Source organism: Aythya fuligula, chromosome Z (genome assembly GCF_009819795.1).
Source record: "Aythya fuligula isolate bAytFul2 chromosome Z, bAytFul2.pri, whole genome shotgun sequence".
Taxonomy (NCBI): Eukaryota; Metazoa; Chordata; class Aves; order Anseriformes; family Anatidae; genus Aythya; species Aythya fuligula.
Window position 1 is genome coordinate 41,991,125 of NC_045593.1, and position 144,179 is coordinate 42,135,303.

Sequence of the window (144,179 nt, forward strand, 5' to 3'; positions counted from 1 at the left end):
TCAAATCATCTGCTTCCATTATTTTTAATGATTGTAGAGATCCTGTATTGTTGAGGCGATTTTATTTTGTTAAGCGGATTTGGTCAAAAATGGTGGGGGGAGGACTGAGGAGGTTGTTGGGAAGGAAGGTATGCATTTAATATACTGATGTGAGGCCTGTAAGATCTGAGATAAAGCACTACCATTACCTTCTCATACCTTTGCATTACTATCCATTACTGAATGACACAGTGCAGGAAGGCTGTTAGGGAAGGCTAATGTCTATACAGCTGGTGTAATGAAGAAATGGGAGGTTTAGGTACAGGAAACCACAGCTCCAACAGAAGGAGCTGAAAAGATATAGATAAGATTAGTGACATATGTAAAGGCACAGATAATGTGTGACAGAGTCTGCCCAGCTGAATAGGCTGAAGCCAGCAGTAATAGGAAGCCCATGTTCTCCCTAATCCTCTCAGATAAGCTGTTCCATCCAGAATTATCAGCCAACAATCTTCAGGGTATCAGGCTGAAAATGAAGTTTCAGACTGCTTTGATTCCTCATCCATAAATGAGAAAGTGCCTGAAGGATCTTTATTTATTCTTGCTCCCTCCGAAACACTCTTCAAAAAGTGCCAATATACTAGCAACAGATGCATAAAGCCTCGCTTACTTTGATTGACAGAACATGATATAAAGCAACTCTCACTTGACATTTCAGTTTCATAAGGCTCCAAGCAAGTGTATGTGTGGGGGGAACTTTAAAAACTTCACAAGGAAATAAAAGGGGATATATGCAAACTTGAAGAGAATATTTTCTGAATTGAACATAACTTTTTTTTGTGTTTCACGTTCTTATATGACAAGTTGAGCTAGTGATGAATAATTTCACTATGTTGTTTCAGCCCTGTGTTTATTAAATGCCGGCAATATTTGTATTGTTGACTTTTAAGCATTACAAAATAACTGATATGTGTGTCCCCAGGAAATATGTTTAATTTTAAGAGAAAAAGCACTTTACAACAAACTTTAAAATAGAATGTTAAAAGGAATACAGGTTTATATGTCTTCTTTCAAATAGATTTAAATTATACAAAAGGCACAGGAAGAATTTTGTTGGCTTTCCTATTCCTTTTCTCTGCTATTTAAGCAGAGGTGATGGAAGGAGAATATTAGCACCTGCAGTGTGTCTGTTTTTCTGATGTGACAACTTTAGCCTAACTTCTCTAAGTCAGGCTGGGCAAAGTTTACAAGGAGTCATTGCACTATGCCCTTATTAACATTTATCCTTTAATACCTTTTTTATTCTTACACATAGAATCATAGAATCATAGAATATTCTGAGTTGGAAGGGACCCTTAAGGATCATCAAGTCCAACTCTTGACACCGCACAGGTCTACCCAAAAGTTCAGACCATGTGACTAAGTGCACAGTCCAATCTCTTCTTAAATTCAGACAGGCTCGGTGCAGTGACCACTTCCCTGGGGAGCCTGTTCCAGTGTGCAACCACCCTCTCTGTGAAGAACCCCCTCCTGATGTCAAGCCTAAATTTCCCCTGCCTCAGCTTAACCCTGTTCCCGCGGGTCCTGTCACTGGTGTTAATGGAGAAAAGGTCTCCTGCCTCTCGACACCCCCTTACGAGGAAGTTGTAGACTGTGATGAGGTCTCCCCTCAGCCTCCTCTTCTCCAGGCTGAACAGGCCCAGTGACCTCAGCCGTTCTTCGTACGTCTTCCCCTCCAGGCCTTTCACCGTCTTCGTAGCCCTCCTCTGGACACTTTCCTTGAGCTTCCAAGGACACTGTATTCTGTATATATTAACATGTATGTAATGCTTGGGAATTATAGATTCATACTTGGAAAAAAAGGAAAATTCTTGAATGAATCTATAATCCTCAAACCTCTTAGGTGGGATGCATCTGCTCTTCCTAATGAGGAATGTTTCTTTCTCCTTTAAAGGAAAGGAAAAGAGAAAACTCTGTATAAGAATTTAGTTGGGGGAAAGCATAGAACTATGTTCTAATAGAACTGGCAGATTTCCTACTCTTTATTTACAATGGATAACCAAGATAATTAACTAAAATACAACTAGTGAAAGAACATTAGAAAAGGGAATCTGTTCCTGAATATTAACATGAAAAGTTTTGAAGAAGGGAGAAGAAATGCAGATGAAACATTCTTCTTTTTCTTGCCTTTTGTTCCCATACAGTAAATTGCAAATTGCCTACCTTCAAACCTGAAAAAAAATGCTGCTAGCAACAGTTAATCAAATGTCAAAAAACAAAAAAACAAACAAACAATTAATGCAAAGTTACTGATATTTCATAAAGCTAGTTATGTGATAAAATAATACATAGCCTTTTGATATTTCATATTTTGTAATATTTTTAAGGCCCTGAGTTATTCTTACTATCTTACTATCAAGATTTTTGACTTCCTCTCATTCATCATACCTGGCCCTATTTAATGAAACAGAAATAAACTGATTTTATTTTTTTAAAACTGATTTAAATATCACATGCTGTATATTCCTCCAAGTTAAAAAAAAAAAAAAAAAAAAAAAAAAAAAAATTAAATTAAATAGTTAAAATAGTTGTGTTTTCAGAAATTAAATGCGAATTTTGAAAATACTAAGCACATTTTTGTTTGGTTCTGTTCAGTGTTTTGCATTTTCCACTTTTCTTAGTTCAGTTGCTATGATTGCAAAGAATTTCAGTTTTACCATATCTAGGAATTAACGTGCAGTAGCACATGTAGCACAGTAGTAGCACAGTAGAATGGTAGCAGGTCATTACAAAATGAGTTATTAAAATGCATATGAAAACCAACATCCCCATCAGAGAATGCAGGGGCTAAAAGTGATCTGCAAAGGAAGAAATCCTGAGGGAGAATCATAGCACTGGAAAGTGAAGTTCAGGTAAAGCAGTGTTGGAAAGTGAAAGAGGGAAAAATATTTAGACAAAGGTTGAAAGACATTTAAGTAGAGAAAAGGACATTTTGCTTTCAGATGCAGGTAAAATGTGCCTTAGTCTTTTCTCCTTCCCTGTCCTTGACTACTGGACCACTTTTCTGACTTTCTGAAATCGATAAGCTAGAAGAGAGGTGACCAATGCCCTGCTTTCAGAATCTTATCACAGTATTTTGTAGAAAAGCAGAAATGTAGTTTCATGCTTGTATTCTTAGCTATAAGAGTAAAAAACTCCCCTGTTGCTGGACTCAGCTTGCTGAAAAACAGTAAGAACCTAAAGAAACTAATATTAAGAGTGTTAAGTGTTAATACCAAGAACTGCAGAACAGTAGCCAGTGAGTAGGATCCTTATTCAAGTTTGGTAGCATGGGACAAAGTGTGCCCTCAAATGTGAGTCCCAAAAAGGTCAGTGGGGATCACTAACACCATGTGGTAACTGGATCCTTTCTATGCAACTTTAGCTGTGTTATCAGGCCCATTAGTGGACTTTAACAAGTGCTGATCTTTTTAATTCACAGGTGGAAGCACTTCTAAGTGGACTGAAGACTTGTCTGCAGACATTGCTTAATAGTTTTCCTCTGCTGGAAATGATCGTATATGCACTGCACCTGCATGCTTGACTATGGATATGGAAAAATGCCTCCTTCAGTTACTGTATTTATTTTTAAATGAACAGTATTCCTGAGCTGTTCTTTAGAGTAAGCTTTGACTGTCTGAGAGCAAAGCTGAGCACAGTTAGAAAATGGATTTGGGGAACTGGAGAGTCACTGCTCTGCCCATACATCAGTGTGCTCATGCATTGAGAGGGTCTAACAGATTAAAAAAAAAAAAAAAAAAAAAAAAAAGAGAGAGAGAGAGAGAGAGGGAGATTGAGCAGAAAATGTACAGAGAAGGATAAGTCCTGCTGACTTTAAACAGAGACATATCAAAGATATAATTTTGAGGACAAATTTGACAAGAGAAAGGATTAAGAAAACTGTTGGGTTTCTCACAGTTGTAAGGAAAGGCTGTCTCCTTCACTGATGTATGTAGGTAAGAAAACAAGGTGAGAGCTGGTAAATCCTCACTTGTTTCTACTGTCAAAATTTAGTTAACATATTTGATATCTCCAGTGTCTTCTGTGTAGTGCAAAATGTTTCCTTTCTGGAAGTGCTGACATGCTAGAACCTGTATTCCAAAGAGAGGTGTGGGGGAGAAAGGCGCTCTAGCATAGAGCTAAAGGGTTAAAATTATTTGAAATGCCACACAAAGTGCTCCCACAGTTTTAAAATGTTAATCAGTTTTGAAAGTGTAAGTCATCCCCTGCTGATAAAGAAAATGAACACAGGAACAGAGGAAAAATTGGAGTTTCTGAATTAAGAATCTGTGTGGCTTTTCATCAACACTTGGTAGGCAATCCAAATACTCAAGGCTGTCATCCAGCAGACTGGTGTACAACTCTGCATTTTATATTACATACACATTTAAAGCCAGGATGCCTACCTGTGTTTCTTCGGGAGCCATTTTAAGTATGCATGTACTGAGGAGGACAAAGGAGAGCACTGAAACATTCAGTGGTCTCTCTGAAAGTGTGTCTGAACTCTCTGAGTGCTTTCATTGCCAATTACCACTATTCTAAAATAGATAATTCCGAGGGAATTATAACCTACTGTGTATCCTTTGCTGTAGCTGATTTAACTAAAGTGGAAAAAGAGTGGAGGAAAATTGAAAGTTGTCACTGCTTTGTAGACAGAGATCCTGGCATCCTACTACAGATGTGCATGAGCAGAAAGAAGGGATGACCTTTTGCATTATAAGCTCTCTAAATGACATCAACTGTACTGTGTAATACAGGTGTGAAGAGAGGATTTCCCACTATTTTGTAAGAAAGAGATTCTGTTATTTTTATTCCATACTGACATTGTATTGTTTTTGTTTGTTTCTGGAACTTTAGGTACTGCATGGGGCCTGATGTTTGATTGTTTGATGTTGCAGGGACCAAGCTGATGGCAATCTCAATCAGGAAAAAGTCACCACTATAAGAATAACATGGCATAGTCTTTTTTGTTGTTTGTTTGTTTTTTTTTTTTTTGTTTGTTTGTTTTGTTTTGTTTTGTTTTGTTTTCATCAGCTGTTATAAAAAGAGGGTGAGAAAGGTATGGGAGAATCAGCAAAAATTTAGCATAGTTTTCGTTTTTTTTTTTTTTTATCACAGTCAAGAAGATGCCTTATACTCCTTACACAAAGACTAATATACACAAAACAGACTTTTTGTCATTTTAAACTGTCATTTGCCTTCTGCTTGTTTATTTTAAATATGTTGCATTTTATAAATTCAGAACTTGCAAGCTCAGAGTGGGACGCTTCTCATGGCCCCAGGCAAACATCTCTGATTTTAACATCTTATTATGCATGGATGAAAAGCTAAACTAATAACTAATTTCCACCCTCACAACACAGGCATCTCTGACAAGATTAAAAGCAATTGTCTTTAAGGGATTTTTGCTAACATTAGCCCAAAGTGGGCAAATGGGCAAGTGAGGAAGCAAAGTATGATTCTGCATTAGAACTAGGCAATTTTGGCAGTGCACATAAGAAAATCACAGCATTCAAAAGAGGGACTAAGACATGGGCAGAGAACACAGTGTGTTAATGCCACATAAGATTCACTGAGAAAAATACAGTTAAGGAAATACCTAATTGACTGAAAAATGACATTTATTTTCAAGATGCCTGTGAATATTGAACAATCTTTCCTTATGCCCAGACTGGATGTGTTGTACATCTCCATTGTATATATGATAGCATATGTAACAAACACACATCACAGAATAAATGGTATGTCTTCCTGTTCTTTCAGTAACAGGTTCATATGAGCTCAGGTAGAGAAGCTTACCTAATTATAATGAAATAATGTAACTACTTTTTTTTTTTTTTTTTAATCCTTTTAAGTTTAATCATTTAAGGAGATATCACTAGAAATGGAAATGCTGCAGGAAATGCTACCAATGGTCATGTAAACAGTTCTTTTGTTCAACTTCTTACAGCTGTTTTCGGTGCACTCCCTTTTAGTTGAGAGAAAATGTATTTGTGTATATATTTGTGGTCATCAATGACAATATGGTACTTTCCAAGGAGATGTTTGTGAAAGTCAGCATTACAGCTAAATTGCAGTTTGGGTATCGATGTCTACCTAAACTTCCTCATGTGGTTTGCCTGATGCTGTTCTCTGCTTCCTTTTCTCTCCTGGACAGCTGTCTAGTGCAGCTCTGTATAGCTTAATAATTATTATATTGTGACTTTTCAGTGAAGAAATTAAAGATTAATAATATCCCTCCATCATTTTTTTATTATTATTTTTTTTTCCCTGTAGCACTGTGCACTTTTAAAAGCCCATTGAGATTTTTGAATGAATGGGGCTGTAAAAATTCGAGTTTCTCTTACTCATTATCACTACTGGCAACATGGAGATGCTGTTTACACAGAAAGCAAGGCTAAAAACTCTGAATAAGAAAAAAGAAACCAAGAAAATACCAAGTTAATCAGTGATGACTATGGCTAAGATTTGACTGTAAGTTTGTCACATGAATCGATATGGACATTACCAGCTACTGTGCAAGTAGTGATGCGTCTCTTACTGGCAGAATAGACAAGATCAGTTGCCCATTTTAACTCAAGAGACAGGAGTGGTCTAGTGATAAGAAAGAACTAAGAAAGGGGGTAGAAAGAGAGAAAGAGAGAAAAAGAAAAAAAAAAAAAGAGAAAGAGAGAATGAAAGAGGGAAAGAAGAGAAGAAGAGAAGAAGAAAAGGAGAAGGAGGAGGAGAAGGAGAGGGTGAAGGAGAAGGAGAGGAAGAGGAAGAGGAAGAGGAAGAGGAAGAGGAAGAGGAAGAGGAAGAGGAAGAGGGAGAGGGAGAGGGAGAGGGAGAGGGAGAGGGAGAGGGAGAGGGAGAGGGAGAGGGAGAGGGAGAGGGAGAGGGAGACAGAAGGAGGGGAAGGAAGGAGGGAAGGAGGGAAGGAGGGAAGGAGGGAAGCAAGGAAGGAAGGAAGGAAGGAAGGAAGGAAGGAAGGAAAAGAAAAACAGAGACAGTGAATATTGCATAATTATTGCTGACCCTGCATCACAGTATAAGATGCCACTGAAATTCGTGTCAACGTGGTTAAGCTAGATTTAAATTAACTCTTGATCTTGACATCAGTGTAGGTGCAGCAATGTGAATTTCAACAAGTTAAAGCCATTAACCAGACCCATTTGCCTCTGGTTTGCACCTTACTTTGAAATGCAGAGGGCCACTGCAGTAGTATTTGTGCCCAAGCAAACTCATTCAAAGAAGAACCATGCATTGCTGCAAAAGCTGTTGTCACACCTGGAGTGTGACAGTTTTTGTCTTTCCAAGCAGTACAAAGCATCTGGAAAACTAATCTCGCTGGTTTGTGGAGAATTCTCCATTTGTTAGAGCATCATTACAGAGCATGGCCCACTATAACCAATCTTCAGTGATGAGTGATTCCACAGAATCTCAGGTAGTCAGCAATGACAGAGCATTAGATGGCTCTAATTTATGCCCAAACCAATCTGGCTTCTGCCAGTCCCAAAATCACAGGAGTGCAAACATAGATTAAAGGCACATTTTTCCCACACTTCATTGCATTTCAAGCAGACAAAGGGTTTATGCAGTAATTGTATAGCTGTAGGTAATTGTTAACTAGGAGAAGTCACTTCTTAAACCATGCAGAAATTGGAATTTAATCTAAGAGGAAAATATATTTTAGTTAGAACATTGTAGCTGAGAACAGAAATCTGAAAGTCTAGGCATAGCTAAGACTTGACAACAACCTTAAATGTACCTTTTTTCCCTTGTTTATTTTTCCTATTACTGAAGGAAGAATCATTTCTCAGGGAACAAAATACACTTATTTATAACACAGTATGTAATCAGTTCAATCTATCCCCTACCCATAGCAACAACAAAACTTCTACTCAGAACACTGAACAGGAATACATTAAAAACATGACATGAGCCCTTCAGAGGTTTTCAATTATTAGTTTTCTCGCATTGCACAAAGGTACAAGCTGTCATTGTACAGTGGCTTTTTAAAATGCAGAGAAATAGATGTGTTTCCTCCATATACAGCCTTAAACATAAGCGTTGCAAAATTTTTAACTCTCCTTTTTTTTTTTTTTTTTTTTTAATCTCCCAGTTTCTTCATGAACTCCCAACTCCTACTTAACCCAGGGGAAGAAAAAAAAAAAAAGGATGGAAACTGTAAAACTGTAACATTGAAAGGCAATGGCAGAGTACACAAGGCAGGATATGGATCTTTGGGATGCTCTATTTCTTTTCCAGGCAATACCATTAGCTCCCTGTGTTTCCACAAGCAGGTCATTCCATTTGGCTACTGCAAGTTCCCTGCTATGCAAATAGTAACAAGACCACTTGTCCATGTCATAAAGTCTTCTGAGGAAATAAACTCAGATTTACTTGTTACAAACAAACTGATTCTGAAGCTCAAGACTGAAATCCGTAAGACTACTTTTGTTGGAAGTTAATTCATGACAATTAATATTACTGCTAGCAATAATTTAAGTACAGATAATCAAGTTATTCAGATCACCTCTTCATGTTAAGTATATAAAAACTTTATACTATAGAAAATTTATTTAAAAATAACAGTAAATCCAAATGAACTGATCAAATGAACTTATTCCTGTTACTGAAAGCTACATCTTTGAAATTCTGCTAGTGTGATGACAAATGTTAAAAAGTACCTTTTAATATAATACATTTGTGATCTTCACCTTGCACATAATTATTTAATAAAGTCTATGGACTAGGGAAAACAATCTGAAAATGAAAAAAATATGGCCTTGAAAAGAGTCACCAGTCAGACTTCTATACACGCAGTTTAGAGGTTCCTGCTATGACTTTCAACTGGAACAGGTAAAGATGTGCTTAATCATAGCAACTGAGTGCAGTCAACTTTTACCTGCTTCCATAGGCATTAGTACCTTCAGCGTCAGAGAGTGAAGCAGTCATAAACTCATATGAGGTTTATCACACAAAGTTTTCTAAAGATTGTACGAAAAGGAGTATCACTGTGTCTGCATTTATCTTGTGCTTTTGTAGTCAGACACTTGTAGAAACATGGTATAGGACACATACCTCATTAAAAACTCATACGCTCTATTTTACAAATGTCGGTTTGTAATTAGTGCTTTCCTCAATTACCCAAGCAAGCAGTTCAGTGTTAAAGTTTAAAAAATTATAAGACAACAATACACTACTTTAATGACTTAGTTCTTTCCAAAGCTGTCATAATAGCAAATAGGAAAAATCAGAACAGTTTAATATATTTTGTAAAATATTAGCAAATGTAGTTCAGGAAAATTCAACAGAAAGTGGTGTAAAAACAGAAGTACTATGCTGATATGATTGCAGCCATATGTTATGTTGTTTTATTTTTTCAGCATGTCATCAACAGTTTTCTTTTGATATGATCAAAGAAGCACACACATTCACTCAAATAAGGTATAAAGAAATCTGTGCTTCTGTTTTTCTTTAGTTTTCAGTCCTTCATTTTTGTCTGTTCACTAAATCAGAAAATTTGAGTGTTCTCATGGCAAGGATGTGTATCAATTAAAAATGAACTGTTTACTACAGAAAAGCTAAAAACTTTAGGACCTTTTGGATATGCATATCAATGGTAGGAACCTGATTGCACTCAGGGGAAATGCTCTCAGTTATCACAGAAGTGCTTAGCACTCTAGTGATATGTGCAGGAAAAATACTTATAAAGAAAACTGGATTAAATGGAAGGAACTAATTCTGGCCAAGTGAACAATGCCTACAATATAATTCATACACACATTCTGAGATTTCATTAATGGCTAGATACGTAGATAGGCTTGGGCTCTTCTGCTGTATGGCTGGACTACATGATAGTGCATCAAGATGAAAGGAACTTCCATTTATTGTAATGATGTAAAATCTCCTAGTGTCTACAAGTGCTAAAAGTAGATTTTGAAGTAGTAACATAGCACAACCAGTTACATTGTACAAACATTTCCTGATCCTGTTAAATATCCTAAAACAGTTTGTACTAACACAGAAAATGTTTTAGGGCTTCTTACTGCCAGTGATATTCATTACAGCCAGTGAACACAAAAACACATCTGTCTCCTACTTAGGGGGAAGGAACAGCGTCATGAAGCTGACCATCTATCTTACATATTTAGGGTGCTAAGCACTGAAAAATTGTGACCTGGCCAAAAAATTATCTATTCATGTTTAAAATAATGAGTTTTTTGTTTGTTTGTTTGTTTGTTTGTTTTTAGTCTTTTCTTAAATGTAAAATTTAAGTTTGTTTTTTTCATGTGTCCAGTGAGCTTCTTCCTTAAGAGATGGCATGCAAATTTTAAGTTTTTCCCCTCAGCTAGAGAATCAAGTGTTACTCCACTAAAAACACGAAGGCACACTAGCTGATCCACAGCTCTGGGATCCATTCCTTACTCTACAGGATGTGGAGAACCTTACAGGAATGGAGCATGAGACCCAGATCCTGAGTTCCTATTAACCCCCACTTTTAAGTATATTCAGCACAGTTCAGCACTTTTGAAAATTATTCCCAGAGTCATGTCATTTACATAACATTTACATAACGTTTCCTTATATTTCCAGTTCTTGCTTAGCAAGGTGACTGTTTCTGTCCCTATAATACAGATTTGTTTCAGCCATGATGATGTTCATGATAGTAAGTATGGTCAGTGAGGCCCAGATGGGCTAAGGACTGGAGAGCGACTTTTTACATAGGCAGATACAGATAGGACAAGGGGACACAATTTTAAAATTTTAAGAGGGTAGATTTAGATTAGATGTAAGGAAGAAGTCCTTCACTCAGTGGCTGGTAAGGCACTGGAACAGGTTGCCCAGAGAAGCCATGGATGCCCCATCCCTGGAAGTGCCAGGCTGGATGGGGCTTTAAGCAACGTGATCTAGTGGGAGATGTACCTGCCCATGGCAGGGGGGTTGGAACTGGGTGATCTTTAAGGTCCCTTCCAACCTAAATCATTCTATGATTCTATGACTTCACACTTTTTTTTTTTTTTTTTTTTTTAGATAGAATATAGAACTACATAAAGCATGACCATATCCAAATATATACCGGAGCCCTAGAAATTTCTCTTCAGTGCTGTTTTCAACCGGGCACTAATTTTTAAATTGTTAACAGTTAAGCAGTTAAGCTAAGGTTGCTTATCTGTTAAGAGTAATGATACTTAAGTATTTTAAAATATTTATGTCTGGTCACTGAGACCAGCCTTGTTTAAACTGAAACAGAAATAAACTGTTTCAGAATTTTCTATTAAAAAAAAAATAAAAAGCACAGTGGAGAGGGACAAGAAATGGGGTCTAATATATAGCTTCCAATAAGAACACAGAAGTTAACCTAAGGATCTTGGCTATGTTTCAGTTCTAATAATTGCATTTTTGGTCTCTAAATTCCCTCTATAATTTCATATAGGTAGGGATTTCTTAACTTCCTGTCCTAAACTGTTGTGTAGCTTGCTATTCATTAATGAACAATGCCATTTTCTAGTCAGGTGAAGCTTAAGTCATACATGAACTGTCTGGATTTTACCAAATTAACTATTAAGAAAATTCCCTAATTTCAATTTAGTCACATGTAACTTGTCAGGTAGTTTCACTAGTAAAAAGAATTGTAGTTCTCCAAAGCTCTACTTCTACTCTTCAGTTGAAATCTGTAAGGTATTAATATTTTAATACACAGCAGTATTTTAACCGAATGAAAGGGTATACATGCTGTATTTTGAATAAAATAATTCACATTATTCTGATCCCCACAGAAGGATAACATATAAATGTTTATGGAACATACACATAAAACATATATCATTAATGTTCAACAACAAGCATATGTACCAAAGCAAGTCTGAACAGTTTTCCCTGAATTTTACTCTGTCATTTGAGTACATTTTTCCTGATGCTTAGTTTTTACTGAGTGCATTATGGACTTCTCTAGGGAGCAGAAAATGTGTTTTTTAAGTAAACATGAAATGCCTTGATAAATCAAAACATTCAAATGAGATTACTATTGAAAAAAAAAATCTATTCTGTTTTTAACTGAAGTTCTATGTTTAGGATAATAATAAAACCTGTCATCCCAGAAGACTGAAACAAATTTTTATTCATTGTTGCAATATTGCACATTTCTTAAAAACAAAATTGTCATATGAAATGTAAATAATGTATTCCCATAAGCTAATCAGAAAGAAGTAGAAATTGCCTACAGCATACTGAGTGATAGATATTTTAATATGGTAATTAAAAGGAACAGCACCTTTTAAGTACAAATATTCCTATATCATAGATGTTCACTGTTCTACACCTTTACCTACTAAACAAAAAACAAAGCAACCCACAGTGCAAATGAATCACACATCTTTAGAATACTGACCTAAGACAATAAATTTCAGAGCACTGCTTAGAATGGTGGCTGGATAAAACACCAGAGGATTGTTTTTATGTTTAAACAAACAAACAAACAAACAAACAACACTTCTTGCTACATATTACTTTATATTGTTTTAAATTACACCTTTGAATCTTACAGCTGTGCAGAGATTTGTTTTTATGAAGATAAGGCCCCAAACACCTACTTTAAAGTAAAAGCCTTATTTTTCAGCTTTAAAGTACAGATTACAAGAATGATATTGCTAGGCAATGTGCACTGTTCAGTAGTGCCTACTGTCTGCAATAAGCTCTTTACAATTAGTCAAGACAACTCTTTAAGTGGAAGATGCAATGTATGTTTCTACAGCCACCACTTATGTACTGGACTACAAATGCTAACACTGGCATTACAAAGTAGTGTAGAGCAGGAGCCAGATCTTCAGACATGTAAATCACAGTAGCCTTATTGCAGTTGACTGAGGCACAATGGTTTATAGCTCTATAGGATTTAGCCTGGCATTACTGGGAGATATAAATATGAACTACAAGAGTATGAGTCACACATGCTAGCATTTGGAATGCCTAGATAACTAAACAAAAATTAGTCAGTGTTTAGATAAGTAAAGTACATGCGAATATTGTTAGATCTTTTGCCCCAAATTGAAATCTAAGTCTACCACCACTTTCAGCTTCACCATAAATTCTTAGATCCGGAGACAATCTCAGAAAGTTTAAGATACCTAAATCATAAGCCTAACAGTCTGGTATAAGTCCAGCAAGTCATTTAGGTATAAGCTTAATTTTAACCTAGTGACTAGCTCCACTGAGTTGATAGCACAACTCATGAGCTTGAAGTTAAGCAAATGCTTAAAGTATTTTACTGACTCGGTTACAACTATTAGACCAGGGCTTTGTGAGCCTGCTTCTCAGACACTGCCAAATCTGTAGTTAGTTTGAAACTAGAACTGGTGTTGATGTGGAGAAAACCTCATCAATTCTGTAAAAGCCAAGGGGCACATGAATTATATGTCTTTGCAGGGGTTCCTGGATTTACATGTACTAACCTTGGAGCTTCTTACTGAAATATAATAAATAATTTACAGATTCCACAGCCCTGTACAAATATTAATTACAGCAAGTCTTATCACTCTTCCTTATAGCAAAACTGAAACTAAATTGTCTAAAGCCAAGCAGTGAGTGGTGGAGTGGATAACACACTTCTAGCATGCATTTATTTGCTCCCTACTTTGATTTGATATCTGACTCAAAGATCTAGACACTCTGTTCAACAAATCAGACGTTGGGCTGGTGTTATTGCATTTTAGCTAATCAGTTCTAGGTGGAACAGATGTAAAATTCATTTCTATTCTTTCTGGGTCTTTGCTTTCAAGGGAGAGAAGTAGGTGATGTACTTCTGATTCATTTAAAAACATACTGGGTGCAAATTTACAGCTAGAGAATCCCATAAAGGTGAAAGAACGGGTTAGAGACAGTGTGTGAGCACAAACTCCTCCCTCCTGGATCCAGAGAACAAGAACATCTTGTTTGAGGAGGGTGGGGAGGATATCTCTTGTTTCAAGTATGCCCTTATTTTTTTCTCCATTACCAGAACTGCATGCCCTTCCTGATCTCTGCCTGCTCAAGGCGCTGCTAGTCCTGTGTCATCATGAGTACTGACATTTTTCTCGGTACACAAGTTGCAAGCCTTAACATTTTATAACGTTAAAAAAGCAGTCTAAACATTAGAATCCAAAGTACTCCTTTATGAATTAATTAGCAACGTGGCATTTGACCTCCTACGACTGCGGTCTGTAATTTGAGGGTTATCATTAGCAGCCCCTATAAAACGGCTACAATGGATCTGTGAAAATTGCCTTCTAATTCACAAAAATATTACTCTTAAAATTGGGCTCATTGGTGTTCTTTATTTGAGGGGGAGGGAGGATAAGGAGGGAGGGAAAATGAGGGAGAGGAGGGGGGGAGAAATATCTGAATTCAGTTAAAGGAAACTAGTATTTATCTTGCTTTCTTGTGTTAAAAAAATACAAGCTTTATTCATAATATGTTTGGTAAACGTAGTAGTAATAGGTTGGTGTAGAAAATAGGTATAGCGTCTTTTAACTAAAATATCTCTGATATTTGGTAGGTAGAAAGCTTTTATAAACTGTTTTCTGCTGGGTTACCATCTTCGGAGTCTCAAAGCTTCCTCCAGTTAAGGTTAATTTATTGTTTGTAATAGTGCATATGCCTTAACAATGTAAAGAGCATTTCCCACAGATCAGTTAATAAGATGCAGCACAGAGAAAGGACCAATGAATCTGTTTGTTACAGTCTACTTAGTGAAGCTATGACTACAATACTCCAATGCTGAAGTCAGTGAAAAGACACCCGCACAACACAATCCAGGGAAAATGCAAGCTGATACAGCACAAAAGATTCTTTGTTTAAGAGCAGCAGAAATTTCCAGCAACTGTCTGTACAAAAATGCAAGATAGAAGAGAATGTAATTAAATAACAAAACAAACCCAAACTAAAAGAGAATCATTATAAACTAGGACAACGACACTTTGTTTTTAAGTGCACACGATGAATTTGAAAGATGTTTCCTCAGAAGGGGCAATAAAGTATTATGGAGGAGTGACACATTTGATGGATGGGTAGGTTCTGAAAAAACACATTATCAGTTACTATTTCTTGTTTGGTTCCGGTCCAGTAATTTTTATTTGAACAGGCCACATGCTAGCATGGTTTTGACTGCAGGAAGACTGTTGTTAAAGGAGGTACAGTTTCATTGACTGTATTCAGGTTTACTCTACCTCTACCCCTCTTTTTTCTTTTTCTGATAGGGACTCCTATGGCAGGCACTGTTTCAAGTGTTAAGGAAAAAAAAATAAAAAAATATGTTTGTTTAGCAGATTACTCCTTGTTTTGTTTTCAGTCACCTCCCAGTTCAACCCAGTGTATCTTGCAGATCATTTAGGAAAAAAAGCAATTTTATTGCTTCTCAAGTTTATTTCCCAAATAGTTTGACCCTCTTGGTTTTGTTCCTTCTCTCTTTTTCACCAATATTCATCCAAAGCAGTGTCATTAAACCTGATGGAGTCGCTTCACTTGAGCTATGAGCAATCAGGGAGCAAATCCCCATTCATTGTTTACTTAAGTAAACTTTTCAGAGCCTTCGTGAGATTGCCTCATCAAAAAGGATTAGTTGTCAGGAAGAAAACTTCACTGTTTACCTTTCAAACAGGTGTAGGTTAAAGAACTGCTGATACCTGGAGTACCTGGAGTGAGGATGACTACATTATACCCAGTTACAGAGATAAGAACAGTCCTTCAAATAACAATCATTTCCCATTTACTTTCTTTAACTGTGGATTGTCAAGGTCCACCCACAGCACCCAGTGAAGAGAATGGCATTGTTTACACTCAGTTTTCAAGGAGAGACTTAACTGGAGAGGAATTATTCTTCTTATTTCTCAAGAATTAAAGGTGTATTTAGAGTACAACCCTGGTTCTTCATTGGATGAAAATACACTGCCGTTGAATAGAGTTTTCTGTTGTTTTAGAAGAATAAACACATATACAGAAGCTATTTTTTTGAATTAGTCTCTGCTAAACACATTAATCTACTAGTAAATCTAGCTACTAAAAGAGTATGTCTTAGTCATGAATGTTGCTCCTGAGGAAGGTGCAAAGACAATAAAACTGTTTCACAATACACAGTATCTAAATTTCTGATTCCCAGTGCTTGCTGAGTCTGCAGGACAATAACAGCATGCAAGTCAACAGCAATGTATGACTGCAAATTAAAAGAGCAATGGTGTCTTCTCCCTTTCAGAGCAAGCGGGAAATTTGCAGTATAATGTGGAAAAAGAGATCTTCAAAATCTTACTTGCATTCTGAATACATATATCTCTCTCTATATTTAATTCTCATATATTTTTGATCTGTGTAGTTTACTCACTTTTACCAAAGTAAAGTTAATATAGTCATTATTAAGAACATTAAATATTTTTAGATTCCATATAATATTATAAAGGAATATCACATTAAACTATTTTTTCTTTCTTTTGACCTCTTGGAAAGTACTCCTTTCCTTACGCTATTAATGTGCCTTGAACTTGTAAAATTCAATTGGTTTACATAGTTTCCTTGCACGGCAAGATATGTGGTTCTAATACATATCATTCCACAACGTTAATTCCTAAACAGCGATGCCTTCCTTCTCAACAATTCAATGTGAAAACACATCCCCTTTTAGCTTGGTATGTACTTTTAAAAAGCTAAAGATTCAAAAAATGTGAAATAGTATTCATTGCACCTAAGAAGCCTTGAGTTAAAGATTTAACTCAAAGAATCAGATTTATTCATTAATTAATATGTGCCAGAGGCTAAATAGTGACTTTCATTGATGGTGTTGCAAAGGCTTGGGGAATTCTCTTTACCTTCAGAGGCATGAAGTGTATCTTGGGTAGCAAGAAGGCATGCTAAATCTGTTCTTATCTTCTAACACTGCTAGCAGACTCAACATTGCAGTAAGCATTGAAGCCTGGTTAGGGAAGATGGTAAGCCACATGTTTTCAGATAGTCACAGCTTCTAGGATGGAAGTCCTCATTCTTCCTGTGTTGGGGGTGACTGCATGTGAGGTCTGTCATGTGAGTGAGTGACTTCCTCCTCATCCTAACTCTGCCTTTCAGCACTTAGCCAAGCCCACACATTGTCTTGTGAAAAAAAAAAAAAAAAAAAAAAAAAAAGACAATTACTTTTTTGAAAGCTAAGGAAGATTTGGACCCAAGCCTGCAAATGAACTGATGGATTTTTTCCTGAGATTAACATGTGTCCTGTGAATAAAATGCACTAAGAAATATTGTTGCATTCTCATCAGAGTTGTAATATTTATATAGCTAAGTTGTGACTATAAATGTGACTATAATATGTGAAAATACTTGATTGAGGTCCAGCTTTGCAGATCATGTCATATCATTATCAGTCCATGTTTATTATAAACTAGAAGAATGGAAGAATGTTGATACAAAATGTGGGTTAAACAGCTTCATGGCTATGGCCATTTAACAAATATTGTAGAGAGGCCTTAAGACTAACTCCTTGCCTTGCAGAAAGCACTCATATCTAGAACCTGATAATAAGGTGCATATGAAATTTAGAGAAGCATGGGATTTTGTAAGACTTCTATGAGGGAGTTTTCTTCCCAAATAAATTGCAGTGGTTTTGCCACAGGGAAAAAAAAAAAAAATCCTTACTGGTAGTTCTTGTATTTCAATGAGAAAGGGAGCATTTGTCTACGAAAAATTACTTTAATTTCAAGTATCTGCCTAAGCCATTTTGCACTGTTCACATTTGCAAATCCAACCTCTAGTATATGACAGGCCCTAAAATGCTACCCTTCCTGCTGATAAAACTTCTGTGGAGTTTAACAGAGGTTTTCCTGCCATATCCCAAGAGAATTTACTGTAAGTAGAATTGTGTCATTGCAAGAAGTTTGCATGAAATAAATCAGGCAGGCCTGCAGAAATAAACAAATTAAGACCATGAATCCAAAACACCAATGCCTGTAAAAATTAAAGAAAATGGGACTTTGGCAGTGTTGAAGAATGTATAGACTTCATTAAGAAATCTAGAACATAAAAACTGCTTTGCACAGATTTCTGTTTTTTGTGAGAGGGATACTTATTAACTGACATATAAATCATCATATTAAACATAGTATCATAAGTTCTCCTAATATGCTTATTAACAACATACCCCTATGGTCACTAACAACTAACTTAGGAAGTTGTACACGGTGATGGTTTACTGAGACAAAGTCACTTGATAGCACTTGTAAAACACAAGTACACAAAATGGGTGTCATGTTGTCACATTCTTCTACCAGTAAAACCTGGCTTAACACCCTAATTAAAAGTTTAAAGCAGAGGGAACTTAGTGCCAATTCAACTGAAAAACTCCTTGAGTTTATCTTTTTGAAGGTTTGTTACATGATGTATTTAAATATGTCTACTAATTTAGGACTCAGTATAAAGCATTTTGAATTGATTGATTTGTCAAAGAACTTCTCACCTTTATTTTTGCGAACATGTGTGCGCATGCATGTGTGTTTGTGAGTACACAGCTGACCAAGCAGGGTGACCTGGTAACTTGGTCTCAAATTAAAGTGTAATAAGTTGCAGCAGTAGGCACAGCCCTGTTGGTCTTCAGCTACAGTCATTCCAGACAGGAAATCTGTGGGGTTACATACCAAATGGCCTCAGGATTGGACCTGTTATTAAAAGTCCTCTGGTACTGATAAGTCTCTGTATTAAGGTTATGGCTCAGCTATAAAAAGATCACCAGAGTCTGTGAGTGGGTTAGACAACCTTAGCCGGAAAATAAAATAATTTCCTCTCTTTTTTTTTTTTTTCTTTTTTTTTTTTTAACCTATCCTTTAACATACATATATAGGCACACATTGTTCTGTTCATTTTAGACCTTAGATTTTAAATGTAAGTAAAAGCAGACTAGTTCTGAATCAATAAGACTGAAATAACCACTTCATAGGAGAAAAAGAATGGATGAGACACTTTGCAGCCCTTAGCCTCTCTGAGATATTTCACAAGGCTTTTTTTTTTTTTTTTTTTTTCACCACCCCAAACTCAACACACTTACTGTGCCTGTAAAACTGCCTAAATATTTCTTGCAGTTGATTCACTTATGAGAAATCTTTAGCAAGATGTGTAAAACATTTAAAAGCTACCTTCTCTACTTGCTAAATAATAGTACAGGTTATATAACCTACCATAAAAGATTTTTCATAAAAGAAGGAAAAAACAAGGAACTTTAAATACAAAACAACCTATATTTAAAGATCCATCAAGGCTGTGTCAGAAGTGACAAAAGACTGGAAAATAGAATGACATTGACATCCTGATCTTAATTCACATCATTTAAAAGTGGCAAGTTATAGCGCACTTTCTCTTAAACTTCAGAGTTTTATGGATCTTGCAAGAATGTTGCAAAACTGGGCAAAAGTGCACATTGATTCATTTGTTAAAGAGTTAAGTAAGTACACACAGTCATTTTGGTAAAGCTCAGCAAATCTAGCTCTGTCGGTAGGACAGAGCAACATAAATTCACTGAAGACAAGAGAATGAACTATGCTGAGGCATAGATAATGTCATTGCCAAAGTGCTCTCCAAAAGAAGAGGGACAGCTTTGATGGCAGAGCTCTGTCTGTTTGTCTGCTAGTGTGCTGAAGACCTTTCGCTCTGGAACTCTGTACTTCACGCAAAACGAAGGCAGGGCTACAGAGAACACAAAATCCTCCTGTTATTTCAGAATTCAGTATCTTCAGACAGAGCGTTTATTTTATAACCGGACTAGTCCTTCTCTGCATTGAGGATCCTAAAATTATGGTCTGAACCCGCCCATCATATTTCCAGAAACACTCACAACTCCACAGAGTCCCATAACTGTTCTGTTCTTGCAAAGCTTTCAAGCACCTGGGTGTCAGGCACAACACTAAAGCATTTGCAGGCTTTGCAGCCATACCTCTGAATGTCGAGACGTGCTCCTGGCATGTGGTGAACGTCCTCCATTTCAGAGGAGCTGAAAGTGCTCCACTGCTTCATGCAGGATGCTTGTGACCAATCCTTTAAAAGCATTTCTGGTGCTGGACAGTTCATACACAAGCAAAGTGGTATTTTCATAATTATTCAGGTGCTTTATCTCCATATCTTCGAACAGTATTTAGAGGCCTAAACTCCACTGGGGCACTGATTATGAGCTCTGTAAATGTGAAAATACCAGCCGAAATGAAATCTGCAAGCATGACAAAGCCTGAGTACTACAATGGCTAATGAAGCCAACCTTGTAGGCATTTTTGGTCACAGAAAAACAAAAGGTGAGAAGAACACATTTTGGTCAATTTCCCAGTGACCCGGATTTTATACTAGACAAAAATGGCTTCAGAAGGGTTTAGAATCACTTGCCACAAAACACTCTAGGTTACAGTACATGCCAGATTGCAAGCAGACTCTGGTTACAAACTCCCCTTCAAAACAGAAAGGTGACGAATTTCTGCCCTGCACCTCCTAAACTCTAGATGGGAATGGAAGATGGATGTCATCACCACCTTCTTCAGGTGGACAGATGGTGTCATCACCACCAACACCAGCATCCTGAGGTCCTGACCACCGGACCAGCCCTTGGTCCGGTGCCAAGGAAGGCAGAACCTTGGTGAAGTGGTCCATCAAGGCCTCAAGCCGCTCAGCAACTACAAGCCTTAGCCAGAGAGAAGGGGGTGGTAAAGAGATTTTAGTACTACAAATGCAAATATGTGTACGTTAGCTACCATTATTAGGGCACTAATTGCTGAGTGAAAGTTTTGAGACTATGGATTTTGAGCACAGGCATCCAAAGTGACGTGACTAAACCACATCTATTTTGCATGCAGGTTTAAACGGCAGATCTTCAGGAGTACAAACTGCTCGGAGGCAAATCTAAGCATGACAGGCGCAGACCAAAAAAAAAAAAAAAAAAAAAAAAAAGTAGCCTGAGCCTATCGCTCGCATGTGCACCGGTGCATGGTGTTGGCTGAAGTGGGACTTGGCAGGAAAGTTGCCATGGGGTCTTTCTAGGACACGGCACCGAGCGGTGCGGGGCTGCTTTCCGAGAAGTTAGGACTGCTGGAGGGGGCAATGCAGGCGGGCGGGCGGGCGGGACAGGCCTCCCTGGGTGTGTTCCCTCCAGCCTGCAGGCCACGGAAGCCACCGCAGCCGCAGCCAGGCTGCCTGTGGGACCGCACAGCTGTCAGCGATCTGTCGCTCCTTGCGGGTGGCTCCCGGGAACAGGCTCCCCGCACCTCCAGGGACACCCGGCCCGTGGGATCCGGCGGCCCCTTCGCTCCCTGCGTGTCTTTAGGAGGGCGGCTTCAAACGTCGGGGCCCCTCCGCCCGGCTCCGGCTCCTGCCTCCTCCTCCTCGCCTCCTCAGGGCGCCGCTTCCGAGAGGAGAGACCCCGTCCCTGAAGCGCTGCCAGCGGGGAAGAACAACAACAACAAACAAACAAACAATCAACAAAAAAACTTAAATTATGTCACCTTCAGACGACAACGACACCGGGAAAAGAAATAAAATGATTAATAAAAAAATAAAAGAAAAGCACAGCGCGGGGAGCTTCCACCGCGGGCGGCCTCCGGGTGGGGGTCTGTGGGGGGGCTGCCGCGCCCTGAGGCGCCGGCCGTTACTCGACCGTTACTCGACCGTTACCCGACCGTTGCGCGGCCGCTGGACGCCCCCATCCTGTATGTGGGGGGGGGTAGAGGGGGACAGGGGGCTGTGAGGCGACGCCGCGGGGCCGCGCTGGCCTCTTGCAGGCGAGGCTGCCCCCAATTAGCGCGGCCCCCCCCGGCGGGGGCGATGCGGAGGGGGCGGAGGCCGCCGCGTCCCCGTCCCCGTCCCCCCCCACCTCAGCTCAGCTCAGCTCAGCTCCCGCCGCGCCCCCGCCCCGCGCTCTGGCTGCGGCGGGAGCGGGGAGCGGGGAGCGGCGGCGGCCGGCAGCGCCCCACGTTACTTTGATTGACAGGTGAACAAATGTTTCCCCTGTTCCAGCGCCGGCGCTATGGCACGCCGGCGATCGCAAAGCCCCGCCTCGGGCGGCGGGGAAACAGCGGTGGAGAGGCCCGGGCGGCCGCCTGATTGGCCGCGGGACCTCGCGGCGTCACGGCCCCACGTGGGGGCCGGGCGCGGGGCCGCTCCCCCCTCCCTCCCTCCCTCCCTCCCTCCCCTCCCTCCCTCCTTCCTCCGTCCCGCACGCCCATTTGTCAGCGGCGAAATGATGGGCATTAATACAGAACGGCGATTAATGCGCGGGCGGCGCTGATTGGTCGGCGGCGACGCCCTTCGTGGGCGGGGCGAAGGAGGGGGCGAGAGAGGGGGGCGGGCGGCGCCGCGGTGCCCGCCGGGAGGGGGAGTCCCGCGCGCTCCGCCGCCCGCGCGGGCCGGCGGTACCGCGGGCCCGCGAGGACTACAGCTCCCAGGGTGCCCCGCGCGCGGCGGCCCCCCGTGCGCCGTGAATATGTATCAGAATGTTAATGACGAGCCGCTGCTAAATTTGGGCAAAGGAGTCACCGCGCCACAGCGTGCTGGGGGAGCGGCGCGGAGCGGCGGCGGCGGCCGGGCTGGGCTGGGCCGGGCCGGGCAGGGCTGGGCTGGGTTGGGCCGGGCCGGGCCGGGCACGACCCCTCCGCTCCGCACCGCTCCGCTCCGCACCGCTCCGCTCCGCACCGCTCCGCGCGGCGCCGCTGCCGCTGCTGCTGCTGCCGGCACTTCCCGGAGTTCCGCCCGGCGAGGAAACAACCAAAACAAACACAAAAGAGAGAGAAATACGTAAATAAAGCAGCCCGGACCGTGGTTTCTTCTTCATCCTTTCACTCCTTTTTTCTAAAAAACATTTTATTTTATTTTTTTTTTAATTTTTCTTTTACCACCACCAAACCACCAACAACAGCAGGCACCGGCCACGCAGCAGCGCCCGGCGCGGGGGATGCGGCCGGGGCGGTAGCAGCAGCAGGACCCGCACCGCTCCGCACCGCTCCGCTCCGCACCGCGCCCCGCTCCCCTCGCGAAAAGTTTGCAGGAGGGGAGGAAACTGCGAGCGGGGCGCGCACCGCCGGAGGGGCTCTCCCCGCCCTCCTCCTCCTCCTCCTCCTCCGCCGCCGCCGCCGCCGCCGCCGCCTCGCACGGGGCTCGCCGCCCGCCGGAGCGCTCGGCTGGGCTCGGCTGGGCTCGGCAGCCCCGCTCGGCGCCGCCCGGGGGCCCCCGGGGGATGTGGCAGCGGCCCCCGCGCCCCGGGGACGCCGCCGCCGCCGCCGCCTCCGCCGCGCCTCGCTGCCGCCGGGGGTGCCCCGCCGGCACCGGGGCGGCGGGGCCGGGGCGCCCCTGCCCTCCGCTGCCGCCGCCGCCGCCGTCGTCGCCGCCGCCGCCTCCTCCTCCTGCTACTCGCCCGCAGCCCTGATCCCGGCCGCCAGCGCCCCCCGAAGCGGCGTGGATGATCCGCGACCTGAGCAAGATGTACCCGCAGACCCGGCACCCGGTGAGTGGCGGCGGGCAGCGCTCCGCCGCGGGCAGCGCGCACTTGGAGCCATTTTCTTATTGTTGTCCAACGCCGCCGCCAACGCCGCCGCCCCGGGCTCGGACCCCGACCCCGACCCGGACCCGCACCCGCACCCGGACCCGGACCCGGGATGGCGCCGAGTCCCGAGTTGCCCCCAGCCGGAGCGCGGCGGCCCCGGCGTCCCGGCGCCCTGCCGGGGGGTCCCGGCGGCTGCCGGCTGCCGCCTCCCCCCGCGGCGGCCCCGTCGGGGCGGGAGCGCGGGGAGCCCCCGCGGGCGGCGGGCGGGGGCGCGGGGGGCCGCGGCTCGGGGCGCCGGCACGACCCGCTCGCTGCCTCTCCTCTCTCTCTTTCTCTCTGTCTCCCCGCCGCTTGCAGGCTCCGCACCAGCCAGCGCAGCCCTTCAAATTCACCATCTCCGAGTCCTGCGATCGGATCAAGGAGGAGTTTCAGTTTCTGCAGGCGCAGTACCACAGGTAACGCCGTCCCGCCGGGCACAACACCGGGCACCCCGCGGGGACACCCCGCAGCGGGGACCCCCCCCCGGCACCGCCACCGCTCCCGCACCCGCACCCGGGGCGGCGGGGACGGTGCTGAGCCGTGCGAGCCCGTGGGCGGGGGGGCTGTGGGGGTTATTGTATTTTTGCCCCCTTCTTTTCCCCCATTTTTTGTTTTCTTTGTGGGATGGGGGGTGTAGGATGAAAGGGCGTCCGTCGGGGCGCACCCCCCGCTTTTTTTCTGGGAAGCGGCGCTCAGGACGCGCATCTCGCTGTGGCTCGGCCCCCTCGCGCCTTCCATTGACATGTCAAGTGCTGATAACCTGGGAGCGAGGCGGCCAGCGATTTCATTATCCCGAGCCGGAGGAGCGGCGTGTGCTCCAAGTGACAAGTGACTTCTGGCAGGACTGCTTAGCGCGCCTCTGGAAGCAAACAAACCGAAAAAAAAAAAAAAAAAAAGGAAAAAAAGAAAAAAAAAAAACGATGGATGTGTTCGTGTTTACCGCAGTATTCCTTAAATTACCTGCGGTATTTTCCTAGTCATCACTAACAGCCCCCCCCCCCCCCTCCTCCCCCAAAGAAAAAAAAAAGAAACAACAAACAAAAAAAAAATCACAGCAACTTTTTGCTTCTTGAAGCAGTGATACACATTTGATTCCTCTGTGGGCTGGGTGAAAACAAGAGGTGTTTCCAAAGCTCGTTTAAATAAAAGCTAGGAAAACCAAAGCATGGATTTCTGAGTGGCTTCTCAAGCTTAAGTGTTATAGGTGAGGACATGTGTGCCTGTCTTCTGTGAACCAGTGTTTTATTATTTTTTTTTGTCAGTGAAAAATGCTCTCCTGCGTACTGTATGCAGTTCGCTTAGGAGGTGAGGATGTTGCACAATCTCTCTTGAAAGATGAAAAGTATAAACCCCACCCTGAACTCCCAGGCAGGTGCTGGAACGTGCATTTCTGTTTGTGTCTTGGGGAAATGCTCGAAAAGGGGAGTACCTTGTGCTTAGAAGAATGTCAGTTTTGTGTTATGAAGTACCCATGTTTTTTTTTTTTTTATGTCTCAAACAGTTTGAAGCTAGAATGTGAAAAACTGGCCAGTGAGAAGACAGAGATGCAGCGACATTATGTCATGGTAAGCAAGCTGCATAACAAATTCAAAATGTCTATTAGCTTGGTGTGCTGAGACTGAAATACGTTCGGATTGCTGGAGGCGAACAGAAAGATTATAGTTGGTGCAGCTGCTGCTGTGGAGGTTGCATCCGTGCTGCCATTATCCACCCTTGGTTTCAGGGGTTTGTAACTTGTTTGTAGCAGTTAGTTTCTACGTGAAATCTGCTCTTCAATGTTTCAAGCAACTGGGGATATTTCTTCAAAGTGGTAGCAGGTTACTTGTCAGCCCTTTTAAGGCGTGTGCAACTTCAGCAATATTCCTGGGGACGATGTATTTTTCACTTACACTGACTTCTCCCAGCTACTGTGCCTCTGTAAAGCGGTTTGGGGTCACATTTTCTTTTTTTTCTGTGATGGCAGTAAGCCCAAATTGCACATGCGTGTCTCTAAACCTGAAGCCCCCGTCCTTAGAAGAACTGTTGCTTCTGGGCTGCTGGTTTATTGTTTTACTGAATTCAGAGCGGCAGGGATCTGAGCTGTGAAAGGGATTTCCTCGATGGTTGTGGTCTGCCTGGTTAAATAACGTGCATAGGAAGACATCCCTAAATACATAATTGCATGATGGATCGTGATAACTCCAGAGGAGCTCTTGCTATCCTCTCCCTTGTGCATCTATGAAGGATTAACTGTTTTCCATTTGTATGTGACAAATAACACACAAGTATTCACAAAAAAAAAAAAAAAGAAAAAAAGAAAAAAAGAGCAAATAACCTGGAAAAATTCTTAACCAAGAGCACAAACATATGTTAAGGCTTGCATTTGTCTTTTTCATGTCTGATTTGCTTAAGTCTTGGAGATTGTTTGGTACTAACATAACACACTGACCTGAGTTCCCTGAGATGCTCAGGCACATCAGGGGATATGTAGGGTGGTGTGTCTGCTTTGGCTCTGAATTTACATGCTCTTTCATTTTTCGCATCCCTGCAATTTAATTGTAGCTTTTTTGTGTTTTTAATTTAAAATACTGAATAACCGGTCTGTTAGTCGTTGCTGATTTATATGTGTGTCTGGCTTCAAGCACTTTGGACGTTTTTTGGCATCTTTTATGTGTGCTAGAGAATAAAATCTTGAGTATTTTCTGTGTGTGTGGTTTTTTTTTTTTCATTTTTTTTTTCCTCTGCTTCTAATCTTTAAGTCTGGTTGTGATTACTTCTTTTGATTTTTTTGTTGTTGTCTGGGTTGGGCTTTTTTGCTTGGTTTATGGCCATCTTTTGTAGATTTGTCAAGAAGCAATGTAGATAAAATAAAAATAAAAAAAAGAGAAAAACAGTTTACTGTGAAATGCTGTCACAAATTCCAGGAGCTCTTCTAACTAGTAAACGTTTTAGGTCTCTGTGTCTTTGTACAGATGATGTTAGAGTCAAAGCGAATTTGGGAATGGTTTTCACAATTGCAAGGTCTAACAGAGGCATTTTCTTCTCTCATAGTATTACGAGATGTCCTATGGGCTGAATATAGAAATGCATAAACAGGTAGGTAAATATTTTGCTTTGTGTAAGAGTGTTCCCTGTAATTTCTCCCATCAGTCTTAAAACAGATGTCTATTACGTGCGAGCCGCTTTAATTGCATGCTTAAGTGCATTGGAAATTTTTTGTGCTGCACGCTGCTCTGAAACTTGCACCTTGTGTGCGGTGCATGGCTCTGCGGAGGCAGCGGTGTTGTTCACCAGGTGTGTGTTTGCTGTGTTGACTTCTCCACGTGCAGCCCCTGTGCACGCGGGGAAGATGGAGGCAAGCAGGGATGGAAGGGGTCTTGGGTGGTGGTTTCAGATCCGACCAACCTCACGCCATTGGGGTTTGCTTTTTGGAGTGATAGTAACATCGTAAATACACGTTGGGTGCAAAGGGACGTGTGTTTGCATGTGGGAAAGACTTCCCTTTGGTTAACCTGGACAGATTTAAGCTGGAACTACAATAGCTATTGATGCTCAGCCATGTTCCTGTCTCCCTCAGGTCACTTACTTGGACCTTTGTCCAAAAGCAGAGTCTCAGCTTCTCATCCATGGAAAGGGTGAATGAGCTTTCCACAAGGATGTTAGCTTGCTCAGTTTTGTGCCTTGAAGTCTAGCACTTAGGCCGAGATTAGCAGGAGATTACTCGGATGGAGCATGGTAGCGTAAATCAGAATTTCTTACTCAGTAATGTGTGTTTTTAACCTTCTCCAGAGGAGAATGAATTAAACATCTGACCTCTTTTCCAGTGAGGGAACTTTTAATATGGTGGAATTTAATACTGACAACTCATTTTAGCAAACGGTTGAGCAATTCGCCAGTGTTGCTTGAGAGTGTAAACTGCAGAAATAAAGAAATGGTCGAATGGGAGAAGAAAGACCATCTGAAAATTGGTTTGTATGCGCTCCTGTTCAAAGTAAGGGGTTTGGAACTTCTCCGGGTTGCCGAAATAGGATTTCTTTATCTTGTTGAGAGCAGACATAGATATCAAATGTTCTTCCCTCTTGTTTATTATTTATTGTATTTTGTATGCCATTAGCATCCCAACCCAAATGACTGGGGACATTTGCGTTGGGTGGCACGCAATCCCGAGGGCAGCAGGTTTTCCTGCCTCGCAGCGTTTCGCGCCCAAGGCCCAGACCTTCAGAAATGTAGGTGCGAAACGTGCATGTGAAGGCTCGAGGGGAGCAGTGAGAGAACCGCTGGCGGGAGCTGGCAGCACTTGCAGCGGAGCAGCTCGTGCTGAGTGGGATGATGCAGGTCGTGGGTGCTGCTGGACGGGCTGATGGCAGCCTCTCAGAGGTGCTGGAGCTGGTGAATGAACGCCCAGGTTGTTCCAGGTTCTGTCTGAAAAAACAGCACTGACATAGTGGGTACGAAAGCAATCCACCAAGTCCGAGTCCTCCTTGCAGGCCACCTACGTAGCAAATGCTTGCATGCGCTTGAAAGCAGCCATTGCAGTCAAACTTGTTTATGTTTCTAGGCGCTCTGTTTTTACAGCAGTTAGCTGTATGTGGACTTAAACTGACTGTGCAAAATTATGTGGGACAATGTTGGCTTGCAAGTGAAATGTGTAATTAGATTGTTTTAAGCAGGGGAAACCCGCTTAAAACCAAACCCTTTTTAATTTCTAAACGCTTTACTTCAGAAATTGTATACAATTATGGCAATGGAGACGTCAGTGATACTCTGGAAAAATTAAACACCTAGTTACAACTAAATGTGGGGATTACGAAGGACGGTTTTAATCAAACACCTTTTTCCATTACTGTTGAGTCTGTTCAAATTAGTAGTTTAAGTATTCTGCTCTCATGCAAAACACTTAAATATTTTGTCAGACGTTGATTCAAATCAACTGTGGCTAAGAAACTTGTTCGCTATCATTCCTAAATCTGACGCTAGTTCTGTATCTTTCATGCCTCCCCTTCTATTCCCACAGCATTTTTATCCTTCCTCCTCTTGCTTCAGCGACCGCAAAATATTTCGCATCTTGCTTTATGATCACAGTGTGGGGGCCCAATTTTGTACATATAGGGAGCTGATTGTTTCATTTGACGCGCACAAATCTTTTTTAGTCTTCCACCTTAAATCCCCTTTTCTTCCACTCAGATCTTTGAATTTTACTTGGCTGAAATTGAGCGATTCACCCTCCTCCCCTCTTCCCCCCCCTTTTTTTCCCTAGCTTTCTAAATTCAATCATATCAAAAATCCTGAGGGCAGTTTATCACATTATGAAATACAGACAGCCCTGCAAACCACCTACTTATTATATTTTCTTTCTTTTTTTCACTTTAGCACAGAGGCATATCTGTCTTTATTTGTTTTTCTGGGCAGACAGCCTTGGTTCCTCTTAGGTTCTTTTCCAGATGTACTCGCTGGATGCCCTTGTAATGGAAAGCAGGCAATAATGCAGTGAAGTTGCCCTTCGGCGTAATTGGGCCTAGTTCTCGAGATCAGGTTAGGCTTATTCACTTATTAGATTTGCGTCTCAAAGGGTTCAAGAGCAGGACTCCCTGGAGTCCTTGGAAGTACCCTAGTAATTGGTGGCCCTGATATTTGAAACCTTTGTGTATTTTTCTGTTAAAGCTTCTGTTCTTCTTGGCTGCTCCCAGCCACAGAGTATTTATTTTTAGAGAAATTTTTCACTGGAACAGAAAATGATGGCTGTGATGGAGTCATGACTCTGTGACTTAGCAAATTGATAAAAGGATAAACGTGGAGCGCAGCGATAGTGTGTGTGCACGGCGGGCGGGGGAGCGGGGGGAGAGCATTGCTTTTCCCACCCCTCATGTGATGCTCATCATCAGTCATCCTGTGTTGATTTTGATAGAAGACTATTAAAGTGAAACCTATGGGGAATTTGTCATTCTGAAAGGAAAGCTAATGTAATTAGTACCAATTAAAGTACATTTAGTAAATTGGATTTAATCTTAATTAAGCCTGCATAATGTTGCCAATTTTTAACAATTATGTTTGAGAACATAATTAATTTAAATTTTGGTAACTGAGTAAATAGCATTAGACTGGTAGAATTAGTCATTTGTATTTTTTTAAAAAAGACAAGTGTGGGGTGTGTTGTGACATGTGGTGTTATAGCCTAAAACAGTAAGCTAATTTTTGATATTCTGTACCACTAGGATCAATAGAACTTCAAAATAGACAGATTCCTTCCCCCCCGTCCCCCCCCCCCCCCCCAAAAAAAAAAAGAAAGAAAGAAAAGAAAAGAAAAAGAAAAAGAAAAAAAGCCAGCAAGTTGGGGATTTTGGGTTACAGTATGTACAGATACTTCCCTACAGTTTTTAATTTCAGCATTAGAACAAATGGAAATGTTTGAGTGTTGTCTGAAGATGTCCATTTCTTACCAAGTTGCTTTTTTTTTTTTTTTTTTTAAGAGGCTCAGTGGATAGTTTATGAATGAATAGTTGAATAGAATGAATAGTGCTGCTCTATGTTTCTAATTCAGTGTTGCTACTTCTTGTTGGTGGTCATTTGGTTTAATTTCTGAAATTAGGCTGTTTTAATGTTATGGTAAACAGTTTATTTAAATTGCTGTAATCAAACGTGCTTTCTGAAGGTTTTAATTGAGAATTGTAATTATCACTTAAAATAAGTGTCTGTATTTTGCTACAGACAACAGATACTTCTGAATGGGACTGATGGAAAGCATAAATAGGATACAGCATTCACTTCTTATTTCAATTATGGTTTTGGGGGTGGCAGTACGTAAATGCTGATTCTTTCTTCGTGGTTAGGCTCTGTCTTTGAACTAATTCACGTGCTGGAATGTCGGATTTCAGCATTTTTGAAGGAAAATTCAGATCTGTTAAGAAGTCAGGTGTTAAAAAATAAATGAAATGACTTCTTAAGATCACAGTAAAGAAAAAAAATAAAAACAAAAACATCACCATTTCAGTCCAATCCATGTAAATTTTATTACGAGACTTGGGCAACAACCATTTGAGTGCTGCTAAAATATTAATTGGATAGAAATGAAAGGGCTCTACTAGCTGATAGGATATCATAATCATAGCTGCAGTAGTCGATGGTAAATGATGATAAATGGCATTAGGAACCTTTTAGCAAACTGTAATAACTACGAGGAGGGAAGCAGTATGGATTTGCATTATATCTGATACCCTCTAGTACCAAGTGGATTGCCAATACTGCTTGTTTAGCATTTTCTAAGGGCAATAGGATATTGATTTCTGACTTACAAGGAACGGCTCTATTTTCACCATTGAAAAGTATTGCAGGTTGTTAAGAAGAAATTGACTTGAAGAGGCCTGACTGCTGCCCATCATGGAGCAAATAAAGCAAAACTGCCGAAGCATGGTGGAGCAGCGAGATGGGGCCCTCAGCAATTTGTTGCTATTAATTTACCATGCTCGACAGCAAATCAATCGGCATCTACTTCATCTGCTGGAGAAAATGCTGTCCAGGGCAGATAAAAGGCCCTGCGTGGTATGGGGAATAGGCTGGATTGGCCAAACGGAGGCTGCAGTTAATGTGTAAATAAGTGAAATCAAGGCCACTGTTGCCGAGAAAGCTGTTTTTAATTAGGTTGGGGCTTTATAGTGAGCTATTTAAGAAAGTAGTATGGAGCTTGGAGAGTAAGGGGAGATTTATTGCCGACTGAGTTAATATATGGGTTGTACTGCATCCCAGCCTTGAGCCTGCTTGCTTCTTAAGCCTTAGTAAATTATTTTGGTAAAAGGGTAAAGATGGGAATCAATTTGTTTAATATAGGGCTGAGTTTTGACCATTTTTTATCTTCATGGCCATAAAATGCATGTATCACAGAGAACTGTGTGCTATATACATAACAGAAAAGTACTTTTTTTTTGTTTCGTTAACAATGGGTTAGACTTGGCATGAATGCGTGTACATACATGTGTGTGCACACCTTGTTTTTTTAACACAGTCTGCAGCTGAATGCATATTGTCTTCCGTTTGAAGAATAGCTGGAGAGCCAGCTGAAATTATACTGGCTGAATTTGTTCTCCATTATGAACAGTAGGAAAGATTTAATAGAGATACAGGCAGTGGGTAGTCTGAACTGAGCTGGAAAACTTCAAAATGCAAGGGCTTAGACATGAAATCTTGAAGACTGCAGCTCACACAGGACTATTAAGGAGGAAGGGAAAAACAAGTGTTTTTTCCATCAAAGTCACAAAATATAAAAACTAGGTTGTCAAATCAGTTTGACAACTGAGGCTTGTTTGTCCCAGTTTTAGGTTATTTAGCCTCTGAAGCCAGTAGAATAGCTTAGAAGCTTATGAAAAGTTAGAAAACATGTTATTCTGCAGTTAAACCAAAAACCTTTTACTTTGTAATAACTGCTGAGTTCTTAAACAAGATTCTGTGCTTTTTTTTTTTCTTTTTTCTCTTGATACAATTGTTAGACAGCCTTCCTGTTAATTACTTAGAAGTTTGTTGTTTCTGCTTCTCTGCAAGTTGCTGTTGAACTAACCTTCCCCCTCAAACCACAGAATAACATGTATTAGGACAAGAACTTCTATTTCATCCTGGTTTTGCCGTTCATAAGCAAGGGAAAATGTCATTTTCTCCCACTTATTTTGGCAACTCAGGCAGATGCCTAAGACACAGGAAGTAGCACAAAACATGCTGAGCAAACTTTTAAATTAAGACATACGTTCTGTTTTTACTGGCAAAAGGCTGTACTTGACAGTGCTTAAACATAACAGCATTTTTCTGCCTTTGAAAGATGCTAATTGCTGTGATGCTGCCTCACCGGCTGTGTTAGTTTATAGGCATGCTTGTAATTACTGAGGGGGCCAATGGTGATCCTATGGTTGGGGCTGCCTAACGCTTTCTGGTGTAAAAAAATTATTGGAAAAATGTGTATGTGGTTGGTGCTTTTTTTTTTTTTTTATTCCTTGCAAGAAACTGTCACCTTGACTATTTGCAGCAAAGGACCTTGTTGTGGCAGGAGCCCCGTGTTCTTTTTCAGCAGCAGGGGAGAGGAAAGATAGGAGGCAGAAGGAGGTGGTCTGCAGCTCCTGCCCGGCACGGCCGGCTGCCACGGCTGGAAGTACAGCTCCAGTGCGAGGCTCGTGCTGAGCCACCAGAGCTCACCGCCTGCGATGCATCTGACAGAGGAGGAGAGGGAAGCCATGTCACTGTTTCATATTTAATTACATTTGCATCTTTTTCTACGATGAGGTTTCCTCCCGTTCAGGGGCAAAAAAGAAGTACCGAGGCTGTTAAACACAGGAATAAAACATCAGTGGACAGGTTTCAAAGTGAGGCATTTGGTTGCTGGGATGCCCAAGCTTTACAGCATGCGTGTTAGTTTGGTCCTGCCCTATTGTGTACGTGCATTGTGGTGCAATTTTTAGTTACACACTATCCGATCTCATTACCAGTTTTCCTAGAGGACCTCTTTCACTGCACAAAATAGACATTAGGAAAGTAGAATTAAGGTTGCAGAGGCAACTGTAAAGCTGGCTGGAAAATGTTTGGCTGCTTGGCTCTGCAACCAAAATAAATAACTTTTAACATAAGGATTTAGGGATGTGAAACAACAGTGATTGGAAGCTCCTCGAGGCAGGGATTCTGTTTTTGTGTGGCAGTGAAGGGGATGTCCTCACAGGTCAATCACAGCATATGCCATGGAGTTAGTGTATTAAAGCATGGGAGCAGATTTTTTTTGACACTAATACCAAGGCCAACAAACACCAAGAATTCAGAGCTATCAATTTGGTCTTACTTTTATTTTATTTTTATTTTATTTTAATGATAAGATCCAGCATATTACTTGTGGAGTTGATGGAGAGCTGGGTTTTTCAGAAACGCGTGCCAGCGTGAACAGAGTGATTGTAATTGTTACAGAAGTCACTTCTGCTGCTGTCTGCAGATTGAGCACATCTGTTGCCAGTGACTTTCAGAAAACCTATTTAGCCACAAGGCACAGAGGGAGCAGAGCAAAGATGATAACGTGAAACACAGGAAGTATAAAATGATGCTTGCATTAACTAACAGATGACAATACACTTGAAGCTAAACCTATCCATAATCAAGAAATCTGGTTCTATGAAAGAAATTAAATGTTTGAATGAAAAAGTAATCTTTATTTTCAAATGTAAAAATATGAGGTGTCTTTAAGAATACCTGTTTGTGCCTCTGCTTATCTGTGTGTTTTTACAAGTTTGGCTTTGGTTCAAGATGATATTTTTACGTTCCACTGCTACCTTGAAGTACTTCTTATGTGAAAATTTCCCCTTGATATTGTTTATCTTAGTGGTGACACAAATGTTGTAGTAGTTAAGTGTAGTGGGAAGCATATTGGCACAATGTCAAGAGCAGGTGTTTAACTTTTTAATTTTTTTTTTCTTTAAAATATAATTAAAATATATCAGAAGTAGTACATTGAAGTCTACACAGTATTTTCTTCCCTGTGGGGATAGGATTTAGACTTACAGAATCATCTTTACTAGACCAGGACAGGTATGTAATGTTCTGGCATTGAACACTGTGGCGTTATGGCTGAGATGTTTAAATGCACAGATGTCAGGCCAGTCAAAGTTATAGTCCCCACAGTAAACTTGAATCGGTCTCTTTATGGTTATGTATTTGTTTGGTACGCTGTATTGCCAACTCTAAATGTTAAATCATGCCAGTCCCCAGAAAATCATGAGATTGGCTTAAATTAATCACAGGATAAAAATAATGTATTTGGGGTTCTTTTTATTTCCCTTCTAATCTTAAGCTGCCAAACTACACTTGGCTCATGCTTCTTAGGTTTTTCTCCAGCATTCTTCTATAATCGTTTTTTGCTAGTAAAGTGTAAAACATCGTAAGATTCACAATAAAGTCAAGGGAGCTGGATATGTGTTGCAGCTGGCAAATTTTGTCATGATTTCCTGTTCTTGGAAAGTGTGTGAGGTGTACTCTTCTAAGAAAAAATAATACCAAGTTAAAACTATGTACGTACTCAAGTTAGAATAACTTGTTACGTTTTTGAGGATTATGTACCATGATGCCACAGACTTGCTGGTGGTGATTTCCCCTTCTGCATCAGGAGGAGAAGGAACACAGGATGTAGTCTTGAGTGCAGGTCTTCTAACTTGGCCTTTCTTTTGGTCTGCTTAAATGGTTTCTCCACAGGATCTTATACTGCCAGAGGTTTCTGACATTTGCTGGATGAGATTCAACTTCTTCAAAGGAGGAAAAAGCCTCTTGCTATTATGTTTGGGATGTAGAACATTGGCAATGAGAATGTGTGCTTTTCTTTTTCTTGTGTTTGCTTAAAAACCTCAGCAGAGCATCTCACAGTTGAGCAAAAATCAAAATCTGTCCCTTTCATGCTATAAAGAGTCTGCATAATAATAGGTCCTGCCACTAGATTTTGTTTGGCTCGTGTTGAGAGCTCTGTGCATGTTGTGGATGATCACTGAAAGCACTTTAAATTTTTAAAAATGCTGTTTTTTCCTCCGTCTTAAATGCAATAAACTTGTCATGTATTTGCTCCCATCTCTTTATGTGCCTGGCTACTCTTGGTGTCTTGGTGGCTTGGGAAATACGACAATGCAGGAACCCCTAAACCTGTTATCTGTGGCTTAGCCCAGAAGGAGCAGTGGCTGCCCTGGGGCTGGCTAGTTGGTAATAATAGATGGGCACCCTCTTACAGTAGGTAGCCTCTGTCTAGAGAGCATGGTAAGGCTGTTGCTGGCCCATCTGATGGGCTTGTTACCTGTGTGGCCAGTGTTTGGAAAGTCTGGCTGGCAAAGTGCTCAATCCGACAGCACTTGGATGGCTGAAGCTGTCATTTGCTGTATTGACATGATAGCATTATTTAAAATTAATCATAATGCAAAGTATAGTGAGTTTTTCACCTGGGGTCAAGGGAGAAGAGGACATTTGAGTCGCTTGTTTTCTTTCTCATGTCCCTCTGCTCAGCAGCAGAGATTGAACTTCTTTTTCCTCATTTCTTAGGATGCAGATAGCTAACAGGGCTTCTAGTTTTATGCATTTGGATATCCAGTTAACGCATGAATTACTCCTATTTATTAGTTGATTCAAATTTTAGCTTCTAAAACCCTGGAGAAAGTGGAGCAATCCTAACATTTATCTTGGGCAACCACTTTTTGCCATTTCTCAGCTTTCCCAGGGATGACTAAGGAATTTGCAGCTGTGCTTCGTGGCCAAAACACTTCTGGACCTAATTTTGAAAACACAGCGGTGTTCTCTTTCCTATTGATATAGGTATGAGAGCCAAAATAACTGCAGTGCAGCCCAGCCGAGGCTTGGGGAAGAGTCAAATATGGACTTCGCAATGTTTGTCCAAACATTTTTATTAAAACCACTTTGCTAGCGACTGTTCAGGGCTGGGTGTCTCTGACTGTCCTCTTTCCTCACCTGGGTGATCTTGCTCAGGGTTTGAGGTGGTCAGGTCATCATCCAGCTGGCTCACAGTCAAGAAGCCAGGGGCATTTTGGACTCTGCAAGGTCATGTAACTCCAATAGCTGAAACAAGATGTGTTGTGGTTTTGGCATTAAGAGAGGTGTGGGGCTCTGCTGGGCTTCTGTGGTATCTGCAGGATGAGGAGATGTGAATTCAGTATTCATCCTGTGTGGAGTACTGTGGGTCTGCAGAGAAAAGCCACTGGTGATATGTGTCCTGTTTCCTGCTGTAGATACTTGTAGAAGCTTACATATGTCCTTGGGTATCTTAGATCTGGAGAGGAGACCATTCAAATGGTGTGGCAATTTGGTAGTTGTGTTTTCTCTGACTGTGGGCTCACACTCTGTAGCCCTTTGTGAGAATCTCTGAACGTTTCTGTGCTTCTGTCTCCATCTCTGAAATGGTGATGATATTTACATGACAAGAGTGATGTAAGATTTAATTTGTTAACTTACATTATTAGATGAGAGGCTCTAGAGAATCACAGGATATTGAATGAATATATGTTTGCTGTGGAGGAAAGAGGACTCCTTCCAAACTCGTGTCAGCTTTGTAACGAAGTCCAGCAATACCTTTACTACTGTGTGTTTTCCTTTATCTTTATGCCCCAGGAAATAACAATAGAGATGCAAGAGGTGTCCTCCTGCTTGCTCCTCTGTTAATTTTGTATTTGGAGATGAAAGTTGGAAATGGGGGCCTGGTCCTATGATAACATTCGGAGAAGGAAAGCAAAGTGTGCAAGGCCAAAGCTGACCAAAACCCTTACGCTAGATTTTTGATTTGAGGGGGAAGCCAAAGAACAAGGAATGATTAGAGAAAATTAGTTAATTGGTTTTCTTCTCACATCTCATATTTCCCTGCAGTACCATTCACTCTGTATGACAGTCATCCAACTTCACAGTGCCCCCTTGGAAAGACAGCACTGTGGTGATGTGCAAGAGAGTCAGCTAGAATGCCACTACTGTCTGCCCTTTGTAATTTCATAAAGCATGTGACTACGTAAAGCACATTGATACCTCTTCTTAAAATATCTTGTGTTTGAATAACACAAGAAGCTTGGAAAGACTTTGTACGTAAAATACACTCTGTGTGTTTGTGTCGGCGTGTCAACAAAGAATAGATAGGACATTCTTATATGCAGTTTAACCAGTAGGCTTTCTGTCCTAACTGCAGAAAACTGTTACCATCTGAAGAGGTTGCTTATTTGCAGGTCCTATCAATGTTCCTTAGTTTCTGGGGAGAAACAGTGTGTTTTTTCTTTAGTCTCCTCTTAAACAAACAAACAGAAAAAATGCAAGCATTGATGAGGGTCTCTTCTTTGTTGCTTTAAAACACTAACTGTGGGGGAGACACTGATTTCTCTGAGCATCAAAGGACTTTTTTTATGTCAGAGTCAGTTGCTGTGTATTTGTGCATGAATAAACATGGTGATGTTACTGTTTGAAAGTAAGTTACTTACAGGTTCTTGGTTAATGCGATCAAGAGTGATGTCCTGTTTCCTTTGCAGCTGTGTGCTTCCACGTTCTTCTAGAGATGGCTGTTAAATCAAACAAGGCTAATAATGTGTCTTTAACATGGATAACACGAGGAAAAGGGCATTTTCCATGCATTGCTAGAAGACATTTAGCTCTCTCCTCCTCACCACTCTCCGTGGTTTATCTCTGCAGACTGGTGACACCATGATGTTTCAGTTGTTGGCAGCATAAAGAAAGTCTTACAATTCTATGCCTGTGGCATCCTGGAAATTTCTGGGGAATGTTTGTTTCTGACATTCTTTCTAAAACCACATTTAACTGGAGATGACAATTGTTCATGTTCTCAGGTTTGATCATGTAGATAGATATGTAAAAATCAAGAGCACCACAGAACTGTACTAGAGTCCCGATGAGCATATGTGTGGGGTGATTTTTTTCTGAGGTTGTGGATTTCCACTGAAGATGAGTTTTCAAAAATGTTTATGAGACACTTTTCAGACTAGCCATAGCAGCCTCATTATTATCCATTTTCAAACTCTTATCTCTGTTATGTAATACCTTCCTTTGAATGTAGAAATGTCCAGCTTCTTTGTGTATGCAGTGTGTTTTTCAAATACACCTTTGGCCAAATAGGCTTATATACTTTGCAAATGTATGAAATATTTTGTCTTTTATTTAGATGCAGGTTACTTAGCTCTGTTTTCTGCCTGGAACTCAGGTGGGTATTTCTTTTAAAGCATTGATTTTTACCAAGTCTTTTGTGTGGGTGAGAAGAATCCTGGGATAATCTTAGTTTACACATTTTCAAAGAAAAATGCCGCTGTAAGTATGCACTGTATTAAGGGTCACGAGGTTTGTTTAAGCCTGCAACAGAACCTGGAGAGCCTGAAAATCTGTAGACACAGGAAATACCTCTCAGTATTAATATGAAGCAAAGCACAAAGCTCCCAGGTAGATGAAATAAAGCATCTGGGGATTGTGGAGACCAGGTGCAAGTGTCTGGTCTGTGCTGTTAGAGGCTTCCTGAGACCTTGGACCATGCACTGCTCCCGCTCCCAGCTGAGAGGCTGGAGCATTGCAGCAGATGCTCTTGCACCACTGGTGGGATGTAAGGACAGCAGAATGAAGGCAGAGGGAAGCTTGCAGCGTGTGGGGCAAGCCGAGTGACTCATCGTGGAGCCAAAGAAATCCAGCACGTACAGCGGGTAGCTCACAGGGAAATGTTGAGGTCATGGGTGTGCCCTACATCTGGCACTGCTTGAAGGCTGAGACACCTGAGGTGGTGCTGCCAGGACATGCTGCCTTCACTTGGTATTCTCAGACCAGAATTACCTTTAGAAGAGTGATTCCTGATTTTCATCTCTCCCAGGAGAGTGAGTAGAGACGGGGCTATCCAGCCGAAAGCTGGTTTGTGTGAGATAATGGTTCAGTAGAGCTGAAAGAGGAGGGATGCTGTGCTATCGCCCTGGAAAGACTGTGGCCAGCTGGAAGGGGTTTTGCTGGGTTCCTGCCCCAGTCCCATTTATATTTTGGCCCACGGTGGTTTTTTCACATGCAAGGATTGCGAGCAGGATCTGGAAAAGGGACTTTTCTTTTGCAGTGGAAGAACTGGGAGTATTTCCTTCCCAGAGTTCACAGAAGCCTATTAGGTAGGGTGTGCTAAGAGGTGGGAAGGAGAAGTAAAGAAAGATTTAAAGTAATGTATGTAATGCTCTGATTAAATTCTTTAACCACTAAGCTGTTACATAGAAGTTTCTCTGTTCTCCACCCCTTTTTATTTTTTTCAAACGTGACTGCTGCTGTGTTTCATGTGGGAATCGTCCTGGCAGGAGTTCCCAGCTCCCTTGGGGACATGGGTGGAGAAGCACTGAGTTGGAGGGGGGTGTTTGCCAGGGCTTAGTTGTGAGCTGGGTTGGATGCCAAGGACACTTCTGAACATGTCTGGGAAAGGGACTTAGAAGCGTTTACTGGGGAGCTTCAGTGCTGGAGACAGACACTCCTGCGTGCTTCTGGTGACTTCAGCGTTGCGTGTTCCCAGAACACGTCCCCGTAGGTGTGTTTAGATGTTCCTCTGTGCTTAGGAATTCTTGAAGAATCATCTTGGGCACTTATCTGCTGACTTTCTGTCCAAATTAGCAGGTTTAGGCATTATTAAAAATCCCATTACATACCTTCTTGAGACTTCACATGTGGCCTTTGCTGCCGGAGTTCTCTGTCTGGGAAGTGGAAGTAATACCATTGCTGAAGCATAACCACAGTGGAATTTTTGGAGACTGATATGTTAAGTAATAAGAGGTGGGATATTATTACATGGGAGTCACTTAGAAGTGGCTGTCTTTACCTCTCTAGACTGTAAGATGCTTGGGGCAGGGTGTTATTTCCCAAGACAGTTTTGTCCTCGTTTTGCCTCCCATGTGTGTTCTGCTGTCTTTTCCATCCCAGCTGCAATTAGCATGCTCCAGTGATGTGCCTTTCGGCAGTAATGCAGTCAATGCTTTAATTTGTATTAAGGAGGCTTGTCCCTTGGTAATCTGTCTTCCCAGCCTCTGTTCTCCATCTGGAAAACAGGATAATACTATTACTACTTTTTTTTTTTTTTTTTTTTTTTTTTTGGTAGGATTCTGGGAGGAAAGATGAAACTACACAAAGAGCTTTCTCACGTTGTGTAGTGTGTCCCTATCTTCTTTCTGCATGCCCCCTGGCAGGGACCAAGGGTTTGCCCAACCCTTAAAAAATGCCAGAAATAGGGCTTATTCCCATACACCAACTGGCTGCAGCACAGTGGGATCATGTGTCTCTTGTACAAGTCATTTTATTGTCAAGTTGAAGAAAATGTAGGTGTTGATGAAGCCTTTCATACCTCCTGGTTCCAGGCAGAATTAGCCTGGGATAGGCTTCTGGTGTAGATCTCAGGTACCTTAATTTCCAGTCTCCTCAACTTCATTGGAATTACTACCTGTCCATTTTTTGGCAGGGTCTGCAACCTCTGCAACCAATTTTGGCAGGGTCTGCAACCTCTGCAACCAATTAATTGGTTGCAGAGGTTGAAAGAAGATAATGGCAATATGAGTTGTCAAAAGATTAGGCAAACCCTCTTAGTATTAAATAGAGAGGATCACAGCTTTGCTTGAGTCTTAGCACATCAATGCCCCATGTGTGAGAAACTGTAAATGTAGTTTTGATGGTAAAAGGCAGTTGGACATTGGACAAAAATACTAGTCAGAAGGCTATTTTAAATACAAAATAGAAGAAGAGTTTCATATCTGATGTTTTTCACTGAAATACTGCTGTGCTTTTCCACCTTCTTGAAGCAGTGGGACTTAGAAAAAACAGGTCACTGTCTCTATGTGAGCATCACGTTGCTACTACCTTTCTTGGTAACTAATTTTGGATGCAGAACAGCTGTGAAGTTAGTAGGACTGTAACAGCTCTTGGTGCATAGTCTACTTTGGTCTGTGGAGGTGGAGAAAGCCTCGTTTACAACTAGATCGTATGGGCTATACAAAGGTTTTGCAACAGATTTTGAGAGTAATTTTGTATAGCCAAGGGTAGCACTGGCAGAAAATGACATCTGTTTTTAAAACTTCACTTAAATGTCCTCACTTAAGATAATGTGTGGTTTGTGGTGCATGTAGATGGTATCCAGGAGTGTGACTGAAGTACTCAGAGGTGTGCTTTGACCACCTTTGAACAGACTCTCTCAGGTCTTGCTGACTGAGTAGCCTGGGAGTCTGGAGGTCAGCAAGGGTTGATTATGTTGAGTATTTCTCAGTCAATTCTTCAGGTAGTTTAAGGGAACTTCTGTTTTGTGTTCATGAGCTGAAGTTATGCCTGTGTTGGCAAACTCGATGCAACAAGGTTTGATGACTGAAAATCCTATTTCACTTTTCTTTCCTTTGTTGTCACCTATGCCACATGGTATGTTATAATAGTGAAAAGTGACTTTTTCGATAAGGAAGTCAGTCACTTTAAATTGCCTTCCCTTTATATTAAAGGTTAATATTTTCCAACTTAATTCTTTTATCTTCACTGAAGCTCACACAAAGAAAATCCAGTCTGAGCTATCCAGTAGTCATCAAACCTATTTCCCTTCCTCCTCCCCCTGGCTTTTTCCATTGTCTTTGTGAAAAACAGACAGTGATTATTCACGAACAGGTTTGCAAACAAATTGTAGGTAGTTCAGTGATTTTAAGGTTTCCCTGTATTCTGGCAAATTTCTAATGCAAACAGAATCGCACAACTAAGTCTCTAATTGTCATGGGAAACTACTGTTATGAAAGGGAATAATTATAATAGTTTGTGCAAAACAGACTCTCATAAAACAGAATAGATACAACCTTTGTCTGTTTTTGTGGGTAAAAATATTAGGATTTGAATAAGTGCTTTTCATATAAACACTTGCCTGAAACCTTTTTGATTAAAAGGGTGGAGAGATTACAGACCTAGCTAACTAAATATGAAATTAACAAGCCCAGAGACTGCATTTTGGTAAACCATAGAATTACTCCGTGGCAAAAAGCCACATATCCATTTAAAAAAAAAAAAAGAGAGAGAGAGAGGGGGAGGGACACATGGAAATGTGGTTTTGCTGTCTGTCATGCTGTCTGCTATAACTGAAAAATATACATTGTTTTGAGTCATTTTCTTTCACATTTTTGACCACAACATTTAATTACTTAATCTGACCACTGCCAGGCTAGTAGTCCACCACTCATTTTTACCAGTAAGTGTTTATTATTCTGAATTCACTGCACAATTGCGCCTGGGTGATTTGGTTTACCAGATGATCTAAGCAGTGGCTGCAAAGACTAGTTGAAACTTGCAGCTGAAACAGATCATGATGCTAACTCGAGAGGTGAAAAGGTTGTTGTGTGGTTGATAGGAACATGTCTTGGTTGCAGCATAGTGGAGGAAGTGAAACAGAGTGCCTTCCCATGCTGAGAGGAGTATCGGTATATGTCACAAGACGAGAGCAGCTTGCCAAGAGCGCTGCGGTGTGGTTTGCTCTTTTAACTGTGTTCTTGTTTTCTGGCTTAAAGGAGGAAGGTGTTGAGTACTCACAAGAAGTCTAAGCATAGAGGCTTTGGGTGTCTGAGACTGCAGTTTTCTCTGCGCTTCGAGCTGGCAACAGATGGCATTGATAATGAAGGGGGTGATCCAGCATTTGACTTTATATCTCCTTCTGTGGGTTAACCCTAGGGTAAACTGGGTCTGGGAATGGGATTTGTATTTAAAAAAAGAAAAAAAAAAAAAAAAAGGAAAAAGGAAGTTTGGGTTAGTTTCAACTTGGATAAGTTCCTGGTTTGGTTCACCACATATCCAAGAAAAGGCTAGCAGCACAAGGGTGGGTTGAGCAGGAGCAGCTGGATTAGAGGATCAGTGGCACATTTCAGTGCCTGTTTTTACACCAATTCATGTGAAAACCACAGTGAAAGCCTTCTGTCTCCAAAACAGGTACAGCGTAACTGGTGAGAGCACTGCCCATGTTTCTGACCCAGCTGTCTTTACAGGGGCGTCATGGGTGCTGAACTGGACTAACTTTGTGGAGGAATCCAAAAGTGACGATGAGAACACATCTTAAGGCAAAACATGTTCGTGCTATTATCACATGGTTAATCTGTTGATAGAATTGATCGTTTACCCCTTTGATGTACTTGCTTTTGACCTATTTCCCATGTTCTAGATGTTTTTGTTAAAGTCTCTGTATGCAGAATGATGAGGAGCACATTTAACATATGGCACATCTTGAGTATTTGTCTGAAATTAATGCAGTTCATAGGAACTCTTCACATAAAGTGTGATCTCACAGGGAGTTACAGCACTGGAAGAGGTTTCACAGAACTTACATTTCTCCACCAGAGAGTTTTCCTTTGCTCCATACCTCACGTCATGCTTTTTACAGCGTTTTCTTAAATTTCATGTTTCTTTAAAAAGTTATGTTAAGTTGAAATCCTTCATGGATAAAAAGTATTTGAAAACTTCTATAATGGTGATTTAATTTCAAGATAAATGTAATTTAGTGTTGCTTGACTCAGAGTCTGTCCTGGCAGGAGTTTTACTGGGGAAATGCCATTCAAATGAATTGAATATGAAGATGTACTTAGTGTATCCAGCTGTCTTGGACAAGCGAATTTCCTGGATGTATTAAGCATTCATGTCTTACAAGTGTCTTAACATTTGCTTTGCAAATGTGTCCTCTTAGAAGGTTAAAAGGCGTATTGTAAACTGCCTGATTATTTTAGATGTACTTCACTAGCGAAACTACCACTTGTTAGATATTCACATTTTGAAGGATAAAATTACCTGTTCTTTTCTAGTCCTCCTCCACTTAAGAGAAAACTGGTGAGTGCTGCAGGGAACTCTGGCTGCAGAAACGCTGAAATCCGAATAGAGTTATTGTCAGCAGAGGTAGTTATGGTCCACAGTGATTGAAATTATGAGCCATGACAATTCATATCAATATTTTTTCCTCTATAGGAGTCAGGGCTACAGACTGTTACTCTGTTGTTGCTCGCAGAAAAGCAGCATTTTGCTGCAGCAAGAATCCTTTCCTGTTAAGCTAATGGTGGCACCACATTTTACTTAAAAAAAAAAAAAAAAAAAAGTTGGTACAAAGCAGTGTTGTCTGAGTGGCGGCAGAGATGTGTGAACTGCTGGAACATTCGGTGTTTCACTACTGTGTGAATCTACTCAGTGTGCCGGCTCCACGGTGCTGTCCCACCTACACTGTGGGCAGCCTGCCCTAGAGAAGAGGAATTAGGATCCTGCTGGCTGTGCCAATGTGTGTGGGGTGAGGTGGTGAAAGCCCCAAGCCGCAGGGCTGGTGGCAGTTCATCATCTCTTGCCTGTCTGCAGGATGCCATGGCATTGAGGTTCTTGGCTGGTAACTTCATTAGAAATGTGGTATCGTCTCATCATCTCAAAACATGATGAAATCAAGAGCTGGCACCTGAAGTTGAAATTTCCAATTATGTTCCGAATAAAAAAAACTTGTGCTCTACTGTACACCCTTAGAATTTTATATAACTTTCATTTGTCTATTGAGTGTTGATTAAAAAAAAAAAGAAAAAGTTCTCTATAGGTGGGAAAGGGAGAGAGGTATCTTAAATGTAATCAGATTCTGAGATAATGTCTTGATTCCAGAGGAAGGAACTTGGTAAAATACCTCCAAGCGATACAATAGAACATCTATTTATTTATCTTCAGAAAGATTTAACAGGTATCATACTTATACAGGGTTTAAAAATTGGGATGGTAACATGCTTCATTTGGATATGTGTCACTGCAAGCATCGAAAGTGGATGTTTGATTATAGCATTGCTTTAAAATCCACTGCACTATTCTTTCTTCTCTTTGGGGGGCATAATTAAAATTAAATGTTTTTGTGTACTGGCTTAAGAAGGGTAAGATTTTTATCTACTAAATTATGTCAAATACCAAAGTTTGTTACCTTAATGTACAGAAATTACATCTGAGTATTGCTCATTTTCATAATAGAACAGGAAGGTGCAGTGGAAAATGAGTTAAAATGTTGTTTCCTTTGCATAGACTACTTTTCCTTAAGTAAACATTTTTTTTTTCTTCTTCTTCTTCTGAATTTCTTAACTAAATGATAACTATCCAACACATAGTGTGAAATCTTTGGGCAGGAAGAAAAGATGAAGGATTGGAGACGAAACAAGACAGTGTTGGAATTCTTGTAACCAGACCCAAGAAATCTACTGCACAAATCAGTGTGCTGATTCCTAGTATTTATCATTTTGGAAGCAAACATAAACAAATGTAATTATAAATGAATTGAGCAGGCTTTGGGCTCCAACATCCATGATCTGCAAGGATGAGGTAGCAAAGGCAACCAGAAGTGGAGGACAAGTAGTAACCATATTCCTGATGCAGAAATGTGGGTTCCTGGTCTCCAAATGAATTTGAAAGTGAATAAACTGAGTTCAGTAGTTAGCTTTTTTGTTGTTTGTTTGTTTTGTTTTGTTTTGTGTTTGAATGGAGACTTGCTTTTTTTTTGCCCTTTTTGTAAGTTTATTGGTCAACTTTTTGTAGTTCATTGAAACCTGGGCCAGCACAACGTTTGCTGGAAAAAAAAATTTTTATTTTTTATTTTTTTTGTCTGGAGGAAAGCAGAAATGTGTTGACAGTGGTTGCATGGAGTTGGTGGTCAGGACTGGACTTGTACAAGCTCATACACATAACTGGAAGTCTGGCACAATCTTCATAGTTCTAAGGCTTGATAGTGTATCAGCTTCTTAGTGATGACATTGGGAGCATACTGCTCCAAAGTAAACACTGGAACTGGAGAGTGGAGGTCAGATAATGGGGGCCTATTGCTTCTTCTGAATGTTTTCTTTCTTCTTTTTTGTCTACTTGCAAATGAAGGGCGAGTGTTGGTGGGGATCAGGAGTGAGAGCTGGGCACTTGAACCAGCTCTAACTATTTTGTGGAGGGAAAATGATTTTAGTGTTTCTTTTGTGTTAACACTTGAAAAGAGCATCGGAGTCCCCTTTCCTGAGCACTGTTTGTATAAGTTTTAAAAGCATGGTTTTGTCTGAATTAACCTGGTAGAGGCATTCAGCCTTTTGCTAAAAAGCTGGCTGCTTAATATTTTGCCAGTGCATCTAAGGACATCCCAAAATAATGACAAGTCTACTGAGAACGGGTTTTGACTCTCACCTTTCATTGGTTCTTTATGATGTACAGATTGAAACTACTGATCAGCAGTATTTCTCTTTGATTACAATTCCTTCAACTTCTGAGAAACAGAGTATGAACTTGTGATGTAAATAAATAGGGGACTTACTGGACCCGATTAAATGAAACTGTGCATTAAAAGCACTATATCTATGTATTTTTATGGCCACTCTGAGATTGACTCATGTCATTTCCAGTAGGTACGGAAGAACTGTGTTCAGACTGTTTGGACGGATGTGTGAGGGGAAGGGTCAAGCACTAAGAGAGGAGTGATGGTGCATGTTCCATCATTTCAGCTGTTACGGGCAAACGTTAAAATGGAAAATTCTGACCTAATTAGTTATGAGATGGACACAAAAGATTGAGCTCAGAGCTCAAGCTGCTTTAGTGGGATGCCACAGGTTTATAAGCTTAAAAAAGAAAAAAAGCTTAAATAAGCTTAAGAAAGAAAAAAAAACACAACAGCTATGAAGTCAGATTCCTTGAGATGGTGGAGCAAGCTGGAAACTTCTCATTCTTATAGTATGAGGCCATATTTTACAAAGTCTGTAATCCTATGAAGTGTCCTGTGTGAGGATTGCTGGTAAGTGGTGGGATAGTACCTTTCAGGGTACTACAGTGCTCTACTGATGTCTTTCCTGAAAGACCGCCGTGCTTCACAGTGGTCCCTTCTTACTTGTTTCAGTCTGCTTTTTGGGCTGTCTTGGAAGAAGGGAAGTTGAAGCCAGTTTCTGTCGTTTTAAATTCCATTTGCAACCTTTCTTCTGGATGCTCTGCAAATATTTCTGGCATGGCAAGACAGGATGCAGCTTGCTACCTAGTGGCAGCCTGAACTGAAGATGAGACACTCCAGGTAATGTGTTTCTGTGTCGGTACTTGCTGGAAGACATTGATATTAACAATAAACATGAGTTCCTCAAGTGACAGGCTTGAAGCAAGTTTATGTTACCTCACTTGATTTTCTTTTTATTGTCTTAATCATGAATGGTTCAATATGTATCTTTTCTTGTTCAGTTGAGGTCCATGTCGTTCTTGAGACATTAAATAAAAGCTATGTCTTATCACTTCAGCAGCCCACATATTGGGATATATGTTAGTAAATTGATTTTGAAAATTCTGCCACTCTAGTCTATTGCTTATATTGCTGTCCTCAGTATTTTGTACAAAATAAGCACTTTAATTTATTAAAGAGTAATTATCAAGTTTACAGTACTCTATAGGCTTAGTTGCAATGTTTATAAAGGAGGTTGATTAGGAAAGTGAGGGGAGGTAGGTATGTGTGTTTATTTAGCAGGATCTTGTTGCATTCAACTCTCTAAGTACATTTCATACAAATAAAAAATAAATCTTCTATTGCTCAAGTTTAACGAAGAAGTTTTCTGTTTAATGTCCCTCTCACTAGAGATCTTTGTCCTCCATTCTCTTTGAGTACAGGACTAGATTCTTTGCATCTCTGTTTCCAAACAACATTCCTTAATGGCTGAAGAGGAATTTTATATTCAGGGCTTGCAATATTTTCTCCAGTTCCATAGAACTGGAGTAAGCACTTCCAGACAACAGTCTGTGATTAAAACAAAACACATTCTTCTTTATGAAAGAAGAGTTAATTTTCTGTGAAATACTAAGATTAGCTTTTTTGCTCACTTTATTCAGAATCGTGATATGTCTCATACAGTGTAATAATGTTTTTTCTCTCACTAATTTGTGAAACACTTGTTTAGATACTATGGGTGTGTGCATGTGTTCTTGGTAAGCACTTAATAAACTAGATTGATCTTTTTGGCAAAGGCTGCATTGTGTAAAACAAATTAAACCTGAAATAACAGTTGTTTCAGATTATTTTTCTGAAAGTGTAATTGCATATATTCTTTTTCCTACTGGCTGCTGAAATGGGTTTCCCAATAGTGTTTTATTATTCTGTTTTATTTCAACAATACATATATAGTAGTTTTGTTTCCATTCCACTGACAGACCTACAGCCTCCAGTGGTAATTCTTTACCAGCAATTTTTTATAATTGTAATAACTATGGAACTTCATGAAATGTAGTGGAAATATTTTTCCTGAAGTTTATATACTATAAATAAAATCCCAATTTTGCTTTTTTCTCTGATAAAAAGGAATGCAAATGGAGATTTTTAAAGCAACAAATGGATTCTCAACTCTGTACGTGTTAGAACATTTTTGAGTATTTCAGTATCTGAAGTTTATATGACTCTTGCTTCTCTCTGAGGCTCCAATTCTGTTAAGAATTGGGACATATGCTAGAATACTTACCAAGGTACTTAAACACGTTCCCATATTTTATCATGTGCTTAAGTCCAATTCTTGCTGTGTGCTGCAAAGGTGAATTGAACTAAGTCCATAGGTGCTACCATCAGAGGAATTTGGGAGTGTGGTGGTCTGTTGTGTTCTCTCTCATGCGTGCAGCTGGTGGCTGCTGGGCAGCAGTTGTGCCATGAGCACTCTGACACCAGTAACTAGCTCTGTTCTGGGTTGGGCTGCCTCATGGGGGCTTCTTCTGCACAGCCTTGCCCACAGGCTTATCTGCTGAACATTTTTCGGGAGTACCCAAGTTTTCAGAGGCACTTGTGTATTTGAAGGTCAGATTTTTAAATATACTGGTCTGTGTATGTAGGCAATTAAGCATCATTTAAATACTGCTCCCTCATTGCTTTGGTCAAAAAGATGTTGGCTGAGCTGTGGAATTAAGCAGTTGCTCTTGTGTTGTATCCTTTTAATAATTTTGAGGCACTATTGATTGATACAGGTCCTCATTCCTTTACATGGGTCAGATTCAGGCACAATTATTTTGTTATCATCTCTTTATATGCATACCAAAAACGTAAGGGAAAACATATTTATTAACATTATAGTTAGGAAATGTTTAACCATTCATTTAAAGAAAAAAAAGCAACAATGTAAATTGTTTTGGAGAGCTTAAAACTGTTAAAATAGTGTTTTTTCTTAGGCGGCTCTCAGAGGGAGTCAAACAATACAAGCTTGTGTTAGATAAGTAAAAAGACAATTCCAACTCGAGCCTTCGCTGCCTGCCTCTCCCTCATCCTTTCTGCTTCCATGCTGGTGTGTTTTTATGCAAAACCAAACATCTTTTGTGTTTAGGGAAAGGAGTAATAGAAGTGTCGGTGTTTGTTAACATATTTGACAAACTATGGCAGCAAAAGCTATCCTTTTTATATTTTGGCATGAACAATTGCCCTTTTATTGGGCCATTAATGCTATTTCAGAGCATCATGCTGTATCCACAGGCAATAATTTAGCAGCTGTTTATCAGGAGCTTTCATAAAGCTTTGAATAGTATTATAACATTCAGTAACCCTAACAACAGCATTTCAGAATCTGTGCCGGTTTAAATGGGATATCTGTGAATGTAGTTGTTCAGGGATGCGTGACCCACATAACCTATAAATTTGATTGGAAGTTACAGTGCTGGCATAGGCTGATGGATAGCAGATTAGAGCCCTGATTAACCATGTGATTCACAGGCTGGGAATATATTGTCCTAAGAAAGATTCATCAGATGCAATCAGAATTTCAAGTGGTCAGATGAAATTCAAATGCTCTCTGTGCTTCTTCTTTTTTTTCCTTGTGCTTTTTTTCCTTAGGTTGCCCTCCGTTATTTATTTATTTATTTGTTTTATTTCCAATGCTGAAAAATACTTCTTTGATGAATCTGCTCCTCACCCTAAAGCTGTCTGTCTGTTATTCATCAGAAAGCAGGTCGCAGTTCAGTGAGCAGAAGAAAAGATTTTAATAGAAGCTGTGCCAAGGGCTGTAATGCATCATTTTAGGGCCCTAATTACATTACAATGACAAATATCAATGGTGACAACAGCAATAACCTACATCCTTTAATGGCTATGCTGGAAAAGGAGTTTGGGCGCTGCGCCATTAGATTAGACTTGGTTTCAAAACATAGGCCATTAGAAGTGTGTGTCCACAGCATTATTGGCCGATAACTGAAGCCCAGTGGAAAGGCCTGTAAATAAATGATGCCTCTCTAAAGCTTGGTCCCATGGGACAAAAGAGGCAAAATTAGATGGCCGTGGAAGCAGCAGTGTTTCCGAGGCAACTTTAGCTTTCAATGTGAGGAATTGGCTGCCTTATTTTATGAAATCATACTTTTTCCTTCTCCTGCCAATTAGGCTGATCATGAAAAAAACATTGGTATGACATCTAAGAGAAAATAGAAGGTCTTAAACTGGTATTAAAATGTATATTTTTAAAAATCTCTGTCAACATGGAAATGTAAAGCAGACTTGTGTTTTTGTTTTGTCTCTTACTTTGTACATTACGCCAGTGGGAGTTTTCAGGTCTTGTCTAATTGCGGTTGTAGTAGGCCTACCAAGACGCTAGCCTGCATTATCAGTGTCTGCACCTTCAGATCTTAGGGTGTCCTTGTGAGAGATCCACTCTGACTAGCTTTAGTTGGTTAGCTTTTTGTTACATTGCAGTTGTAATAAGCACTTGAGCGCGTTGCTGTTGGATTAGTCTATGCAGTTAATTGCAAAAGTGCCATGGCAGAGGATACTTTGTATTTACTAGATTAAACTGTCTGTTTCAAGTTTTGTTTTGTACATCACTTACTTGTGTTTTTTTTTTTTTTTTTTCATATTAAGCAAAAAACAAATACACAAAAGGTGTGTTTTGGCTCTTGAGTTGTTACGGTTTGAGATCATTGGTTTAACACCTAACACTGAGCAAGGCAATAAGAAAACATTCTTGCATCGCTGAGTGTTGTTGTGTTAACTATTCAATTCTGGACCACTGGAAATGCTTACTGCAGACAACATTCCTCAGGCAAAACGAACAGTATCCTCAGGCATCCCTGCCATCTTTACACTTAAAATAATAAGCATTTGTTTAAAAATGCCTTTCACATTTGACGGTTTGAGTACACAGCATGCATCAGGAGACTTTACTGTTAAAACACTAAACATGTTTCATGTCTTTTTTTTAACCATGTGTTCTCAGCTGCTTATAAAGCCACTTTGAATTCTCAGATCATACAGCTTTCTGCCTCTGATAACCTGCTCATTGCTATAAGCTGACAAATGTGCTGTGAGCATACAGCTTGCCCATACTTTTTGCTATAAATACTTGCTGATGGCTAAAGAAACAAATTGTTGGTATGAAATTACAATTTAGAGAAATTGTATGAAAATTTATGAAAGAAGCAAGTTCCCCTTAAAATTTTGTATGCTGCTTTGGGCATCATATTTCAGTCCCAAGCGCTGAATGTCCCTCTGCCATTGAGTCCAGCACCTCTGTGGGGTTTCAGAGTAGCTGGAAGAAGGGTGGACTGAAGTGCATTTCAGATGCTTTTGGCAACACTTGTAGGAACATGAACATAACGTAAACCTAGGTGAACTTCATCTGCAGGCCATGCTTTTGACTAGTTTGTAAAGAAGCCTCTGATTTTTTTCTTTTCTAAATTTAAGGACTAATTGAAGTGTAATTAAAGTCTTCCCAGCAATATCTGCAGGCACTGGAGGGCTAATGCTGAAGTGTAACTCTTTCTGGAATATTTTTGAGATTTTTGAAGACTTCATCCTTGAATATTCAAGAATAGGTCAGTGTCTGTTTTACAGTTCTCAATGTCTGCTTTGGAAACAGCAAGAGGCATCCAAAGACAACTTTCTGAGAAAATTGAAATGCGGTTGCTTTATAGTCAAGCCCCAAAGCATTGTGAAATAATAAAGTGGATTGCGTACCCTTTGTGAAGTCTCCCCATCTCTGGCAGACAAAAGCAGATCATGTCTTTTGAGGTTGTCAGACTGCACAATGTGTCATGTCCTTCATAGCATTTGTGCATGTACCTGGCACTTTCTTTCCTGTGATCTGTGATCTCCAGGGCCAGGCAGTCCATGTCTCAGTCGAGCTGTACCTCTGCAGACCCTCGGTGAAGTCCCGTTGCTTCTCTGGGGTGTTTCCTTGCTGCATGCTTTCTTTGCCAAGGAGCAGAGAGGTCTGCTGAGTGCCATGCGAAGTGGCCTACTCCCAGAACTGGTGTTTTGACTCACTCTTCATCAGGTGGCTCTATCACTGCCTTTTGCATAGCAGCACCATGAGATGATGCGTACTACTTATTACTGATCACTTCCTCCTTTTGCTTCCCTTGCCAGGACCTTGTAGTAGTTATTTTTGCTCTTCAAAACAACTGTCTTTCTGCAAACTGCTCTGAATTTTATTGAAGCATTAGTGCTGCAGGTGGTAAAATTCAAGTGTACGCAGAACCACACAATGAGGAAAGCTCATTGCCACAGGAATTGAAGACCATTTTAACAAGGAAGTCATCTTACTTCTAAAGGCTGTGCCTAGGAAGGGCTTCTCAGCTCTGTTGTGACTGGTCCAGCAGGTCCCATAGCTAGCTGAGAACTATGGCTGAGGGATGTCTCAGCATCTCCTAAATCCCTCACTGAGCTCTTTTTCTTCTCTGTACATTGGGCCAGGTGCTTTCTCGCTGATTCCACCTTCCTGCATGAAAGGATCCCCACTGTTCTGTACCCTGGTGCAGCTGTTACCAAGAGGTCTGTTCAGGTTGTATAACTGCTCGTATTCCATCAATGAGTTTGAGTTGTCCAGCTGAAGTGAGGAGTAGTCTTTTGCTGAGCATAGTCAAGGGAAAAGTCACCTGGGGACTGTGTGGGAGGTGTGTGTAGTTGTGACAGGCATTTTACGTGTGGAATTTTTTAGGAGGAGTTGTTCCATAGTGAGGAAAGCATCACTTCCTTCTTATTACTGCTTAAATGGTAGGCCAGAGGGACTCCAGCTTGAGTCACAGACAGCAGTGCTTTGGTGTTTTCTCTTTATGTGGAAAAGCCTTTGAGAGCAGGACATGTAGTTTTCTTTTTGGTTTTAAGGCACTCAGGAGATTCCTTAGGGGAAAAAAAAATGTGGCTGGGACCCAAAATTTGGAAATGACTGAATTAATGGTGCTTGAACTACTACAGCACAGGTACTTTGTAAGAGTGCGTTGTATTACAGTCTACAATTCCTTAATCAAATATTGCTTCTCAAATAATGCAGTACTAGATCACAAAGCCTTTCTGGCTGAAGCTTAGACACACACATCTCGTAGCTCCCTGTATTGCTTAATGTAACAAGCGGTTCATAAATCTCAGGATGAAATAGCAAACACTGTCTATTTAAAGGAGTATTTAGGTTTTGCATTGTAGCATGTCTGATATTATAGGCATGTGTAGACCTTTGAAATCAGCAGATAATTTAGCTTTGTGATGAACATATTCTCAAGTGTCATTTAAGGTGTCTATGCTTGCTGGTAAAACAGAAAACGTCCAGTAGATGAATGTCAAACATGTATTAAAATGCATAACTTTAGTGAGATGGGGACTTGCATAAATCATGAAGATCAGTAAGAAGATGCTGGGACAGTGCAACATTGAGATTGATACATAAATAACCTATGGGAGTTTAAATGGATTTTGGAGAAATGAAGAAATTGTATTGAGAAGTAGCATGTGTAAACACGAATGTGTCACAGTACGCACAAGGGGGCAGAGTTAGTTTCATATGTGCCCTTACCTCCAGCATTCTATGTCTTCTGATTATGTAGCTGTCTAACTGTAATATTCCTTGTACACGGGTTTATTTTCTGTGTAGTACTGTCTTTTTTAATGTTAGTTCTGGGCCTTTCTGTTCTGTCGGTTCATTTCTAAGGTTGTGCAATTTAAGAGACTGCATAGCAAAAAGGCCAGAGGGGTTGTTGATAAAAGAAGGAAGCCCAAATTGCACAAGTTTATATGTCTTTGTCACATGCTTAGTGATTTCGCAAGAGGAAGAGCATTCTGTCCTACTGTATAATGAAGAACTGGCCCTGGTTATAATTTATTATAAGAAAGTTACAATTTATTATAAGGAAGTCTACATCACTTTAAATATTCTGTCACTAAAGCTGTAATTCTTGTGTTATCTCTCCAAATCTCCTCTGTCTCTATTGAGATTTGCAGATTAGATACACAGAATAAGAATTGATCTGCAGTGTGGAAATAAAGCATCATATATTATCCGTTTCTGATCATGATTATGGTCTGTATCATGAAAGTAACTACTGTTAACCTTGGATTTGATAATGGCAAAAATATGATACAATTATGTAAGAATATATAAATACAAATTTATAAAATATGTGTAAAATTATTATCAGTGAAGTTGTATGTAGTATTGCTAATGTTCTCCCAGTGTACATATAGAAATATTTGGTTTATCTGATCCCTTCACTTACAGTGGCATTGCTGTAATTTGAAATGATACTTCCTTTTGCCTTTTAGGAGAGATTTTAGTGCAACACACGGTATTTTGTTTTTCTTTTTTGTTAAATCTCCTGAAGAGTCTTTCCTTAAAAACAAATGTCTTTGTTTATATAATGAAAATTAACTTCTCTTTGTATTATATGGAAGTTCTAAACTGTAGAACTTTTTAGCCAGAAATGACTGTCTGCTAGGAACTATTAAACCGGCTCCCAAATGCTTCTGCTAAGCTATCCCAGCCAGAAGATGGCTAGAGATGGATACAAACAAAAATATGTCCTGTGCTCATGGATAACAGTTGCGTCTGAGAATTTATATAATTAAAACTTCTTTCTTCTTGTCATTTGCAGGCAGAAATTGTCAAGAGGCTGAATGCTATATGTGCACAAGTTATTCCCTTCCTGTCCCAAGAGGTAGGTAGTAGTCTGCACTGGTACTAATCTAAACAGTTGCCTCATCATATCTGTTATAAAAATGGGACTTTGTGTTGAGACTGTTCATTTATGAATCTCATAGTGCTTGTAGATGACTTTCCACTGCGTTGTCCTCATTGTAACTTAATTATCCTCTCCAATTCTATTATAATATCATTTAAATGTGTTTATGAAATGGAGAGTGTTGTAATGTGTTAAGCAAAATTTTAGTTGTTTAAATACTTTGCTGTCACACACAAATGCAGTTTTGCTCACAATTCTGACGTTGTCAATCTGAAATCATAGGGTAGCTTGCAAAAACGCTAGAAAGGCATGATTTGTGCTACATTCCTGGCAGCGAGCTTTAAAGTTTGGCAGAAACTTCTGTTTTGGTGAAACAAGTCGTGGTGCTCAACAGAGTAGACCTACAAATGCAGCTTTTTTTCTGCCTGTTTTCTCTCTGCATCCCAGATTACTTATTACCATAAATCCTTTTATGTTTTCTGTGTATTTGGGGAATATAGACAGAAGATTGAAACTCACTGTGAGCTAATTTCTCTAAGCACTAATTTTCTCCAAATTACTCTTTGTCAGTATTATCCCGAGTGCGTGGTAGATACTTGGAGGGGCACTGGGATTTGGGGGAGTTGGTTGGAGCTAGCAAGGGAGCCTCAGAGCTGCAGGTATGTGCAAAGTGAAATGGCAGCGTGGCTCATGACAGGAGATGTCGGGTGCGTGATGGCTTCCCCTGCCCACCCTACTGGGGGAGAGGGACTGGGAGGTGGGGTCTGCCAGTGCCCGCTGGTGCGCATCTGTTTAACGTGTGGTTTCGCTTCAGTAGCTGAGAAGTCAAAGCTGAAAGCTGTATTTCTTTGTGTTGCATACATAAAACATCATATCCGTGCCTGAGAATATGCTAGGGCTCTTTCCACCACCTTTTCAGCTGCTCTGTAAAGTGCCATTGCATTTCAAGAGAGCTGCTCATCCTGCTACATACCAGGGGCCGTGTGCTCCACGCCAGCATTCAGCTGATGCTGCCTGTGTACATGTGCCCGTGTCTGAAACGAGAATGACGCTATCAAAACTAGGACCTGGCAGTGTTTGTGAGTGCAGCAGTGCTCCTTGCCTATAAAGATGGGTTTGTGGAAACTAAATGATGTGTAATGATCTAGTTAGATTGCTGGGGGACCAGAATTCAAGTGCTGCATGGATCTAAAATGGGTAACTGTTGATTTTGTACTTCAGCTGCTACGGAATTGCTGTACTTCTAGTTAGGGGGTTTTATTTGCTGCGCAGGAATAACACGGCATATAAAAATGAAGTGTAAAGCTGATTCATACTCATGCTAAAGCAAGCACGAAAATGTCACGATTTTGAAACAAAGGCAGGGGTGAGTACTTGGCAGGCAAAGCTGTGATCTTGGCAAAGGCACACGATCAGTATTTCCATGAGACATCTTCTCCTGAGTATGTGATACAGTGTTTAGAAACTCTGTACCACTAAACTACTACTGGTACTGCTATTTTCAGATGAAATCCTAAGCAGAACTCTGGTACACAAGCAAGTTGCACTGCTCTGCCTGTCTGCTTCCAGAACCTAGCCTGTTTTCCTGGAGCGGGTCTGGTTCTTGCCAGGGAGTACATCTGAAGTGAGATGTGTTTTTTTCACAGTGACTGCTAAATTTTGGCCTTTGGCTCTGATTTTGAAAGTGTTAGTGTCTACCCCATCTATGGGGAATGTTTTTTTTGTTTTCTTTTTTTTTTTTTTTTTTTAAAAGACACCAAAAAAAAGGGCAGTGAGGTTTTGAGCTTAAGTGTTAGTGGCATCCCACATAGGTGAGCACAGACTCTCTCCTTTTTCTCTGCTGTTTTGCATCATGCTCTTCTCGCTGGTACTAAATCACCCTGGAGTCATTCTCCTGAAAGCTGGTATTGGTACAGTTTGAGTGCATGTATTAGAGAGAGGAGGCACTGTGATGGCTTCACATCATGCTTCTTGCTTTTCCTCAGTCAATGTGAACCTTCCTTGTGATGCTCACATGTAACTTTTGAACTATACGCTAAAGTCTCTGATCACTGTTTGACAACCTCCTGGCCATCAAGCCAGGCATGGAGAACATAATTTTAATATAATCATGAACTTAACCATTTCAGTGGCTTTCTCACTAATATACTTGTTGTAAGAACTATATAGATAGACAACAGAGATGATGCGGATTGTAAATTTAGTAAATGATGTTGTCCTGCTTCTGTCATGGGTACTGTACCGTTCAGTAAGGGCTTAAGCGCACTATTGTCAGTATGCTTTGTGACCACCATTTTCTTTTTTAGGCTTTAAATCAAAGCTTTTAGTTAAGTTTTTAGATCTGAAAACAATATCTCTTACGGTTTCTGTGCTAGTGAGCCTTTGCTTTTCAGAACCATGGCCCATAAAGTTTTCTTCACCTGTTTGCATGTCTTGTTTACCAAGTCCTACATCTGCTTCTCTGTGCATGCTCTGTGATGTCAAAGCTCTTTAGGCTACAAAGGAAATGGAGAGGTCAAGAAAAGTTCACAACTTCAGCATTTTTACATGCATTGACAAAGACAAAAGGGAACACTTCCAAAAAGGCAGTGTACACATTTGTCTTGCTTGGAGGCAAACGTGTTTTTTAGTTCATCTAGCAAGAAGGGAGCAGGGCTAGACAGCAAAGAAAGATTGAAACGGGAAGTGCAAAAAAACTTTTCACGTTTCTTGACAGTGCCACCGCTGGTGATAGTTTTCATATCAGGGTTAAGAAAATACTGGTGACTGCATGACTTCTATAAGTACAAACACTTCTTAAAATCAGGTTATTTCGGCAGCATATGCTGACGAGACAAAAGAGAACTGGTCTCCAGTTTTGAGTGTTCTGCTAGTCTTGGTTTCTATCTAATTTGTATCTTTAAGAAGTGAGAGTCTTAATGGAAGCCTCTTTATTTCATCATCTAGATTAATAGAGAATTGAATTGCAGCATGCTTTTGCTGTTTATGCAGTTTGCATACAGTCTAATTGTGGAATAGTGGCTGAAAAATGTGATCAGACTCCTTTGTATTGTGCCTGAGGGAAAAATGAACAAAATACAGTGGTTACATGCACTGATGGCAACATTATTGCCTCATAATAGCACCAGGTTAACTTGTCTTATTGCTTGTTAACTTTGTAAGGAATCAATGGCTTGCGATAACTCACTTAGAAGTAAGAAATCGTGGCCAAAATCACTAGAGATCTCATGAAAAGGATGCAATTACAATACGTCACCCTACTGTGCCTTACTGCCTGCTTTGTTTCAAGGAGCAATCCTGTAAAATATTCAGGAAGTTCTCCAGACACAAAACTTGAGTTAGTTTTACAGTGCTGTAGATTACCTAAGTATATCTTGAAAATAAATTTTTTAACCTGCCTAAATATGCAGTCAAATGGTACCTTGTTTTTACGTTGACTCCAGCTTAGGAAGACTGTAAAGAATATCATCAAGAAAGACAAGCTTCCCATTTTGATAAGAAAGAATGACTTTGTGGTCGGGGCATGAGATGAACCTCAGGGGTGATCAGCGTTCAATTTCTGTTGCTGTTGCAGACTTCCTGTGTTGCAACAGCCATTTTCCACCTCTGTGTGATGTTGTAAGATATCGGTGTGCTCAAAGTACTTTCTATTATATATGAGGAAGGGGGTGCCTACAAGCTGTAGGTAAATACTTGGAGTAGCTGTTAGCACTCAGTTAACTTAGTGTAGATTGGCTGAAATTGGCATAGGTAGCTGATGTTCATATCATTTGATGATTTAGCCAGTTAGACACTATTCATTTGGGGTCTAAAGCTGTAAATTATGCCTCTACTGATTTATGCTGCTTCTCTGCTGAGTGTACCAGCTGCAGCACAGCATGGCGTTTGCATAACCCTGCAGCTTTCAAGTGGAGTCTGGTTCCTGTCTGGTCAACATGGTGTGTGTGACTGGGTGCAACCAGTGACTATTGCCTTTCGACCCTGATAGTGTGCCCTGAGAAGCAAATGATCTCATGTGCTGGAGTGCTGTGTTTGTTCAGTGTGACTACTGTTACTCTTATATCATGGTTACCTGATTTTGAGTAAATATTGACTGTGTTTATATTCATGCAGACGCACCACAAGCTGACTGATTTACAGCTAACAAAGTAGTCGTGGCAGTCTGGAGCTCAGCACAAGCTACAAACGTTGCTTGAGAAGCCAAACAAATGTTCATAGGATTATCCCATGTCGACTCTTGCCACACTTCAAGCATTATGTAGACTGGAGGAAGCTATGAGAAACATTTTCTGAAGGTTCACTATACCTTCCAAGTACCAGTCAACTTAGATAATAACAAGCCAAACAACTTGCTCTTTAATAGAGGTCTTCAGTTTCCCATGCAAAATAAGGTGGTCATGTTTACTTAGAAGCACAATCAAATGCCAAGCAATGTGCAAATAAACACTCAAAAATGAAATGCTGCATGTGTTACCAAATCCAGTCTTTTCTGCTCAAACACCTTTATATTAGCGGACGGTTTCCCTTTTGCAAGATAGATATGGGCCATAACGTGCTTGCTCTTCTCTGTATGTATATTCCCAGGAGGTGCTTCTAAAGAATTTGGGTGAAGAGCATGGTACACATTATACAGAAGCAGAGCAAGAGTCTTTAAATGTTATTCAAAAGGAAGTAATTGTTGGTCTGGGATATGAGAGGCTGAGAAACTCTGAGAAAACTATCTGCCTTCATCTAGGGCTTGCCCAAGACTAGAGCTGAAACAAGTAAAAGGGAGCTGTCAGGTATCTGTAATCCTTCTACCAAGAAAGGCATCTTATTAGCAATTTATGCATATATCACCAGTAGTTTTCTTAGGTTTTTATGAAGTGGTTGTTATCTCTTGTCTGAGTTACAGTGCGTGGATTCAGTGACCCTGCTGGTCCCTTTTAGTTTTCTAAGAGTGCTGTACTCCACTGTAAAAGTGTTTTTTCTCTCTGGTTCTCACTAGTGTTTTCAGCACTGCTTCATCTCATTATGCTGTCTCTAGATCAGGCTTTTCAGAATGACACTGCCGCAATTCTTAAGCAAGACCTGGTTTGTACTCCCGCTAAACAGATAATACAACAACAAAATAATATGAATAAAACATAGCAGAATCCACTTGCTTCTGCAAAGTCAATTGTTCATCGAGTTTTGCATCAGGTTTTGTTAGTGGTGCTGAGAAAGGCTGGAATTAAGTATTTTTAACACCAGCTCCTGTGCATGCTTGTCAGGAAGAATTTCTGCTGCTTGGCTGCCATCAGCATGGCTCACCTGTCATTGGAAGCAGCAGGGAGCTCTTACATGTTATTAAAAAACAAACAAACAAAAAAAAAACAAAAAAAACCCCACCAGGTATTTTCTACCATGCTGCAACGCATGTGCAGCAGCCAGGGCTAGGTGACAGACAGTGTGATAAGACAATATGATGGTGAAAACGCCTCCATCCTACTTGTGGTCTCTGTCGCTACCCGCCATGAGACTGAAAGGAGAAGATTTTCCAACAGAAGGCAACTGCAGACACCGTTCATTACAGAAAACAGAAAGGGATGAAAAGAAGACACAGGGAAGAAGTTAAAAACGAGAAATGATACTAGTCAGGGTGACGGGCAGGGCAGGGTATTGAGTTCATTGCTCTGGCCTGTTAAATGCGATGCAAAATACTGTTTTCTCATATCTGAAGAAAACCAGTTTGTCATTTGCTTGTGTGCAGGGAGGAAGGCTAGCATTAAAGTGTGTGTGAAAGCTGCAAACCTGTGTCTTTCTCGATTGGAGAAAAGAAAAAAAAGTCACATTTTTATTTATTTCTCTATTTCTTACTTGGTTTTAAACCTTTCCATTACCACTTGAGGGGCAGGCTACTGTGTGGTGTTAACATGGTGCTGCAGCAGAATGCCTCCAAACATCTGTCTGGAAGTGGGGCGGTCTGTCCTTCCGTGCTGCCGCCCTGATCACTGACTGCATTGCCTGCCCCTCACCTGGGCTTCGGGTTGTGCTGGGACCCCGCAGCGCTGCCCTGTGCCTTCTTGTTTGCTCTGCTAGATCTAGAGGTCTTTACCCATTACGGGGCTGTGGTCAGTAAGTGGATCCCACTGCTCCCTTACAAGGGGACAAATAAGCTGGGGTCCCCGTGCCAAGAAGGTGCAAGTCAGCGCAGGGACTGCTCAGTTTTCGCTTGCTGTGATGCTCTGTTGTGTTTTGTTTGCATCTGTGACTCAAAAGTAGCTTATGGGTCACTGGGGACAGGCCCCCGGTGGGGTGTCGAGGAGCAGGGAGGGAGCTGGATGAGAGTGGGTTGCTGTGCTGAGTTGGAAATGATGGAGAAGCTAATTACAGACCATCTATTTTGGGTGTTGTGCATACCGTGCCACTGAAGATTAAATCAATGTTAAAGCAGCTAGCAATAGAGAGTTTTAATTGTTTCTACTATACCTAATTTAGGTTCAGTGTTATAAGGCCCATGGGTTTTCTCCTCTCTATGAAGGCTTGATCCCAAACCTATTAGAATCAATGAAAGATGCCTTGTGAGACTGCTTAGGGAATTTCTGTCTTACAATGCTTTTCGGCAAAAATCTTAAAGTGAGATTTTGGTACTTGACCCTTCCACCTTCTGTTCTTCTCACCTGGGAATGAAACGATGTTTTTCCCAAATACTCTTCAGAGCCATTCTTTGTACATTTGCTGTAAAGGAAAAGAAACCATTTAAACTGTTGTGGAGTTGACTTATTTTTTCAAAGCCTGGATGGAAATTGGAGTCATTTCCGCAATAGCTTTGATGTTTTAGGCCAGCTTTCTGCAGGTTCCTCAGAAGTTTTTCTTTTCCTCCCCATGGCCCTGGGAACAGGATTTAAGTAAATGGGTGTTGGAATTGTAAAGAGTGCTCTTATGTACAAATCAAGAGCTACATTCCTGTCTTTATGTCCATGTAAAATGATGGCATTGCCTAGGGCATGTTAGGAAAGCAATGATGACTGTAAACCTCTCAGTAAATGAGGTTGGTTGTTTTTGTTTTTCAAATGATCAGTTGTGGTGTTTTTTTCTTTTCTTTAATATTATTTTTTTTTTATTTATTATTACAGGATCAAACGCTTGATCCTTTTTTGATATAATTGACCTCCACCAGCAAACGGTGTTGTAATTTTTATGGTCACCCTCTTGCCTTATAAAGCCACGTATCACAGGGCTTTCAGCTACATTATTGATGCAAGCTGTACCTGTCCTCATCACGTGATGACCTGGAGATGATAACACATCATCAGGAACTCAAGGCTTGAGAATTGTAATTTCCTTTTTAGCGGTTACCCGTGATGGTGATACATCAGTCACTGCAGGTTTTTTTCCCAAATGCCAAGAACACATTTGCTCATGTTCAGGCCTGCTTTTTGTTCTTTATGTTGGCTGCTCTTAAGTGACAGATTTGGTTTATGTTAGCACTGTAGCTTTAGAAAACTCTAAATGGGACTGCTGTGATTCTGTTTGCAGCAGTATGTTATTTGCTCTCCTGGCATTTCCGTCATTTAATTCTTCTTTGCTTAAAAACAAACAAACCTTAAAACCATTTTCTACCTTCCAGAAATGTTTCTAGATTACCTCTTTCATTATTGCAAGCATCCACTTCTCATAGCTGGGGGTCAACATTTTTCATGGTTATGGGTGGATTTTTAAGCTTGGTTCTCCTTGTCCTGAGAGCTTTTACAGGAAAGGACAATGCGATTTTTGTTTCTGTCTTGCAGACTCTGTTTTCCCTTTGTTACAAAGATAGTAGTGCGGGGAACACTGAGAACTGACATACCCAAGAGTGCCAAACCCTGGTGCAATAGAGCCTTTTTGAAAGGCCCTCACTCCTGTCCGAGCTCAGGCTGCCCTACCATGCTCAACTTGTGGCTGTAAATAAAAGGTGATTCACACCCAGTACCTATCATACAGCCTACTTGCAGTTCGCCCTGGCCCTACATTGCACCAATTTGTCACTCCTAGTGCTGATCCTGCAAGGCTGCATGTACAGATGAATTTGCCACCAGTGGAGCTCCAGACTGGCACGAGTCTGGTTGCAGGATTAGGACCTTGCTTTTATTTGTAGCTGATGTTTTCAGATAAATACCAATCAGTTTTCAGCATACAGCAATTTTGAATTTACTGCAGTAATACAGTATCACTCAAACTGAGATAATATAACCACTGAAGCTTGTAAACTGTGTTGTTAATTAGACCATGTGTTTTTGATGGACTTTTTAAAGCTATTAAAATTTACATGTTGGGGATTGAAATAATTAGTTCTCTTTCACATGTTTGACAGAATTGTGAATGGCATTTTAAATTTCTTTCTTACGGTTGAGCTGCTTTGAAATGTACCAAGGAAGAGAATCTGTATATCCTTCAGTGATGTGGGCACTGTGTGGTTGTTGAAAATACATACCTTTCATTTTCCAGTGTGCCTTTTTTTTTAATGAAAAAGTTTCCATGCCTTTGAGGAAAGTGGTTTGCTTTTTAAGGTGGCATGTAAATTCAGGAGCACACTGTGCTTGTGAACAAAAGGAAGATAGGTCCCCCATACAGCCAGGTTATAAAACAGCTCTTTTTGGTGGCAAGGGTGTAATTCTTGTCAAGTAATAGCATAAATAAAATCCTACTCTTACCTTATACACAGAATTTGACTGCCTGTTAGAGAACAATTATTTCAAGCCCTGCATATGATTTAAAAGAAGAAAAAGTTGGAAAAAAAAAAAGAAAATTTGTGCGTAGTATTTTTTTTAAATAATTTTATTCTGTTTCTGATCTTCATTTATAGCACCAGCAACAAGTGGTGCAGGCTGTGGAGCGTGCCAAGCAAGTGACCATGGCAGAACTGAACGCAATCATTGGGGTATGTGGTCTTTCTGTTTCAGCTCTAATAGTATTTGAAAACAGCTTTCTTCTTCTTTCTTTCTTGTTTTGAACTCATTTCGATCAGGTGGGCAAAAGCTGGGGGCAGTGGGGAAGAGAGTTGGGTAGCTTGATCTTTGTAAAAAGCTGGTTGCTGCTTGAAAACTTCCACTTGTGCTATGCTGAGAAGACTAAGAGTGTTAATGTCTGTGTTGTATCCATTCCCTGAAGCGGAGTGGCTGTTTTCTGTTGTCCTTTTTAAGCCACATTGCTTCCTTTGCATACTGCTTGGCAGCCTGCTTCCCTAGCCATGCTAACAGATAGCCTTTGTATGATGCGCTGTGTGTTACTGAGGGGTTGGTTTATTCCCCTCACTGTTGCCCGTGTGTTTTTCTGTGTGGTGTCCCGAGACCATAAATATCCGCCACACATTTCTCTCTGAATGCTAAGAAATAATTCAGCTACCTTTTGCTTAAATAAAGGAAAAAAAGCACAATAACCCTTCCCCAGTTCATTCACAGGATCCAGTCCCAGTTGTCTAAAAATACAGGTGTGGGGAGCCCCCCTTTTAAAAGCTTTACGACCAGCAGTATTGGCTGGTAGTACAGAAGCCCTGCAAGGTTTATGGGTGTGGGCAGCCACAGTGTTTACATTTTATGAGTGGAGAGGAAAGGCATAACAACAAAAGCCATGGCTGCTCACACTACATAAAATAAAGGTGAGAAGTCATAGCTTAATAGCACATTATTCACATGTATAATTACGCAGCTGGTAAAAGCAGTTGTTTAAGTTATTCTAATGAAGACACTACAACTGTACTTCCCATATTCTGCCCCCTCCCAAACGCTTTTTCTTTTGTGTATAGATTATACATAAAAGTCTTTTCCTTTTTTTTATTCAGTGTATCAAACACACTTTGAAATGCTAATTATTCCATTTACTTTCATTAAAATTCAAATTGCTGAGTGAAGATGTGGATAAGGGTCGCCGAATAATCAATCTGAAGTGAAGATATTGCTTCAATTATGCCTCTGTCTTTTAACAAGGAAATCAGGACTCTCTGATCATTGCTGACGGTAGTGTAGAGCAGTGGTCTGATTGTAGCTTGTTTTTAATAGGCTGTTTCTAACTCTATTTTGTATCCCTCTGACCACAAGAAAACACCGGTAGTCAATTAGAAGATATAAATGGAAAAGAGTAACCTTTATTTCCTCTGAAGTACCCGTTAGAAAGAAGGGGGTGAATCAGAGCGAGTCGTGTAGAATCATGAATAACATTTGTTGTACGTCTTTTACGCTCCAGTGGGGAGAGTGGGAGATGAATAATTTCCCAATTAGTTTTCATTACCTAACCAAAAATATTGCCTTCTATTAACATTCTTTGCATAAAGTAAGTAGCTAAAGGTTGGCTTCTTTGTTGTAGAAGTTTTTATATGTCTGCTTTGCATGTGTGTATGTAGTGTTGGTGTGTATGTGCATGTACCCTTGTGTGTGTGCGTGTGTACATGCACACGCATGCATACGAATATGTCGCAGTCTGTGTACGTTTTTGTCATTCGCCCTTGCATATATTAGGGAGATTGTGAAAAGTACTTAGATTCCTAGTAAATGTTAAGTTTATTGATGTAGAGCATGTGGCATTGTAGATACTGCCTATTGCACTTGTTATTTAAGTTTACCCTGCCTTCATGAACTGCTAAACTACACAGAATAAATATACACAGGCTAGAAGCTTGTCTGGGAGCCTGGCAGTTACTTCTATTGGTCGGCCCCCAGCAGACGGAAGTGAATTTTCTATGTTGTCTGTTGCAGTCTGAATTTATCTTTTCAAGTCAATTGAGATTCCATTGCTTGAAATCTTTGTAATATCTGAGTTTTGTTTCTGTGGATTAAAAAGGGATAGCTCTCATCTCCCTCAGAAGAGTGATTTTTACCTTCCTTTTTTCACTCTTGTTTTATGTTGACTTAAAAAATGCTGTGTAGCCACCTATTTAATTTTAGAGAAACAGGAGCAATACAGACTGAAAATTTCATGTACATCAGATTTAAAGGGAAGTAATCTAATTCAGTCTTTGAGAGATTCATTAAAAATTGAATAAATAAGATAGCAAGTTATCAAGAGAGCTTAAGTTCTAGTTGCATGAATACCTACAATAATTTCATGCCTGCTCTTAGAGAGATTCAGAGTCTGAAAATGTAGCATGGGACTCAAAAAGGCTTGTCATAAGTAAAGTGAATAGCAATAAAAAAAAAAAAAAAGCAGAGCACATAATTAGAAATCATGTCTTTTTTATATCTCTAATTATGTTGTTTTATATTATTTTGCTGCTTGGTAAGTCTGACAAAGTTTGTGTTCTTTTAACACCGATATTTAAAAAGCTTCCAGTGTTTGTTCTCTGTTGATAGTTTTTCAAAAGACATCTGTTAATTACCCACTGAATTGTGTGTTGGAAGAAGGCAGAAGCAGTGTCTGAGTTTTTGAAATACAAATGTAGCGTAGATTTCTCAGTGTTTTGGGGCCATATTCAGTTCACCTCGTTGATGCTGAACTGTTTTTCGTTTGAGTGGAGGAACTACAGTTAGAGTTTAAAATGGATTTTACTGGAATGGAGTATGGCACAAGAAACAAATGTGCACAAATCATGTCTCTCTTTGTGTTTCACATATATATTTTTATATGAATGTTCTCTGATTTAATGGAATCTGATGAAGCACCTTTTTAACTTTGCAATATTATTCTATCTTCATTGGTAAATGAACCAAATCACTGATCCGTACAGTTTAAATGCAAAATACTGAAGTGAGCCTGGAACCTGGAGAGACTGCTTGTTCTCCTGACAATAAACTCGTTGTGTTTAATGGAATGAAACACTGTTATAATGACTTCTTTCACAGGTCATGTTCAGTTTAAAACTGTTGACGGACTGAAACAAGTTAAATATCATCCATCTTCTTCTTGCGAGATACGGGGAGAAAAACTAAACCAAAACTATGTATCATAAGCATGCTCCGCAAGAGGATTGTAAATCTGCATCTGGTGGTATTTGCCCTGGGCAGTGTGGTGCAGGATTCTTGCGTGGGGTACTTAGTAGGGCACAGTCAGTGTCCCTCTCCAGTTTCGGTGCATCGGCATGAGCAACATGATGCATCCAGTTGATCTTGTCATGTGCCATAGCTGCCGTGTTTTTAAATTAAAAACTGCAAGTTCACACTGTTGGAACAACACACAAATTGTAGCCTTAAATCAGTAATATGATCTAATTAGGAATGATGTTTTCATTTCCTGTATTCCTAAATTGAGCTGTCTAACTCTCTTAAAATTTTTTTTATTTTTATTTTTTTTTTAAATCCATTGTACTATATAATCGGAACATGCTGTGTGAATGTGGTTACGTTTTAATAAGGGAGCCAGGGAATTTAACTTGCAACTTTATAAGAATTTTATCAGAGTATGTTTTTTCCCCCTGTTTTAAAATAGTCAGTTTTCAACAGCATTTGGATAGTAAGACAGAAATGGAGGCTACTGCCTGTTTATCACAGAAAGAGATAAATGCACCAAAAACTTAAGAACAGGTATGTGATGGTGTTCAAAGAAAATGCAGTTTAGCACAAGAAATGCTGAACCTCAATTTTTAGCAGTGACATTTTAATGATAGGAAGTCTGCAAAATTATTTGCCATCAATTGTGAAGGCAATAACAAGCCTTGGTGGTTTTTCACACTCTCTGTGTTAAGTGCTTTCAGAATGACAGCGTAAACTGTGTTAGAGAACTCCAAGGAAGTAAAACTGATTAAAATGTTCATGCTTGAATGGTGCTGATGGAATAGTTCATTTGGACTTTCTCTACCTCCTGCAGCTCAAGCTGAAATATTAAAATTCAGTGGATTTAAATCTCTCTCCCCTCAGCTCAGGAAAAAAACATTACATTTTAATAGGTTTTAAACTCATAATTCATTGGTTTGGAGCAGCACTATTAAATCTATTTAAATATTACTTGTATTACTAAGGAAATGATTTAAATGATTTTGCCTTTACCATTCTATACATCTGGGTAAAAATAAAAAAAAAAAAAAAAAAAAAAAAAAAAGGAAAGAAAAAAAAAAGAAAAGAAAAGCTTTGGTTTGATTTTTAAGCATTTTGTTTTATTATGTCAGTTTTATTGTCTTCTTTAAAAATAAGCAAATGGCATTTACTGGAAAAAAAGGATGCCTCTGTATTGTGACATATAACCATCAAGCTATAAAGTTCCTTCTTTAATACACTGCTTGTCAAAATCTCAATCCTGTGTTTGAGACGGAAGTGCTTGTTTGCTCCATCTCAGAAAGTATGTAATTTCTGGTTATTTTCAAGTGAGTGTTCCATTTTTACAAATGTGGAGAACAACGCCTGTTTAAGTAAATTATGTACCAACTTTATAGGTGTGCAGGTACACAAAGCTGTGGAAGCATTGAGATGCAGATAGGTGCACACAGGCTATAATAAAAAACTTAGCGTCAGCGCATGCTGTTGTTCCCGCGGCCCCCATGCTCCGGAGCTCCTGCTTCTAGGTGCGAATGTGTGCAATTTAGAGGCATTTCTGCCTCCTCGCGGATAGTGTTTTTTTTTTTTTTCTTTTCCTGCCTTTTGTGTGTGCCTGTGCAGTGGGGAAGAGAGGAGAGGTGCTTCTGGCTGAGCCGCAGCACTTGGTGGGCCGATGTTGCTGGTGGTACCTGGGCAGAGGAGGGCTGAGGCTCGGACTGGGAGCAGGGATGCTCTTTGCCACCCCATGCCCGGTGCCCGAGCAGAGAGATGACCATGGGGAGGTGTTGCAAAAGCTTTTCCTGTGTAAACTGTGAACATCTGCATTACGGTTTTTGTGGTAAAGCCATTCCTGCCAAATGTGTGCCTTCAGAAATGGGAAATTCAGCGAGGATGGGGAAAGGCAGCAAAATGCCCAGCTGTGTTGTGGCACTGGCACAAGCTGCTCATCTCTTGGCCCTTTTGTATTGTTTGTGCAAGGGCTGTGCCGGTGTCAAGCAGTGGTTGAAGCTTAGATGCTGTAAAACAAAGTGGCCAGCTGCTGTATATTGTACACAGATTGTTATAGTGGGAAGGTGGCAGACAAGGTTGACTTAATGGGTACGTGCTTTTGGTTGTGTTTAGTTGTGTACCTGAAGAAATAACCAAAATGCACTCCTCCCTGTTTAATTGCTCCTTTGCTCTTTGTATACTGAGAATGTGTGAGACATGGTCTGCAAATTTTTTGACACTGCCTAATCCCTGAAATTGAATCGTAGGAGGAAAAACATTTCTGCAAACATTTTTTTGTTTTTAATTATTCGTCTGAGGTATGGCTGGGTTGAAGACACTGCTTTTTTGGGGGGGCAGGAAGTGGAGAGTTATTTTTTTTTTTGCAGTTTTTTTCCATGTGGCAGCTTCAGAGAGAGACTTATAGGTAAGGCATGATTTAAATAAATCTCTTCCATATGCAGCATTATCCTGATTTAAGGAAGGTGAAAATGAAGTACACAAGATCTTTTTAGGGATTTTTGAGAGAAGTAATTAGAATGTAAATAATTCCAGGTTCCATATTTACTGAAAAAATGCTCTAAGGGTGGATTTTAAATGCTGTTTCTACACTTGGGATGGGCTGCCACTATTTTCCTCTTTATGCAAGCTGTTGTAGCTACTGAATTTATATTGGTCTATCACTGTAGGAGCAGTCAGTAACATGTTTCAGGGCGAAGTGCAGACCACTTATTACATCCCACTGCCAATATGCTGATGCCAGAGGCCCTGCTCGTTATGCTTAAGTAAGTGCATATGACACGAGTGCTACAGCTCACATGCTGTATCTGATCAGGCAGGAGAGCTGACTTCTGCCTCCATGTTTCTCAAGATTTTCCAAACTCTGGCACCACAGCTAATTGACCACCACGTCTTTTCTGGGGGTTAGGATTAGTCAATGCAGATTGGAGGAGGATTTTCTATGGAGATTTTTTCTTTGTGCATGAAGATCCCAAACAAAGACAATTTGCTGAAATTCAACACAGCATGTATCTATAACTATTGGAAAACTGAAAGAGCTATGTAGTCTGTGCTTTTTGGCAATTGCTATCCAGAAATTTGACTCACTAGGGGTTCACTAAAAAAAAAAAAAAAAAAAAAGAAAGGCATTAAGCAAATGCATGTATGAGATACATGATATGCATTTTATGCTAAGACTGCACGGGTCTTTGACTATACCTTGTGAGGAAGTTTAGAAGTGAATTACTGTTGCCACATTAAAAGCTCTGACGGTAGAATCGCTTATAGATTTAGCAACTCAGGTCTCTGTATGATCAGTGGCATTTCTTCCAGTTTTTACTGTTATTATTAAGTTATACATCTCAGATGGTTCTGACACCAAGTCACAGTGGAGACACCATTTTCCTACTGTCTGTCCAGAGCAGAGAAAATCTCTTCCCAATGTCCATGGGTAGGATGTGAATAGAGTGTCTGGATAAATCAGGTGTGTGTAGATAGGATAAATCAGGACAGCGTGCACTTGTCCAGATCTGAATTTTGCCCTCTGTAAATGAAGACACCCCATTGCTGCTGTCACTATTCTTTTCTCTGCACTGGTCATTGTAAATGGTTTTGAAGCAGAGGTTTGTTATGCGAGGCACATGTGAAGCCACTGGTGTTTCTTACGGTAAGACCTTGAGCACAGCTGAACTTGGTGCTTTCTGCCTTCTCTTGCAGATGCGAATTTCTTTTTCCTAAGCTAACAAGGGGACAGGGAAGAAGGAAGAGGACAGCTTAAGTGGCATGATTTATGCAAGAATTTCTGCCCTTTATTAAATGATAATACAAAGTGATTTTAAGGAGCCGAATTCTTCCTCCCTCCACTCCCAACGTGAAAATGAGAGAGGAGTCCTGCAAACAGAAAAATGAACTACTGAACTCTGAGATTCTGGGGAAAAATGCACTCGGCCTTTTGTGGCAAAAAGCTTCCCCCCATATCCCCCATTATTAAAATGCTGTCCTCTTTAACCACAGGTCTTTGATTTGGTGGTGGATCATATTTTTTTTGTTGTTGCTTTCATCCTCTCTCTTTGCTGTTTCACTGAGTGAAAAATAGTCATAAGGGGGGAAGGGAGGACAAATGGCGAAACGTATCCTGACAGATGTTCCTGTATATATGATTAAGAACGGAAATGTTCCCTGCATATATTGCCTTTCATCCCGCAATATGATTCTGGAGTTGACTTCTTATTCGTAGATCACTTTAAAGATCTTTAAGGCAATTTGTAGAGATATGAATCTGATAGTTTCTTTGTTATTTATGTAGGAGTTCTAAATGCTCCCCTTCTGATTAATGACAGCTATTGATTTTTCCCTTCCCCCCATAGTTTTCTCAGTGGAGCTTGCTTTCCTTCTGTGGAATCAGTATCCTCAAAGACAGAATATACTGATTCTCAGGGAGGAAGAATTTTGGCATTTGCTTGATGGTTTTTATTTATTTACTTACTTATTTTTTTATTTTCATTTCTGTTCTTTTAATTTATCTCATTTTTCTCCGTTTTTATGTTTTTCATTCTTTGTCCTGGATTTTCTAACCTGTGCACCTGTTTTCCTTTGTGAGCAGAAACAAGCACTGTGTTTGCTGCAGATGAGCTGTGTGTGAGGGTACTGAGTTCCCACCAGTTTCTGATGCCATCCTTTCACATTGGGCAGATGCAAAATGATCATTCTCTTACAAGTCTGATCTTAAGGATAGTAGGTTGCCATATCCTACATCTTTAACACAGTCTCTTTAAGACAAACCAATCATATGATATATGTGCGTGTAGCTCCAGGACTGTTCCACTGGAAGAGCTATTGCATGACTGTACTTCTATGCTGTTTTGCCATGTTGTACCTTAACATTAAAAACAACAACAACAACAAACTGGTTTGGGATGGTATGCCAGCAGATAAAGGAGGCAGAGACAGTGCTCATTATGTCAGGGGGTGCTAACAGGCATGACAGATAAAAATTCATATAATTTGAAACATGCTTAAAATTGTGTGTGCCAAAGCACTTCCTTTTCTTGCTGGTCTTTGAACCATTGACACTGTTTTGCACTCAAAAAAACCACTCAAACCATTGTTTTTATCTCTTTATATTCTTTACCCTGATTAGCGTTTTGTGTGTATGCTATCGTAATAATGTTTCTCTCTGAACAGTCAGTCATTTCACCTGAATAATTTCATGAAGCTAAATTAGTCAGATGCTTTAGTGTCCCCCCAGCAGTATATATAGCAGGTTTGTGTGTGATTATGTATCTTTTTGAGATGTTAGTTTGTTAACATTAGAACTGTCTTCGGGTTAGAGGAGTATGTTCAGGTTGTTTGGATAATGGCTGTGCACTTCCAGGGTCTGTAAAGGAAAAAGTGGTAGATTACTGTGACACAGAGCTGCTTGGAAATTATCCAGTAAAAACTTGAACCTTTTCCAGGAAAATAGGTTTTGAATGTGCTGACTATAACAAGAGAGCATTAGAAGCTAATTTGTTAGTGGGTTTATTATCACATTTTGCTTTAAATTTGATCTCTTAAGATGTGTGGGGAAAAGAATTAAGCTAAGCATCAATATTTATAATTCCAGTTGTAAAAATTAGTGATACTCAGATAAGAACCTTTTACAAAGCCTTTTTATGCATTTGTTTAGACGTGGCTTTGGGAATTATTTTTTCCCTTGTCACTGTAGATTAAGTAGAAGAAAATTCAGAAAATTTAAAAACCAAAACCAGATTAATAGCAACTAGATGTTATCTTTATTTGATATGGCTTGGTAATTGTTGAAATTTTTATTTCATTTTTTAATGACAAACTGATTTGAGTGACTGTCTTCCAAAACTTATTACCAAAAAAGTGAAGTTTTCTTTTTTTTTGGCTTCTTTCTGACTGCTGATTTTACCCTTGCTCTTATATTTTTGTGTGTTGGATATTTCTTAAAAACAATCCAGTAGCATTCTATAGGGCATGTTTCTTGGTTGGTAACTGTAGCTGTTTTTATTTCTAAATAGTTCTAGAAAATTTACAGCATAATAAAGCATGGTGTACTGTTTTTGCAAGTTTTCACCTGTTATGAAAATGCATGCTTGATTTGATGCATACTGTAGTCAACTGTTCTAGGGTTGTCTAGTTAACCATATGCTAAGAGTTCACAAATGACATGACTAAGGATAATAAATTAAAGAGGAGATGGAGGAGTGGGAAGTGAAAGCATTACAGCAACATCAAAAAATTGTGTGGTTGCTCAATTGGTTTATTTTCAGGCATTCCTTGCAAGTTTTTAAATTGTATCAGATTTCATGATCTAAATTCATTCTATAGGCAGAATGAATGTAACCTGCTTTCCACAGGTGCATATTTGTGGGGAGAATATCTGTCAGTTTTCTTATTTCATATCTTCGGCATTTTGAGGACTAGAGAGAAGACCACATTTTTGTTTTTGTTTTTGTTTTTGTTTTTTCTTGCTACTTTGTAGCACTAACCAGATGCCTAGTGGGTAAGGAACTGCCCATGTTAGAAGTTTTTCTAACTTTCTCTGTAACCAAGCAGCTGTGTACAGGCTGGTCTAGAAGATAATACTCGCTATTGATGTTGATGGGTAGTGAAAAAGCAAAACCAAGCTGTGAATGTTGCAGACATTTGAACATAGTAATAGATTTCAAAGGTTTGGATATAGCAGCTGGGAAGGTGCTACCACTTCCTGGCTTTGCCTGGAGTATGTGTGTTAGAAAACAGTGCTTAATTATGTTGTAATTTACTTTTTTTTTTCTTCTTCTTTTATGATTGCCAGCTTTGTCCCCAAAAGTCATTGTGTTCTGAGAGCAAAAGTCTGCCCAGTATTTCACTTGTATTTTTTTCATTTGTGTTTTCAGACCACTTTGGACATGTCTTACTTTGGACATACAACATTGCTCAACATGTTGGAGGAGCTCATAGTCCTTTTCTGTACTGATGCAGCCCTACTCCCAATCCACATGTTGTTGAACTTCCAGTCCTACCCCAATCTATAACTATGCACCACATTATCTGCAACTGCATGGCATAAGCAAGTGGGTCTATAACAGAATTTGGGCTGTTAACTTAGGTTAGCAGTCTGTTTTTCATACCAAAGTGTTTTCTCTGTGCCATTGCAGTGTAACTAAATCACACCAATTTTCTGCTGTATCAGTGAATGGCACTGTGCTACTATGGGGCCATCTTACATGCAGATTTCATGTTCCTATCACTTTCTATGAAAGATCTTCAGAGTCCCTTCAGAAAAGTTGTGTGCATGGTTTTCTGTGGCAGGAAAGCTGTGGGTTTGTTTTGTTTTTTTTTTTTTTCACCTACTCTCTTCAGTTCTTTTCAGAGGTGTCTGCAACTCAACTTGCAAGGGAAAACATTTCAGTTCTTGGCCAAGAGAATCTGGGCCAGCCATGCAGTTCTGGGTGATCTCAAGCAGCTGCACTGAGGCGTCATTGCACATGCTAATCTTAATGCCCAAGTTATGTCCAGGAGGTGTTAACGTTTGGCATAGCCAAGATGCAGAGCCTGCGGTGCTGTATGGCTGAGTTATGTAGAAAAACTCCCAACAAAATCCAGTAAAAATGCCATTGCATTTGTACGGCCGTTTTCTTCAAGCTCCTTGGAAACCATCCTGTGTCCACAGAGGAGGTCATATAATGCAGATTAGGTAGATTGGTAGGCAAATGTCTATGGATTGTACAGAACTGTGCAATGAGTGACCCTTACTTGTATACTTTGATCAACAGTGAAAGAGTTAACAAGAACAAAACTCTGTCACTGCTGGTATTCTCTAGCTCTTATCAAAGCCACTGGCAAACTCAGGAAGACATCTTCTTGCATTGGTTTATAGCACATTTTCAAAGAGGAACGGGTAATCCATGTTTAAAATGAAATCCAAGATTCTGGATTACAGGGGCTTTTGTCTACTCATATTCTTTCTCTGTTTATCATCTCTCTCTGTCCTCTTCCCTCCACAAATCCAGCATGCCAGCTTGTTCTCTTGCTGTAAGGTAGCCCCATGCAAGTCCTAAAGCTAAGCAACAAACAGTTGTCTCTTGTTTCATTTTGTTGTAGTTAATTTTCAATTCTGAGCAATGAAACATCCTTCCATAAGAGCACTAAACAAACAAAAAGTGTTTGATACTTTGTGTGAAAAAGGACACTTAACTAGAGTGACATGGGCTCGCAAACAGGGAGAGGATTGATCTTTCTTTCCCACCTGCAAGAATCTTGTTTCTTTTTCTTTTTGTGTCTTTTTTTCTTTGTCCTTTTTTTTTTTTTTTAATATTTGTGTTATTTTTTCCCTTCCTTTTGGGTCATTCATTTTCCATCCCTGGCACTGGGCTGAGTCAGATGCCATGTACGTGCTACTGTCACTCAGATTCCACAACCTAGATTGTGTTTTGAAAACTAGGAGAAGGATCTCTGCCTTCACAGGAAAGTGTGTGCGTGCAGGGTGCTGCATGAGTTATGTGGCGTGCAGTATATATGACTTGCATTCTTTTACTTTCAGCTCACCCATATGTAAAGATTCATGCTAGGGAGGGGAGGGAAAAATCAAGTGAACAGTATTATTGCCTCTCGATTGATTAGAGAGTTAGGCTGTGAGGTGGGAACTGAATTTAGATTCAAATGAAAAACAAATAAAAGAAGAACTTGAATCTCCGCAATTAGGAATTTAAAATGGAATGTTTTTATGCAAAGTGAGTTAAGTTTTTATTTCTTCCTCTTCCAAAGTCCTTTATGAAGATGTGCAGGGAAGAGAGCAATCCTAGAGGACTTCTGATTTGATTTACCACGAGTCCTGAGAAGTGACTGCTTGGAAACTAAGAGAAAATTTCAAAGCTAATCTAGTTTCTGTATGAACAGGAATTAGTTGGACAGTTAGTGGGCAAGTCTTGGACCTGAACAGATCTCTCTTGGGATGTATTTAACATAACATTTTTTTTTTTTTTTTTTCATGCCTTCCCATTCAGTAGCAACAAACTATCTACCCACGATGGTTAGCATAGCACAGAGCTTGATGCAGCCCTGGTTGAGGTCAAGCACTCCAATTCGAACCTCTCAAGGGCTTTCTCTATGTGTTGCCAGTGTACTGGTAAAAATGACTTTAAACTCTTGTCAGCGCAGTTACTGGTGCATGCATCACAGTCCCACTCAAATAAACCTGTCACAACACAGAGTCAGCAGCTAGAGAAGAGTACAAGGGCAGGCCTCTAGCTTTTCATTCGAGCATCACTAAACGTGCACAGAGTGCCCAATTATTTCAGCATTATTGAGCAAGCCTACAGGAGGACCCAAGCCTTGCTACATTAGATTTTCTTTAGTAATTTGCTCAAGTACCGCTGAGGACACTTAAAGGGCTTAAAACGGTGGCTGCAACCAGTTTCCTTTTCTGGATTGTTAATTCAGGTTTTCTCTTTCAAATTAACTCTCACTGCATGCTGTGCAGTAGCGCTGGGAGAACTGTTTAACACTAATTTTCTCAATTTTCAGCTTTTTTTTTTTTTTGCAGTATATAACTGCTTTTATAGTTACATATGTTTTGATTAGGCATGTACGTGGTGTGTTTCTGCTAGCAAGAATAAAACGTAGCAGCTCTATCAGAGGAATAAAAAAAAATTCACTAAAACTGAAGAAAATCTCTCTTTTTTTTTTTGTAATTATTTTTGTTGTTAGTTCAGCCTGAAGTTTACAGATTGTGTTGCATCCAAACATATGGACATTTTTTAAATGCCAAGATGTTTGTGAGAGTTGATACATGGGTTGATCGGATGTATGGGTTGATCTGATCAGTTAGGTTTGATGTACAGGATCAGTCAGATAACCCCCATCTCCCTGAACAAATTCAATATCTGTGTTTCATTTTTCACAGCAGCAACAACTCCAGGCCCAGCATTTGTCACATGGACATGGTCTGCCCGTGCCGCTCACTCCGCACCCCTCAGGCTTGCAGCCTCCAGCCATCCCACCCATTGGCAGCAGTGCTGGTCTTCTGGCACTGTCCAGCGCACTGGGGGGGCAGTCCCACCTCCCGATCAAAGATGAAAAGAAGCACCATGATAACGATCACCAAAGAGGTAGGTGCTGCCAGATACGTACATGGCTTCATTTGTTTCTCATTCCTTCTTTCTTTTACTTTTTAACTCTCCATATGTTTTGAAAAACATGCAAACAACAAAAACAACAACAATATTCACAAGTAATTTTCTAAAGCTAATTGCTTAAGTATTTATTACCTTGTAGTAGCCAGAAAGTGTGTTCAAAAGGTGGAGTTCTAGTTTTATAAATCTGGCTGTAGGGTATTAATAATTAACTGTACAGAAAAGTTAACATCTGTGCAATTTATTATTTAACAGATATCAAGATTCTTTCTTCTGAGAATGATAAATGTGTAATTTTATGTAAACTAACTAGTACTTTTCTCTTTCTCTCTCCTTCCCCCCCACCTGCTCATCCCTGCTGCTGCCTCCTCCCCTCCATGCGTGTGGGGCTGCTCTGCATGCAGACAGAGACTCCATTAAGGTAGGATTCCATTTTGCAGGTGGAAGGATAGGCTCAAAAGAGCTGCACAATGCATTTTTCTGACATGTGGTCTGGAGTGGTGGAAGAAGTCACTGAGTGAAACCAGGGTGTGACCTTCATTATCAGAGTCCTGAATAGGCTGTGTATCACACATTGCTGGTCCTAATGCAGCTAGGATTGCAGGTGATGTACCATCATCCAGTGAGACTGGTGATCAGATCTCTGCCCCTTAGCCAACTCTCAGTGTTGAGGCTGTTCTCACATATGGTAAAGAGGACTGTCCTGAGTCGCTGTGTAAACTTAGGAGATAGAAAGAATTAGCTAGTGGTTTTAAGTCTTCAGAGGCTGTAAAACTATAATTCTGATATATCCACATAATACCATTTGCATTGCAGTTATGGAGAGCTGTGTCACTTGCAGGAAAGAAGCAGGGTCCCACCTGCTGTGGTTTCAGGAGCTGTTGGCTGACTAGAGTGAAAGGATCTGCAGAAAGCAGCACTCACTCTAAGAATCCTATGTTTCTCTTCCAGAAGTCAGTTTTCACACTCTTAATGACTCTGTGGTATAGATACGTGCACCATCCTGTGAATGATAGTGTTTATAAACAGCCTTAATACATACCTTGCAGCTCATGTAATTTTGAGCATTCAGTGATGCATACTGCAGCAATTCAGCATTTATTCCTGGGTGCCCGTCTGTACTTGATAACCATCAAAGTCTCACAGAGGATGCTGGAGTTTTAATGCTGCAAATGGAAAGGTGCATCTTGGATCTGCCCTCTCCTGGATCAGCCTCCTCCCCTTGCTGCCACTGGCCATTTACCAACTCACAGCGGAAGCGGTTGTTGCTGGTTGCACAGTGACCTGCATAGCCCTGGGTAGCTGGATGCAGTTACAGAGTAGGGTTTGAACAGCTTGCACAATCTTTAGGAGTGTAAGATTTAGCGGTTTTAGGTGATGGTGAGTGTGAAATGGAAGAGACGCTTGTCTTACAAAGGGCAAGACATGTGTACCTGTCTTACTGAACACTTGCAAACAATTTGTCAAGTTTTCAGTGGTGCTTATTTAAGAACCGTGTGATTCATTCTCGGGGGTGGCCAAACAGCAGAAGAGGTGTTCACAGCACAAGTTTTAGGAGCATTTGATGATATTGCCAGGAACTGGCCAGTAGTGTGTCCTCAGGGCTGCATTTTGGAGCCAGCTCTCTTCAGTGTTTTTTAAACAATCTGGATGCAGAAGTCAAATGCATACTAAGCAAGTTTGCAGATGATACTAAATTAAAAGGAGCTGTGGACTCCCTCAAACATAAAGAGGCCTTGCAGAAAGATCTTGATAGACCAGAAGGAGGGGCAGGCGCTGAGCTCTGCTCTCTGGAGACAGAGACAGGACCCGAGGGAACGGCATGGAGCTGGGACAGGGGAGGGTCAGGCTGGGGGTTAGGGAAAGGGTCTGCACCCAGAGGGTGGTTGGGCACTGGAACAGGCTGCCCAGGGCAGTAGTCACAGCACCGAGCTGCTGGAGTTCAAGAAGCCTTTGGGTAATGCTCTCAGACACATGGTCTGGTTTTTGGGTGGTCCTGAGTGGAGCCAGGAGTTGGACTCAACGTAGGTCCCTTCAGCTCAGGATTCTGTTTTGCTCATGTGCCCTGGACAGAGTCAGAAGAAGCACAGTGCCAGGCACGGCCTTTGCCCCACCAGAGACCTGTCCCACCAGTGGGTGCTGTGTGAGGGGGCATGCCTTTGCTTCTCCAGCAGCTCCCAGTGGGGACGTGTCCCATGCCCTTCCCCACATATCTATTCTGCCATTGGCAACTTTGCTCTGTCCCAACAGAATGAAATTGAGCTGATTGTTGTCAGTTTTACTGTTACCCACGTAGTTCTGCATAACAACCAGGAGCTGACAGGAACTGTCAGTTTTTACTGTGAGCAGCAAAGGCACTGAAGCTGTCTATCCACCGACACAGGACAACAGTGCATTGGATTTCACTTTAGCTTCTTTGTCACGAGGGCTAGAAACTGGGATTATTGCTTTGTGCAGTGAAACCAGGCACAGATTAATGATGATTTCAGTAGAAAACCCCCTGTTCACTCTGAGCAAATAGTTTTAGCCGTTTTTCTTTTTTCTCCACATCCAAACAAACAAGTGCAAGTAGGGCAGATATCTAAATATATCTGAGAATATAAAAATGCTTGTTTTCTTTAGCAGGCTTGCATACTTGTATAGTTGAGACCACAAGCCTTTCACTCATGAAGGTGAATAAAGAGAACTGTTAGCATATAGGGTATGCCAATTACTGTTTTAAATAGATTTATTAGTCCTGTTTCTGTAATGTCTGGGGGATGTTGGGGTATTTATGCTGGTACGAGTATTGCGGATGTGTTTATACTGAAAAGACTGATTTTGTTTGGTTCATCTGAAATTACTTAGAATGATTCAAATGCACTGTTACTCATACAGCTTCTGACACTGAGAGGAGGGTGTCACTACTTTGTAGCAATTTATTTTGAAATGATAAGTAGATGTTTGTCTTGTACAGTGTTCAGGTTGTGAGTTGGCTTGTGTGTCAGCATTATGGGGCTTGCTGCCAGCCTTGCAAGGTGAAATAGTTTGCTAATTTCCTTAAATGTTTTCAGTGATGCCCAGAGTAGCAGTTAGTCGCTTGTTCTATTGATCTGTCCTCCCTTAAGTGGCTTCTGGTTAAGAGAGGCTTTTTATGATCGTCTGCTGTGTGACTTGAGATGTTTTTTGTCAGCCAGAACGTGCCAGTTGCCAGCAGCTGGAGTCTGTGTGCTTGTATGAAATAATTTATTCATGCAGGATAATGCTCCTTAACATTTAACAGGTAATGAACGTGACATAAATTTCCTTCTTGCTTTTAATTTTTCCCTTTCCTCTTCTAATGTGCAAACAGCCAGCTCTGGTACTCTAAATAATAAGTAATTTTTGGCCATCTGTCAAAAGGAAATTTCAATACAAATTTAAATTAATGGTGCCTGAAATTTTTTATAGCTCCTCTAAAAGCCTCTAATGTGCAGAAAATTCTGAATCTGCTGGTAGTAATTAGTGTAGCATGTAATGAGGATATGGGCAACGTTATACAGCCCCAGTGTAACGTTTTGATATGGTAGCAAAATTTTGATTTATACAAGGTTGTGCCTGGGTTTAATTGTGAGAGACACTTTAAAGTGTTTTCTTGCTGATACAGATTATTAAGCAGGGCAGATTTTAGAATAGCTCGTAAAGTGTAAATTTACGCTTTAGTGTATGATTCAGATAACGAAGGTATCCTGCCCATCGGTATAGAGGAGCTTGACTGAGGTGTCCCATTTCCCCTCGCCATTTCGTGCTACCACTTCCTGTGTCTTTGATTTGGCAGGCAGTTTTCTTCGTGAAACTTGTTTCCAGTTATGCTCACCATGACCCTCCCTGTAGTTCTGCCCATGGAAAATGCTATGCTGGAGCAGCTGGAAATGCTGCTCTCAGTTCCTCAGCACAGAGAGGAATGAGCAGCGTGTGGGTCAGGAAGAGAAGAGCTGGGCTGGTAACACCTTTTGCATGCAAGATTTTACGGGTTCTTTGGAGGTTGTGGCAGGCAAGTTGTTCATGTCACCGGTGAGCACTGAAGCCAAGATCAGAGGCTGCAGCCGTGGAGTAAGGCAGGCTGGCATCAAAAGGCTGTTTCTTTTCAGACACAGTCCCATTTCTGTTTGTATCACTCTTCTAAACATGACACTTTCTGCCTGATAAGAGAGCCCGGCCTTGCATCCTTCCCAGCACCTCCCTGGAGCAAGCAGTTCAGTGCTGAAAACGAGTAGGGACCTTCCAGATAACATGAGATTGTCCAGGAGCTATTCCTAAATAATAGATCACCATCTGCACAGCAAGTTCGGTGGAGGAGGATGGCTTTGGGAACTCTCTGATTTTGTGTCAGATTCAGTCCTCCAAATCCTCTGCAAAGTTCGAAGTGAGGAAGAGCTCGAGATGCAGTAAACTGGGTCATGGGTCTGCTCTTCAAGGCAGAGGAGAGGGGAGGGAAGGGCAACAAGGGGCTGTGCTGACAGTGTAGTGGTGGCTTAAGGGGTCTGACAGAATAATACGTGTTTTGACACAAAGACAAACAAGCAGCTCCACAGTTAAAACATGTGGCTTTTCTGAGAAGACCTGATGTTTTCCCTTTTTAATGCAGTAAGCTTTTTTTTTTTTTTTTTTTTTTTTTTTATACTGACTAGTAAATAAATAAAATATGATTCTGCAGTGCTGCAGTGTGCCCTTGCTTTCTATTTGCACCCTGCAAGGATTTTTCCACCTCTTATGAGGACTGCTGAGTCAGGAGACATGTCATTCTTCCTGGCCCTGCTCCTCACCCACTGTCTCTGGGACAAATTTGACAAAAGTTTCTCTGGTCCGTAACAAAGCCCCTTCTGTAAAAATTACCCTCTGAAGAAGCTTAAGGAAGCATTTTGTGTGTGATGGTGTCATCTAGCAGACAGTAATCAAGTGGTAGCAGTCTCTTTCCATGACGTTGGCTGATATACCCGGACTAAAGGAAGCTCCCAGCTGCTTGCCAAGCTTTTGGTCTGTCACAGCCAGTGATGTCCCTTACCAACATATTCAAGAATTTCAAAGTCTTTCAAATCACTGCCCTGTACATGGGACTAAACTTTTGCAACTTTTTTTTGTTGTTAATCCATTTCTGTTCTTTATACCCATGTGATGTATCTTTCCTTATTCCTTTTTTTTTCTTTTTCTTTTTTTCATTTGAATTGTAAATTATTTAGGGCCAGGCCATACCTGTAGTACGATATGCCAACATGGTGGAAACTGTTTATTTCTATGAGTTCATCTCAGTCACAATAAGTCAATAATTAAAAGCTGCTATCTTGTGGCTGGAATAAAATAGCCTATTTGAGATCCCTCTGGAAAAAAAAAAAAAAAAAAAGGTTTACATGAAAGGATAATTTTAGTTTCTGAAATAACAAATCAAATGCAGATTGGAGATGCATTTCTGTCCAACATGTTAGTGAACTAGAAGTCTGTCAGTGCAAATTCAAGTGGGTTTAGCAGTAAGATTACTTTTTCCTTAATCTGTGAGAAGGCTAATAATTATACATGTGGCAAATACAGAGAAAGGGGACTCGTTGGTGTGAGTCTCGTGTTCCATTTACATTTCTGGTGGCAGGTGCTCCAGTGCTTGCTAAAACCTGAGCCTGTCTCAATTTAGCTTCTCTGTTAGCCGCTATTAAGTGTTTAGACCTCTGTTCACTTAGTATGTAAGTAAGAGTAAGCTGCTTACTCCTGCAGCTGTTATTTGATACTTGTAATGCTTCTGAAAAGAACAAGGTAGTTTAAAATAAAAAAGACCGACATATATGATCAGAATTCTGGATATTACTAAATGTAATCGCATTGCTTGGACTTTGTTCTTCCACTGGTGGAAGAACACCACAAACTGATGTGATGTGCTGCAGTAGACTTCATCTTAATTGTTCCTCCAGTGATATGAGTCTCCTGCCAAACACCATTGCATTCAGTTTGTATTTAACGAGCCAAAGAAACATAGTTATCTGTTACATGCCTAAAGAAAGTTAGAGAATTTATTTCCTGATCATTTCATTTTGCCACTTTAATACCACTCAGCTGAAAAGCTCTTCACAGGCTTGTAAAAATCAAAACATGTTTCGTATTCGTGTCGTGGCTTCTGCGTGAGCCTTTCTCTGTACGGAAACAAGGCGTTGCTTGTATTTTGCTTTCTGTAATGATGAAGTGGTAATTTTTGAGCTGAACACGTTTGAACTAAACTTTGCTCCACAAGAGTTGTGTTTTGATCTTCATGGGTGTTTTGAGGGTAGCATTATCAAAATATAATGAGTAACTTCTGTTGGCTTGCGATACAATAATTTGTTCAGTATTAATTGATATCTGCCTCTGGGCATGTAAGCTGCGCTGAATGTAACAGGTGCTCTAATTCCAGAAAATGTGTTGTAATTGTTTGTATGTGGAACAGATGAATAAATATCTGTAGGGCATAGCTGGTCCTCAGGTGGTGAACGTGAATGGATTAATGATGTGATTGGGTGAGACATGCTTGTTTGTTGCAGTCTCGTCCAGTAACTGTCTGCTGAAGCAGAACAAATATTAATTAGCAGGGTCCTGTTTGTTGTCTTGGTCTATCCTATGGAGTTGATTTTTTGGCATTGCCCTTTTTTTTTTTTTTCTTAATAACCTTTTCATAGTTAGACTTGTAGCATGTCATTCAAGTCTGTGGTTTTTAACAGATTTTAAAACACAAAACTGAACCTCAGGTATGTCTCTCTCTCTTTTTTTTTTTTTTTAACTAAATTTTACATTCCTTTCTTTCATTCAGTGTCACATCATTTGCCTTTTTAATGAGGTCATCTGGGAATTTTAATTTAGTGAAGAGCATTCGTATGAAAGTAACAGCATGTACTCTACTATCAAAGAATTAATTGATTCTGCCATGTCTGATGTCTTCACTTCCTTTACCCAATGTTTTTTTTTTTTCTTCTTCTGTATATAAACTATGCTGGCCTCTTTGCTCGTGCCTGTTACGGCAGGGTGACTCTTACTCAGTGGTGTGCCCACATTTGGATGAGCTCCTGCAGCGCTTCTCACTATCAAACTTTATTTTGCCACTTGGTGATTTAGGGTAACTCAAATGTTCTCTCTCCAGATGCTCTCTTCACCCAGGAGGCAAACACTTACATGGGCTGTAATTTCTAACCTGAGCAGTCATGTCTAATTATTTCCATGGCAACAGACTGTGATGTTGATAATACAAGATTATGACTTCACATTGTAGAGTAGGAAGAGGAAGTTTGCTGGGGTGAGGAGGTGGGTGGAAAGGTCTTCTCCAGCGCAAAGTCTTTGACAGTGTAATAGCTAGGAGGAAAGAAGCAGAGGAAGGAGATGGATTTATTTATTGTCTTTTTTTGAAGTCCTCATTATAATGTAAGTGTGCAATTAAAATCATACCCCGAATGCTGGCATTCGTGTTTACACCAGTTTTCTCAGGGTGAACGTGTCTGGAATGAAGCACATGTTTGCAGGTTTGGATAAAGAGGTGTTAGCCTAAGGGATAGGAGAAGATACATAATATTCATCAACTTTTACTGAAGCGGGACACAAACTAGGTGGCTGCTTTATGTGCTTATGCCAGCACTGTGACAGGTTTTCTCTCTGCATTGAGCACTAATCGCCTATTTTAATTTTGAGTTGTAATTAAGACCAAGGTATTTGAGACATCCCTTATTTTAATGTGTATCAATGGATTCATTGGGCATTCTAATTATCTACTAGAGGGAGAAGAGGAAAAGAGATTACATTGTGGAGTCAGCAACATGGGCAAAACGCACTGCAACTTTCCATCCCCTGCCTGAAGTCGCCGAGTGCCAGTAGCAGGTTAATGCTGGTGTTACACAGCTCTTGCTGTCTCTTCTCCCGCGCTGGGAAAGAAGTAAATTCCCAGTCAGAGTGTTTTTGGTTTCTGAGGCTGATTTTAGAAGAAGCTGGAGGAAATGAGTGGTCTGACTGATTCCTAAGTTGTTATGAAAGATTGTCAAGTGCATCATGAATTGCAAAGTTTTAGATGTGTTTTTGAGCAATTACGCTGGCCAGCGGGAATCAGCCATTGAGGAGAATTTGCAGGAAAGTTACACTGGGCCTCCTGCCTCTCTCTGGTACACTTCTAATTGAGTCGAATAATTAATTAAATATCTAAAGCTCGATTAGCCTATTCTGCATGACGATTTGAAAAGTTTTGTGTTTTCTTGAGCGACATTTGGCCTTTTGAAGAACAAAAATTGGAAATGCTAATGTTTTTTCAGCCAACTAAGGGAAGAAAATAAAAATGTCTCCATAGCAACAAAGCTTCTTTCTAGATGGTTTCCTAAGATATGCCTGAACCAGAAGCAGATGTCTGATTTGAGAATCTTGCCTCCTTCAATGTAAACAAATAACTTCTAGGCAGGTGTTGGAAATAATATGGAAATCCTATTAAGGGGCCCTGGGTTCCTGTCACTCAGGAAGCCCTAGCCACAAAAGGGTTGGTTGTCTGAATAAAGGCGGCAGAGTAAATTCTCATTAGGCTTTAGCTTTTCCCAGGAAATGATTGTCTCTGCGTGCTCTTTCTCCCGCGAACCTGAATGTAAGCCGCTTCGGCCACTGATCCCCTCTGCCGCCCTCGCCTCCTCGCTCTGCTCTGCGGCTGGATTAGCGCCTCGTGCGCGCTGCTGCTGCTGCTGATGCCGGTGCTGCGAGAGTCGTGAAAGTCGCGATCGCGGCCCCGTCGCCGGCCGGAGCGAGGGGAGGACGGGGAAGGGGCGGGGAGGCGGCGGAGCAGCGGCTCCTTTCGGGCGGGTTTGCGATCCAAAAACGAGACGGCGAGATTTCCCTCACTGTGTCCGGGAAACTGGTGCGCTCCCCCCCTTTTTTTTTTCCTTCTTTTTTTTTTTTCCTTTCTTCTTTTCCCCTCCGTACCGCTGCCGAAGCGGCTGCTGTCATGCTGGTGCGGCCCGCGGGACGGCTCCCGGCCGGGGTGGGCACCGGGGACGGGCTTTATGCGGGATGGGGCTTTGCAGCCTAGGGCTTTTGCAGGCTGGAGCTTTGCAGGCTGCAAGCGGGGATCGCTCCCTGCCCTTCCTCCCTCCCTCCCCGTCCCTTCCCCGTCTCCGCGTCCCGGGGCGCACTTGATGAAGCCAATGAGGTGCCCGCCGGTGGTCTCCCGTCGCCCTGGTAACAGACCGCGGGGCACCCTGTGTGTGAAACGTATGCACATCTGTGAAGTAACCTTTTTTTTTTTTTTTTTTTTTTTTTTTTTTAAGCTTGTTCCTCCTTCAGCGCCGGGGGACCCGGGGCCGCCCCGCTCCGTCCCCGCGGTGCCGTCGGGGCGCTGTTGGCTCGCTTCTGGCCCCGCCGTCCCCTGGCTTCGCTGGGAAAACACCAGACCCGAGCGGGGGGAGGCTGGAAACAAGCTCAGCGCTGGCAGGGGGCGGCATGGACTTAATGAAGTGCTGGGAGCCAAACGCTGCCCCAGCCGGCTGATGTGCTCGGGTCGCCCCGCTCTCCGAGCTGCGGGCATTCAGCAATGAGCGCCCAGGCTCGCTGTGTTTGCACCCCGTGCCCCGGCCTCTCGAGGGACAGCTGGGGGAGTTTCCCCATCGCCTGGGGCGGGGAAGGGAAGGGTTTGGGCACGCCGCCTTCCTCCCCTGATTCTGTGGGGGGGGGGGGGGGGGGGGGGGGGGGGGGCGGAAGGGCTCTGCGCTCGTCCTCCGCGGGTCCGAGTGGGTGTCGGCACGGGTTTTGGGGAGCCCGGCGGGATCCCGAGCCCTTCGCTCGTTTTGTTTCAGTAACGAGCGGCCAGGCGATGCGGAGGTCACTGCTGGAGTTTGAAAGCCAGCGCTGACCTCAATAAACGCAGCCTCCCCTTGCGATGCTGCAGCGCCGGGCGTTAGGAAAGCACCGTAATTGGCTTGAAGTAATTATAATTGCGCCTTCGCTTGCCTTGTTTCTCCCTGATGTTTGCTGAATTTCTTTTTGTTGATGCCACAGGTCTGTCGCACCTCAGTTTCAGGGCTGCTTTTAAAAACACCAAACTGCAATTTATTGTGGCCCTGCAGGAAACAAATGTTATGTTTTTCCTCCCCTGCTTGGAGAAGGAGTTCCTTTCAATTCTTTCACCTGCAAATATTTTGTGGTGAGCTTTGCTGTCCCATAGTGGGGGGGGGAAAAAAAAAAAAAAAAAGTGAGAGGAATTCTGAAAAACGTCTGAATAATGTGAAAATAAGCCTTTTAAAATCAATTACCAGTAAACCTTGTGGGGAGAGAGAAACCTTTTTTCTGCCATTCCCTTGAAGTAAGGTGTCTTTCCAAGTGCCCTGTCACTATGCATAATTGGTGTTAGAGTAGGAAAGGCACCCTGCTTTCAGCATAAAGACAGCCTGTCCAGGGTCAGTTTGGTGCCTTTGTAAAAAGCACTGTATGCTCACCACCTAGGCAGCCTGAAAGCTTTATATCACACCGCGGGGTATTTGAACGCAATTAAGCACTTAGCAGACCTTCTGTGGAACTCTTGTGTGCTTCACGAAAGTTTTCTGGTAGCTGTGTTGTCTCCAGCCATGGCACAGGCTGGAATTGCCGTTTTGGGTCCCTTCTTCCTGCTCCGTAGGATAGGAAGGGGGGGAAATTTGGTGTAATGTTGTCTCTCCCTCTCTCTCTCCCCAGTTCTCTTTAGAGTATCTAGCACCAAACAGTGCAGTCTTTTCTCCAGTTCGTGCAAGCTGAAACTTGTTTGATGCCAAGTGTTTTTTGTGCTGTAGTACCTCTCCTTTGTGACTTTGGTCCCCATGGTCCCTAAACAATTTTACAAATATTGCTAATCAACTGAACCAATGAAGGTGCTGCTGTTAGGACTACTGATAAACAAACCTAGTGTTGCAAATAGTGCTAGTTTGATTTATAGTAGTAAATGTAACTGAAGTTGCCCACCAAGTGGAGTAGGGCTGGAATGCCTACAAACAGCTGCGGCGATCACAAAGTGACATAGCCGCATCTACGTACTAGATGAGTGTTTCATAATTGTTTTGGACAGGAATGGGATGAAATTTTTTTTTGACTGAAAAAGGTTTTTGTGTTGACAACACAGAACTCCAGAGATTGTTACAGTGCAATCACTCTAAAACTGTTTTACAAACAAAATATGTTACAGATTTTAATTATAAAAACAAAAATATGTGCTTTAATTTGACATACAGACAGAATTTCTCTTGCTGTTTTGCTAAGTCTTAAAACTGCCAGGGATTCTCTTTGGAATACTAGATATTCAGCATGCACGATTGCTACTGTGGATGTCAAAAATAAAATATTTATAAATGTATTTGATAGTGTGTTCTGGCTCAAAATATGTATCCGTCCAACACTACACTGTGATGTATATGTAAACTGGTCGTAGATGAAGCAGTTGCTCTTATCTAGGCTTAGTGGTGCCAAACATAAGATTAAATCAAAATAAGCACCAATACTTGTTAACTAACATTTTCTTGAAGTTTAAAAACAGTATGTTAACGCAGTTATGTGGTTATGGCCAAAGCCAACATAACCAAGGAAATGCATGTTCTGAAGGTGGCTGTTCCCTGCACTGAAGAGACAACTGAGGGAAAAAATGAAATACCACTTAAACATTCTGCCTTGTAACACTGGTTTATGCTGCTCTTTGAAAGTGTAAATATGAACCCTCGTGAAACCTCTGGAGAAAAGCACGTGAACATTTGCCTGATAACTGAGGAGAAAGAAACACTGAGGTGGGTGATTAGGAAGAGATCAAATGAGCAGTGGAGAGAGAGATGTGGGAATAAACGCACGTTGCCTGTGTCCACCTTACTAATGGCTGTGCTTATTTTTATTCACGTATTACATATTCTCTGGAGAGGGCTCTTTTACAATTTACACTTGAAAAAAGAGGAAGAAAAATTGTAGGCAGCAGCCTTGATTATGCCGTATTAAGATCAGGCAACTAATAGACTGATGTGTACCTAACACTTGTATTTTAAAAACTTGTTTGCTTTCTATACAGTAACACCAGAAACAACGCATAGGAAGTCATTAATCCTCTGAACACTATGCTTTTCAGGATCATAGGTTGCCATTGTCCTCTGCTGTGTCAGAATTTGCTTAATGTTTCCTTTTCTCCTGTCGGACATCTGGTAGTTCCTGGGAAATATTTGAAGAGCCATCATTTAGTAGTTTACGGGGAAAGCCTTGAATAATTCAGACAACAAATGATTAGGCAAGCACTTGTCTACCTAACTGAATTATTCTGCATGTTTGCTGAAGCAGTAAAGCAGGAGAACAGCATTTCCTTCTCTGGAGGGTTTACAGTGGTAGTATTGACCCACCTAGTTATTGGGTTTCAGCCTTTTGTTGACACTGTTGTAAATGAAAGCAGCCTGGACAGGCACTGAGCAGCTGGGCTGGATAATTGTGAAGGATTCATGCTTGTTGCTGTTACCCCCAGTGTTTGTAGTGGGTTGTTTGCTTTGACTTTTGTTGAACTGTTGACAAAAGCATTAGATACAAATGGGAACAAATAAAGTGTTGAGATGCCAGGAGGGCTTGGCAGTAATGGTGGTTTTCATTCTGACTTAAATGGGGAATGTCGACACTTATCAGGATGGGAAATGGAAGGTGTGTTCAGTGTTTGTGTGCTCCCCCCTCCCCTTCTGCTTCCTTTACTCCCTGCTAAATATGTTTTGGCAAACACAGGTGAATAAAAACAGAGCAGAGGCAATTTCACCATCGCCTTAACTCTTTGGCACCACATTTCTGAAGCTCTTTCTGACTGTGGATGTCTTGCTGGGCAAATCCAGTTCCTGGCATGAAAGGATTAAGTATAAAAAGGGATGGGGAAAAAAAAAAAAGGAAAGAAAAGGAGGGGGAGGTAGAAGGGGTAGAGTTGGGAAAAGAGGGGATTAAATAGAGCAGTATACACTGAAGTAGTATAGCCAGCAAAATTGAAGTCATTTACTGGAACGCTTTTAATTTGGTTTAAACAAAATACTCTTTTGTATATTCAAATGGGGAGTAGCTCAGCTGTTGTGAAGCCAGAAAATTAATGGTATTTTTAGTGAAATAGCAAAAGCATGTCAACAACATAGCTGAGGATGATAATGTTGGCATTTTATTCATGAGGAATTATCAATGCAGGTTACTGGACAACATAGTGTGACTGGAATGATTGAGCACAGGGGGGAAGCGGCTGTCCTTCTGTAAGATGATTTCATTTTGCATTTAGTCTTTCAGGAAGAGAGGAAGGAGAGCGAAAGGAAGCGTTTAAAAATACGTGTCTAAGAGGCCTATCCTTGTGGTTTCTGGCTCCCAGAGTCTAACCTTTTTACCTCTGTCTGACTCACGGTTTTGCCACTTCTTTTTTTGTCAGCTGTCCTTTCTTTTCAAGTCTTTCATGACGGATGGCAGAAAATAGAGGGAGAAGAATAGAGTTACTTTAGGATATCTTTGCTGAAAAGGCCGTTTCGGCCCTGGAAGAGGTGCAAGTTCATTCTAGCTGTCTCTGGCTCTGAGCTTTGTGCCTGCGCATTGTTTGCATGGGACCCTTAATGCATTTAATGCATTGTGAAATATGGTTACCGTGGCTGGTCATGGAGGAAGTTAATGTATGATCTGGAAGGTCTTACCACTTAGCAGGAGAGATGCTTCATATTTGTTATTGCAGCTACAGTTTTCTTGTAACAATCAACCTCTGAGTATTGTGCAGGTCAACTGGAAAGTGGCAAATAGAGTTCACAGAGGTGAAGATGCCACTATGATGAGAGCAGAAAATGCAGTTTTTTACAGCTGTCTGAAGGCACACAAAGGTCTTCCTTGCTTCTGCTGCAGTGTGCGTGCCCAGTGGTATTTGAGGCACCCTGATGGTTTGGAGCACCAAAGTTGTCATATGCAGGTATTTTTTGTTGCCTGCCTTCGTGCAGCTTCAAGTTGTCCTAAAACCAAATGCCGTAGTAGCAAGGTAATCGTGGCATTTATGGACCCACTTTGCGCAATCATCCATGAGTGTTTTCTTTATTCCCCTTTGTTATGGTTGCCATATTGTTCCAAGCCTCTTCACAGCAACAAAAGGAGGGAAGCACAAAAAGAGATAAGGAAGAAATTGCCTTTTACTGCTGCCATTGCTGAGTGTTTTTTTTTTGTTTTTTTTTTTGTAACTTGCAGTGTGTTTGTTGTGCCAAACCAGAGCCCTGTGGACGTCAGCAAGGAGTGTTTTGCCCAGATGTTAAATACTGTGGGATCAGGGCCTGAATTTGTTATTAATCCTACAAATATTAAAAGAAAGTGAAGAAATATCAAGCTATTTCCAGCAGGCATGTACTGGGAGTGGTGTTACTGTAAATATCAGCTTGTGCATGATGAATCCCCAATTCTTTTTGTCTCTCTCTTTAGGGAATACCCTTAAGAATTCACAGGGGACTAAAGAAATTCTCATAGCAAATTTCAACCCTGAATGAAGGAAAAGTGAGAAATCTCTGAAAAATAGAGACTTAAAGCCCAATCAAAACAAATATATCCCATAATCATCTCTGCACAGCATTTGGGAAATCCAGTTTTGAGTCATCTAAATTATGCGAGAATTCAGAAGAAATAACTCATGAATGTTCTACAGCATTGCCTGGGTGCTTTTTAATCAAGCTTGGATAGTTTTCTGATTTCATGTGAAATGCACTTTCCCCTGTACTTGGTTACAGAGAGTTAGCTCTTTGGGCTAATCTGCTTTGCTCACGGACCTGTAAGAATGGCCCCAAGCTGTGCTTTACCAGGAGAAAGCACAAGTTTTGGGAAGCCAAGACCTGGAAGCAGGAAAGTGCTTCTGGAAAGAATTTGCATGGGAGTAACAATAGTTGTGAATGATTACAGCAGCAAGACGAAGGGAGATGAGTGGTGTACTACATAGGTTGAGAATGGATTTGGACTCACCCAAATTACAAAGTGATTACGTGTTACAGTGCAAGATTTTTTTCATAGACTGGCATCAGACGGTAAGAAAGCAGAGTGCCAGCATCCAGATAGAAATAAGAGCAGAGTTGGGAGAGGACATTAAAAATAGAGCATAGGAAAGTGTAAAATAATGAGACAGAATAAGAATAACAGAGAGATGACGCCCTAAATCAGTGATGCACAAGCCTTCAGCACAGAAGGTCTTTATTGGCAAGTTGCCATAAGCCAGTGGGCTGCACCTATTTTGCATATAATTTACATTGGATTTTAATCAGATAAGCACACACCCTGTTTGTTTGTTTTTTATATTGATGGAGTGCTGTAATTGCAAACACTGTGTAGCAGAAAGCAGGATATGGCTGCATACTTAGTAGGCGATAGTAAAACAAGTGATGATGGGAAGACTGGCTCTGCGAAATCAGAGAGGTTCATCTGACATCTGGCTGTCTTTGAGATGGCCTTATGCATTTTGAAGTACAGATCTGAGTTTATTAGGCAGCTGCAGGTTTGGCTTTGTTCACATTTCAAATGCATAAGTTTAATTTGAGAAAAATCATTTCAAAGACAAGCCTGTAGATAGCAGATTTCCTGTTTAATTCTATTACCCATGGGTAATTCAGAAAACAAACAAACTACAACAACAACAACAAACAAAATCATCAACAATAATAATAATAAAAAAACAATCTCTGAAATGTTGTTCTTTGGTACTTAGTTACTTCTCAGATGTAGCGGTTTTAGCCTCTCTGAGTTCTGCTGATGGCAGACTTATAAACAATGCAGAAGTGTTTCCTCTTTTACATTTCATATGTTTGTGTGATATGGATTTATGCAAATTAAGACAAGGCTAAAATTACTATTTGTAGACATATTAGTTACTGGAGTATAGCCACTCTGTTACAGTATTTGGATTGCTGTGATTGTATTTTTGCTGATTCAAGGAATATTTTTTTCTTCTCCACCCTTATTTGTCCATTTCAGTCTCAGGTACTTAATGGATCCATCCCCATAATACTGAAGTACCTCCAAATCTTCAACACATTAATCCTCTCACCAACCCTATAAAGAAAAGAAAGGCTCTCTAGGCTTCTGAAATTATCCCTATCTTATAGATAATGAACTGAGACATGAAGAGGCTTAATTGACTTCACACAATCAGATAAAAGAGCAGACTACTGAACCTACATTTCCCAAATATAAACACGATTTTTGATCCTTCCTCCCTTTCAATCTCTCAGTGCATTTGAGTCCTATTCAGGGCAAATGTATAGATGATGCTTTCTGATGGTAGCTCTTGTGGGTTAAGTTTGCCAGCTCAGTCCTTCAGGGCTAATACCTGTTTCAGCCTAGTACTTAGTCTCCATACATTTTTTCAGAGGAGAAGCTTTAGCTGAACTCTCATCCTTCCTCAGGGTTTGATCACATTGCTGTTTTTGTGTGGAGCAGATCCGTCTGTAGTGCTGGGGGCTGTAGATGTGGCAGAATCAGGGGAACCCCCTTGCACTGCTGGGAGAGCCACAGCACGGGGAGCATGCCTGCCACGTCCCCCTCACCTAACCCACCCACTCAGCAGTCGATCACCATGCCGTGCAGCATGCCACTGAGACCCGCGGCTAACGTGGGGTGCTGAGGGGCTCCTAGGCGCTCCCCCGTGTCCTCTGGCATGTATGCAGAGGGAGCAGCCCCACAGGTGGGTATGGGAATGTGATTTTTGGCGGTAGTGAAAGCGCTCTGTGGGGAGATGGTGTAGGCAGAGAAGAAGGATTTCCATCTGCGGGCTGGAGCTCTGGATACAATTACGCCTGCTGTGAAAGAGCTTGTTACACTTTCTCACTGTAAGGGCTCCATCTGGTGCTCTAGGTGTCTTTAAATGGAAATTTACATTTACTGTCAAAACTAAAGTCTGCGTGCAATGCACAGTCTGACGATCTCACTGGCCACAACAATGCTAAAAGCCCTTCCCTAACTTCCACCCAGTAATGTGGAAATCGAGGGGAATGGACTCAGCGCTTTCAGCATCTGTCCCCTAATTACAGGAAGCACTAATGAAAATTCAAGATTTTCTCTAACCTAGGGGAGGATGTAGCTGTGTCTAGGAATAAGCAAGGTGGTGTTTCAAGGAAGCAGAGTACACTCTTGATCAGGCAGCCCAGATGTCGGTCAGTAACAGCAGTGTGACTTACAATTCAGCTTCTTAAATTCTAGTGAGAGACTTGCTGGCAGTTCTCTGTGCACACGGTGAAAAGACCCCACTCACTCATCAGGACAAGCGTGCCCTACATTGATGTCAAATTTGAATCTGATGTGTGCAGAGATCATCATAATAATAGTCAAGTCTTGCACTGGGAGACAGGTTGCTAGCAATGCTGACTTCTGCCTCAAAAAGTCACGGTCTTGGCAGCTACTAAGGAGAACAAATGCACTGACAAACTGCTGCAATCTGGGATCTAATAACACTTCCCAACTGAGAAACCCATTTTGCAAATTAGAGGCAGGCATCCTAATACACCTCCCCAACCCTTTTTCTTGCCTTCTCACCATCTAGCTGCTTGGAGTCTCATCTGGATCCGTCTTAATAGCTAAAACAGTCCCTGACTGTGCATAAAATCAAGCCACTTGCTTGGGTGTCCAGTAACATGTAGGTGTAAGCTTTTTACCTACTCCACAGCAAACTGAAAAAGGTTTATCTTTGCTGTTGCATTAGGAGAGTGAATGGTGGGTAGAGGAAATTTCCTGTATTGAAGGTAGCTTGAGGAAGCTTTCTCTTAACACTGACTCGTTGTTTTATAGCATTGCTTGGGCCTTTGATCTCCATGTTCTTAATTGGCTCACAGGGTGGTTATTTACAGTCAACAAGGAAAGTACCTTGAACTTGTCATTTTAATAAACTTGTTACTAGCCAGCTTTTCTATAAGCATCCCAAATGGAAATAAACTCTTTTTGTTTTCTAAATAAATTTTAAAAATGGTTTCCTAGACAACCTTGATGAAATGACAACTTCTTTGCAGATCTAAAGCCACACCATAGGTATTGTCTCCATCCCTGCTGGGTAATTTGTACACTGCAATACTTTGTTTGGAAACATGCCTGTTGTTCTTTAAAATGTACTTAATGCTAGATTAGAGAACACAAGATTCCCGCCCCCCCCCCCCCCCCCGTATTTCTACCAGCTCATTTCTAAACCATTTAAAATAAAGAGCTTGAGCATGTATGGTATTTAAAAAACCTTTCACATGATGTTTTTAAAACAGATCAATTTCAGCATTAAAATGTTAGGAATTCAGCCAAGGAAAATTCAACTCAGGATTGTATAGCTATAATGGTAATGTATTATACACATCTTCCTTGAAAATGATTGTAACAGTAGAGTTGAACCTAGTGAATTACATAATTTAAGGAGTGTTTGCCAGGATGCTGTTTTAGGGGGATTACTGTAGCCTTCCCTTAACAAAAGCAAAGGGGAAGATGGATCTTACTATGAAGAACTTAAATGAGAGAGAACAGTCTTCACAAATTATCTGAGATAACTCATTTGAATTGAACAGAAGGTCATATGTGTGCATGCCAGTTATCACACTTAACTACTTGGCAGAGTGTGTAGGGAGTACAAGAGGGAGATTTTTGCTTTTCCTCTCCTATAACCTGAATTAAAAATGTATTGGCTGCTCATTGCTGACATCAAAACATTTCCAGCTAGCCTGAAGTTAGTATTTGATTGTGCTTTTAACGTTTTAAAAAATTAACAGCATGACCTGTCTAATATAAATAATGAAAAGACCAGAAAAATAAAAGCTACTGCTGCTTCTCTTGGCAAAGCTCTAGGATGTTCAGGAGCTGTAATGCATCTAAAAATCTGGCAGAAGGACTGTGTGTTTTATTTTCTCAGTCTTCAAAGTAGGTGTTGTACATGTAATGTGCTATTATATACTGATGTAACTGCTTTAAGGCTGACTGCAGGATCTGTGTTCCTACCACTCTTCTATCCGTTCCACTTACCATAATCCTTGATTTGAAAAATAAGTTTGGGCACAATTATTTTTGCAACCAGCTGAGGTCCTGAGTCAGGGTAGCACACAGTAGGCATCCAAAGTTCAGCACATATGTACATTCTTCTGATTTCTTTATCTGCCTTGTGACTTCTCTGAGATCAAAGTGTGTGCCTCAAATCTGGCAACTGCTTGAGTGTTTTCCTGAATAGGAAATAGGATAATTTCCTGAACAAGGGTCTTGGGAACACAAGTAGGTGAGTGTAAATGAAGTGAGGCAAAGATACTGGTCTTGGATGTTATGTGGGCAGGGAGGTGAATGGTAGTGCTCAAAGATTTCTTTCTGGAAAATATTTTTTTAGATGTTTGAGAAAATGCTTTTCTTCAGAATCACCATGAACTGCAATTTTCCAATACTTCGTAGCACCCAAACATGTTTTATTTACCTGCACTGGTTGGATAATGAATTCTGTTTTCATGGAGGAGTAGCAGTGGCTCTGGTTTCCTCAGTCATGGAGGAGACTAGAAAAGGCTGAAGTATATTTGGTCTTCAAAAGCAACATAAGATCTGACACAGGAAGAGATGAGTGAGCAAATTGCCAGTCTCTGATTTAATATCCGAGATAAACATGAATGCTTTGCTGCTGATTGAAGCAATGTGGAAGTAAACATAATGTTTCTATTGAAATATAGGGTGCTTTTTATAATCTTGGTATCCTCCATAACTTCCTATCAAATCAGGAAAAAATAGGATTAAAAATAAGGGGAAGAGATGGATCAAGTTAGGAAGTGTGGAAAAAGATCGTTAGTATTTGAAGCCTTCGAAGTATTCAGTAAAAACAATCATTTGCATTGTTTTCTTGTCATCTCCTAGGTCATCTCTGCAGCAAAGCAACTTTTGAGACAGGCAGAAAGAAAAAAAAAAAAAAAAGAACATGTTTTCCTCTGAAGAATTTATATGTATGGATACATTGGAAAGGAACAGAAATGTGAAAATGCAAATTGATGCTTTTGCCATGGATATAACCTGTGTTAGATGTAACCAAAAGTAAAAATGTGGGGCACTGGGGCAAAGTATCTGATCTGAATGTCTGCTGAAAGCAGCTAAATGGAATGTCCCACGAGACTGCCTTCAGACATGATCTCTGTGGTTTTACAGCAACAAAAAAGGCTAATTAGTGCCAGGTTATATCCTTCCGGTCAAAGTGAAGAATTAGATAGGGGACGTAAATCCCTGGAGAAAGTTGTTAGGACCTGTCACATGAAAAGTGAATCCACTTAGCTATCCCCAGAGAAGGTAAACCTTAAAATCTGGTTGTTATTACTTTAACATGGAAAATTTGGGGGGTGTATGTGTGTGTATTTTTACCTCCTGACCTCTGTTGCTAGTACTGACGATATTTTTTATAACCCCCGTGGCTTGAGCCACTGCGGGGAAGTGTTCGTGTTCAGCTTGGCTCAGTGCCGTACAGTCCATTTTAATTACTGTGCAAAGTGAAAGGATAACAGTTTTACTTTTGTACTCAGCCTGAGAAAAGGGCCAGCTGTTCTTCAGAGGGATTTCTTGATTCTTATAGATATTTTTTTAACGAAGTATAAAGCATACTGACATAGGCCTTTAATGGATACCATAAAACATTCCGTCTTTAGTGTTTTCTTACTGTTCTAAAACTAACCAAATTACCATGTGTGCTCTGTTTAGATTCAGCTGCTATGGAAATGTAATTAGTGTTAATATTCTAGAGATATGTTGGATGTTGGGAATTTTCTGTGTGCATCCGTCACCGGCTTTTGAAGAATGCTCACAGAGCGCCGCTGCTTTTCCTCGCATTGTGGCATGCTGCTGAATCAAAGCCTGTAATGCAGGCTGGTGGTTATCTGTCTCTCTCTGTTTCATGGTGGTGAGCCCACAATTAAATTGCTGCATTGAATGCTCTGGCTGGTTGAGCTTTTTCTCTTATCCTGTGATTGCGTGCTCTCCCTTGCTTGTTCTCTCTAGTTAACTCCCAACACTCTCCTCTCTCTTTCTGCCTCTATTTTGCTAGAGCTGCTCAAACTGTTTCAGGTCTCTGGTGAAGGAAATAGCATGAGAGATCAGTAATTGGAACCCCAAATAAATATTTGAGGAGAGCAGAGCTGTAGTTCTGTGTTTCCTTGGCACAGCTCTGTTCCTCAGATTTCCAGAGATGATTGTATTTACCCTCAGTCGTTCTGAATCTCTGTAACTCACTGGTCTTTGACCCCTCTGTTTCAGTGTCTCTGATTTTGGTTAAAATAACGTTTAGGATTCTGTACGCTGTGATGACTGATATGCAGGCTTGTCCCAGATTTTGGCATTTATTTTCCAATATGCCAGCAGCAGAATTTTCTCTGTCAGGTAGCATTTCTGCACTTGCACACCTTGTTTTTTCAGGAGTATTTATCTGTTCTGGCATCATTAAGGACAGAATTCCTTTGCATCTTGCATATGCCCTGGGGCTCTCACCCTCTGTATTCCCTGTACCAGTTGTAATTTATATGTTAACACCTTCTGGTAAATCTTTTCATTCTGTCCAAATCACCTGCTCTTCCGTGTGCTGAAGCCCATGGACTTGGTTTGGGATCTGTTCAAAAGGGAGGAGACTGAACTGAGGGACAGCAAGTGGGAAATGGATCAGGTGAATTGCTTTGCGGATTAAAGGGGAGAATGTTTGACAATGCCTGGGTTGTGTTACCATCAATTAAATTCAATATTTACGAGTTGGCAGATGTGGACAAGAGTGGGCTTGATGGTAAATGTAATCTGTGAACTTTGAAGCTTCTGTAAACCTATCAGAAGTGTTTAACTCCTTTTCCTGCCCCGTCTGTTTCTTTTTCTTTTGTTCCCTGCTGAAACCAGGTCCTTTGTTCAAACCATCTTGCTTACCAAAGGATGCTTGTTATTCTTGCCACACTCCTTGATTTCACTACCTTCATGTGCTTGTGCTAAGATATACTTTAACCTAAACCTGTCTTTCCTTTTTGCCTCACAGCTATGCTCCTCTACTACTTCACTGCTTGTACTTAAGCCGCATTGGTTCTTCTCTCCATCCTTTGACCCTCACAGTGTCAGAAGTGATTAGGCCTTATGTGTGTTATGTCCCTCAGCCAGTGATTACTGGAGAAGCTGTATTTTAAAGGATTTATTGCAAAAATCCATCTGTGAAAGGCTAGCCAGCAGCCCTCACCATTGCTTTAAACACCTCCTTTTCCTGCCACCACTGTGTGCCTGTACACCAGGAGGGACCGGAGAAACAGCAGCACACGCTGACAGGATTACATGTCAAAATTGCTGGGTATCTCCAATTTCTCCTGTGTGGCCGGCTCAGTTCATAGCAAATTGATAAGTGTATGTTAAAATACATGACTAGAATTAACATCCATGCTGTAGTGGTTTATCGTTCGTTTTATCACCCATTTTGTAACACCTAGACTTTGGTGCTTTTGATTAGGTTAGATTAGAAATCACAGTGGTACCAGCAGGGCAGGCAGATCACCCATGTAAACAGTTGCATGGTTATGTTTAAAGAAATTACAAGCTCATATGCATAATGGATATACATATCTATATTTTTATTCATGTAAAACTTCTGAGAACACTTGTCTTTCGAAGATGAACTGCTGAGCCCACACGTTCCTTTTACTGTGGGCTTTTTTTTACGGCCATTTTGTTGCTCTTACAGCAGCACTGCACATCTAGACTTTGATGTTTTTTTATGACACCCTTATCCACTAATTAACTTCATTAATTTTGCAATTAGTGAAGTTAATTAGTGGGTAAAAATGCTATATAAAACTTCAAAGTTTGCATCTTAATCATAGTTTGTATTAAAAATAATTATCACACCCTTGATTACTAAGCTCAATTCAGTTAGCTCAAGCAGGGTCATGTGATATTAAAAACAGCTTTGTTCTGTGTCTTTCTTAGCTAGTTAGTAGCATTTTTCACTAAAGATTACTGAGACTGTGGTATCTGAAAACGCAGATACAGGGAAAAGGCAGTGAGTGAGACAAAAAACACAGCTTGATATTGATGTGGCAGACTAGGTTTTGGGTTTCAGTTTGGGTAACTAGAGAAATACATTGGAAACAGCAGGAAATATTTAAAATGTTTGTTGTGACTGGTGATATATGTGGGGAACAATACTTGGGTCTCTCCTCATTTGATGAGCCTATTCTGGGCTGTATCAGTGTGATCACAATGTAACGTGTATACATAATGGGATAAGGAAAAGCCAGTTGCCTAAATGAGGACAGCAAAGAGAGGATGTTGTTAAAATAATGCAAATAGCAGAAATTCAGTGAAGCTGGCATGGATACTGGGATGTAGTAATAGTGATAATAAGAGCAAAAAGCTGTAGTAGCAGTGGAGGTGTGGGTGACCTTAGGAACATAGCCCCTGTACAAACAACACCATACGGTACCTACAGAGCAGCCCACGGTATTTCACACCATCTCCCTCAATTTAATGGAAGTAATGTACATGTGCGTACAGAAGTATGTAAATGAATGCATTTTTTTTAAACAGATGGGTGTTCCCTTATAGCTGGAGCCATGAAGAACGTTTGATATGTGGGAGCTTAGTTGCAGTTTTTCTCCATGGGTGTGTGACATGGCCCTGGCAGCCTGCTCCAGACGGTTTTCATTACCTGCCTCTAAAAAGAGGAGCGGAGGTGAAGGCTGGGCGACTTGCTTCACCATTTCACGGAAGAGGCAAGAGGGCTCCTTGAAGCTGTTTGCCTCTTCCACACACGCATCTCCGGAGCTCAGTGGGGCGGCGTGTGATTTGTGCAGGCCTTTGTAGGAAACGTGGTAGCCAGTGGGGTTTTCTTCCACCACCTGAGGGATGGCAGCATGGTGACAATTCCTGCCTGGGCTTGGGCTGGTGCAGGCCATATCCTAAAGAGAAAGTGTCATCGCTCTGTGTCTGGTGACTGGTGCCAAGGTTCTGTGTGTGATTCCTGGTTCCATGTCTCAAGGGAGACAAAATGGAGGAGGTACAGGGAAAGGCAGCTGAAACAACCAGCAGGATGGAGCAGCCTGTCTGATAAGGGAAGGCTGGGAAGGCAGAACCTCTTCAGTCTGGGGAGAAGACGGCTGAGTGATGATGTGTAAAACCACAAGATAGCAGGTAATGCCAGGCTGTGTTCACCAACAACTGCAGCCCTAGATCTAGGGGACATGAGAAAATGAGTGGGAAGATTGAATCTGAAACAGAAAAAAGAAAGCCCTTTTCACACAGATTATCTGAAGCCTGCTGTTATGAGAGGCAGCAGAGGCAGGATGGTCACCAGCAGTTTCAGAGGGTCGGGTGAGACAAACCCAGATAGGAGGTCTGCTGGTGGTTTCTGAAGGGGGTAGGAGGTCTCAGGTGGCTTCTGTGCAGCAGCCCAGGGTGCTGGGGAGGCTGGAGGGACGGAGCAGCAGCGAGTGCCTGCCCAGGCCTGGAGCAGTGCCTGCAGGTGGTCTGTGGCGGTTGTATGCCCACATACAAAATTGGTGCCAACCATCCAACCAAGCATCATTACTGTCCGGTCGTCCCTGGACTGTGATGCATGCTGTATCCATTTTTATAGTTTCTTTTATACTTTCAACAGACTTTATAACAGCAATAATGTCATTCAGATAATTATACTGTAATTGACCTTAGCATTGAGCATCCTTGGCTTTTACTGCAGTTTGCTTAATACTTCAGGATGGTCAATTATCTCATAATTCCCACTTTGTTGGGAATTATTGTTTTAATTATTACACTCCAAATACATCATTTTGGCATAGCGGTAAGGGTACGCTGGGGAATGGTCATATTCATGAATGCTTTATAGAGTTACCAGCTTTATCATGTGGGAGGGCTTTTCATCCTGTCATCTCTAGTCATTACTTTTAGCACTTATTCCATTTAATTATCACTTAGTCTGCTCAAGCCAGGTCTTCATCTGCAAGAGCTAGCATATGGGGAGTTGGGGCTTACAGGATTTGAGAGAAGTTGGAAGGCTGCACAATCTGACCATATTGATTTTTTTTCTGCTGTGTTGCAGCATGAGTCATCTGTGTTAATGCAAGGAACTTCCAGTGGAAGCTGGGGTTAAAATGGTGATTGTGATTCCTCTGATTTTTTTTTTTTCTAAGCAGTCTGAAGTATTAATTATCCCAAGTAGACAGTGAGCACGCAGATGTTTGCCTTGTTACCGGCGAGAATTTTACGGCTCTGTAAGAGGCTTATATTGCCCTCTTTATGATCGTTTAATTTGTTACTATGTGGCACTGATACTCCACCAGGAGCAGCACCCTGCAAGCATTGGAGAGAAAATGGACTGCTTTATGAAACTCCAAATGGCCTTCATGATGGGTGATCTTCTTGTTTAGCACTGTGCTCAGCACTGCCCAAAATACACAGTGAAGTATAACGTGTCATGCTTTATGGTCTAGTGCAACAGATAGTGTGGATCCAGCACTAGAAACAGATTCACTTCTTAAGCAAACTACATGAACAAGGCAATGTGCTCAGCCTTTCTATAAATGTATCTGTTAAATATATATTTTTTTTTGATCAGCATTTTGTGATGTATTTAACATCAATAAAAATGTCCTACCTAAGCAGAAAAATGAATAACTGGTACATTTTGTTAAAATGGAAACTAGGTGTAACCCACTTTTACCAAAGAATATTGTTTTTTGTATTTGATCTAATTATTATATGTGAGCAAACTCTAAGTTGATTAGTAGGAAAATGCTTCTCTCTCTAGTAGATGAATGCATTTTATTGAAGAAAACAGCAGTGCGAAAAGTCTTTATTTCTCAATAAATTTTAATAGTTACTAAAATGAGGACTCTGGCCCATTAAGTTACAGCCTGCCAAGGTATAATGCTGAATCACTTAATTTCTCTAAGTAGCTATCCTACTCCAGTTTCTTAAAGGCAGCTGTTAGAAGAGCACCAATGTTGTAATTGAGGAACAGGGCAGAGTCTGACAGCTAAGTGGTGTGCTTTGATGGAGGTTCCCTTGCACAGTTCACAAATGTAAGAATCTCTCTAGGAATATATATGTAGGCTTGCACACATGAGAACTAAGATGTGTGTGGATACAGGATTGTACATAGGAATTTGGTATCAGTGGAGACCGTGAAGACATTGTTACGTCTAGGTATTTCTCATTTGTAGCTAGATCCTTACAGGTGTTGATAAGATGATAAACAATTAGCAGGAACTTGTTATGGGTCATAATGTTGTCCCTCACACACTGAAGTTAATAGGAGTTAGGTGCATGTGAAGATCTAGACCATAGCCTGTTGGCTGTTTGCTGAGCTGACATGCTATGGTCTTGACGTATCATTGTTAATCAGAGAGAAATTTAGATCTGTCAGTACCAGTACTAGAGATCCCATGAAGTTAGAGATCTCTGTGTGGCATGTGCATTAGATACTGAACAGAAAAGAAGCTGGTGGTGCAGGAGTGTTGATTTGTTGGGTAACTGGGGCACCATGCAAGAAAAGGGGTGAAATAGTTTTAAGTGAGAATGTTTAATTTGTTCTGTAGTAATTGACTCTTTAGGTAAAATACTGTTAATCCAAGTTCAGTGGCCAAATTTCAGTTTGGAAAATTAGATTCTTCCTGCTTTCTTCACGCCACTGATTTGCCCACTCTTCCCACCAGCTGTCATTAAGTTAGTTTTCTCCATTTTTTCTACTAGTGTCAGGTGGGATACCATCTTTTCATATCAGTATCAAGTCTGATCCATCTTTGAAGCAGTAAAACCATTAAGCACTACGCATTGCCCCAGTGCCCAATGTGGTGCTCATCCTTTATGTGCTACTGCTAATTAACTACTTTATCATTCTAGTAGGGAGCTTTAATTTATTACTTTATTAAGCAGTGAAATCAAAGATTAAAATGGTATCTATAGCACATAGCTAACTAGATTGTGAAAAATGAAACTATATGGTTTCAAATTTATGAAAATAAATATTTCTATTTAAATAAGTGCAGTAGTTTGCTTTAATTCTTTAGACACCACTCTAATTTGTAGTTTACTGGTGATTATTTTTCTTCGTTTTAAAGTAATTTGCTTTCTGTAGGGTGAACTTGAGAAATAATGAATTGAATTCACATTACAAGCTACTGCCTCCCAAAATGTAAATGAATATAAATGTAATAGGAGTATGCTATTAAAATCTCTTGCAAAAGACTATGCTATATTGTTGCAGTAAACAAATACATTCTTTCAAGCCATCAGTTCATTTAATACTGTATTTCTACTTGGCCTTTATTATAAGGGTTCCTGTGCCTACTGTCACTACTGCCTCTGAATGCCTTAACGTACATTGTCTTTTCAGAGCAAACAATAACATTTTTAATTTGTGTCATTTACAGTATAATAGTTGATTAATGATCTACTTTAAAGCTAGATCAGTGAACTCATTATAAGATGTACTTGCTCAAGATAGGAAATCCTTGTCTACCTATTGTATACTGTCAGGAAGGAGGAAGAGAGGGAAATGGGAAAGGCACAGGCTGTGCTCGGCACCGTCATTGTTCTGAAATTTTAATTTCCACTCAGTGTACTTAAAGGGTAAATAACGATCACCAATCAAAAATTGTTTTGTTTTGTTTTGTTTTCCAAATTCTACACTCATTAATCTGAGCTACTGTTGACAAGAACTGGAAATTTTAGAGAAGTAGAGTTCTGAGTGTCCCAGCAAGGAGAAATGTTCTCTTACGTGACTTGGGCAATGATCATGGCTCCGCTTCCGTGGTTAAGTGTTTTTCATTCTTACCAGAAGTTTGTGGTGTAATAAGTTAAGGAAAAGAAGAAATGCAGTAACAGCAATGGAAGACAAGTTGCACAATGTAAATGCTAATTCTTGGTTTTGCGTTCCTGGTGGCAGTGATTAAAATAAACCTAGGGAGGTGTTCCTTTAGAATCCCAAAACCAGAGTGTTGTATTCTACAGCTTTATGAGGAACAGCAACTGGTCATAGCATGTGGAAAAAGAACCCCCAGATGAGAGCTTCTAGATGAACAGGAGTGTCTAAAATCCAGTAGTAAGGACTTCATTAGTTGTTGTTCCTCCGAATCCCTTATATAAGGAGGATAGAGAGATGGAAACAGTCAGCAGGGTTTCGACTGAGGATTACTTTCATCTTCATTCCTGTCAGTTCCAATTCTGTAAAGTGCCTGAACACATCCTTACTTATGTACGTTCAACCATTGACTTCAGTGTGCGATAAAATTTAGCACATGGTTAAATGCTTTCTTGAATTAGGGCCAAAAGCTGCTGCTGCTGTTAAAATCAATCCCAGAGGGAACTTTGCATCTTTCATTACTTCCTTGTTTGTATACCAAGATAGAGGTTCTACCAAGCTCTGGAAATGTGGTAGGACTTGATAAATGTCACCTTTCCTGTTAAAAGGAGTAGAGCAGAAGTGCATAAAGTACAAATTACCTTCCTTTCTCTCCTGTCCCATAAATGTGCCTTGTAACCATCATTGCTAAGTGAGGGCCGCAGAATGACAAGAGACTCCGTGAGCCACTGTGTTGTGTTCCTGTCTACTGCAGACACACCTGGTAGTTGTAAAAGGAGACGGATTAAAATCAGTTTAGGTGTTTTCCCCTATTCTTTCCAGCTGCAAGATTGTTAGTTCAGAAGATTACTTCGGCCTTTGCTAGAAATCTTCGTTCAAATGTTTGCTGAGGTCTGACTTACCTTGAGTCATCTTCTTGTTTTGATTTCTTTGTTCTTTTTGTTTTGATTCCTGCATGCACACATACACACCCCTCTTCTTGGAGGTCAGTATTGATTTAACCCTGCATATTTGTACAGGAAACAAGGCAAGACCAGGCCAATGTACAGTACTCTTAAAATGGTCCAAAGTAGCTCTACATTCATTCTGTTGACACCACAGGTATCAAGTATTCAGTGATGTAAATTGTTCTCCTTTATATGTATCTCTTCCAATGCAGTGCACTTTTAACAGAAGAAACTTGATGGGTAGCTAGCAGTGATTAAAACACAAAGTGCTGTCCATAAGAACAGCTCTAAATCACCTCATTGGCTTAAGTTGTATTGAGGGAATGTGACAAATAAACCCCTGTTTGGAATGAGCATCTGATGTGTTTTCGCCATCTCTTTTCTAACTGCAGAGCTCTTCTGTATCTCCCTCAGCCAGTTTCAGAACAGCGGAAAAGCACAGAAATTCGACAGATTACTCTTCAGAGAGTAAAAAACAGAAAACAGAAGAGAAGGAAATAGCAGCTCGTTATGTGAGTAAAACATTTATGTTGTGCACTGTTAAACTTAAGTGTTCCTCAGTAATTTCACCAATTTCCTACTGCATAACTAATTTTTAAATTGTCGGTCAGGTTTTTACTATGTTATTATTATGTGCATCTGTGATAGGTAGAAGGTTTGGGTGAGTATGATTAATAGTATTTTTGATAATACAGATACACAGCACCTCAAAGGCGGGGGACAAGGAAGGAGCATTAGGCTGGAACTTGAGAAATCTGGAATATAGCTTGGCTCCAACGTGCAGTACAACTTTGGGTGAAGATTTTCATCCTCAGGCTTCATTCACTGTTCTGAAAACTGGGAAGAATGCTGTAGCTGTGAAAAACTATTAAGGAGAAGCACCTAAATATTACATTTATTTTTACTCCATGAAATTTGATTAAAGTAAAGGATATATTACATAGTTGTGAGCAGCTTTGCATTTCATTAGCTTGTTTTTTTCTTTGTACTTAAGAAACTTCAGGATATTAAATATATATTTTTACACACTGTGATTTGTCATTGCAGGACAGTGATGGTGAAAAGAGTGATGATAACTTGGTAGTTGACGTTTCCAATGAGGTATGCGTAATTGTGTTTTTTGTACCTTACGCTAGCAGTGGTGGGGTTGGTTTTGTATTGAATGATTTCTGGGTGTATTGGGTATAAATAAGATTACAGCCTTTGCCTTCATAAGAGGGCCTGAAATGCCTAAGGAAGTCCAGTCAGGTCTTTCTTTAGAATGCAAATCACATCTCTAATACTTATTTCTACAAAGGACTTTTTTGTTTCTTATTCACACCAAAAGTCTACTTGAGATTTTTGAAGCCAGCCCAGCCCAGCAGATAGGATGCAGTTTGTAATGGTATCTGTGTTTTCTTTCACTGTGGCCCAGACTTCTTTTGTGAGCTTTATCAGGTCTGCCAAATGCCTTAAACCTTCCCAGTCTGTCAACTGAAAAAAATAGATTTATTTCCCTATTTCAATATCCATGGGTTTTAAATATTTTTCAGTATCCATAGATTTTAAACAGTTTTTCATGTTTAATGGCAACAAATTTTAAGGCTTTAAAACTATTTCATTATTGATATTGATTTTACATTTTTGCCAACTAAATGCTTAAGAACTGAAGAAAGATGTCACACTTTATGACAGAACTTCACTCCAAAGTGTGAATTGCTCAAGACAAGCACTAGTGGCTAGTATGAAGTTTTTATGCTAATCCACATTGCTGATGTTTAGGATCCTTCCTCTCCCCGGGGGAGCCCAGCACACTCTCCACGAGAGAATGGCTTGGACAAGACTCGACTGCTGAAGAAAGATGCACCAATTAGTCCGGCATCAATTGCATCCTCCAGCAGTACTCCTTCCTCCAAATCCAAAGAACTTAGCCTTGTAAGTGCTTCTGAAGTCTCCAAAACCTGTGATAATAAGCTGAAATAGATGCTTACCAGCTTTCTATCTAGACACCATTTGGATTTCCACAACTATCAGTAAAGCATCATGAAACATTAATTTCAAAAAAAAAAAAAAAGTAAATTTTATAAAACAGTAAAGAGAAAGTCCACAGCCTTTTTTTTTGGTATAGAAAGAGGTTATTTTCATTGGTGGTGTGGGTAGATGATAGATGTGCTGTGCTGAGAGATGTTTTTCTCCTCCCCCATATGAAAAACTGTCAGTCTAAGAATAAATAAGAGTACACAGGGGTTCCTTGAGCTGTTTTCCTGCACTGTGGTTTATAGCAAATTCAGTTCCTGCTTGGATGTGATTTGGTTGTTAGCTTTGTTTGAATTACCAGGCCATATACAACAACAATAATTTTTATTTTCTATCTAAAAAGTAATCTGTCATTTACAAGAGCCTTCCTTGACTTGCATCACAAATCACAAGGCAAAAAAAGCGCTGCTAGCAAGTTGGGGGTTTTCTTTCCTTTCCTGTTTGTGACCACATTTAATCACATTTCTGAGCTGCACAGTAACTCCCATCTTCGTTCTTCACAGGTCAGGGTACATGATTATTTAAAGAAATAAAATAAATAAAAAGAAAGCTTAAAGTGAATGTAGTGCTTAGGAAAGGTGATGGAATGACATGTTCAGGCTCAGGAGTCTGATGAACAAGCCTGTCACAAGAGTATCACTGCACAGTTCTGACTTAATACTCATCACTGTCTCTGTCCTATGTTACCAACCCCCAATCTGGGTGTGAGTTGTTGGTCAGTTGTTTTTTCTGCTCTTCTTGTCTGCTGGGAAGTGGACCCTTGCAGAAGCTCATAACATGAGCACGTCCACCACAAGCAGACCAAGACCATCACCATATATCATGTGCTGCCAATATAATTGCCAGATGGCAATGATCTTCAGTCATTGACCTCATTCTGAATCACATGGATGCCCCAGGCAAGGAAAGCTGTGAAGGCTATAGTTAATTTGCAAAGCCATTCTGTCTTCTTCATTGTCTCTGTAGCTTCTTTTCATTGCCAGTGACTTTTGAAGCCCAACCTCAAAAGCTAGATTTCACTAATTGTCGCGCATGCTCTTATTGTCTTCGACTCTTTTTTCAGACAGTACTCAAAAAGGTAACATAACGAACACACTGTTTTTCATTTTCTTTTTTTTTTTTTTTTTGGCAATTAGAATGAGAAATCTACCACTCCTGTATCTAAATCAAATACCCCAACTCCACGGACTGACGCACCAACTCCAGGCAGCAACTCCACTCCTGGACTGAGGCCTGTGCCGGGCAAGCCCCCGGGTGTGGACCCACTAGGTGAGTGTCAGTCTGTCTCAGCAATGTGAAACTGCTGCCATTCATTTCCTTACCATGGACCATGCCAAGTCAGAATGTTATGACTGCTTAAATTGGTTGCTAAGCTGGTTCTTCAGTACTTACATGTATATGTTTTACATATGTATATATGTATACGTGCTTGTTTATATATATATATATATAAATTTATATGTGTATATATATAAAATAAAATTTAGTGGTTTAGGAAACTCATATTTCATTTAATGGGTCTGGGGTGGCTATGTGATTTCTCTTTTTTTCCTTCAACAGCTTCAGGTTTAAGGACACCTATGGCAGTACCATGTCCCTATCCAACTCCATTTGGCATCGTTCCACATGCTGGAATGAATGGAGAGCTGACCAGCCCTGGAGCTGCCTATGCTGGTCTGCACAACATTTCCCCTCAGATGAGTGCAGCAGCTGCAGCAGCTGCGGCGGCAGCAGCTTATGGGAGATCTCCAGTGGTAAGTGTTTGCTGCTAGTGCAGTTGGTGTTGAAAGTAATTCATATCAAATTTCATATCAAATGTAAGACCTGTGGGGTTATATCTAGTGCAGTCTCTTTGTAATTTGGGAAGTATGCTACGGAGAAAGTGAATTAAACAGTCTTCTCTTGCCTATCTCCATCTTTAATATACCTTTTTGTTTTGCTTGGGAAACCTATAGGTTGGTTTTGATCCACATCATCACATGCGAGTCCCAGGCATCCCTCCCAATCTCACAGGCATCCCAGGAGGAAAACCGTGAGTATCAAACATGCAACATCACAAATTATTCATCTGCTGAAGTTATGTTTCCTTGCTGGTTGGAATTCCCCTTAGCTACTGAAAATTATTGTGTGAATAGGAATAAATACAGCTGTTTGACAAAGGAAGGAGAAACTGTTTAATCTTAAAGTTGCATGTGTAAAATTTGTTTCAAAAACTTATAGCAGCTGGCAAGTATTGGGTGGTATAGAGTAGAGGAGATAGAAATAAATGGAAAAAGGAGCTGAGCTTCGAGGTATTACATGCTGAGTCTGACTGGTTAGTCTTATACAGAAATGCAAAATGGAATGGGATCTCAGCTTTCCTTCTCCACTGTACTCTGCTTCTCAGTTTAAAAAATGATTTCTTTGTTCACAAAAGCCTTGCAATTACTTGCAAACTTACCAGCTGCTATAAACAGCAGTGTGCAGAGAAAGGAACACTGAAATGTTTTATTTGATTGAAAATACTGGAAAGAATTATTGTATCATAATGTTCAAATTCATCCTTGATGGAACTGACCGTAAAAGGTGACCTGCTCTACCAGGCATCTCTTGTTGTGAGCCTCAGAAAAAGAATTACACAGATATGAAGAACTCTGCGCTCACATCCCTCTTGAGTTAGAGAGGGGAAAAAATGAAACAGCAATGCAAACCATATTGATTCGGGTTTTATATGACGGTCCTCCAGTTCCTGTGTGACACCCATGGGAAATTGTGGCTGGCTAATACTGCAGAGGTGGAAGGGCAGGGGACGTGGTTTGTGCTATTCCTTCTCTCTCTGTCTCACGTATGAACATGTTTGTGGGGGAGTGGATGGGAGATAGTCACGCACCTGCATGTGACTGAATGCATATTTACCTCCCACTGAGCTTGTGGACGTGCAGGATTAGTAACCTATTATGGGAGAAGTGATCAGTCCTAGTGCCTGTAACTTCTCTTGTACAAACATATCACAGGAATCATAAACTATATCTGACTCTCAGATTGCACACACTGCTGTTCGCCTCGGTTGACTTTCTGCCAGTTGATCTACTCTGATAGGCTGTTGCATAAGGTGGGTTTGGAAATTGTGTGCAGCAGCCACCAGGTCAGCTGTTTACATTAAAAGTTCTGCAGGGTGCAGACTTTCATTCTACACATACAGCGGGCACTTAGAAATTTCCTGATGTAACATTCAGATGTTTGCACTGTTCGGGTTCATCCTTGGTGGAGCCGGATCCAAGAAAGGTGACCAGCTCTGCTAGGGTTTGCTTGCTGTGCACTGAGAAATGTGAACTGTGCAGACCTTTCTGCTCATGTAGCAAACTGAAATCAAACCAGTTCAAGTTCTGTTACATCTCAAAGGATTTTGAATGTCATTGACATATTGATGACAGTTTGAAATGACAGTTGCATTTAAATATTTGTCAGCCTGCGTTTCTGAAACCTTTGAAATCTTCTACTCCTTTAGCATGACTGCATTCTTTTTTTCTTCGTTGTTAGGTACACTGTTTTTCAAAGCTACCATTTGGGATTGTTGCTTTCTCATTTACTCTTTCTTGTCCCTTAAAGCAAAAGTTGTGTAACTCTGCACTATTGAGCATTAGTTGAAATGCAGTTGGTAGCATGTGGCACATCAGGGGTCTGGCTACTAATAATTCTCTTTCCACTTTGGACATATCTCAGAGAACTGAGGATAGTACAATACATAAATAGAAAAGGTAGCTGATCTGGACAGAAGAAGAAAAGTGCTCACTGGGTGTTTATAGTGTCAGATATTTTGTAGGTTATTAGAGTATTTCAAATAAGCAACATGCAGTGTGATTTTATTAAAAAAAAAAAAAAAAAAAAGAAAGCAAGAGTTTAATCACATGTGCTGGTGGGAATAATGGTTAGAATGAGAACACTGTAGTCACTGATCGCTCCAGAACTAGGCTTTATTTCTGCGGTTGTTCAAATTTGTTCCCTACGTACTTCGTAAGCCTGGCAAAAATCTCTCTGACTGATGAAAACAATATACGAAGTGTTCATTCTTACTCTACAGAGCAACTGAAACTTTAGGCAGAAATCAGAAGAGATGATAATGAAATTCCACTTGTTTTGTTAGAGATTTTAGCTTCTTTTTTCAGTACCTTACTGCAGCAAACAGGAATTAAGGAGATAATGGGGAAGATATTTCAGATTTCTGTGGTGATAATTGAACCCAAGATTCTACTTATATTGGCAGTTTGCTGCTTCTGACAACCACAGAAATCTGTCCTACCCTTCCCTGAATGTGTTTAATGTCAAAAAATGGAGAATGATGATACGATCTGTCACTCAGACCTGCCAGAACAAGAAACAGAGGGCAGGATGAGAAGAGTATGTAAAGCTCTGGGAATTGGGCAGAAAGGTGAAAATGCAGTTGCAATTTATCCTGCTGAAAATTATTGTTCAGATGTTAATGCACTATGAATCTTAAATAACAAAATCAGTAGTTGAATTCTGAAGCCTGCCTTCCTCAACTTTCAAGCTACAATTAAGGAAATGAGCTTTCTAAGTAGTATCATAAAATGATTTTTTTTTTTTGTGAGCTCTTCTCATTCTCACCATTGTGACAATGTTTTCTTTGTTTGTTTTTTGTTTTTTTTTTTTTTTTCATCTGTATTTCTGTGATGTTTTAGGTCTAAGGAAATTAAAGATTTCTGTTAAGCATGCACTGGTGTGTTTAGGTGAATCCTCTTAAGTTTGTGCTCTTGTAATAGATGTGATGTGTCAGGGAGCATCTAAGAACAAGACAGTTTCACAACCTAACTGTTCTCCTTGGAAAATATTTTGAGATGAAGCTGTTGATAGGTTATTCACAGGCGGCATAGCTGGCAGTCACACAACACATTCTTTCTCAGTGAGAGTCCTGATTCTGGCAAGAAAAATTGGGATTTGTAGTTGTTGTGTCAGTTCCACAAAAAAAATAAAATAAATAAAAAGGGAGAAAGAAAGTAAGCTCAAAAGAAGGAAGAACATCCCAATATATTTTTGCTGGTCTGTCATGTCAGGTGTCAGCAAGCATGCCTGAGGGCTTAACTCCTTGATGGTGGTGTGGTGGTGGTTTCCCTACACCCTTACACATAGTGCTTGGCAGTTTCACTTGAGCTGCGTGTGATCTGTGGTGTGTTCAGGGCAGCTGGGCAGCAGTCCAGCTGAAGTCCACATATTAGTCAGTAAGGGAACAACCAAATGTCCACTGGCAGTCACCTAGCCCCAGTGCTCTGCAGCAGCAGGCCGGCTATTTCTGTCTGCCAGTGGGCCTTGACCCGTCCTTCCTTTGCATCTCTGCAGGCAGTGGTCTCCCCACACATTGCCAGAAACTGTCATTGCATAAGTTGTGAAAGCTCATTTGATTGGTAGATGGTCCTTGGCTTGTCCCATTAAAAGCGTATGTTTTGAGATCCAGGCTGTAAATATCTAAAGGATTTTTTCTTTACATCCCTGAAAAAATTGCAAGAGGAACTAAGCAAACAATTTGATGAATGCCTGCATTGGAAACACATCTATAATTCTGTTTTCTTAAACAGGCTTGAAGAAAAACTTCTTCAGTCTTATTCCTCTCACCCCTATCTTTTTTTTTTTTTCCCCATAGAGCCTACTCATTTCATGTAAGTGCAGATGGTCAGATGCAGCCTGTTCCTTTCCCTCCTGATGCCCTCATCGGTCCAGGAATCCCTCGCCATGCCCGCCAGATCAACACTCTGAATCATGGGGAAGTTGTGTGTGCAGTTACCATCAGCAACCCCACAAGACACGTGTACACAGGTGGCAAGGGCTGTGTTAAAGTCTGGGACATCAGCCACCCTGGCAACAAGAGTCCCGTCTCTCAGCTGGACTGCCTGGTAGGTGAATGGTGGCGTATGGCAGTGGAAGAAAATGGCAGGTTATGTTAAGGTTGAAATGCTACTGGTAAGGTACAAAAGACAGTGGCTATTTGAGTATTGTCATTGGTATCAGAGCTTGGTATTTCATTTGTAATTTTGTTGTTCCTTTTTGAATGGAGTTTAAAGTATATTCCTTATAGTACTTGTGTCTTTTTTCCCCCAGTGAATCAAAACATTTTTAATATCCTAAAATTGTATTTGCAGGGGGGAAGATCAAAGACAGCACACCTGATATTGTTTATAAACTTTGACATTTGTTGGCAATGTTAAAGCTTGATATCCTATCATGCTAAAAATTGCTGTCTTGCAGCTGTATTCTCAGAGAATATTTGAAGATTGTCACATATTTTGTGTCTGTGTATGTGTGTGAATGCATCGCCCTGTCTTAATGTGACAATTAAAAATATCCCTGAGTGTTATTCACAAATTATTTGAATGTGCTAACAAGATGAACCATTGTTAGCAGCTTTTCTCGTGTCATTTACCAGTTCTTGGTAAGATGTTGCTTCTTGTTACAGAGGCAGTAAAATGAGAACTGTGCAGCACATCCAGACATATAATGAATTGCTACACAAATTGCTACACAAATGAAGAAAATTGCCCAAATATTTTTCTCTGACATCTCCGAGATGGTGGCAGCAAGTCTCACTGGAGCAGAGCGGGGGGGTGTGCAGTGAATTTGGTACTCCCCCATGCCGAGAGGTTAATGTGCTGAAATAAACAGCGTATGAAAATGTAACTTTCTACACAAGCTGTCGAATACAGCTATCTTGAATTGTTTGGGGTTGGGTTCAGGTCTTTGCATTCTGATGCTAATTAAGATTAAATATCTCTCACTACTGAATTTTGTAGATCAAGTTTAAGTACTTCCCTAATGTCATGTAATTTTCTGGCATTAATATACTTTATCATTGTCATAAGTATAAATGGCTCATTAAAACCAGGAGGGAATACAATACTTTTATGGATTTCTGCTCTCATGTTAATGCTGTTTTCCTTTCCTCATGAGTAATCTCTTGATGGCTTCTGTCTCCACAGAACAGAGATAACTACATCCGTTCCTGCAGATTGCTCCCTGACGGCCGCACCCTGATTGTTGGTGGGGAAGCCAGCACATTATCCATTTGGGACCTGGCAGCTCCAACTCCACGCATTAAAGCAGAGCTGACATCTTCTGCTCCAGCTTGCTATGCCCTAGCGATCAGCCCTGATTCCAAGGTCTGCTTCTCCTGCTGTAGTGATGGGAACATTGCAGTGTGGGATCTGCATAACCAGACTTTGGTAAGGTAGGTCGACAGAACCAGATCATCGGGTTGTGAAGAATTAATTAGACATAGCCTTACATGCTCTTCTGCATAAATACACTCTTTTTTTTTCATGGTATCAGAGTCGCTGCTCCTTGTATTTCATTGCTAGGCAATAACTATGGTAGTACTTTGACAGAAGTCTATATAGTTGTTTGTAAGTTTTGAGAGTTTCATAATTTCAGGCCTACCAAACAGCCCCATAACTATAATTGCCTAAGATCAGCTGGTGTTGACACTGCTATAGGTTCTTTGAACAGATGGATTTCTTTCTTCCCATGCAATACTCTGTGCTCACACTCTAATCTCTTTAATCAGTGCCCCAGCAAATAAGTTTCAGGTACAAGTGTGTGTAAATTACTGCATTGCACACCTCAGCTTCTTAGGAATATGGGTTGCTGTTCAATACCAATGTACAGTTAGCTAAGAGCCAGTCATACAGACCTTCTCTGTGCACTACACTTTGTACATGCTATTACATATCCTCTTTCAATATTGCATGTAAAGGCAGACTTTCACCTTCTAATATTCTCAGTTTTGCAGCTTTTTAAACAAACAAACAACAACAACAAAAAAAACACATCACCACCACCAAAAAAAAACATTTTGTTGATGCCCTGCAGTTTATTCTTAAAGCAAGTGAATTTTGAAAGACATGCAGTCATGCTATTCTTTCAGGCGTATGTGGTATTTCCAGTCAAATGGTGGGTGTCACACAGCAACAAAGATCTCTAAAACACCTAATTCATAAAGCATGCTTCTTGAGCTCTCTGGCCAGATTGATTGCTTCATCAATTCATCACAAAACACACACGTTCATCCTAGACTTTGGATTAATGCTGGATTTCCACTGACATACACTTTTCTGTTGTCTTTAATGGCTGCATGTCAGACACTGAAAGAAAAAGGAGGTATTTTGAGTACATGATCAGAACTCACTCGTTCCAATGCAAGAATGTGTGAACCTTCTTCTGATGTTTTCAGGCAATTTCAGGGTCACACAGATGGAGCCAGCTGTATTGACATTTCTAATGATGGCACCAAACTATGGACAGGAGGCTTGGACAATACAGTCAGATCCTGGGACCTCAGAGAAGGGAGACAGCTACAGCAACATGACTTCACATCACAGGTTCAATCTTAGAAGCTTTGGCATGTTAAGAAAAATCTGTCAAGCCCTTTATTTAAAAAAAAAAAAAAAAAAAAGACATAGAGAAATCCAAAGAATTTTTCACTTAGTCTCACACTTTTTTTTTGATATGGCAGCTAAAATTCTTTTTGGATTATAACTGTTTGACAGATTAGTATTTCTCCCATGAGAGCGGTAGAGAATCCTTTTTATTAAAGAATTGCCAGATTAAAGTGTTCTTGTACACAATCTGCTCCTATTTCTGTAGATCCTTGTTCAAAAATATTTTACAAAAATATTTTAAAATGCTGTCAGATAAGCTAGGACATTAACTTTTATAGCTTGATTCAGTGCTTTGCTATTACAGTTTTAATTGAGATTTGTTTACATGAACTAATTTATCTTGATTACTATAGTAATTGGATTATCATATTTTTAAAACTGTGGCAGACCAAAATGTGTTTTCGCATAGTGTTAACAGTGTCACAAGAAGTCAGTTTTCAATATCTCATTCTCATTCCTTACTAACTGAAGCATGTGCTGTGCTAATTCCAGATCTTCTCACTGGGCTATTGTCCAACCGGTGAATGGTTGGCAGTAGGAATGGAGAATAGTAATGTTGAAGTGCTGCATGTTACTAAGCCGGACAAGTATCAGCTGCATCTTCATGAGAGCTGTGTGCTGTCACTCAAATTTGCTCACTGTGGTAAGCAAATATTTCCATGCCAGTATTTTCCTTTCTTACTTCCTGAGTAATTCATTCAAGATCACCTTTAGATGAAAGTAGAGATATTTTAAAAAAATAGATGTTAAATTGAAGTATTAAAATTTTTTAAAAATAAACAAAAATCTATATGGCTGCTTTTTTGTGAAAACTCCTTATATTGTCGTCAAACACCTTAGTGTAACCAGATGAAAATATGACTGTTCTTTGGATAGATATTTCATTAACACGTGAATGCATTGTTTTTATGACTAGTCTGTTTCTTGGGATGCATTCCTTGAAAACAAAATGGAACAATAACATTTAAACAATCTGTTGCAGGCAAATGGTTTGTAAGCACTGGAAAAGATAATCTTCTTAATGCCTGGAGAACACCTTATGGAGCCAGTATATTCCAGGTAATAATCTCCTAAAAGCTGTTTTCCACTTCACATTACAGTGCAGTAGAGCTGCACATCCCACAGTCTGTTAGTAGCTCAAGGAGTTTATAGCAGAAATTCTTGGCTAATTGTTATGTTTCCTTAAGACTTTGTCTGTAATTAAATAGACATAAGCATTTGTCCTTTCTAATGTTTTAGTAATTTGTCTCTTACAATAAATTAACCATTTATTCTGAAGCTGTTTTTAATACCTTTCTTTCTCACCTGCTTGTCCATATTGCAGTAATATGCAGTAATACAGCACCCAAGTTATGTTAGGTTAACATTCACTGAAGGTCCTGTAGCTAAACTAGTGAAAGATGTATCCAACACATATTTTTTCCTGTATGGAATGCATAAAGTTAGGAGATTGGACAGCCAGACTCCTGAGCTGAAGATTGTGCCCTTATGGAAGGATCCTGTGAAGTGTAACTGGGAGTTTTAACCTATCTGCAGTTTTTAGTCCCCCTGTGCCCAATTTTAACAACACTTCAGTGCCATTACAGAAAATCAGGATTTGGGGCATGTCTTTCTCTTCTATCACCTACAGGTACTTCTATGCTGGGATTTTTTTCCAATTAAGTTAGCTGGTGTTCAGGGTTAAATGGTCAGGTCTCACCTGTACTGATACCTGCTGTGGTTCTGCCTTTCAGGTTAGAGCAGTCTGTCTTGGCAAGAGAAATCTGAGTTTTCTTAATGGAGAGTATTGAGCTATGGAATGACCTGCCACAGGCAGTTTGAGTTGTCCTTTCAGGGGCCCATCTAACTCAAAACTATTACTCCTGGTATAGCTTTCTTAATAAGGAATAGAGAAATAAACTTCTTGTGCAGTGTAGCAGAGGTTTCTTTGCAAAAACTTATCATGACTGGATAGTATTTAGCTCTTGCAGTGACAGCCAGAAAAGAAAATGTAGACATATATATAGGAAACATGCAATAAAACAGCAAGTAAAATGTGACAATACATACACATAATCTGAAAAAAGGACAGCTGGGAAAGACAAAGCTACTGCATCCTGACATATCCTGTCTTCCATTCACCTTCTTATTACACCACAGTATCTTTTTTTTATATTTACATCCTCCCTGATAATGTAAATTAATTTGTACAAGGGTTTTGTCTTCTGTGTTGAGCAAATACTGAGATGAGATATAGTTTCTTCTCTGGAACTGTTTCATACCTGTAGGTAGTAGGGCTCTGTAGTGCTTCTCCATAAGGTTTAAATCCAAAAAAAAAAAAAAAAAAAAAAGGAAGAAGAAAGAAGTCTTTTATTTTTATGCAAAGGCTAATGTATAAAATATAAATAAAAAAATAAATAAAATAAAAAATAAATAAAATAAATAAATGCTCATTGCTTGTAAAGTATATAGAAGGGACTGCTTGTTTTTGATGGATTGACAGATTATTTTAAGGTCCATAGCGTTGAATAGAACATTCACTTTCCTTTCTGCTGCCCTTTTTTGTTGTTATAGAGCCTTAGGTGAAACAAGTTTGGAGTAACTGTCTTGTAGGAGAAGTTGCCACCCTGTCACTTTAGATCTGAACCTATAGTGGTTGTATTTAAGTGAGCTTTCAATGTATTCCCTCTCAATAAACTCTTCTGATTAATCTTCAAACCCTTCTGGATGGAAAGATAGAAAATATATAATTTTCTTTTTGTCTTTTTCTTGTAGTCCAAAGAATCCTCATCTGTGCTTAGCTGTGATATCTCTGTGGATGACAAATACATTGTCACTGGCTCTGGGGACAAGAAAGCTACAGTCTATGAAGTTATTTATTAGAGACAAATCTAAATGCAGGCAGAACTCCTTCTCCTAGCACTTTGCTGTATTTCTTTTTTTTTTTTTTCTTTTAATCTTTTTTTTTATTCCCTTTTCTAAACTGAGAATTTAAATGCTCATCGCAGTTGTGAAATTTATTTTTACCCTCTTAAGTTGCTGTTGATTTGTGAATGCTCATTAACAAATTGTGATACCAAATTGTCAGATAGCTACTTGGAAGATTCAATAAGCATACTTAACAGTGAACTTGACTCTTTAATTATGTATTATAGCTGTAATGTATTTATTTTGTTTAAAGAAGGCTTTCTAACAATGAACTGACTAAATAAAGCTGTCTGGCCCGGCTTTAGTTTAAAAGGTGCATTGTATACTTTGTGTTTTTGCTAGTGGATAAATTGGGGATTTTGGAGAAGGATGTTCAGGAGATAGTGAAGGTTACACTAAATAGACTTGTAGTTTCTATTTAAAAAAATAAACTTTGTTATATTTTTTAGTCCTGTTCTTGGATGAGACCTCTTAAGTGTTATTACAGTATAATTATTTGGTGGGAAGATGCTGTAACTTAACTATTTTAGACAGTCTTGGAAACTTAGGAAATCGCAAACTGTAGCCAGTAATCTACATGCCTGTGATGAATGGCAAATTCAGTTCACATCTAAATTAAATTCACTTTAAGTAAGAATGTGCTAATTTATATATTTGCAATGTTAATATAGCATCTTGTGTACAGATTTGTTCTCAATGCTTTTCTGTTGATGAACATAAAGCATTTTGGTGTCAAGCTAGGTTTTTTAATATAAACACCTCTCTTTGTTATATTGTAGAGAGTACAATAAGTTGCCTCAAAGAATCACCTTTGTTACTTCTGGAAACTTTTGCAATGTTTCCTTGAAAATGGGGATATGTGTCTTTGGGCAATTTTTCAATTACAAGAGATTATGAAAAATATTTGATATGTTCTTTGGAAACTGCACTGAAATAAGAATGGATGCCTACCGATATACAAACTACAAAAGCAATGACCTCTGAGGTAGGATTTACAAGAGCACTCATTCCGACATACAAAGTGGAATGGAATCTCATTTGGGAAAAGGACTTGCTTTGTTTGCCAGCAGTTCAATCCAAGTCTTGATTGGATGTCCCTAAAACGGACATAGACTGAGCCATTGTGCCAGAGACAACGTGTTATCTTTTTATGTTGTTGTTGTTGCTGTTAAACTATGATCTGTGACTTTTTTTTTTTTGAATGCTTTAAAAAAAAAATCTTTAAGTCTGTGGATCTGCTGATGTACAGTGCCTTTGCTGCTATGGATCAAAATCAAAAGACCCGTGTAGATAAATCTTATTGTATAAGTAGAAAATTACTTAATTTCATACTAGAAATGGATTGATGCTGCAAGTTAAAATGGACTGTTCATTGAAGTTCCAAATGTGGTAGCAAAAAATGGTGTCTTAAGTGCTTAGTGTTTGATGTCATTAACAGTTTCGTAATACTCTACATTGTAGAAAGATTTTGATACTAAACTGTGTCATTGTACATAGTTCTAATGCATTGTATTGACCACCAGTACTTCTATAATGGTAGATTATTGTTTGTGCATTCAGACTTTTAAGCATTAAACATAAGTAACTTCTAAGATGTATTTTTCTAAGTCTTTTTTCCCTCTCATTCCTTTTGCGTACGACAGTCTCACCTGTATAGAACGCTATATGCAGGGAGAACTGGCATTCAGTCAGAGGGCGTGCCAGTACAGATGCATGCAATTTTGTCACTGATAGACAGTTTTAGATTTCACAAAGCTCTTCCCAGCCAGCTAAATCAACAAATTCGTAATTTCTTAAGTTTCTTGACTGCCTTCATTCTCAGCTTTTGGGGGTATCAGCGCTTGGAGGCCACAAGACTTCCAAGTACGTCACCTAGGAGTTTGTCACCTCCTGTTTGTGTCATGGGATAAGATGACACAAATAAACTGACACAAACTATCTCATCAGATATATATATAAAGCTTTATGTTATCCCATATGTCCATGGGAGGGAAATTCGGAACAACTCCAGCTCCCAGGCCTGCTGAAGTATATAGAGCTCAGCAAGATAAGGGTGAGGGATGATGCACTGAAATGTTTCCTGGGTTTCCTCATCAAGGACTAAAACCTGTTCATACCAGTGCAAAGGCTTCTCTTGTCTACAGTAGGCTTTTGATTAAGAAGTCAATCCAGCTTCCATTGAGTTAGGACACGAAATGAACTATGGGAAATCATTAGGGGAAATAGAGTGAACTAGAGGAAATATATACTATTGAGGGAGAGGGAGGTTGTACTAGTCATAATGGGAGAAATGGAAGAAATCCAAGTGGAAATTGGAATTAAACCTTTCTCCTTTAGCCTGTATCTGAAAATGATGTGCATGTTACAAATTTCAGAGGTGTAAACCTCTTGTGCTTTGAGGTCCAGCCTATGGTAATTTCTGTTTCATGAACCCCAGGCTGAGAAATTACTGTTTTTCTGAAGTACTAAAACAAGGCTTAAGCTGATTAGGTCATTTACCTGCATTGTGAGTGATGGGGTACTACTTGTCAGTGAAGAAGAGTGTGGAGGGAAGTGCTGGTATTTTTTCCCTCAGAGTTGTCAGATTTCTTACAGTTAACGCTGAAGAGGAGTTTTCCAGATGTCCCCCAAAATAACATAAGGTTTCACTCACACGGAGATTCTGTGCTACTTAGTACAATAATGCATTGTAAAGATAAACACTGTGCAGATGCTTTCTGTTAATTGTTACTCTTGTCTGAAGAGATATAATTTACCTGTTATAAAATATTATGTTGGAGACACCTTTTATTTTCAAAGCCATTCAGAAATTTAAAAGGCTAGGGGTGTACTCCATTTACTAACAAAAGAGAAGCCATCTACTTAATGTTTGCAGAGGATATTGTATTTTTGTGTAATAGTTCAGGCATAAGAGATTACTTTAAACCCCTAAAATAAAGCTTTCCTTTAAAAAGAATAAAACACTGCATATCTTGAATTTGTACCAGAGCTAGTTTTGACAGTACAGTAATACAGTTTTAAAGCAACCTGCCATATATCTGCCTATTAATATATGTATTGATGGCTTGTAAACAGTCTAGGAATTAAATGTTTTAATCCAAGATTATCACAGTTAAATGTGTAATCATCCTAATTTTTCTCTCCTTCAGGGTTCAGTGCAAGTGAGAGGTGATAAACAGCTACATCGTGTTTTTCAGTTAAACTCACATAGGTGCACCTTCCTTTTTCATTCTTTAATTTCTCCTACCACTGCAGAGCATAACTTCATGCAGAAATGTTTTGTTACAGCTATTTTTTGTACCACAAACATGGCCAACATTCTCCATAGTACAAAAAAGCAATGTCTCTGTCTTGAATTTCTTTCCCCTCTCAAATGCTTTTTAGTGCAATGATGCATTAGGAAAGCCATTTCTTCTAATCTGTCTGTCTTTTCTTTCTGGCCACTATAGACATGTTTGGTGGGAGTACTTTCCATCAAAATGGTATTTTCTAAAAATATGCAACTTTAAATGTTATTTCTCCTGCATGTACTTAGGCATGATCTTTCTCTCCTAGTTATTTTTAAGCTACTCAGTTACCTTATATGCTATATGTATAACTTGATGTGATTTCTCTGTATTTTTAAGTCTGTATTAGAAGATTTCAAACAGGACTTTGTTTTCACTCTGGCACCAAAAACATACAGAAAATGATTTCTTCCCAAAATGCTGGTGAATGAATGAGAGAAACAGGAAGGTAGATTTGCAGATACACAAGTATTTGGAGTATCTTCTAGAGAAACACAGGTCATATCCTTTGCACAAGTGAATGAATCTGTTCTTAAGGCTCCCATGTCATATGCAGATGAAACTCTAGCTCTACTACATGGACGATCTAATCAAACTACTTTTTTGCTGGTGGTGGTGGTGTTTTGCTTTGTTTTTAACAGTTTGGAACCTCTTTTGTTCTACTAGCATGCTTATTTGGGATCACTCCCACTGAAATCCTGAACTGGCTAACTTCTATTCAAGGATTTATGGTCTGAAAAAATGACAAGCAAAATATTGTTACATAAAATATAGTCAAGTTTTTGCATGTACAGGAGTCAGTAAATTCAAAGCAGTAGTTTGGTCTGCAACTGTTTCTCATTTGCATTGAATTTCCTATATCTTTATGGTACCAAATTAACACTGAATTCAGCAATACAAAGTATGCTTAAGAACATCAAGTATGGCTGCTGTGAGAAATGCCACTTTGAATTTTTCAGAACAAATGCATACTGAAGAGCTCAGCCAAAGAACTGCTCTTACATGGGATATGTGGGACGAGTAGTTGCATTCAGTATTGAAGACCTTCTCTGGAATTAACATTCTGTAGTGACCACAGTGCTGTTGAAGTGGGTTGGGCAGTGTGGGCTTGCACATGAAGACAGGCAGCTAGCCAGTTCTGCCATATATTTACATGAGAATCCCCTTCCCAGGCATAGCAGGAGATGAATCCTGGAGTAGTGTGCTGTACAAGATCATCTCTGACAAGCTCTTAAATAATGCACCTGCCACGTCTTCTTTTGAACCAAGAGTTACTGAACATAGCCCTTGAGATTTCACGTTTCTTCCGGTATTTGGAGTACAGTGTTTCCACCTCACGGCAAGAAATTTTTATGTCAAAACCAATAAATGTTCTTACTCTTACCAAATGATTTTCTGTCCTGGTTACAAGGAAACAGTATTATAGTGTCTTTTTTTATTATTAAAAATGGTGTAGTCTGACATATACAACATGTCCATAAACCTGCCATCAAGTGCAAAGAAGCTCTTCTGGCGGTCACTCTGAGTCACATGGATGTGTTCTAAAATGTTGTTGCAGAAATATTTTTTTCCCCTGTTTTGGGAGAATTAAACAATGGTAGTACACATGTAGTATATACATTAAGTAAGGGACTTTTGCATCCATGTCTTGGACTTAGCCAATTACCCTAAAATGCTAAAATGCATCTGAAGGGTAAAATCAGTAAGTACAAATATTTAAGGATTTTTTTTTTTTAAATATCTGCTGTTCTACGGTAATTATATTGACCCAAACTGTCTTTTAATGTCATATCAAGGCAAGCATCTATATTACACCTTCTTTTCTTATTCAAATAAAGGAGGGGGTGGAAGAATTTAATGCTAATCTTTATGTTTCAATCAAATATGTTCTTTTAAAAAATACCCTAATGTTAGTGCTTGGAAGAGTAATTGTCTTGGTTTTATTATCATTATTCTTGAAGAAATTTATAATAAATGTGCTGTGGCACTGTCTACTGTAATGGTATAAATGGGGATAGGTGATGGAGTAACTATTAAAAATCAGTCTTTGGACAGTGCTGCTGATATAAAAAAAAAAAAAAAAAAAAAAAGGCCAAATGACCTGGTAGTCAACGGTGTTACCTCATTTCCTGAGCAACAGGACCTGAATTTTTTGCAATACATTCAAGTGCATTTGCAAGTATATCTAGTGCGGCTTAGGGAAATTTTGATGAGTTTCAACAATTCTTTTTTTTTTTTTTTTCCTCCTGTAGTTTAGTATTTGATGCAAAAAGTGGTGCTTTTTGATGGATTGGGTCCCAGGGCCACAGTTGGTGTCAGGTGGAGCAGACTGCCCCATGTTTGCTCTTAGGCTGCACTCTGCCTCCTGGCAGGTAGCGAAATGATTTGCATGAGCCCTGTAGAAAATGTTTGTTGTTTTTTTTTTACATTCTTCTGCACAAAGATATTATCTAAATACTAGATGTCCTGTACTTATAAGAATTTTTCACACCCAAATTGAAATATAGGGAGACATTTTCTGTTGGGAAAAAAAACAAGGAGGGCCTCTGGGGAATCAAGCATTTCAATCCCTTATCATCACGGTAAATGTGCAAACAAGGCAGCCACACAGGTGTCTTACAGACTGTCAGTCTTCTGTCTAATGGCTGGAAGCTGCTAATGGGGTAGGGGAAAAATTCCTAAAATACGTGGTATGAAGATAATAGACTTCCTTGTGTTCCGGCATGGCTTTAAGGTGTTAGGTATGAAGTCTAATTTACATTTGTTTTAAAATAAACAAACATGAATGCTCTTGTGATACTAAAGATGGCATGGGTAGCTAGCTTACAAAAAATAGTGAGGTTTAAAGAATGAAGGTAGTTACCAGGCTTTCTCCTTGGATCACATTAAGCAGTAGTATACACAAAATTCTGCTCCCTTTGCAGTATAATCTCCTAAGTGTGGACAGCGTTTTTAATATTTCAGTGAAAATATTTCTTCCAGAGCAACGCTAATGGTGTCCCCCTATTCCCTCACACATATTTTTTTCTGATATAAAAAAAAAAATCCCATTTCCTTTGCAAATTAGCCTGTTTCATTCAGACCTTTAGGAAGCAAAAAAAAAAAAAAAAAGCTTCTGTTTGTGGTATTGTGTTTGTGTGTGTGGCTTTGCTACTGCTTTCCCACTCCTTCCTCCCCCACTGAGAAATGTACCAAGGCTGAGGAGATTCTGTGGCGTGTGGCTTTTCTGGATCTTGGGGGCTGCTCAGAGAATGGGAGTGGAAAGTGTTTACGGGATTTGCCTGGCTGTAACAATTGCCGTGACAGCTGTTGCAGACTCGTTTATGCCTCTGTCTTCCTCTGAGCAGTCTTAAATAAAGAGATGCAGTAGGAGCAGCCCTCGGTCTAGCTGACCCTTATGCTTTACCAGGTTTCACAGGTGTTCATCAGCTGGAAATGATGGAGGAGGAGAAGGAGCGGAGTGTCCTGGCTGGGCTCAGCATGCCAGCAGGAGACAGCCATGAAAAAGACAAATGTGATCTAGGATGTGTCAGGAGAGACATTTGCAGCAGAGAGAGGGAAGTATTGCTGCCATTATATAAGGCACTGGCGAGACTTTGCCTGGAATAGTGAGTGCAAGTCTGGTCATCTGTGTTCAAAAAACTTAATTGAAAATGGGACTGATAGGGAGAAGGGCCTACCAGACAGACTAGAAAATTGAGGGGATGGAGACTGTGTCATGTAAGTAGAGTTTATGTCCTTTTAATCTAGTGAAGTGGCAGGCAGAGAGCAGATACGAATGTCATCTAAAAATGCTTCAAATGTTTATTCATCGAGGGTGAAAAGGTATTAAAACTGAAAGATAACGCTAGCACAAAAAGCAAGTGCAGAAGACAGGGTAGCCTGGAATTAAAGAGGCTCCTGTCAGAGCGGGGAGGTCCTGGAGCAGGCTTCCCATCCAGAGGAAGCAGAGAAAATCACAGACTGCTTTTAGCTGGAGCATGATGCATTTATAAAAGGGTGCCCGAGGCAGGAGGGCAGTGAGTCCACAGCACCGCGTGTCTCTTCCAGTCCTTGCTGTGTGTTTGACCTGCATGTATAAGGGGTGTATAATGGTAAGGGAATGAAGTGATGTTTATTTTGAAAAAAAAAAAAAAAAAAAGTTTGGTGTGAGGGAGGGAGAGAAGGGAGGTGGGTGAAGAGAGTGGGAGAGAAAGCCTGTCAAACAGAAAACATTCATTTGGAGTGCTTCACTGCTACTGAAAAACGAGTGCTGCTTGCTAGGTCTATTTATTATGACACTGCTTATCTAAAAACAATAGTTAAAAAGAAAACTGCACATTATTCAAGCTCTAATGCATCATGTTGCAGCCTACTTAGACTTGCTGGGTTTGTACTCTATCAGCCCAGACAAGTGATCTGGTTTCTCTTATAAGCCAAAATGTTTGGATTTTTTTTTTTTTTTTTGAGCTTGGAGACATGGCAGATGCTTCTCCACGTCTGTCACTGGTCATGTCTGGGGCATGTGGGCTCGGTGGAGTAACCCAGACTGCAGCTTGCAGACTGGTAGCTGTAAACTGCTCAGACTAACAGCAAGGGAAGAGGGAAGATTTACTTATTTATTTATTTACTTTTTTCTGCACAGGAGGGAGGCAAGATGATTACAGCTGGGGGTCATCAGTCGTACTGGCTGCTTACTATGCACTGCTGAGAGAGATGTGGGCTGGGGACAAGGATTGCTGAAAATTCCTTCACTTACCATGTCAGGAAGAGTAGGGGAAGATGGTATTAAAAGCCAAATAGTTCCATGTGAAACTCAGGCAGCTATACTACACCGGGCTAAATTTTATTAGCTTTGTATTTGAGATGTCTTTTCTTAATGCTTAGCAAAAGGAAAATTCCTGATATGTTGCCAGAAGTATTTATATACTTTAGTTGAGCAAGGCTGCAGCTGGAAGAAATGTGAACATGCATGTACAGGCTTGATATATCACCTAGAGAGTTGTTTTATGTCTTCTCACTTCTTTTATTCCTTTTTTTTTTTTTTCTTTTTTTTTTTTTTTTCATTTCAGACAGTATTTTCTGAAGCTGAACACCAGTCCACCTGAGAAATCACTGTCCATCACCCTACGTAGTTTTCCAGAATTTAATGTACCAAAGTGCAAAGGTACCAACACAAGGAGAATCTGAGCTGAGTTTTGTGTGGCCTCACACCAGTTTTGGGTGTGAAACAAAAGAAAACAGAAACAAATAAAAAGTCTAATACAGCTGAAGTTAGGTGCCTTGCTGTTTTGATACTGAAGTAAAACAGGCAGGTAGGGAAACACCCAGAAGACAGAAAAGAAAAAAAAAAAAAATAGATGGCTGTATTTTCTAATGCAGAAAACAGTTATAAGTGTGATTACAGCTGGCATACTCAAACAAACAAACAAATAAATAAAAGACAAGAGCTCTGCTCTGTTCTCCTGCACCTTGAGAATATGCAGTGGAGAATATGCACCTGTGCTCGGTAGTTCCTGTGTAACTTTTCATCACTCTCTTGCCATGACTTGTGAGAGGAGACTGCTGAAGACTCTTCCGGGGGCCTAACAGGATTATATGTCTACTGCTAGCGCTGTGGTAACACTTATTCCTGGCATCTTTTATAGCAGCCTTCCCTTAGGGAATCACCTAAAATAACTAGTGACATTTATGTAGCACCTTCGTCCAGTGTATTTGACAAGCCACAGGCATAGTCCAGGGAAAGCTTTATTTACTGCTGAGCTCCAGACATTGCAGGATTGGCAGGAGGCAGCCACTTAGCAGAGCAAAGACACACTAAAAAATAAGTAAGGCTCTATGAACCTTTTTGAAAATACAGGACAGCTACTGGTGGGAATGTGCTCCATCATACCCGTGCTCATGTGAGCAGGTTCTGATAATCTTTCATGATTATGGTGTTGGAGAACCCAGTTGTTCACACACTGCCAGTAAGATTTCTTGAGAAAGAAGCACATGAAACAGTCATGGAGCACTGAGGTTTGTCTTACTGATCTCACTGAAAGGTTGACCCACACTGGAGGTACTGAAATCACTGGGATTTAAGGAGCATCAGTCTTTTCTACCTGGCAGTCCTAGGTTGGCATTGCAAGTCTGGGCACGGAGGGACTCCAGCTTCAGGCACATCAGTGCTGTGTGGTCTTCACTATCACACCATCCTGTGATCTCCTCCCACCATGTCTCACCTGCAGCTCTTCCAGCAGACTTCCAGCACGAGTGGGATTCCCATGCCCATGGTAACTGTATGAGAGGCATGGAAATCTGCTCTAAAGCACATGAAACTGCTGTGACTGGGACTGCTTGTAAGACAGGGGTATTTTGAGTTTTTATAAGGACTTTTTTTCTCAGCCATTGCCACCTCATCTGAGATATGCCCTTCCTTTGAGATATAATCTCAACAAGTCTTTCAGGAAGGGAATTTAGTCTTTTATGTTGCTTTCTGATAATCTTTTCTATTAGAAAATAAGTTTGATGTAGACTCTTCAGATTCTCAGGACAGCTGCCTATTGTGTCCAATCAAAGCCTCTCAGCTGCTTCGCAGCCTTTGGTTTTGGTTTTTAGTTGTATTTGCAGCTCAACAAAAGTACAATTTTTATATTTATTTTTAAAGAACAGGCATAACTGAACACGTGAGTTAAAAAAAAAAAAAAAAAAAAAAAAAAAAAAAAGGTAATTTCTTAAAGAATATTATTGAATTAGTTGAAAACATATGAAGTCTTTCCACATTTAGAGGTAAAGGAAAATATTTCATTATCTGCCTTTCACTCCACATCTCTACATTGCCTTAGCCCAGTGTGGGATAAAGACAAAAAAGAAGAGTATGACTTCCACAGTATGTGTGCTGCACAGTCATATTTGCCAGCCCAGCTTGATGAATATTTGCCTTCTATTATCATATATTTGCTTCATTTCAAAACATTACCTTAATAGAGATGCTGGTCATTCTTACGTTTAAACATTGCTAGGACATCAAATGCATCAAATTACAGCAAGTTAAAATCTTAAAATAATAATAACACTAATAATACTCCCTCCCTCCCCCCCCTCGGTAAATTAAAACACCTCAAGAAAAATGTCCTGGTTTTCCTTTACAGAAAAACTCAAATCATTTTACTAATTTACTTTTTTAATTGAAACTTTTATTTTAGACAAATTTAGACAAATTCAACTGGAAGCTTTCCCATGACTCAGAACTCAGTTTCTGCTGAAATTAAGACCTCCCTTCCAACATGGGGGCATCCTAGGCATGACCAGGGGTGGGATGGGAACCCCAGGTCCAGCCACCTGCTCTGCTGAGCTCAGCCAAACAGCTTGAACAGCAGTATTGCCAACGTGGCAGGCTACTGATCCAAGCCATCACATACACATCTGTGTGCCTGTGTCTATCATCTTTTTTTTTCTATCTTGTTTCCTGGGCTGCAGCCTCTTTGGTTTTTGGGACTGCCTCCTGTTCTGTGTGTTCAGTGCCTGGGCCTTTTTGAGGTCCTTGTGCCTTACCAGAGCACAAACAAAAGTCGTGTTCTGGTGACTGTGTCTAGAGATCTAGACTGAAACACAAGTCTAAATTTCCTTCTGAATTATTTTATAATCTATTTTACTGCTGATTGATATGAACTTTCACATTAATTGATTATAATGGGTCTAGGACTTTTTTTTTTTTTTTTTCTGTATTGGCAGTTAGAAAATGAAATATCAACTCCTACTAATCCTACTCTGACCAACCTAGAGGATCTTGAGGCATGTTCAATGTTGTTTTTTGTTATGATGTGTGTGCCTACAGACATGACTTCAGCTAGTATGAGATACTAGAGTCTGATGTAAATCATGTTCCTTTTTTTCTGTAATGGCCATAAGGGATCAGTTATTCCACAGTGACTCCTAATTAAACATTCGGATAATGTCTTACAGTGAAACCTACAGATTTATTTATCTACTTATTTATTTATTTATTTAAATGAAGATACTTTAACTTAGTTCTTCTCCATTATTAAAATTGATAAATTGTTGATAAATATGCTTATTCTTTTTGAGATACTTTGATAATTATGGATTAGAAGGGGGAAGTGTGACTATTATCTTTTCTTCAGGAATTACTTTATAAACTCTATAACATTATTTCAGTGGATGATTACATAAAGAATAGAAACATATTTTTAACACATCAGCTTCAGGAAATTTGAGACCAAAAGACAGGCTAATGTGAAAACCCGACACATCTATAGATATTCCAGAATCCAGAATGCTTGCACATTGTGTCTCATTATGCAGGATCAGGTATAAAATGAGGTACCTCCCTGAGGGTTATCATAATGTCTGTCAGTTGGCATTTGCCTTGCACTATGATGTTACTCTCAGATGTGCTGTTCTCTAAGGAGGACTTAATGTAACAGGGAGACTTGTAGTAGATTCCTGGGCAGACCAGAAACTTAAAATATTAAGCCTACTCTGAGTCTCAAAACAGCCTTCTATTAAATAGGTTATCACAACTGGAGTCTCATTTCTCCTTTTCTGAAGCTAGGTTCCAGATGGGTGAACTTCAACAAAAGATTGCATTATAGTTGAAAGCTTTTTCTAGTCATTGTTACGTGAATGGAGGGCATAGGGGCAAGTGTATAATAACTATATTTCTTTTTTCTTTCAAGTGCATCCTTGCTCATTCTTTATAATAATGGAATTGTTAGTTATGAAAGTCTGTTTGTCATATTATATTTGGAGTCCTGTATACTTGTTATACCACAAGTTGAGGTAAAAGTGTCATTTTCTGTGAAAGGAGACAGCTGAAGTTACTTGACGAGCAACAGAGGTTAGAAGACATTTTCATTAATTTACACTGGTCTCCTTGTTTGTATACCTATTCCAGGGTCTGCTTTACAAGAAACTGGTAAAAATATGTTGACCATAAACATTGTTTATGCAAGGATTTGAGACCAAAATGGTGCCAGTAGAATTCATATTTTGCAGAAGTTAAAGGAAATGCTGGGGTTTGCTAGAATCATTGTTTTTCAAGATCCTCAGCTACTAAAGAATTTTAAACAGCCTCTTAGTAAACACAGAAAAATCTATGATTGGTTATGTAAAAGTGTTTCAATTTCTTCTTCTCTCATAAGTAATGTATGGTGAGTAGGTAAATTAATGTTCACAGTAAATCTCTTTATCACAGTAAAATAAAGGAATTTTTATAATTTTCCTAAAATGCATTTGGTTTTCAACAGATAAAAGACTATGAAATAATTTCTCTAAAGAAAACTATTTTCTGCAGTTGTTAAACCACTATTATCAGTATAGGCAGTGTTAGCTTATTTAAGTGTTTTACCTATCCAATAGGTAAATGCTTCAGTTGCACGCAGGTAAGCTACAAATGAATGACATTTATCAATTTAATATTTTATCTAGAACAGAAATTATATAATTTTCATTTGGAGGTGCCAATATAGTGCACAGTTTCCATTGTGTGTTTTCCTGATGGCTTACTTATGGCTGACTTTTTTGTTTGTTTGTTTTTAACAAGTGAAACATCACAAGGTCATATGAACCATTATCATCCAAGAAGTTAAGGTAAAACATTTTTTTCTGTATAAACATTGGTAAATTTTGATGGACATAGGTTTCACCTTGTGCAGGATGGTTTGTGGGTGGCCTAGGCATTAGCTTGAATGTGTTTCTGATAGCTGAAGAATCTGATGTTCCATTTTTTTCTGAACTGAAGTTAAAAAATCTTGAAAACATTTTCATCGTTTTTTAAAGATGCAATCAGCTGTAATCTGCCTCCTTTCTTGCTGAAGACAACCTTATTTTTGCAGGCTGCTGGTATTTCCTCCTGGAGAGGAATGTTTTCTTCCACTTTGCTTTGCCCTATTTTCCACAGGACATCAGTTTTACTGAATAAACCTCTCTCATCAGTGCAGGCAGCTACCTGTAAAGTAATGGTGGGTATAGCCGTGGTGCTCCTCCCAAGACACTGGTAAGACCTCTGTGTAGCCTGTCAGAGCCCTGACACTGCATTGTCATTTATCTGAAGCAGAGCTGTTATGCTGCCGGATAGCAAAATGGGGTTGAAATTTGTTGTTGCTACTTTCACAGCTGTGTGTTAAGATCAGTGCTGTCCAAGTGATTGGTGATGTACTTACCTCTGTGTGCCCCTCCTGCACCTTCCAGCTTTCAAAAAAAATCTGGTATTTGATACTGAAGTAATTGACACTATAAATGTTCTCTACAAAATTCTTTTGAAATGAAAAATGAGCTAGATCTCTGAAGTTGGGTTCTTTTACATAATATATAAAAGGTGACTATGTATAATAATACAGTAGATGTGTTCACTCATTATGCTATAATTCATTTCATGTCCTATTGTGATGTGCCATTCTGTTTAATATCTGTAACTTGCTCAACTGAAGCACAAAAGTAGCAGAGCTGTAATCCAACCATTCTGAATGATATAGGGTGATATCATTTTCTTAAAGGGCCAGTCCCGTGATTTTCACCTACTCTTGCTTAGACAACATGCCTTTTACTTCCATATGTTTGTGCTTAGGGAGAAAAAAGTAATAATCAAACAACAGCAATAGAACCATGAAAAAAAAAAAATCATCTTCATAGAACAAAAAATAAACAAACAAACAAAAAAAAACTTAGACTGAGCCTTGGTTTATTTGCATTACAAGCAAGTTAAATATGAAGTACATACAGGCAGGAAAAATTATGATAAAAAATCTTTATAATTTATAAGCAATGTATTGCTGAAAAGAGCATTCAAAAACGTAATATGTATTTTATGTAAATATGTATCTGCAAATGCAAAGATACAAATGTGAAGACAATTTTTGTTCATGCAGATAATACCTGTATACAAAAAACTAGGTCTGTGCTCTACAGAAAATAGGTGAATGTCTAATTGCAATCAACAGCAAGAAGAGATTCGTGTTGTTAAAAATAATTGTTATTATAATTAGACCTGTTGTAAGGAGAGCAGCAATCATCAAGGTAGTTCGAACTGTATAACCCCTTGAATATTTAAAATACAGAATACAAAGTAATGTTCGCTGTTAAAGAAAGAGTTTATAGGTTATGCCAAACAAAACTGGGATAGGATTATTCTGTTTCTGTTTCTGTTTCTGTTTCTGTTTCTGTTTCTGTTTCTGTTTCTGTTTCTGTTTCTGTTTCTGTTTCTGTTTCTGTTTCTGTTTCTGTTTCTGTTTCACCTCCTCTCTTTCTAATGTCCAAAGAAAACCGTTGGATGAATATGGTTTTGAACATGAGTTTCCACCTCCAACATTAATTTGTTTATATAAATACTGCAGACAACCCTAAGTGGATGAAGGCCTGATTTGGTCAGCAAACAGTTCCCCTCACAGTATTGTAAACAGTCATTTTTTAACAGGGCATTGTAATTATTATGTGTGTGTGTGGTGATGGGAGCAGAGGAAGAAAAAGAACGTGAATTCCCTAACAGATTTCACAGACCTGATTTCTTCTTCAACAGAGAGAGAATAGATAAATGCCACTTAACTGATCTTCCTCCCTGAGAATTCCTGCCAAAGGTCTTAAAGAGGGTGGTTTGAGGTTTTCTCACCATTCAGACATCTACTTATTGATTATGATACAAGGTGTTTTTTGTGTACACTCGCTGAGGAACTTAAACTGAAATGTTTTTAGGTCAAATCAAGCGATTCATGGAAACAGCAGAAGATCAAGAGCTAAGCCATGCAAAACCACTCTTGTGGCACAAGCAACTGGAGCTCAAGAGTCTGAAATTCAGCTGCAACTATGCTTATTAACAAAAGGGTATTTCATAAAATGTCTTGTCCTTATCTTGTATAGGGATGGCAGGGACTTAGTGATAGTGATGCCTGATGTTATAACACCGCATGATTGTGAAGAAATGCTGATCGTTCTCCTCAAAATATGGAGACATGGTTTAGAAGTCACACAGGAGTCCTAGCTAAATGATTTCTCAAAATCACAAAGTCATGACTGTATAATAAGGAGGATATAATATAATGAGCATATAATAAGGAGGTGATATGTGACATGGCTTGTCTAAGGCCAGATTGTACCTGACAAATGTGGTGTCCCTCTGTGATGGTGTTACAGCATTGGTGAAGAGGAGAAAAGCAGCCGATGTCATCTACTTGGACTTTGTTTTACATTATCCCCTGTGATATCCTTGTCTCTAAACTGGAGAGGTGTGGATTTGATCGATGGACCACTCAGTGGGTAAGAATTTGGCTGGATGGTTGCACTCGAAGAGTTGTGGTCAGTGGCCGACATCCATGTGGAGATCAGTAACGAGTGGTGTTCCTCAGGGGTCAGTATTGGGAACAGTACTTTTAACATCTTTGTTGGTGACACGGACAGTGGGATTGAATACACCCTCAGCAAGTTTGCTGATGACACCAAGCTCTGTGGTGTGGTTGACATACTTGAGGAAAGGGATGCCATCCAGAGGGACCTGGACAGGCTTGAGAGATGAGCCTGTGCTAACTTCATGATGATCAACAAGGCCTACTGTAAGGTTCTGCACCTGGGTCAGGGCAATCTCAAGCACAAATATAGGCTTGGTGGGGAATGGATTGTGAGCAGCCCTGAGGAGAAAGACCTGGGGCTGTTGGTTGATGAGAAGCTTGACATGAGTCAGCAATGTGTGCTTGCAGCCCAGAAAACCAACCACATCCTGGGCTGCATCAAAAGCAGCGTGGCCAGCAGGGTGAGAGAAGTGATTGTCCCCCTCTGCTCTTCTCTCATGAGACCCCACCTGGAGCACTGTGTTCAGCTCTGGGGCCCCCAGCACAAGAAGCACATGGAAGTATTAGAGCGAGTCCAGCTGACGGCCACAAAGATGATCAAAAGGCTAGAGCATCTCTCCTATGAAGAGAAGTTGAGAGAGTTGTTCAGCCTGGAAAAGAGAAAGCTCTGGGGAGCTTGTAGTAGCCTTCCAATACCTAAAGGGGGACTACAGGAAATCTGGGGAGGGACACTTTGTCAGGGAGGGTACCGATAGAACAAGGGGGAATGGCTTTAAACTAAAAGAGGGTAGATTTAGATTAGATATTCAGAAGAAGTTCTTTACTCAGAGAGTGGTGAGGCACTGGAACAGGTTGCCCGGAGAAGCTGTGGATGCCCCATCCCTGGAGATGGGGCCAGGTTGGATGGGGCTTTCAGCAACCTGGTCTAGTGGGAGGTGTCCCTGCCCATGGCAGGGGGAGTGGAATTAGATGATCCTTAAGGCTCCTTGTAATCCAAACCACTCTATGGTTCTATAATGAGACAGATGTCATGTATTGCAGCTGCAGTCTGCTTATTGGCAGAGCAGTAAACAAGTGTAAACGGTATTTTCTATCTCAATTTGTTCTTAACCACTGGGGAAATAATTTCTTTTCCCCAGCTCAACCTACTAACACCTCACACTTTTTTTCTGCATTTATATATATATATATATATATATAAAAAAAAAATCTAAGTCTATTCCTTATGAACTCATATGGGTTTGTATTTTGTACTAAAACTCCAGTCCACATTCTGATTCTCAGCCTGTATTGCTGGCTGGGAGACACTATTAGGCAAAATGAAATGACAGAGCAGGAAGAGAAGTTGCACTTGTAAAGATGAGAGTGATGGGCTGGGTGAGTGGGTACCTGGCCCTGATGCCATTTGCTGCCACTTTCAAGGAGACCTTGAATTGCAGGAAGGCAAGGGAGAAGGAGGATCATCTTGCAGCACTTTCAAAGCTTCAAAAGCTACTGCTGACAGGTGTGCAAAATTTAGAGCAATGTGTTACAGCATCTCATCCCTAATTTAGAGCTAAAGCATGTTTCCAAGAATACGCTGACTGTTGCAGTAACCACCAGTACAATGCTGAGAAAGCTCCTCTCAGCAAAAGCAACCACGTTAGAGAATAGATCCTGCTATGGGCCTAAAATCAGAGCTGGCTGCCTGCCAAGGGGCAAATGCTTTTGGCAGCTCAGGAAAAGGATCCACAAAAGAAAGTCTGTTAACACAAGAACAACTATCAGTTGCCTCTGGAAATATATCCTGGTTTGTGGAAAACCAATTAAATACAATCACTGAATCCTTTCAGCTTTTTTTTTTTCTTTTCTTTTCTTTTCTTTTCTTTTCTTTTCTTTTCTTTTCTTTTCTTTTCTTTTCTTTTCTTTTCTTTTCTTTTCTTTTCTTTTCTTTTCTTTTCTTTTCTTTTCTTTTTCCTTTTTTCATTTGCATGGATTACATTAACATTTTGAAGTGTAAAAACTGTATTTTTGCTAGTATGAAATAATGAGATTCTTCAGACTTACTATAGGTCATGCACTATTTTATGCTGTTCACATTGTGTAAAAATATATACTTATTATACTCTGGAAGTAAAATAAAGAAAAATGTCCTTTAGCTGAGCTTAAATTCTTATTAGCTGTATTACAGGTATTAATCACATAAAAGATATAAGTATTAATCACAATAAGAGAACAATTAGCAGTAATACTTTCAAAGGCACCTAGCCATCTCATTCCCATCAACTTACAATGGAAAATTTGGCAGCTAGAGTACTGAATTGTGCTTTGAGACTCTATTCCTCACTCCTTTTCCAATACCACGATAAAAGTGAAAGCACGAGTGGCTACACTTGAGAATTTCAAACCTTTTGGACCTTAAAGATCTGAAAGAACCTAGGCTGTAGAGACTTCCAGTTGTCTTACATGCTGTCTCTGAACAACAGATTTCTTTACATAATATGTTTTTTTGCTTGTTTGATTGCTTGTTTGTTAGTTAGTTTGTTTTAGATGTTTTCAGAGTTGTATGCCACAATTCATTGTTGAACTTTGTAGTTTAGAAGAGAATTACTAGACGATTGTCTAGTGTTGACAGACTCTGACTTTACAAGTTCACTTTCTTTGGAAAGCTGAACTGCACCAGGCTGGTTCTGTAGTCTGAAACCATATTTTTATTAAAAGTTATTAAGTCATAGAATCATAAGGGTTGGAAAAGACCTTCAAGATCATCTGGTCCAACCCTACTACCAATATCACCCACTAAACCATGTCCCTAAACACCAGGTCCAACCTTTCCTTGAACACCCCCAGGGATGGTGACACCACCACCTCCTGGGCAACCCGTCCCAGTGCCTGACTGCTCTTTCTGAGAAGAAACGTCTCCTAATTCCCAAGCTAAACCTCCCTTGGTGCAACTTGAGGCCATTCCTTCTAGTCCTTTTACTAGTTAACTGCAAGAAGAGGCCAAGCCCCAGCTCCCCAAATGTCTGTAAATGTTTAACAGGGCTATCAAACAGGATGTATTACATATATAGGCTTTATACAGGTAAATACAGCCATGTTCAAGTCTTGATGGCAGTCACAGTCTGCCTGCTATCTCAGGGGGTGGAATAGATTACACAGTGTTGACTTCTCACACCATAAACGGGTGAGTGTACTTTGAGGGTATCTCATGCCAGCCACATTCCAGGCCTGTTCTGATTGCCTAAAAGATTTTGATTTTTTTGGTTTGTTTGTTTTAAAAGTCAGTTGTAACTGATTATATGTATATATATAAAGCTTTTTTTTTTTTTTTCTTTTTTTTTTTTTCTTTTTTTTTTTCTTTTCATTTCCTTTAAAGGAATCAGCTTGCTGATAGGACTAATCTCTACCAACAAGTCCTGGCGCATTCAGCTTGTGTATACAATGGCGTAGTTTTGTTGTCTGGTAAGATCAGTATGCCATGAAATTTATAGATCATGTTTCTGGAACTAGCTGTTTTTCACTCTTTCAATTCCACTTCTTTCTTTAAATCTTTGGAAGCTTCCAGGGCTGCCACCTTCTCTTTTAGTTATATGATAAATACTCCTGGCTTCCCAATGAATTTTGTTTGTTTGTTTGTTTTATTGTTTAGGAAAACCTGATAATGAAACTATTTACATTAATTAAATAGGAAGGAATTAGAGGAAGGAATGTTTATGATGGTTGAAGTTCATAAATAATAGCTCATTAGAACTTGCATTCAGAGCTTGAAACTTAGGTCAGCCTTTATTACAGTAAGATGGAGCTGTGAGAAGAAGGAAAAGGTGCTGGGAGGGACTTCTGTTTGTGACTCTCATTTAAATGGATTTTCAACCTAACTGCAACCTGAATCCTCTAGTTGCTTAGAGGGTCCTTTACAGGTCATATTTCTACACTGGTTATGCAATTAATGTCTGTTTTGCTCAGCAAAAACTCTTACAAACTCTTCTTTTTTTACTCACCCTTGTTTTGATCATTATATTTTGTATGAGGCCATGGAATTATAGTATTATTGGCTGAAAGTCTGTATATCAGTTATAATAGAAGAAGATAGATACCCTTCCCTTCCCTTCCCTTCCCTTCCCTTCCCTTCCCTTCCCTTCCCTTCCCTTCCCTTCCCTTCCCTTCCCTTCCCTTCCCTTCCCTTCCCTTCCCTTCCCTTCCCTTCCCTTCCCTTCCCTTCCCTTCCCTTCCCTTCCCTTCCCTTCCCTTCCCTTCCCTTCCCTTCCCTTCCCTTCCCTTCCCTTCCCTTCCCTTCCCTCCCCTCCCCTAACCTCCCCTCCCCTCCCCTAACCTCCCCTCCCCTAACCTCCCCTAACCTCCCCTCCCCTTCCCCTCCCTCCCCTTCCCCTCCCTCCCCTTCCCATTTCCCTTCCCTTCCCATTTCCCTTCCCTTCCCATTTCCCTTCCCTTCCCATTTCCCTTCCCTTCCCTTCCCTTCCCTTCCCTTCCCTTCCCTTCCCTTCCCTTCCCTTCCCTTCCCTTCCCTTCCCTTCCCTTCCCTTCCCTTCCCTTCCCTTCCCTTCCCTTCCCTTCCCATTTCCCTCCCCTCCCCACTTCAGGAAATTACTTAAGCATATAATTTGATTCTTTTCTGTACAGGGCAAATCTGTACTTTTATTACTGTTTCCACAGCTATTACATTTTTTTCTTTGATAGTGTATTGCATGCTTGTATTCCCTATGTAAATATTTATGTAATCATTTCTCAGAATGGAAGAACAGGAGATGTGCAGATCTTCTGAAATAAAAAAGAAGGATTTTATGTTGCTCTTTTCTATTTGGTTATATATCTTAGTTTGTAATATTTCATCATGAGTATTAAAAGAGGATATACTCAAGATTTGGTTAGTTTCCTGAAGGTTCTCTACTCACAAGACACTGTTGATCAGCCTACTATTGGTAACTTTCTTAGGATAAAGACTTGGTTTCCAACTGCTCTTTGGAGTGCTTATGTGGACATAAGTTGCAGAAGAGACTAAACTTTATGGTCCTGAATGTTTATCATTACTGGTGTTACTGGGATCAGAAAACTCAAAATCAAAGCAGTAAGACTGCTGAAACCTTGTCTAGTACTAGTAGAGAATGTGACATTCTGGGAATAAAATAAATTTTATTTTGATTTGGTTAAAAACTGCAAGCATAGTTTTCAGAATTCAGAAATCTTAATTTATCTGAATTGCAGCTCTGTTCTTTTTCAGTTTGAGAAATTGTTCATGACTGTTAAAATAAGAAAGAAAAATATGGGAATGAAACAGATGTTACTTTGCCTGCCAGATCAAGAGATGGCTAACACTGAATATATCTCTCTATAGTCTTAACAGATACTGCCAAATTACTGAATGAAAAGGGTGTGTACTGGATCTGAAATATGTGTATATATATATATATATATATTACTTAATATATGCATGTATATATGCTATGTATTAAGAATTACTTTATAATCTAATCCTTAGTATAGCTTGAAATGGGCATAGAATTATAGAATAGAACCATAGAAGATCCCGAGTTGGAAGGGACCCATAAGGATCATCCTGGCGCCACACAGGTCTACCCAAAAATTCAGACCACGTGACTAAGAGCACAGTCCAAAAGCTTAAACTCCAACAGGCTTGTTGGAGTTTACATCCCTGGGGAGCCTGTTCCAGTGAGTGACCACCCTCTTGATGAAGGATCTCTTCCTGATATCCAGCCTGAACTTCCCTGTCACAGCTTGACTCCATTCCCTTGGGTCCTATCACTGGTCACTAAAGAGAATAGACCAGTGCCTGCCCTTTCACTTCCCCAAATGTACTTTGAATACTCTATTTTTTTTTATTTTTTATTTTTTTTAATTTTTTTTGTTATTAAGTCTATGTTCATTTTACATACACTTAAAATATGATTTACTACTTGAGTAGTGTTTGGAAAATAGCTTTCCCTACAGATATTGTATCCCTACTTTGTCAAAAAGGTAGTATTTCCAGAATAAAGTATGATAAATAGACATTCCATTCCATAACAATATATCTTTGGAGGGGAGAAGGTGTCTTGCAGTAACTGCTTCAGTGTTTTTCCCAAAATAGACAAGCTTCCAGTGTTTTCTTCAAGTGAAGATCAGTCTAAAGCATGTCTAAAGGAGGCCAGTATTTCTAAAGAATGATAAAGTCCATCACTGCCATTGCTAGTAGCTAACATGAGGTTGAGTACGGATAGCCAAGTTAATACAGACATTTGGCACCATGCTCAACTACTTCTGTGTTTCTAATAGGACACTGGACTGAGATTCAGAACACAGTGTGTGCTATTACTGGTACCGTGAGTGGTCTCAAACAGATTACTCACATCACATTTTTTTTGGCAAAATGCTTGAACACATACTTATGTCCCAATGATCACAAGATGCATTTCATGGAACATAAGAAATTGTCTCACTGCCACTTAATTTCTTGCATGAAAATGAGGAAAAACACTACCATTTTTCTGTCCCTCTTTTTCTGCCTGTTTTTCTTGAACTGTCAGCTTTCCAAGGCATGAAATTTGTTTATGCTGGAGAAACACCACTTTTTTTTTTTTTTTTTCTTTATGCTGGAAAAAAATTATTGCAATTCATGTTTACTCAAAAACTTGGTTCAGGATTATCAACTGTCATCACTGGCTCTCTAGCGGTGGTTACTTTTCCCTGAGGTTTCTTGGCACAGCTGTTTGAGTAGGCATCCTCTATCCTGCTTCAGCCAAATCACTAAAAGTCCTGCTATTGAGCTTATTTTTTTCCAGCTAATTTGTGCTTAGATGAGGTCCTCATGTAGGAGCCACGATATCTCCTGACACTACATAGTTGTCAGAAACAGGGAGTGGTTGTATTTTCTACTGGTCCAATTGTGGTCAAAAGAGTTTTATGGGTCCACAGCTCTCTTGTAGACATGATAAATACAATGCAGCTCTTTCTGCAGAGATCCTCAAACTGTACAGCTGTAGAAAAGTCTGTTATACTTTCTTTTACTTTCTTTTTCAGTGACTGGTCTGTCATCTGACAGTCCTATGTGTACTTGTAACATTTATGAAATTTCATTTTTTTTCTTACATCTGCGTATCTTTTTTTTTTTTTTTTTTTTTTTTTTTTTTTGCTTTATAATATGCTTTTATCTTGGACACATGAGATTTTGGTAGAGTTGGATGTTTGTTATTTTTGAACACTTAGCCAGTATATTTTATATCCTTAAAACATACATATAATTTTGTGCTTTAAAGCTATAAGAAGTTATTTGTCAGTCAATCAAAATATAAATGTCAGAAATGCTAGAATTGTATTTTCTTGACTGAAACTGCCAATCCCTCTTTCGAGACAGTAATATTACCTTTTCAGTCTTACTAGCTTTCTATTTTACCATTTAAGAATGCAATTTCATACCGAGAAGATATTTAAGATTATGTTCTGAAAAGTAATGAAAACCATATGCAACATGCAGGAGACCTGAACCCATAAACACTCCCTTTTTTATTTGCACCCTACATGTTAAAATTTAGGATCGGCTCTTCATTTGAATTCCATGTTCATTCTTCTTTATAACATCAGCCTTTGAAATGGCAAATTGAACTAAATGATATATTTATAGAAAGTGTGGAGAATAGAATCATAGAATTGTAGATTATCCTGGGATGGAAGGGACCCACACAGACATCATTGAGACTCCTGGCTGCACACAGGACCACTGAATGTCAAAAATCAGACCATGTGTCTGAGAGCATTGTACAAATATTTCTTGAATTCCAGCAGGCTCAGTGACATGACCACTGACCTGGGCAGCCTGTCCCAGTGCCCGACCACCCTCTGGGTGCAGGCCCTTTCCCTAACCCCCAGCCTGACCCTCCCCTGTCCCAGCTCCATGCCGTTCCCTCGGGTCCTGTCGCTGTCCCCAGAGAGCAGAGCTCAGCGCCTGCCCCTCCGCTCCCCTCGTGAGGGAGCTGCAGGCCACCATGAGGCCTCCCCTCAGCCTGCTCTGCTCGGGGCTGAACAAACCAAAGGACCTCAGCTGCTCCTCATATGTCTTCTCCCCCAGACCTGTCACCATCTTTGTAGCCATCCTTTGGGCAGGAAGGAAGTTTTATGTCCTTCTTATATCGAGGCACACAAAACTACATGCAGTACTTGAGGTGAGGCCTCCCCAGTGCGGAGCAGAGCAGGACAATCCCTTCCCTTGACTAGCAATAACATGCTTTGTGCACCCCAGGGTACAGTTAGCCCTTTTGGCTGCCAGGGTACACTGTTGACTCATATTCAACATGCTGTTGACCAAAAACTCCAGATCCCTTTCCACAGGGAAAACTCTTCCCTCTTGTCCCCAGTCTGTACGTACAGACAGGGTTGCCCCTTCCCAGGTGTGGAATCTGGCACTTGATCTTGTTAACCTTCACATTATTGATGATTCCCCATCCCACTGGTCTGTCACGATCTCTCTACAAGGCCTCTCCACCCTCAAGGAACAGCTCTTCCAAATTTAGCATGGTCCACAAACTTACTTAGTATATTCTCAAGTCCTGCATCCAAGTCATTTATGAAAATATTAAAGAGAACTCATATGAAAATGAAGCCTTCCAAAGACTTCTGAAAAATAATGAAGAGAGGCCTTACAATGACATCAGCCGGCTCTCTGAGTACCCTGGGATGAATCCCATCAGATCTCATAGACTTATATGCATCCAGTCGGAGCAGCAAGTCTCACAGAAGTTCAAGGTTTTCTGGGAATTTATCATTACCACAGTCATGGTCCCCCAACTCAGGGCACCTTGGGTCCCAGAGAGATGTTGAAGACATAGGTAAAGAACCATCTCTGCTTTGTTTACATCTCTATTCGTGTGGTGAACGTCTTCATCAAGTAATGGACCAATGTCTTCTCCAGTCCTCCTTTTCTTGTTAACATATTTAAAAATATATTCTTTCTTATTGTTCCCCACAGTACTGGCCAACTTTAACTCTAATTGAGCTTTGGGCACATGTTTTATCCTTACGAAGGCATGTAACATTTCTGTAGTACTCCACTGTTGCCCAACCTCACTTCCAGTGGCCATACCTTTTCTTTTTCCACCTGAGCTCTACGAGAAGATCCCTACTTAGCCAAGCTGATCTTCTGACCAGCCTGCTTGACTTCTGACATTTTGAAATTGCCTGTTTCTGTGCTCTTAACAGGTGCTACTTGAAAAGTGACCAGAACTGATGGACCCCAACATCTTCAAAAGCAGTTTCCCTGGGCATCTTACTAAGTAGTTGCTTGAGCAGCTTGAAGGTTGCTCTTCCCATATCCAGTGTCAAAGTTTTCTTACTATCACCAAAGATAACTTGAATAGCTTACCAACTTGAGTAGCTCATGTTGACAGTGGCCAAGACAGCCACCAATCGCCACTTCACCCATGAGACCTTCTCTGTTTACAAGCAAAAAAAATCTAGAACTTTCATAGTTGTCCCCCTTAATACCTGTACCTGTTGCCAATCAATAGCTTATCACAGATGGACCTGATTTTATCCCTTTCCCCTGTTAAGTCTAGTTTAAAGTCCTATTTATCAGCCCTGCTAACTCCTGTGCAAAAATCCTTTCCCCCCCCTCTAAGAAAGGTGGATTCCATTCCAGTAGGCCAGGTGTTGTGTGGACCA

The 144,179-nt window shown here is 40.2% G+C and overlaps 1 protein-coding gene across 2 annotated transcripts; it reads left to right on the forward strand.

The window, feature by feature from the left end:
* Positions 1-23,402: 23,402 nt before the first annotated feature.
* On the forward strand, positions 23,403-120,576 carry TLE4 (TLE family member 4, transcriptional corepressor). Of its 2 annotated transcripts, none has more exons than XM_032206383.1 (20): positions 23,403-23,479; positions 23,876-23,973; positions 25,059-25,122; positions 26,588-26,632; positions 54,851-54,913; positions 63,744-63,818; positions 76,718-76,922; positions 77,351-77,367; positions 106,031-106,150; positions 106,686-106,739; positions 107,400-107,552; positions 108,791-108,923; positions 109,215-109,408; positions 109,610-109,686; positions 113,290-113,539; positions 114,620-114,867; positions 115,870-116,017; positions 116,570-116,720; positions 117,060-117,136; positions 118,832-120,576. In XM_032206383.1, the coding sequence occupies exons 1-20, from the start codon at positions 23,435-23,437 to the stop codon at positions 118,937-118,939; spliced, it is 2,325 nt and encodes a 774-aa protein (XP_032062274.1). In that variant the 5' UTR covers positions 23,403-23,434; the 3' UTR covers positions 118,940-120,576. The 2 variants fall into 2 exon arrangements, with proteins under 2 accessions (XP_032062274.1, XP_032062275.1); XM_032206384.1 differs by having other exon boundaries at positions 76,721-76,922.
* Positions 120,577-144,179: the final 23,603 nt, after the last annotated feature.

Excerpts from the sequence above, each read along its gene's own strand:
- TLE4 (XM_032206383.1), top strand. The coding sequence starts at position 23,435 with ATGATCCGCGACCTGAGCAAGATGTACCCGCAGACCCGGCACCCG. Across the intron at positions 25,123-26,587 it reads TGCAGCGACATTATGTCATG|TATTACGAGATGTCCTATGG; the intron begins GTAAGCAAGCTG and ends CTTCTCTCATAG. Across the intron at positions 109,687-113,289 it reads GGCATCCCAGGAGGAAAACC|AGCCTACTCATTTCATGTAA; the intron begins GTGAGTATCAAA and ends TTTTCCCCATAG.